At 39.2% G+C, this 144179-nt stretch overlaps 1 protein-coding gene across 3 annotated transcripts; it reads left to right on the top strand.

Annotated features, from left to right (window-relative positions):
- The first annotated feature begins 2707 nt into the window (after positions 1 to 2707).
- On the top strand, positions 2708 to 111834 carry PARP8 (poly(ADP-ribose) polymerase family member 8). 3 transcript variants are annotated; one of them, XM_061373127.1, is made up of 26 exons: positions 2708 to 3206; positions 3902 to 3956; positions 56095 to 56132; positions 61152 to 61241; positions 62252 to 62322; positions 64708 to 64785; positions 69567 to 69661; positions 73121 to 73181; positions 74219 to 74309; positions 76760 to 76826; positions 78629 to 78754; positions 80753 to 81317; positions 83488 to 83541; positions 83645 to 83740; positions 95910 to 96002; positions 100194 to 100319; positions 101536 to 101601; positions 102838 to 102905; positions 103270 to 103318; positions 104117 to 104229; positions 104396 to 104468; positions 106269 to 106338; positions 107773 to 107849; positions 108764 to 108833; positions 110796 to 110880; positions 111458 to 111834. In XM_061373127.1, the coding sequence occupies exons 1-26, from the start codon at positions 3116 to 3118 to the stop codon at positions 111558 to 111560; spliced, it is 2571 nt and encodes an 856-aa protein (XP_061229111.1). In that variant the 5' UTR covers positions 2708 to 3115; the 3' UTR covers positions 111561 to 111834. The 3 variants fall into 3 exon arrangements, with proteins under 3 accessions (XP_061229111.1, XP_061229113.1, XP_061229110.1); XM_061373129.1 differs by having other exon boundaries at positions 83491 to 83541; XM_061373126.1 differs by lacking the exon at positions 64708 to 64785 and having other exon boundaries at positions 2989 to 3206.
- Positions 111835 to 144179: the final 32345 nt, after the last annotated feature.

Genomic DNA, 144179 nt, shown 5'->3' on the forward strand with positions numbered 1-144179 from the left:
TGCAAACATAAAAGTTACTTGTGGTTTTTGGGTTTTTTTTCCACTTAATTGAGGTAATCATTTCAGTACAATCTGAGCTGAACTTGGGACAAAACTAGAAATGACATGAGCCAATTTTCCAGGCTGAAAAAGCAACTGGAAAGACATATATTGAATTCCCTTGAGTGAAGACTAATACTTCCAAGACCAACTGTTCTATAGTTCATGAAATTACTTGTAAAGCTCTTCAAAGAGTTTCTGCAAGAGGGTGGGTGCTATAATGGACATCATTATAGGGGCAACAGCACACGTTCAGATACTGTTGCAATAACGCTTAGGGTCCCTGGATGTCAGCAGCTTGTCCATCTTCACAACTTTAGGATCAACTCTAAAGATCCACTTTGATTTTCTAACACTTCAATTTTCACTATTTTAACCACAAGAATGACCTTAATCTATCTTTTTCTCACCAAAATCAGCCATTCTTGTTGTAACTACTAGAGTCATCAGTAAATCCAGTTTGGCTAAAAACCCAGAAATTTAAGAGCCACTTACAATAAATGGAATAAATAAGCATGTTTCCAGACTTCTTGTTCTATCCAGTTGATGCTGTGAAACCAGGTAGCAGTCATATTAGTCTTCTTGAAGACAGCAGTGTTTCTTTGTGGATGACTTCACTGTTACCAAGCCTATGAAAAAAAATCATGTCAATTGACATGACACTGAGAAGAACCCTGCGGTCAGATTAAGCTGTGAGCAGAATTGTTAGCACAAATACCTGTAACTATCTAACAACCCCCACTTCCTGATCCACATGGGAGGGATAACAACGACCATTCCCTACAAAGTTCAGGACTAAAACCCCAACAGAATAAATCAAATTCTGATCGCATCTTTTAGCAACAATTAAGGGGAAGGCAGCAAGCATGGCTGCTGATGTCCTACCTTGAATATCTAGGAAAAAAAATCTAGGAAAGCATCCCTTGTTGACGGAACTGGTGTAACTTGACTAAATGACAGTGTCATAGAATATTACACTCCATTTCTGACTACAGTGACATGTTGCCTATCCTGCCTTGGAAATGTCCTGATGCAGTAGGATCAGAAAAATTCGGGTTGGAAAGGCACTTAAAGCTCATATAGTTCCAACCCCCCTGCCATGGTCAGGGCCACCTTCCACTAGATCAGGTTGCTCATACAGAACTGCTATCATCTGCTGAAAAACACTAGCGAGGTGCTCCCCATTTGCAAAGTACCAGGGAAAAAATGTGAGCAATTATGGTAAAAACCCTGTTCCTAACCATATGCAAATTTTACCCAAGGACAGAGTGACATGAAAGCATTCTTGTACAACTTTCGGACTGAAAAGTCACCTGGAAATCTCCCTTCAAGTGAAATTATTTTCTTAGAAGCAGAAAGTCCTATCACATGATGTATTGTAATTTCCGTTCTGTTCCCTCCTTCAGACACAGAATCTTATTGACATAGGAATAAATATAGAATCTTTTTATACTCACAGTTTTAGCCATTTCCATGTAGGAACAAGAAAATAATGACTGTGTTCCTGCGTCTGAAAACAACAATAAATGATCAATGCAGACTTGCTAAATGAAAAAAACAGTAAAACAGGGCTCAATAATGAATAATCCACGGGAGATGTTTAGGACTGGGTGAACACATAAAAACCTAATTTTGCAAATATTCTTTCATTTTTTTTAAATCAAATTGTTTCTACTACACTCACACCCATTTTTATTAATTATTCACTTTGCTTTTTGATTAAAAATGCTCAGTTTTGCAGACTCGGCCACTCCTTCTGAGTTATTTTAGGGTTATTACTAGTATCTCATTAGTGCCCAAAGTCTGGATTAGCGCCGACTGTGAGGCACCGTACCGACAAACCGGCGGCGTCCTCTCCCTTGGGTTTGAAACAGACTGAAGGGACAGGGGCACGATTAAAACCCGCGGTGTGCGCACAGGGACTAGGGACCCATTAATTTTGTTTCACTGTCCCGCCGGGCACGCATCCCCGTGGACAAGGCAGGGCGGAGGCGGGAAGGGGAGGCTGCTGAGCCTCTGCTGCCGGGCTCCCTGCCCAGGAGGTGCCGGGCACAGCCGCTCTGCCCGCGGGGCCGGGCAGGAGCGCAGCCGCCGGCGGGGGGAGCCGCAGGGACCGCGGAGGGCGGCCGGGAAGGGCCCCGCTGCACGGCTTCCCCGTGTGTCCCCCGGGATACAGCAGCAGCCGGCCTCAATCCTCCGCCCGCGCCCGAGAAGAGCTCCTGTCCCGCGGCGCTGCCCGCTGCCTCCCCAGGGCTGCCCCGCCACCCGGATCACTTGCCATCTGCATTTCCCCGCTGCTCGGGAGGTGGCTGCAGCCTATGCCCAGGGCTGGGGCAAGGGGGAGGAGGCGACGGCCGGCGGCGGGGCCTGGGCCATCGATCCGGCCGCCTCCCGGTCCGCCCGCACTGCTCTGTGCATCCGCCTCTTCCTTTCCCCGCGCCGCCTCCAACGGGGGAGCCGGCGGGGGCCGTACGTGCCGGGCCGGGAGCGAGGGGAGTGTCTGCGGCTCAGCGTCTCTGCAGCAGCGCCAGTCCCGCCGCGCCGACAAGGACCGGGTGCGGGCTTCCCCGCCGTCCCTCCGCGCTGCTGCTGCGCGGCCATCGCCGGTGCCGGCGGGAGGGGCCAGGATGTGAGCGTCGGGTCGCCTTGGCCCCCCTCCGCCCTCTTCCCCCCCTCCCCTTTTACCCTCCCTCCCTCCTCCCTCCTTTTAAATAAGACCAAGCCAGCCAACCAACCCCAAAACCCCAGAGGGCGTGGGGAGGTGGGGGATCCCGTGTCGCCGCCGCCACCCTTTCGCTGGATCCATTGTGAGGAAATTGCTGTTCGCCGGCAGCGGCGGCACATCTGGGCGGGCACATCTGGGCATGCAACATCGGCTCCCGCCGCCTTCCTCCCCCGTCCTCCAGCCGGCCGAGCGGATCCCTCCGGGCCGCCGGGGAGACTGCCGCTCGCCAGCCCCGGGGTCTGTCTTTCGGACCGAGTATTAAAAGCTCGCAGCCCGGGGGGTGGGGTGTGTGGAAATAAAGGCTGCTTTCTATTTCCCCACCCCCCCCCCACCCCCCCCGGGATTTATTTCATGGGGATGTGTTCAAGACAAGAGAGGATTCAGAAGGATATTGACGTTGTGATCCAAAAGTGCAAGGCGGAGAAGGACTGCCTGTTTGCAGGTGAGTTTCAATCCCGGGCGCCAGGTTGGCGGCGAGGAGGCTGCCGCCGCCCGCCCCGGACCGCGCTCCCCCCGTGGTGCCCGTGCCCTTCGCCGCCGTCACTGGGAGCGGGGGCTGCCGCCGAGCCCGCGTGTGCCGGCCCTGCGCTCCCTTCCTCCTCCTCCTCTCCTGCCTTTCCGAGAGCATGTGAGGCCAGCTGAGACGGGGAGACGGGGGATCCCGATCGCGGCAGCGGCCGCACGCAGAGCCGCGCGGATGCGGGTGCGGGTGCGTGCTGCTTTTGCCTGGCGCAGCTCCTGGTGCCGGTCCTGGTACCTCGTTGAGACGCTGCCTCCCGGGCGGCCCGGCTTCACCCGCGCCCTCCCGGCAACACGGACGGCGGTGAACGTGCCCCTTTCCCGTTACGAACGTCCCTTCCCACCCATTCCTCGGGGTTTCGAGGCTTCCTCGGTGATCCGCCGCAGGAGCGTGCCTGGCTGCTGCCTGTTGCCGTTCCCGACAATGGAGATCCCGGCCGTTGCCATAGCACCGGCACTTGTTGCGAGGGCCTGGGGGAGATGCTGCAGCTCCCCCCGTTCACTCCGACCCCCTTTCCACCCACCCCGGGGTCCGTAACCGGAATGCGGGTCCATAAAACCCGCCTAATTCTGCCAAAATAAAGACAAGTTGTAATAACACAGTTGTTTGTCTTTCAGATTTCAGGTATTCAGACTCCACCTTTACCTTCACCTATATTGGAGGCTCCAAAAGGTACTTTTTTTCCCACAGTAGTGACTCCCTTCATTTCCTGCTGGCAGTGAGGTGCAGTGGTTCAGTACCATGGCAGGCATTTTTGTTTCTTCTTGCAAGGAGAGTCAGTAAATCAGCTGCCTTGGCACAAACGTAAACTGAGGAAGAGCTGTTTAGCGAGGCGATCAGAAAGGTGGTCCGAGTTGTCAGAGCCTCATTCCTCTGAGTGCTGCTCTGCGAAGTTTCACTGTTACTCCTTGATTATTTGTGAATACATAGAATCTCCGCTGTACCTAAACTTAACAGAAACGCAGCAAAGGCATCAATGATACAAAGTTAATTCATGTTAAAAAATAGGGAAAACTGCAGTTTTAATAACAAGTAGACCGAATTACACATCAGCACCTTACTTTCTCACACAAGAGCTGCATTTAGTCCCATGACAAATGCAAGACTGCAATTGACCAAATCAAAATTCCTGAGACAGTGGAATGTCAGTCAGTATAGTTGAAGAGGCTGGGAAATGTTTTTATTGAATGTTAGTTTAAATACTGTTTCTAACAGTCTCTGAGCTTTTGGACTCTGCATGTACATGTTTTAAAATTGTATTTTAGTGTTTGTGGTATTTGCTTTCAAAAGGAAATTATGTAAAAGCTTGAGCACACATCCTTTTTGTGTTCCTGGCTGTTAGTTGCCTTTACTTAGAAAGGTGTTAACAGTACAAGCTGTGTCTCTTTCTTTTATCTGAATTGTATTACACAGGGCAAGAAGTCCTGCTTTTATTTGTTAATCTTGCTTCCCCCCACCCCCACCCCAGTTGGTCTGTTACTTTCGGGAGTTGTTTTTCTTTCCCAGAGTATGTCAGGTTAAAGTCCTGTCTCCCTTGCAAGTGCACCTTTCAGTGCAGGCAGCACTCCCACAGCCATGGGTTCTCCCCTGTGCATGCTTGGGGTCTGGCTGCAGAGTCAGACTCCCAGATGGTCCCCAGGCTGTGGAATCACTCAGAAAAGTGTTTTCCCACCTCACTACCCTGCCTGTTCCTGCTAAAGGAAAAGGCAACTTCTGTTTTCAGTTCCATTTTCAGTGGAGTAGAATAGTTCACCCAGCAGCTGAAAACCATTGTATTTTTAGGTTGCTTGTAATATATGCTCTTTCATTTAGTGTTTTAGTATTTATTTTGTTCTAGTCTTATTTTAAAACAAGATTTTGAAAGGGTTGATTCAGTAAAAAAATTATCTAACATTTTATTTACCATGGAATTAAAGCGATTGGTTTTGAAAGTTCCTTTGCTTTGTTTTCTAATGCAAATATTGCAGCAGGGAAACCAGGAAGTGAAACCTGTCTATTGTTTCCAGTTTCCAAGATGAACAAAGTAAAAAGCCTAAGGGCATAACTGATTGGAAACAAACTGGTTTATAAATGTTGGAACAAAATGTCCGTTCTTCAAGGAGAGGTGGAAGGAGGCCTTACATCCTGCAGCCTTGAATTTTAGTGGTGGTCAGCATTTGCTGTGACACTGTTTACTGGAAACTAATCTCAGGACCTTAAAAATTCAAAATGAACGGAGAAACAAACATTACGCTCACAGAACTGGAGAAAAGTGGGTTGTTACTTAGCGCATACTTAAATATCACTTTCCTTTTCACATTTTAAGGACAGTTAAAAAGCATCCTTTGACGTAAGGGTTTGGTGTTCTCCACTTGTTTGTATTATGACCTAGAAAGACATTTTACAATATCCTTATTGTACAGGGGTGTACTCAGTGGCAAGGTTATGGTAGTGAGCTCTCTTGTGAAGTACATAAAATGAAAACCCTAAGCCTTGACTTAACTTGAAAACTTCACTTTCTCGCATCAAGGATGAGTTAGTGGTTTCTTCTCAGAGAAGGTGCTGGCTGATCAGCAGCATTTGGACAAGTCTCCACTACAGGGTCAACAGCTGTGATGTACATGGGAACAGTTTAGGAGAGCACAAGGCTATCTTTAAGATCTTATTCTTACATTTGGCCATGATTCTATGATTTTTTCTTACTGCCATTGTGCAGCTGTGGACTTCTTGAGTGGTGACCCAATTTTTTTGACTACTGTATTCAGAAATTGTCCCTAAATGACAAAATCTCTATCAGCTTGTGGTTATAGACTTGAATATTAGCCGACAGGCCTTGTCCAGTTACTTCAGATATGCAGGCTGATGACTTTGTTTTGCAAACCAACAAGAACATGGGCTTTTCAGTATTGGCCATAGGGGTGGATGTTCACTGCATGGATGTTCAAACTGAGAAACAGATTTAAATGAGTAAGACTAGAAATAGTGTGGAAGGAAGATTACAGTATGTAAGCAGTCATTAGCCATGCTTGGAATGAAATCTTTTTCATGCTTCGTTTCTCTTAGAATTTCCTTTAGGTCAGTGTGCATTATGGCTTTGATTTAGCCATAGTGGTTAGATACAGGAGCAGAAACCCTTGAAAGAAGGCAATATGTTTTCCATTTGAGAAGGAGGATTCTTTGTCTTACTCTATTATAAAGGCAGGTGACAATACTAACAAGTTAAACATCACTGGGGTTTTCCTCTGGGTGCTGTAGTTGCCTCTAGTGCCCACTATGTCTGTTTGTCAGTGGTCTCAATTCAGAATTTCAGCTAGATTCTCAGTAAATCAGTGTAAAACCATGAAGTCACTGTATCAGTATTATTTCGGTTATGATGATGACCTAAAGTCTGGTTGTATTTACTCTTTAAACCATTTAGTTTATCTGTAGGAGATTTTTCTTCTTGGGGCCACCTTCTCTGACTTTACCTGATTTTTAGCTTGTTGCTTGCATTGATTGCACAACCTCTTCCTGCATTAATGCTATTCAAATATTGAAGTAGTACATGACTATGCTGCAGATCAATCCAAATAGATAGGCCTGATCTGAAGCAAATTTATTATCTTTTCAGTGGAGTTAACATGTATTACCACAGAAAAGTAATAATAGTTCAGTTAATTCTTTTGGACTGTATTTCGCTGTACCTTTTTTTTTTTTTTTTTTTTAAGTGCACTATCTTCACACTTCCAAATTTTACAGTTGATACTGCAGAGATGCTTCCTGGTTTGGGAAGGTTGTAAGTAGCAATTCATTAGAGAAATGACATCTTTGTGCATAATATGGGAACTGAATAGGGGGCAGATTTTTTATCAGTTTAGTAATTTTTGATTTCATTTTCAGAAAGCAATAAGTTGAGTGATGGATTTTGTACAAAGTGAGGTGTCCATCCGGGTGCTGTGACTATGCAAGATTTATTCTTCCTTAACTATGTCTGGCAGAATATCAGAAATGGCTGGATTTTTTATGCTTTTTACTGCAGGATCTAAAAAGGATATTAAACTGTGAACATGTTGAGCTCTCTCGCTTTTTTTTTCCATTTTTTTAAAGAATTTCTTGTTTCCCTTTTCCTATTTTCTGCCCATATGAAACATTGCTCCTCCAGAAACCGTGCATGCTCCGAACTGCTGATCTGTTATTTTTCAAATGAAAATGTGTGATGCCCTGAAGTTGTTTTCACTTGATATGTCATTTGACATGGTTTACATAGAAGCAGTGCTTGGTTGTCCTGAAAAAAGGTGTTTTCTTTTCTTAGTGTTTTTCTCACCCCCACTTGTCTCTTTTTTTTTTTTTTTTTTTTCTGAGGCTAAACAAGGACATCATATCAGTCCTAAAATACCTCTTTGTTCAAATATGTACTTAATTTTCATTGGCAGCGAGGGACAGTGACAATAAGACTGTGCATAAGAACAGATCTAATGCTGCAGCATATTATAAAGAAACCAGATAAGACCTGTGAGAACTGAACATACAGATTAATTTTGTCAGCAAAATTATCATCTCATATTTGCACAGTGGATTCTTGTGTTCTGCTTTCTGCACTTTAGCACAGCGATTGTAACAATAGCAGTTCTAAAGGAGCAAAGAAAGTTGAATTTTATTCCAAAGTGATTTTTTTTTCTTTTCCTAAAATATTGGTGCATTTTTAACTTACGCTGTATTCCTTTTGAGTATTTGGCTTCTTGTATTCTATTTAAGAGATTATACATAGCACTTAATATTGTAGTATCAGAAATTCTCATGAAAACTGATGAAGTAATTCCCACCTCACTGTAGCAGTGAAGTATTTCACAGCTGGGGAGCTGTGCTACTGAAGCAGTAACTAAATCGCTTGTGGCTTTCCATAGCTAGATATGAAAACTACTATCTGACGTCCTAGCACATTATGTCTACCAGGTGTTTGAACCACTTGGTGATAAATAGAAATAACCTTTTTTCCCCGTTTAGTGGTATGCCTGATTGCTACTTGCGTGAATTTCATTAAACTGCCTGCATGAGAGATTTCATTTGGTGAATAATTTTGAAATTCTCATGTCTCTCTGATGATGCTGAAAGCCTTCCGTGTAAAAAACAGCTTTGAAAATAAATGCTTTTGGGTTAATTGATGTGGGTTTTAATCTTAAAATTTATGTTCAATTTATATTTACTTAGGCAAGAAAGGAGAGAACTGAAAAACATCTTTTAAACCAAAATGTAAAATTGTGTGCATCAGAAAATATCAAAATGGAGCACTTTTCTGAGCATTTTCATTTTTTTCCTTTCCAAAATAATCAATTTTAATGCCAGCATTGTTTTGATAGGTTGTTTTTAACCTAGCTCCTCTGTCAGGTTCCTTGCACGAGTGTGTTTACTGGTTGGACAGTTCCTTTTGGAAGCAGTGGTGGCTTACGTAGTATGAAAGCGTCCCTGAAAACACAACCTAAGAAAATGAGAATAAGATTTTAATGAAATCCGTTGCTCTGAATGGTTTCAGTTTATTTGCAATAGGTTTTATATGGGCTTAGGAAGGGTTTGTGCAAGGACAGTTCGTCTTCTGTTGCCCATGGCTTTGCTTAACTTTGTGTTGAGGTTATTAAAGAGTGTAATTTGAAAAAATGAATTCCAAATCCTTTGTGCAGAAGAAAACCTCTTTACCTGTCCCTCACTCAGAATTAGTATGAAATCTTAAGCTGAGTCCCAAAATGGCTTCAGAGTTTTTGCAGGTATAAACATTAGTTGAGATAGAAATTATGATTTCTTCATAAGGACTGTTTTGTGAAAACACCTAAAATGATTGTATTGACTTTGTCCAAATTAAGACTATGTGAAGTCCAGCCATTTTAGTATATGTGTATGCGAAGCAGTGAAAAAAAAAAAAAAACAAAAAAAACCCCAACCCAAACCCAACACTCTCCAACAGCCCCCCCCCACCCAAAACCAAGTAACAAACATCCCCTTACTCTCCAACTCACCCCCCCCCCAAAAAAAAAAAAAAAAAAAAAAAGAGTTGTACTGTATTTACAGCATTTCAGGCCAAAACCATAGCCTTCAAATAAAAAAAAAAAACTTCTGGAAAACATATTTAGTTAATGCCTTAGTACAACAGTTATGAATACCATCAGCAGCCTTCCCTTGTGGATATGGAATTATATGAAGTAATCTACTGGTTTAATATGGGTCTGTGAATATCACATGAAGTCTTTCATACATTGTTGTAGCTCTAATAGACTTCCAGCTGAAAATTGATTATATTAATTTCTTTTAATATGGTGTAATTCCAAAGAATTATTTTGCTGTAAAGACTTTTAGCCATCTTATAGAACAAGGCTTCTTAGGCTCGGTGTAAAACTTCAGTAGTAGGATTTTGTAGGCTTATAGGTTGAAGAACTCATGTTTTACCAGTGGATGACAAGAACAGTGAAATTGCATGTGTTTAGGTGACAACAGGTGGAACGTAACCTCTTCAAGAATCTCCTTGGGCATACACTAGTTTTCTTAACTCAGGCCAACAGAAGTTTTAATTTAGTTCAGTATTGGTCTCTAGAACATGAAGTAAGGAGTCAATAATCAGCCCACTGAAGATGAAATCTCTTTCACCTTTATCAGACCTGTGTGCACATACTTTTTTTTTAATTCCTTTTATTTTTAAATAGCAGTATAACACAAGAGCATCATTGATCTTAAGGTCCTTTCCAACCCTAACTATTCTATGATTCTATATAGTCCCTGTGCCAGATTTTGCTGTTGATGGAGTTTTTATAGCGAACGCTAGTGTTGGTTAAAGGTGCTCTGCCTTCATTACTGCAGTGAAATTGCATGCAGCTACCAGTCACCAGTTCTCCTTGTTAAGGTATTTTGCTAGGTAATCTAAGGACATTTACAATTCTGTGTTTTTATCCCATTTTACTTGTTTGTTTTGGAATTCTTATTTAAAATGGTAAATTGTGAGAAGATCTAGTATTTATTTGATTTTAGCAATTTCTAGTGAATTAAAAGAAACGCATTCTCCCTGTGAACCGCACTACAGGGAGTAGATGAGAACAGGGAGACTCCAAGTACTTTCTGTACCTGAATCTGTATTTTACGCATAAGTTATTGCTTTTTTTAGATTGTCCCCCTTGTGATGAATAACTGCCCACTATACTGTTTCTGTGTTTAAACATAAATACGTAGATACTAAAAAATACTACCTCATAAATTTTAAGCCTTTATTTAAGGTGTGAAGAAACACATTTATCCTGTATTTCAGTTAAAAACTGACCTTTGCAAAGGGCAACAAACACTCAGAGATAGAGAGTGTAAATGCCTTTTACATCTAGCACTGTCTGGCTTCAAGGCAAGCATGAATGTGTGGAAGATGCTGGCCTCCCAGTGTGCTAATAAGGATTAGGCATTTGCTGTCCATAAAGAGAACAGGAGTTGCAGTTACATAAGTCAGGTTAAAAATTACAAAAGCTATCGATTTTGTTCATGGAGGACCTGGGGTTGTTGGTCAGTGTGAAACTTAACACGAGCCAGGTTCAGTGTGTGCTTGCAGCCCAGAAAGCCATCCGTGTCCCAAGTTGCATCAAACAGAGTGTGACCAGCAGGTCAAAGGAGGTGATCCTGCCCCTCTACTCTGCTCTTGTGAGACCTCACTTGGATTATTGTGTGCAGTTCAACATAAAAAGGATATGTAACTGTTGGAACAAGTCCAGAGGAGGCCATGAGGATCAGGGGACTGGAGCACCTCCTGTATGAAGATAGGCTGAGAAAGTTGAGGCTGTTCAACCTGGAGCAGCTGTGTGGAGACATAGCAGACTTCCAGTATCTGAAAAGGGCCTATAGGGATGCTGGGGACAAACTCTTCATTAGGGACTGTAGTGATAGGACAAGGGGTAACGGGTTAAAACTTAAACAGGGGAAGTTTAGATTGGATATAAGGAAGAAGTTCTTCACTGTTAGAGTGGTGTGGTACTGGGATGGGCTCCCCAGGGAAATTGTGAATGCTCCATCCCTGGCAGTGTTCAAGGCCAGGTTGGACAGAGCCTTGGGTGAGATGGTTTAGTGTGAGGTGTCCCTGCCCATGGCAAGGGGGGTGGAACTAGATGATCTTAAGGTCCTTTCCAACCCTAACTGTTCTATGATTCTATGACACAGATTGTCATTTGAGGTCAAGAGAAGCTTTTACCCTGGCTGTAAAGTCCTTCTTTATTTCCCCTACTAGTAAGACATAATCAGCCAACAACACAGTGGGTCAAGTCCCTGACTGAAACACCACTGCAAAAGGTGACAATTTCTGAAGTGTGTTTCCAGTGTATTTCTGTGTATGTAACAGTTGTAGAACTTTTGACATAAGTGCTGAGCAAATAATCATAAATTGCTGGTGCTAATGAGAATTTCACCATTACTCAGGCTGCTTACAGTGTATTCCCATCAGTATTTTGTCCCAAGTTATTTCTCTGTTGTCCTTTCTGTGATATAACATGATTACCATATTCTCAGCTAATTTGAATTGACGAATTGCCATGGAATTCAGTAAAGTTGTGACAACTTACAGCACTGAGGACCTGTCTATAATTATAGTAATCTTGTTAAGGAAGTTTCAATAGAACAGAGCTAAATATAAATGCAGTATGTTATCTTCATTGACTTGTAATAGCATAGTTTAATCTATGCATGATTAGTTACATGCCGGAGTGACGTTAGACATTATGTGTGTTTGTGTTTTAGGTGACAGGTATGGACGAATTTCATGGAAGCTGAAAGAGTGAGCTATATAGTTTTTTGGGAGTGGCTCATATGGGGCAGAATGAGATAAGATAGGGCAGACTAAACTGAGGCAGAGATGTCTGCTGACAGAGACTTGAGAAGTTTTCATGCACAGCAAACAGCTGTTCTCAGCAGTGTGGCACTTGAGTCTCAGGTTTGCGTGTGGTGCAACCCTGTAAGCAAAGGCCCTAGCCAAGACACCACAGTGGTCTCCTTTTTTATTTCTAGTGCTAAGGTGAGCTTGACAAAGCGCTTACCTATTTGTCTGCAATGTAGATGTTCCCACAGGATCCCTCTGGCACAGGGAAGGTCTTGTCCCACAGAATACAACCTCTGCACCCTTCCTTGAGAGATAATGATGACTTCAATCTGCATAATTTAGAGAAGGTTTCACACCAGCCTTGGTGTGAAATGGCCATATCCATTTCAGCCATGCCGCCTAGAGCATAAGCTCCTAAAAATTGTCTTTGCATTCCTTCCCAATTTGTCCTTTCCCACCCTTCTTTCTTCTGGTCCTTTGTTTTCCAGAGGTGCTGTACAAAAACTGGTGGTATCTGTTGTGTTCATACACAGACATTAAATAGTTGGTATTAAACAACTGTACTATGCAGTTTAGGAACATGGAGCAGCTATAGATCACATATCTCCCAGATTATATATATATATATATAAATATAAGATTATATATACATATACCCTTTTTAATAAATGCTTGTTTAGTCTGGGGAGTTTCACCAGAGTAAAAACAGGTGCTCACACTGTTAATCAGAGCAATCACATGTTTGCTGCTGTTCGTTATTCTGGTTTTGGTGTCTAATATGTGGGTGGCTAGGAAAAAAATCGCTGCTGAAATAATTGCAGCTGCAGCCTGAGTTGTTTGATGATTTAAACTTAAAGATCTTTTTTAGCTGTGTTGTTTTTTTGACTTCTATTATACCTAAGTAGGACTGAACAGAGATGTTTAGAAATAGTATGTATTTGGGATTTTTTGCTGCAGGTGCTGTGCAGGTGTAAAAATGCAATTTAGCTTGATCAATAACATTTGAATGCTCTTTGTGCATTATAGAAAATGTTTTAAATAGAACAGCAAAGTTAACAGTGGGAAAAAAAATAAATGTTGTTTTATACAGTTTCCCATTCTTCACCTTATAGTCTACTTACTCTTTATAAAGCACACTTTATGGATGTTTGGGAGTGTCTCTCCAGTAGCTATGTTTAATTCTGCTCCCCCAAATATAGAAAACCTTTTGATATTTCCAGCAGTAACAATGCACAGTTCCTTACATGCATGGTGCTATTAACTGTCATTCTGAACTTCTGAGGTGTTCAGTACTTGCCTTTGGAATCATTACAATGTTCTTTTCATGGATGTGTCCCCTAATAAAACTGGTTGAGGGTGACTTTTTGCCCTATGATACTGTTTGAGGTTTTCCTTTATTGGCTTCTGCCTTGATTGATAATGATGGAGTGATTCATAGTGGTAGATGAAAGACTCGTCCTGTTGCCAACCTGCAGGTGGAGCTTCACCAGCGTGAGCTGGACTCCTTGGGTATGTTTTTTAAGGGTTGGGCTTGAAAACCCTTTGCCTGTTGAGAATATCACCAGCCCCAAGGGCATATGATGTGTGAAGTATGCCTTCAGCACCTGTAGGACTAAGGAAATCTGTCAAGTTGTCTGCCAGTAGGTACAGCCGGAGGAATGGGCCATGGGGTCTGCCCTGCACATCTGTGTAAGTGGAGGGAGGGTGCAGTCACTGAGCATACCCTTCCTTAAGGCTGCTCTTCCACTCCTTGATTGATATAGCACTGGGATCACAGAACCATAGAATCAATCACAGAATCAACCAGCTTGGAAAAGGCCTGTAAGGTCACCAAGTTCAACCTCTACCCCAGGACTGCTGAGGCCACCACTAAACCATGTCACTGAGGGCCTCATCTGCACGGATTTTGAACACTTTCAGGGATGCTGATTCCAGCACTGCCCTGGGCAGCCTGTTCCAATGCCTGAGCACCCTCTATCCCACCTAAACTTCCCTTGGTGCAGCTGGGGGCTGTTTCCTCTTGTGCTATCGCTTGTTATTTGAGAGAAAAAACCAACCCCCATCTCCCTACAACCTCCTTGCAGTAGTTGTAGAGAGCAAAAAGGTCCCCCCTGAGCCTTTTTTTCTCCACACTAAACCCCCAAGTCCCTCAGCCATTCCCCATCACACTTGTGCTCCAGATCCTTCACCAGCTCTGTTGCCCTTCTCTGGACCTGCTCTAGCACCTCAATGTCTCTCTTGCATTGAGAGGCTCAGAACTGAACACAATGTTCAAGGTGCAGCCTCACCAGTGCCCCATACAGGACAGAAAAGATCTCCCTGATGTGACCATCTTTGATCAGAGATTTGAAAGCAGGGGCTGTGGGGCAGGGCCTGGCAGCCTGCCATGGGAGCGTGCACTTCCTCCCGTGGCTGCAGGCTGACATGCAGTGTAACTTCACAGGGCCGATTGGAGGGAGTCAGGTCAGGTAAAATAAATAGTTAACTACTTCAGTGAAATAAGGGAAGGGAGAGGGATGGAGCTGTGGTGGAACATTTGTTGCCATCAGAAAGCTCATCAGGCAAATGGGAGGAATTCTGTGAGTTCAGTATCTGTGAAATTTGGTAAAAAGCAGTTGGAGATGGATCACAGACCTTTCTCATTGCCTCTGCTTCCCAGAGGGGTCAGAGTCCTTCAGGTTAAGCATAAAATATTTTCTCCCGGAGGGACGCTAAGCAGAGAGTATCTCTTTTCCACTGCTAATTTTATGTAGTAACCTAGCATGTACAAACCTGCAGCATATGCAGCCACTCCAGACCACATCCAGTGCTTGCATGCATGTTGATTTTAGACAAGTGGTGTCAGCTTTCTCTTTAGCATTCCATCTTCTTCCTCAGAGGATTTATAGCTCTGAAAACACCTGAGCTCTCCATAATGATATCTCTTCTTTCTTTTTTTTTTCTTTTCATTTTTCTCTGATTCAAATCTGTATGAGTGTTTTAAATGTTGAGGCAAATGAGTTTCCCCCTCCAGTTTCCTGGTAAGCTGCCACAATGGCCAGGAGGGTGGCAGAGGTTCTGCAACATTGCTCGGGGGAGCACTAGTGTGTGACCGAACTGGGCAGAGCCTTGTCACAGGAAGAGGTTCACTGTTCCCTTTTTGTTGCTGCTGCTGTTGCATGAAGGACTGTAGAAGAGAAATCTGGAGAGAGTAGGGGAAAGAATGAGCACAGGTCAGCATTCAGCTCTGAGTTACATCAGTACTAAGTCTGGATCTGTGTGGTATCTTTATTAAAGATCTCTTTAATAAACACGTCTTTATTAAAGAGATTGTGCTTTAAATAGTAAAGACAGAATAAGATGTAATTTGTTGCCATCTGCTTTCTTCTGCAATTAATATACATTTAAAGATGAGAAGCACAATGTAAATACCTGTTTTCTCATTATACGTTTACCTCTGTAAATTTTCTCTCAGAATTGTTTATCATTTATTTTTAATGGTAATGAATAATTCTGGCAGGATGTTGAAGCTGGGTGTCTTACATATTATGGTAGTGTTATTTCCTTCAGAGATAATTCCAGTTTTTATTTCACTTTATTTTGAAAGGCTGAGAATGATCAATGCCACACCTTATTCTAGTATTTCTAAGTAAAATTTACCCCCCCACACACACAATTTATGCATCTGACTAACATGCATTGAAGGCTTAGGCAGTTAAAACAGTTGAGCCATTCTATCCCTAGTACTTTGAAGTTCCTTGTTGGATGCTGCCCTTGGCTCTGCAGTGGCAGTACGTGGCAGGGACATTAGCTGCTACTCAGTGAGAAACCTTTACAACTCGTCTAATGATCGCAATATGCTCATGATTAGCTAGATAATATACTCTACTGAAAAATCTTTGAATTATGAGGTAAAGGCTGAGTGAGCTGGGGTGATGTTGGGACTTTCCTGCACAGATTATTTCTATTTAGAAGTCAATCAGTCAGAACTGCTGAGGTTTTTATTCTTGTACTTGATAAATTTCAGGAGATTTTCCCATGAGCATTTTCATTTTGCTTCTGATTGATATTTTGACTGAAATACAATACGTAAAAGGTTTCTACATTTAACCTGTTACACTCTACCGCTAGGCTATGTAAACAGATAAGATGAGATGACATTAGCCTAACTCAAGAGGAAGCACAGTTTGATTTCCTTTATGTGGTCATATTTTACCTTTATCAGTCCATTTATTTAAATTAGAGATTATTGGAGTAATTGAGGCTAATGTTTAATGTTTGGCCAAATTTTATTTTACAAGAATTCCATTTATAGATAATGCTTTGGTGTGTTTTGCCATGTTAATACCTGTAGCTGCAGCCATCTGCACAAAGCTGAAGCAATGATACTGGTTTTATTTACACTCAAACAATATAACCCTATGTATGTGCCTGGCCATCTATCTAGCTAAAAACTCTCCTTATATTTAGACACAGTGTATATTTATTTACACAGGCTTCTGGTACTCAGTGATTCCTTTGGTAGTGTTATTTTTGTTAACACTGACCACCTCACATGGCCAATAGCATTTTGAGAGGAGTATAGCTGGTAAGTCAACTATCCATTAAATGCATTTATGAGGGATTCTACTTATCTGAGATTTCATCAGGATCCTCCAACATGTAACTTGCCATTTTTATGTTCCTGATACAAGTACATATATTTGTATTGACGACGGGAACTTAGGTCACTGGACTTTCAGCTTTGATAGCAAGCTACTTCACACTTCCACTAGTAAAATGCCAATGATCCTGCAGAGGTATCCTGAGAAACAGCATGGTAGAAAACACTAATCTTTTAGAATAAAATCTACACGAATTTTATTTTCCCCTGAAAGTGAAGATGGATGAGCATGCCAAGGAACTGCTTGTGCACTAGTAACAAGGCAGTGGGACAGCTGCAGCAAAGAAACAGGCTTGCTGGTCTTTTGAACCATTCTCCAGGTATCCTTCAAGTGAAATTTATTTGTCTTGCAGCACCTGCCTTGCAAGGTGTACTGGCCTGTATCTGTTTTCCTGTGCATTGAAGGTGCTGGTGTGGGGATCTATCTCCCAGCAGAGCTGACAGTCTGCTGAGGTGAGGCTTTGCAAAGGGAATGTTCTGAGGTGCCCAGTAGGAAAAACTGCCAGGCTTGTGTCGGGACATGCACTCCCAGGATATTTAGGTGCTTGCCTCCTGTCCGGAGTTGTGAAACATTAGCTATCTATGCCAGCCCTTTTCATTCCAAAATATGGCTAAATGCTTTGTGGCAGTGCTCTCTTTCCTTTGGTAGTATATGCTCTTGCTCTAGTCCCATAGTAGAGCTACAACAGTGAGACTCCACAGCACATGCAATCTCACAGTTAGGCTTCCCTGGCCTGAAAACAGAGCTTAAACATTTCTAGCAACCTCCATGTTGTCCAGGCCCCTTCTTGTTTGTCATTTAGTGTTGGAGGCTTCTAAAATTTCATCTCACTATCCAAAAAATCCTTTTGTATGCCTGTGACTAATTGTGTAAGACTGATTGGATGCTGGCATCTTGGATTCAGGCTCCAGAGCTGAGACATAGGTGCTGAGGGGACATGGCTGGTTAGGAATGGAGATGTCAAAAGACTTCAAAGATCATTCAAACTTCTGTCTCCTGGTTCAGCTAATGAGTTCCTTTTGTGAAGTGCAACTCATCTGATGTCAGCTGACATAGGTTCATGTATTTTCAGTGGAATTTTGCTCTAAATCCATCTTTTAATACAAAGTAGTTGTGAGATTCTTGCCTCACTGTGGTGTTTTGAGTAAAACGACAGTTACAGCTTCAGCAGACCGTCTGTGTGAGCCGCTGAATTGTGAAGGATACATCAAGCCCTTGTCATTAAGGATATATTTCTTCAGCAAAGAAAAATAACAACTTGCTATTTATTTATTTATTTATTTTTCCCTGGCAAATTCTGTGTATGCTGATCCCCAAATAAATATATATCATTCTTGCAACTTAACCTCAAGCTGCCTTGGTGCAACATGATTTATAATCACTTTCTACTCTTGTGTGTTCTCCTTCTCAGGTGGTATTTTTCAAAAAGGTTAGAGATAATTTAGAAGGTCTAAACTACCTTACATTTCACAGATGGGTACTGCCTTGATGAAACAATGTAATCCAAACATGAGTTTATGAACCCAAGTATCTGTACTGTATGAGTGCATATACTTGCATTCAGATACTTGAAATCATGTTTGAGGTGTTATTTAATAGAATAGGGAAAGGTGACATACAGCTGCATCAGCATGGACATCTGCAGATCTGTTACATCAATTTTAAAGCAACATGATTATGCAAGTCTTGCATTGCTGTAGCTTTGGTGCATGTCTCACAACCCAGTGAATCCTGTTGTCTTGTTTCGTTATGAAAACTACAAATGCAAAGGTTTAGTGGCATGAGGGGATGTCCCTGGCTTCACTGGAGTGGTTTAGGACACTGCAGGATATTGTTATTTCAGTGCCCCACATCCAGCTTCATGCCTTCCAGAAGCAACGAAGGCTGAAAATTCGACTTGGGACCATAGCTCAGCCTAAACGCAAACCCAGTCCTCAGCAAGGGTGTGTTGGAGCTGCCCTACCCAGTCAGAGCCAGAATGGGGGTAGAGAAAGGGGTAACAAGGAGACAGAGAAACCTGGGGAGAACGGGGAGCTGAAGATGGCTGATACTGATACAAAGGGCAGAGGAAGAGATAATATGATATGCACGTACTTTGGAAGAGGAAATGGAAAGGCAGGTGTGAGTGCTTGAGTCAGAGAGAAAACACCGCCAATAAAAGCATGTGAGGAAAAGATCATGTCTTGGGGAGAAAAAAAAGAATCTCTCTTAAGAAAAAAGGAGAGGATTTTAAAATCAGCTAAATTCTGAAGAAATGTACCATTCCATATTGTAAAAGAATTAAGGAGTAAAGGGAAAAATGTATTTAGTTGTTGTATTTACAGGGACAAAACAGACTACAGAAAAATAGAGTAAAAATCAGAGCTGTGTGTAATTGTGTACGTGTTCAGTGCAGCTGTGTAGAGTGAGGCAGGTTTTGTTAATATGTATTGTGAACAGAAGTCCATATGGACAGGTACATGAAACATTACCTCTCTCTTGCAAACCATCAAATTCTTAATCAAAAACATGAGGCCTCCAAGTCTTATAAAGGTCTTATATACTTTATTCATACAGGTAAAATCATAGTTTTTATTAGTATCAGAATAGGTGACCCGTTTTTTATTTTACTTTTTGAAAGAAAAAAACCTCAAAATATATAGTCACTTAGGAAAACAGCCTCTAAAATATTAGTCTGATAAAATCATAAGACATTTTGAACGGTGGCCGCGCTGTGTACTGTAATCAGATTCAAATTCGACTTTAAATTAATTTGTGTACCTACAGCTCATGAATCTGGTTGCAAACTATAATAGCAATTGCTAGATCTAGCTCCTGGCCGAACTAGCATTTTCATTTCAGGCAAACAAATTAAAACTGTGTTAATTATAGAATAGCTTTTGGATGTACACAGCTTAGGTTTCTTATTAAAACACTTTACTTTTTGGCTGCAGTCTGGGAATTAAATACTTGCATATTTGCATGCATAAAGATGAGGAAGAGGTTTGAAACATCTGTCTAATTGTCAGTGGGATTTTAAATATGGATTGCAATCATGATTCATGTAAATTTACTCGTATTAGTTAGGTTACAGCAGGGGATGTTTAGGTAAGAATTCAGAGCAAAGTATGAAGAAGTAAGTGGGGATTGTGATAAGTAGCTACCCTCAGGAGCTGCAGTGAAGTATGGTCCTGTTACTGGTCCTGTAATGCATATTTTAAAGGCAGCTCTCATGGCATTCAGAAAGTAAAAACATCAAGCAAGACTGGGCATCACTGAAAAGGTAGTATCCTTGATGCTTTTCAAACTTCCTTTTAAACTGGAGACGTAACCTCTTGATGAGACCCACATGAGTTAAAATGGAGACAAAAGATGGGAAAAGTGGACTGGATGTATCTGAAGATTTACAGAAATACTGGAATTTGTAGACATTTGTACTGCTAGAAGATACCCAAGTTTACAGCATATGGTTATGAGCTGCCTCCTGACACTGTACCTGTTGTCCAGTGTCTGTTGGGCAGCTCCCTGCATCCAGTGGGATTCCTTGGGGTCAGATGTGCTATGCCCCCAGAAACTCCTGTCCATTGCCAGGCTACTTTCTGGTGGGGCATCAGGAGAAGCAGGAATACCCTTGATGCCGTATAAACACTGCTCAAGAATAACTAAAATATCCCCATGTTATCAACACCATTCTAGTCACATAGCCAACATACAGCCCCATGCAAGCTACTATCCCAACCAAAACCAGTACATACCACACTTTTGTACTTATAGTTTAAGAACTAGCTAACACAGAAGCTAAGAAGATCCGTGTCAGTCTGTACTGACATTGGCATTTATGGCAATTTTTCCTCCTACAGGAAGAAGGAAGGAAGTTGCTAATTATTTCACAGCTCAGCAAGTCCCTTTCTCCCCTCACTAATGACATTTAAATTGTGAACAATTTCCTTAGAAATCAATAAAGTTTGATGGAACTATAATGAAGCAGAAAAAAAAAAAAGAAAAAAAGAATCTTATTCTCTTTTAATCTTCTCATATGCTTCTTTTCCCACAACACAAACTGTAAATCACTTTGATCCTAAATTGTAAAAATTCTTCCCTACCTGGGTTTGCATAACATTCATAAAATGTGTAAAGTGTATTGAAGCATGTTAAACAAATACTTGTATCTGTTCCTAAGATTTTTTAATTTATATACCTCATGTTTCATATACGTATAACTGCTAAATCATCATGAAATAGAAGTCTTTGTTGCAGCGAGACACCAGGGGCACTTTTCCAGGATCAGGGAAATCAAGTCAGACCAGGATAACATTCTACATTTTATTCTTTGGAGGGTTTATTTATATAACTCTACTTCTCCACTGATTCACCTTAGAATAAACCTTTGAGCACTTGTGTTCAACTGACATGGAAAAACGTGTGTCTGAGGGAGAATCAGGTTTAATTCAGATCTTCCTCTTTAAGACTTCGGGTCTCAGTGGGAACTCAGAAATATTTAGTAGGCTAGGAAGAAAGATGAATGGCATTTTTGTGCTGTCATGTTTTTAATCCATCAGTGCTGAGGCACTTTGAAATTAAAATATATGGTTCCATTAACTGTTTTTACTGGGTAGAATTCTTAAAGAGTGCCTGATGTGCACCGTGAGAGCAGTGCAGGGCTGTGGGTTACAGCCAGTCATCTGTGTACTCTCTGGAGGCAGCAGTGGGAACATCAGCCTCCTGTCTCCTATCCTTTGAAGAGTTTCCTCTTTTCTGGAAGAGGATTAAGATTTATGTAAATGGCTGCTGCCAATGCTGTTTCTTAGCAGCATCCGTTCCAAAGTGTTTCATTAAGATCTGCTGCTGAAACTGCATGATCACTGAGGTCTGTAGGCACTCACATTTGCAGGCAGAGCAGGAGCTCTGTGTTACTGCTGTACAGATCTGAAGGGTGGAATGTGCCTGTCACACTACCAGTCTACCCTTTTCTGGGCTGCATTGGAAGCCCAGATGTACAATCAAATATTCTCTGTACCAAAGCTTAGACTCTCCTAACCTTGCTGCAATTTAGGCATAAGTGCTCTGATTCTGCTCTGCCTCTGTCTATCCTGGTTGTTTCCAACGTAGTTCATTCTATGATACATCGATGTCTCTAGATATATAACACCTGTAGATATTTGTTGTTTTGGTGATTTTTTTTTTTCCAAGGAACCCGAGGCTCTTCTGTTCAAAGTAGTTCTTGATATTGAATACTTTTCTCTTTGCAAGAAGTGTTTCTAGTGCTGTACCTTCTGCATAGAAGGCATTTTGTGTTGTGAATGTTGTTTTGGTTGTTTGGTAGAAATGCTTTTTCCCACAGGAAATGGTTTTCGTGTATCCTAAAGATGCACAGTGAATTCAGATGATCTCCCCTAGGGAAGTTAGACCTTCCTAGGTGATTGTTTTGTCCTTGGCTTTCATATACAGGTCTACCTGTTTTCAAAAAGTGCTGTGTCTGTGCACTGTCTGGTAGGTCTCCCTAGCTAGATCCCAATCTTTCAGAGCCAAAGCAGTTTTCTGGGCCATGATCTTTATGTCAGCAGAGACTTTTTGGAAACCTGTCAGACTTCCTAACTTTGTCTCTTGACTGGTGTGGGTCCTCCTCCAACAGTGAAGTAGTGGGGATGGCAGTAAGAAGACGGTAAATCAGAACAGGGAATGAGATATAAGGACACAACAAGCAAAGCTGCAGGGATGCTGTCACCTCTTCCCCTTCCTGTATGGTCAGTGGGAGATAGAGTTTGGGTCGTGTAATTGTAACTTTCATGTTTCTTTGGCTTTTGTAGAGGCTACCACTCTATTTATCCCAGTGTGCCCTGGTTTTGGGCACTCTGTTGACGCTTTTCCAGGTTTGGGACCATGTAGACTACAGATGCTAATACTGCTGTTGGTGCCTCAGGCTCTGTTCTGCTTACTAACATTTGTTTCCAGAGCTTCACCTCCAGGGTGGATTTGCACTATTAACAAGAAACTGTCAAGTGACAGATAAAGGAAACAAGTAGAAGGGTAAGTTCAACATGAGTTTCTTGTCTCAGTTTTGTTTAATTTAGTCCACATTGTATAGATAGGCTGACTGGACTACTTCTTTTCTGCTGTGAAACATACTGTGGCCCTGGGTCAGGGCCTTTTTTGCTGGCTGTCTTCTGTGTCAACCAACTTCCCAGAGCCCAGGCTGACCCCAAACTTGAGGCTTGCTAGCCTGCTGGACAGCTCTCTACCCCTCAGCCTGTCTCCACCTTGGCACTTCTGTCCATGTGTTCTTCCCCATGGTCCCACAGTGATCGCACAAGGCAGCACAGAAGGGAGCCTGGACTTTTTTGTTGTTGTGAAAGTTACTTATTTCCAAACTCAGCACCTTTTTCAGAGAAAACAGAAGAGCCATTTTGTGTTGAAGTAACCTTACTCATAACTTACTAGCCCTTAATTACTGTGGTGTTTTGTTGGCTTTTTTCTTTTTTTTTGTGAAAAATTGGTAGTTGTTATTCCTCTTTCACTGGAAGGAGCACAATTCAATACACTGTGAGAGTAAAAAGCAGCTGTTAGACATAAAAAGAGAGCAGTTCATAAAGGCAAAGCAGAATTCATGTGTTTTGTATATACAGATTCACCCACAACACTACAGACAGCATTTTCAAGTTCTGCTTGTGCAGTCTCCTTCTTTGTGTAAAATGTTTGTCATGCTTTCATTTGCATATGCTGCAGAAATGTGAGTTTAAGATGCCCAATGCAGATGCTCTTTTTTTCCCCAAGTCCTTCTCTCTTGCATGTTTCTTCTGCTGTCTTGTCTTTCTTTGGGGCTTTTGTGTCTGAATGGAGACTTGAAACTTGAGGGTGGGGATGCACCTAGCATTATTCAGTGTTCATTCCCTCAGGCTCCAGTTGCTGCCATCCTGCACAGCAAACCCCATGCAGAAACATACAGGTCCCGTGCGCAAGAGCTAAAATAAAGACTGACACACTTGTCAAGGAGGAGGATACCTCCACATAGCAGTTTTGGAGAAGGAAACTATCAGTTTCAAAGGGATTCGTGTGTGGGTAAGACCTTATAATGTGTTGCCAGAATTAATCTGATGACCATAGAAGATTTTTGTAAAGGCTATTTCTTGAGTATGTGTAGGTTTTTACATAGTGACTTTACAATAGAGATATGGCAGATAGATTAGTAATTTTTAAGCACTGAAGAGTTCCTGTTTTGTACTATATTTAACTGCATTAAATATATTATTTTTCATTTTTTGTTCCACTCAGCTGTCACATTCTTAATCTTTGTATGGTCAAAGAACAAATTATCTGTGTGGAAGATTCAGTTTGTTGCAGAAAATATGTTGTTCTTACAAAGGCAAGCCTATAGTACATGCCTGAAAGGCAGAAAAGCGTTTTGTCAACTCTTTTAGTCCTTCCATTTCACCAGTATTGCATGGGAGTAATGTTACTTTACTTCATAGTGGTATTGTGATATTAATTAGTTTATGGTGCTTTATCAGTACTAAATCAGAACTGTCAAAGCTTGCCATCATTATGATATCTGAGGTTGAGGCAGCTTGAGCAATTGCAGTTTCAGCACTACATAATCTCTGCTCTCCCAGCTGAACTCTTGTGTGCTCACCTGTCATGGCTAGTGTGAAAATTACAAGGTAATCCATTTACCTACCTAACAACCATCATTGTGCTTTCTTTTTAGTTGTTTGTTTTTGTTTTGGTGTTTTTGTCTTTGCTTGTGCAACATTTAATTTATTTTTTTTTTTAACTAAACATGCAGTTGACACTTTTTTGTGGATATATACCTTAGAACTTGACATTTCAGTGTTTAGCTTTTCAGTGATTTACAAGAAGAGAATTTCACAGTTCATGCTTGTGGCCATGCTAGTTATTCTATCAGGGGCTTTGACATTCCTTGATCTGTCTGAAAGCTTTTCATTATAGCTCTAGAACCAGAGGGGAAAACATAACTAAGATGATCTCTTATGTGTACAGCCATCCAGATTGGAAAATTTAAAGCAGATAATGCAAATTCAAGGTTGAAATGGGGAAAACGTTTAGGAAAGTGAGGCTGCAGGAGCTGTGCAGTTCCAGAGCTTAGTTCCTTGTACGTAATGCAACCTAGTTACAGACTGCTGCCCAAAGGCACCTTTTTTTGCCCCCTGGTTAAGAGGGATATGTGTCTATATTAATATCCCTTCCCTCCACCAGTGAGCTGATTTGTCAGGGAACTAATGAGTATGGGTGCAGTTTTTAGGTACAGCACAAGACAGAGATTAAATGGGTTGCTGGGTCTTGAGAGAAGCAAAAGCAATGAGAAGAGGGAAGAGAAAGGGACGTCTTTCTGGTGGTGGCCCACTGTTCAGGTCTAATTAAACACAGTATGAAGCTATTCTCTCAGGGACCTAGTAATTAGTTAACTGTGAGATCTTTCAGTGCTATTGTAACTCACTGTCCTTTTTGCACATATCTCTGATATCAGAGCATTTTGCTCTCCCTTGGTTTTGGCTTGTTTTGCTTTATCCTTTATATTTATACAATTGTCATCCCAGACATAGCTGTACGCCATACACACTCTGATAGAGAAAGCCATAGCACCCTGCCTTGTTCCCCTGTGGCCTGGTTTGGATTTCATTAGGCATGCACCTTCTGCTGTTTAGTTCCTCTGATGCCTGAGAAGAAGCAATGCACGCTGTTAAGATTTGCTCCTTCAGACTCATGTTTTTATGCAGAGAGCACATTGAGACAATCTCTCACTGCCTTGCTGCAGCAGCAGGAACAGACATCTTTGCTGCACGCAAACCCGTTAAGGATTCAGGAGCAGTTCTGCTCCCGCTAGGCTCTGGTTATATCTGGCAGGTTGAGAATTCACTATCAGAAAATTCCCTTAGCCTTAATATTAATCGCAGTAGGGCAGCAGTGATGGTATTATTACTTCCAACTATCTGTATCTGGTAAAGCAGGTAACTGTGGTAACTAGGCAGCCACATCCTCACACATGAAGATAGAAGAACTGGGAAAGGAGTGTTAGACATGCTTTGGGGTTTACCTACCTAATAATACTACTGAGAAATAGATGGACCTTCTGAAGATGGTGTATTCTGGTGAGAGACCTTGCTGAAGCTTCAAAAATATAATATTGAACATATCGTGTAGTACTGAATCCAAGCTTCTTCTGGGCAACCCTTTTGTGGTAATCCATTTTGAAGATGTGTAAATCTCCATAGAAGATAAATGAATCATAGATTAATTAGGGTTGGAAAGAACCCTAAGATCGTCTAGTTCCAGCCCCTCTGCCATAGGCAGGGACACCTCTCTCTGTGACGTTGAGAAACAGTTTCAGACACCTTCATTTAGGTTATTAAATATTTCAATTTCCAGCCTCAATTTAGGTAGTAAACCAGCACCCATACACTTGTTCTTGCACAAATGTTTTCCTTTACATTAAAAAGTTACTCTTTAATTTGGCATTCTGTCATAGACAAGGTACCTCATCTCAGCTTTGCTTCTTCTTGGCCTCCTTGGCTGGATCCCTCTACCTCATTATTCAGTTTGGGAGTGGCTGCAGAGAACCTGGGACATCACTTCTGATTTCAGGCTGCAAAATAAGTTCTTGTCTTTGTCTCTGAGTTTTGGTTTCTTGTCTTAGATAGAACCTGTTAAATCGTAGTAAATGTTTATCAACTGCACCTTTGACAAGTATGTATGACTTAAAAGAAAGATACTTCTAAATCAGAGATTAGTAACTGAACGCCATAGCATCTTGTTCATGGCTTTATTTCATATGTTCTGCTCAGCAGGAAAAGGTTTCAGCCATTTAAAAAGTGGCAGCCATTAACCTGGCATCTCATAAGGGAATGTTTACTTTTCCTCTTCAACCATCTGTTCTTAGTAGAACACAATAGTGTAAATGAAGGAGCTTAGTGTTCCCTAGTATTATCTAACAGTCTCATTTGTTGGATTTGACTGTTCCGCTGTAACAACTTATCTATAATACAGTTTGGTAAGTTGTAGATTTACATACAGTAGAGGTAGAAGGAAGAGCCTGTGGAGTGAAGAAGTTTCTTGATACTTTAGTACAAATGCATGTTGCACTGGGTTCTGCTAGCAAAAACTGTCTCTGGAAAATCTGGCCTAGTGATTAAGGGGATGGCTGTCCTATACAAAAATTGGAAATGTTAGGATAAAATTAAGGCAAGTGCAAGTACATGGGAATATTTTATATTTCACATGGTTGGTTTTCTGACTTTGGTGGAGAGTCTCAATACAGGGCATGTAGACATAGCTCAAAAATGGATGTAGAAGTACTTTTCTCTTGATGCTAAGAAAATAAAAGCTGCACCCCATTTTTTCTTTCATTGATCTGTATTTTGTACATGAACCCCCTATGGTACATATTGGGCAGCTATACTTGGATTTATATTTAAAGGTTACCAAATCTACTTTGCATATTAGAGCACTGGTGTAAGCTGGTTCTGCACGCTTTACTAGGGCCACAGCAATGTATGAGCTGTAGACTAAGCCCTCAGCCAAGATTCAGTTTGTGTGTGCGTGTTTTTGTGCAAGGGTGTGCCTTCATTTTTCAGGCCATGTCTTCAAATTTTGTAGGGTTTCTTGACACACAGGTATATTCCACCTAGCTTTGGCTGTTTACCTGGAACTGATGTTTCTGTTCCAGTGGGTGGAATTGATGTGAAAAGTATGTTAATTAATATAACTCCATAACTTTCTTGAATTAATATAGCATTTTATTCTTTATTGCATTTGCTGTCTCATATTTTTGGCTTCTTGCTTTGATTATTTGATTTTGTGATGTTTGTCAATGTGAAGGGTGAATGATCAAAATAGGCTGTTTTTCTCTGTGCATTCTGTCTTCAGCTGTTTTGTTTTCCTCAGGGGAAAAAAAAAACAACTTTTTTTCTCTCTGCATTTTAGAGAAAGCAAGGAGTTACAGATCTCTCTTTTTTGTGTAAGCCTTTCAGATTCCTGTATGAAATCAACAGGTGCTCTTCTCTTTGAAATCCATGATTTCTAGACTGATTAAAGTGAGATCATTTAGCCTTGCATGCTGTATTAAGTTATGCCATGCTGTAGCTTTTGTTTCAGTTCTACATTGCTGTGTGTTGAAGATAATTTAGCATTGTTGGCACAGTGTTTACTTGTGTTTTGAGTTGTGTCAATACTATATTTCTCTGTGTAGAAAGATTTATTGAGAAAGGAATTTTAATGATGCATGTAGAAGGTAGGGATTCTGCTGATGAGCAGACTCCAAAGTAACCAAAACAATAATTTAGCTAGGATTCATTTTAATGTATTTGTAAGTAGGCATAATGTGAAAAGATGTTTTGAACTCTAAGACAATTGTATTAGATAGCCTTAATAGTTTTTCACTAGTGTTATAATTTAGTTATTATAGAGACAGTGGAATTTGGGCTTTGTGCTTTACTTCCTTACTTGACCAACATAGCAAGTCTTAGGGGAACAATAAGTATACTGCCTATACCATCAGGCTGTGGAGAGTTTTCTGTGCTTGCACGAGCATTATTACTATTTCTTATTATTTATTACCACTGACAGTTAGATGGGATTTGTTAATTCTGTGTCCTAATATGAATGCGGGAAGAGGCAGACTACTAATTTAGTACATAAGTCTGTATTCTCTAATGAGGCTTATGTATCTCATCCCTTTTAATGCTTTTGAGTAAATACTCCATAATACTTGGAATTATAGCCTAGGGAGAATTTTAATTGTGATGTGCAATTTTTAGCTGAAGTTTGTTTTTCTCTCCCACCACGAGGCAAAAAAGTCCCTGGTGGAAGTGGTCCTGAGATAAGTTTTAGAAGACTGAATATACTGAGGGGATAGAGTGGTAGTAGGGTTCCCCGACAACTTTTGTCTAACTTGCTTTGCTATATACCTTGCTCCTCAGTCACCAGCATCAAACAAAATCTCAGGGAGAACTGGTCCTAGTTGTGTAACAGTTCTTATTGCACAGAAATATTCAGTGAACGTTACTACCTTTGTTTCAGTGTTTGGTCTTCTATGGTATTAGTTGCTGTGGTGAGGATTTATCAGTGGTTACCTGCAGAGGTTTGAAAAGACCATCTTAGTGCCTCCTCCTAGAGCATAGATAGGATCTCACTGCTGAGTTTTATGGCTGTCACCGTCCAGTCACCCACCCTAGTAGAATGGAAAATACAGTTCAAGGTATGTCAGTCATCTGTTCAACATACATGGGTGAACCTACAATAAAGCCAGAAAAGCCAGTCTTACACATTATATATTTGCAAAGGACTGGTATGAACATTCTGTCCCTGCTTACATGCAGGATCTCCCATCTAAATTCATGAGGTTTAGTCCAACTTTGCTTGGGTAAGTACTTTCATAATACATATCTGTGCAAGAGACAGTCCCAGTCTGAGTTAATGTTGTACAAGTAATTTAAGCTGCTCATAATTAAATACAATTAAAGTGATTTTTTGTAATAAATTGTCTAATTAGAAAAGCTTGTAAACTCAGCTTAGATACTGGCTTTATGTTGTTTCTTGTCTTCCTTATTGTATTCTTGGCAAGGAAGTTGCAAAGCAATTGAACATTACTGTTCCTGGTGACCTCTGAACTGCTGCTCCTGTGCCCTTTGTGCCTGCCTTACCTGGCAGCTCAATGTGGTAAAGTTTAAGTTTCTCATTTCAGCCCAGGACATTTTGCACTTTGGCTTCCATTGAGCTTCTGTGATCGTTTTCCCTCTACAGTTCCTTTTATTATCTCTTTGCAATGAAATGTACAGTTGGTTGGTTGGTCATTTGCCTAGGGTGATGTGCAGTGGAGACATGATTTTCAGTGGAGAAATAAATTACAAGAAATTTTTAAACCTATTCCATTTAGCATAGTGAACTATAGCTGTTTTAGAGCTCAATGCAGACCAAAAGAGGAGAAATTGTTGTGAAGAAAAGGTAAGCAAATAAAATACAGAAGAAAATTGGAAAGGAGGAGAGAATCTCATGGGCGAATAAGGAAGAAATACCTCTCAGGGAAGAGAGGACAGTCTTACCATATTAGAGTGAAATGAACTTTGTATATCAGTAACTGATTAAAAGAACAGAACAAAAAGAAACAAAAAATTGCCCCTTCAGTTAGTTTTAAGCAATGTAATTTGAAGTGCAGGGATCCTTAGCAAAAGCAATTTTAATAATTTCGTTCATAAATAAATGTGCACTTTAGTGTTGTAAACGTAAGTTATTAAAAAAATGCTTTCCTCAGAATCTGCAGACTTGTATTTTCATGGCTAACAATGCTTTCCTAGTGTCATTTTGTATTTGAAATTTAGATTTTAGAAACTGTCAAATTAATTCCACTAGATTTTATTCATATGCTAAAAATATAGTAACTTACATTTTTTTAAGTTAAAAATAGTCCTGAATTTATTATCATTCAGGGCTTTTTTTACAGGATGGGGGAGCAAGTTGGCATAGAATATGTACAGTATTCTTTTCAGACTGTTTAGTCCTGATAATTAAGTTAGTCGGGGATTTGGAAAACAAGTGTTCTTCTGTCTGCTGGCTGAGGGTGGCAGAGACCCCAGGCTGCCGTGGCAGAGCTCAGCTGGAATTCTCACCAAGCCAAGTGTTGCACTTCATCTAAACAAACTGCTTTATACTGGGGGAGAGGGACAAGGTTGTTTTAATCATAAAAATAATTCCTGAGACAATAGGATTGTTTGCCATTGGGTTGGTTCTATTTTTATTCAAATGCTTTTTGTTTCATTCCTGTTTCTCTTATTGATCATTGTGAAGTGCATGTAAGCAAAGATATTTCTGCCAGATTCCTGATCTTACCATATCTAAATGAAGTGTCAAGGGTGAAAAGTTTATCTCTCTGCAAAGGAGGTGACAAGCTGTCACTGAAAGTACGAGATTGCCATCTACATCAGTTTGAAATGGAGGGAAGGAGAAATAAACCTTTCTCCATTCTCGTATTGGAGTGAGGGGCATGCATGGATTAAAAAAAAAATCTGAGACAAGATTCTGCAAATCTTTCATATTTTGCCTGAGAGTACTGTTCTGACCCAGCTTAAAAGAGATAAAGTATAGAACGATACCCTGAAAGACTGAGGAATCATGTAAGAACAGATCTTGTGTTCTTTTGTGTTACATTGCTTTGGAGATTCTCAACTACGGAGAGATTGATCAGCCTGCAAATATTTTACATGAGTTATGAATAGCTACCATTAGTGGTTGGACTTGATGATCTTAAGTCTTTTCCAACCTAAATGATTCAATGATTCTGTGACTACTCATGACTAACAGGCAATCTGAATCCTGAGTGAAGACATCTGGGCCAGTGGTCCAGTGAAATCTGAGCTCTCTGAAGTTCTACAGGTCTTCCAAAAATAGTTCTCTTATTTGGTAGATGATCTGTGTTTAGCTAGAGTTTCTGTACAACAGACTCAGATGTAGAAGGGCATGGCCCACGTTTATGACTGTAGACTTACATGGTGAATGTATTTATTATAGCTATATCCCTAATCCTGGGAGATACACCGAGGGTAGTTTCTTCATTGAGGTCAGTAAAGAATAGTAACTCGTACTAGGTTTTCTTGGCTTAGGACCTGCACTTGTCAAGATTTTGGAGGTGAAAAGGTTCATGAAGAGAAATAACTATTCATATATATAACAGCTGTCAGCACTTTGACTGTGTCAGCAATTTCAAGAAAATCATGCTTGGGTTTGAAATGCAGTGAATAGAAAACCTCAGTGCCTCTTCTGAGGCACTGTTTTGCAGTTTCTTTTTTTGTTTCTTCATCATATCCTACAAGTATTAATGAAACCATGTGGTGTTACCTGCCTTTGGGTCTGCATGCAGTATAAAGTGCCCAGGTTATTCTTATGTTGAGAAATCTGGGAAATAAATTGTACATTCATATTTGACACTGACTTGAAAGATGAAGAGTGTGCACCTTCAGATCTGTTCTCAGACAAGGTGTGGCTGGGTTAAGGAGTTTATATGCACAGGAGACTGATACTCCGTTTGTGTCTTTATGGTTGCTCTCACAAATACTTTCTGAAAGCACTACTCTTTTTGATATACCTGTGGTTGCTTGTGAACATTTTTCTCTCTGCGTGAAATCACCTGTCCTCTCTCTTTGTGTGAACAAACCTTGATCTTTTCCCCTTATAAATGTAAAATCAAAGTCAGTCTGCAAGATGGTACTATCTCTGAGAGAGATCTATGAGCCATGTCAAATATTTGTTATTGGACAGGTTTAACTGGACACCTGCGTTTCCAGTGTTTTTAACAGAGTGGACCTCACACTGTGTAATGTTTAAACCTGAACAAATAAATATGTTTATCTAGCAAATAAGAAAAGAGCATAGGAAGGAATTCCTGATTCATCACAAACGACCCTAAAAAGTGATGACTTTTTCAACACAGCAAAGCATTAGAGAAAATTGTCTCAGAATAACAAGAGGCACTTGAGTTTAAATTAATATATTTCCATATTTCACTGAAAATGAGCACAAATGGCTTCCCTCTTAAGCGGAGAACGAGGCAACTCTTGATTTATGTTTACGAACAAAGCGTAGGACCTGTTGGGCTAATCTGCATTTGGATGGCCTCCTGTATGGAGAAAGTGCCTCTGCCTCCTTCACCATCCAGAAAGCTTTCTTCTTTTTAATGCTTGCTCTTTCCATGGTGGCAAGGAAAAAAGTGCATGGGCCTCCCCCTCCTCCAGTGCTGTCCTCTTCTCCTCTGCAGCAGGCAGGGATGCAGACATGGCTAAGGGCAGAAAGGATCCTCAGGAGTGATCTTCAGGTTCTGCTGGAGGGGTACTAGATAATGGAGATGTATGGGAACAGAGCGGGATGCTGGAGGGCAAGTGGTGCCTAGTCCTTCTTATCAAGAGATTAGAACTTTCTGATCCTCCTTGAAATCAGCTCCTCCTGACCCCCTACCTTTCAAAAAACCTCAATTTTTCTGTCATCCCCTTTCAACTCACTGGATTTCAGTTAAGAGCCGCTCTGGGATGAATGCGAAAGACTGTGCCTGTGCTTCTGAGAAAGTGTGAGTCAGCTTGCTCAAGGGAAAGAGGAGGAGGTGAGGAAATCTCCTTTATTATGAGTCTTCCCACACTTCCTGCTGTTTCTGTTTTGGGCACACTGGTTCAGTAGCTGTGGGCTGTTTTCTGCCCTGCTTCTGAGTGTCTTAAAACTGTTCCTTCCCTAAGAGGTTCACCTGCTTGTCCTGATACTCGGTGTCAGCATTCCATGCTGTTCCCCATCTACAACAGAAGGGATAATGTATTGTCTCCACTTGAAGCAGGGCGTAGTATGGGGACTGTGGGACAGGAGAAAGCCTTTGCCAAGCTCAGTAGGGTTTCAGAGTCCAGCAATGTTGCAGAGGTTTTCTGAGGTACTCCTTAGTCTGAGAGGCTGTTGTGTAGTCTAATCCCATGGGATAAATATATTCTCATTAAATGCATAGGGACTCTCATCCTAACTTAGCTAAAACATGACTGGACTTGCAACACTAACAGCAGAGAACTTTTTGCAAATAACACACCATCCATTTGAGTAGTTTAAGTAAAAAAAGCCCTACTTCTGCGTTTTTGTTTGGAAGGTCAGATTCTGAGGGTGAGCATAACAATGCTGAAATGATTTTAATATAATATGCACCTGGATAAAAATGACGAAAGAGGCAACAAAACAGTGCTGTTCAGTTCGCTTGCTAAAAACATCTTGTAAGTGCTTCATTTCTATTTCGTGCTGGAGTTTAGAGCTGCTACAATAGTGACAGGAGTTAAAAAATAGAATTGCTTCAGCTCTCTTCTCCCACCCACGGACATTCTTTAGTGTGGAAAATGAGTCATCAAGAAAAGATATTTTTACTTTGCAACAGATATCAGAGAATCGTTGATCTTCAGACAAACTGTGTATCAATTGATTTACCAGTCAAAAGGTCTGATCCTGCCTGCATTCACTTACACACATCTTACTTTCTTTTGAACTGCTGGGAAGTCACCACAAGAGGTGACCAACGTGAGCTGCCCAGAATTCACAGACAGCTCAGATCTGGCTTCTGCTTTGGCAGCTGTGTGACATGGTTGACATGAGGTCTGTGCCAGCCTGCTGGGTTATCCAAGTCTGTCTTTGGAAGAAACCGGGGCAAATCCTCAACAGAGATTGTCCCAGGCCCTTTTGCAAGTGCTGCCCCAGTCCCTCCCCGCGGTGCACAGTGTGTCTGCCAGGACGGGGTGCACTTGCTGGCTCAGCCTCAGCTCTGTGGGATGTGACCAGGAATGTTAGCTGCTTTCAGAGGTGGAGGTTTGCAAACAGGTTTTGGGAAATCTTCTGCCACAGGTGAAAAGTAAGAACTGATGTGTGCTGGCCTCTTTATCAGCTGGGATCGTTTATATCATAGAACAGTTTGGTTTGGAAGAGACCTGCAAACAGCATCTAGTCCAACCTCCCTGCAATGAGCAGGGACTAAGTCAGGTTGCCCAGAGCCACTTAGAGCCTGACCTTACATGTCTTCAGGGGTGGCGCATCTACCACCTCTCTGGGCAACCTGTGCCAGTATTTTAGCACCCTTGTTGTAAAGAATTGTTTCCTTACACCCAGCCTGAATTTCCCCTATTTTAGTTCAAACCAATTACCCCTCATTCGACCATAACACACCCCTGAGATAGGGGGAAGGCTGCTGTTTACCATCTGAGAACCTGGCCGTTAATCTAATCTGCATCTGATTTTGGAGTATAAGGCTTCAGTATAATGCATAATTATATAGGATTTTCATCTGTAGTTTTCAAAGCATTTTGCAGAAGCAGAAGAGGAAGCAGGAGGCTCAAAGCAGTTGCCAGGTGCAAAGCATAGACCTTATCCTCATCTATTTTCACTGGACCATGCTTTCATCAGTCTCAGCTGTTCAAAGGCACTGATGGGTCTGCTGAATATAAAACTACAGCCCTACAGCCACAAACCAATATTTATCATCCAAACTTGTCTTCTGTCAGGCCAACGCGACTTTTGTGTGAATAATTTTCCTCAGTAGAAGTATAGATTTTTTAGGATTTACTATCAGATATTAAGTTTACACAGGTAGAACAACTGAAAGCTTTCTGTTTTTCCATGGTAACTGGTCTTTGGAAGTTTGTGAGCTGTGAGGCTTATAGTTAGGATATCCTTCACCGTAGTTTGGTGGGTATATAGTTCTTCCTATTTGGGTATCAGATGAGGAGTTGACAATTTGTGTAAATCCAGCACAGAGATAGTATCTGGCAGGAGCTGCTGCTCTGGTAGACTGCCAGAGGTGAGGCTGTCACAGTGCCATGTCCCCAAGTCCAGCCTATAGCGAGGCTGAGCATGTATTCCCAGTAGGCACAATATGCACACACACACACATATATATATATATATATATATATGTACCACCCGCTGGCCTCCTGTCCTGCTCACCAGCTACCCCAGCTTGGTGCTTATGAGAGGCCAGGCCACACTTAGCCAGTGCTGGGCATAGCCAGTCAAGTATACTGACCTGTTGACACAGGACCAGCCTCTTTTATCCCCTGTCCCTCTGTTTTTTGCTTGTTCCCCCCCATCCAAACCACCTTTGTCCATCTTTGGTCCTTCCAATCATAAATCTTGGTCAGTTCCAAAACACCCTTCCCAGACATCTCATAATGTGTCCCGTGCCCTCTGGCAGTAACCCCGTAGTCAGCAAGATGGCTGCAGCCTATCCCACTGACCCCTATGTCAGGTGTTGGCCCCAGCCCATGGAGCCAACTCCAGGCTCCATTGGGGTTTCCTTGCTCAGACCAGGCTACTGGGGTTCCTTCACTCATTGGTGTGACTGTGTATGGAGATGATCACCTAACCTGCCAGTATCAGGAGTGAAGTGCCAAGTGCCCCCATTCCTATTACAACTGTTTGGTGCTTCCCACCATAAGCTCCAGAGAGCTGCCTGCTGCCACCGGTGCCTTCAGCTATAGACCTTGTTGTCAGAGGCACCCATGATACGTGAAAGCTGTGGAGATCTCCCTCAGCTGCTGAGTTGTACTGACTCATTAAGCTGTTTCCGGATGGTTTTAGTTGTCTATTAATAAAGTGTCTTGCATTACTTTCATTTGTGCCTAGGCAGAGCTGAACTCCTTGAACCCTTGTGTCTGTTTGTTTAAATTAAGTATGATTTGAGTGCAAACTGAGTCAGGCAGATTTTTTTTTCTTCCCCCCCCCCCCCCCCCCCCCCCCATGGCTAGATTTCTTTAAAAAACAGCCAGTTCACTTTCACCTCTCATGCTGCATGTTCACTTTGTGAAATCTTTCCTTGCTTGATCCTCTGCAAAACTTTGTAACCACACAGAAGCAGCTTTTCCCTATGGAAATGGATTTTGGGGCTCCCACTGCTTTTAGAAGCAGTTTGATTTAGAAATGTGATGGCTAAGCGTTTCCAGTTCACATCACTCTCTACATCTTTTCAGTCCCACACGTGCTTTGGGTTAGAGCATACCCACTCCTTGCCCCTCTTCCCCTGCCCTCTCCTGTAAAATAGGAGGTTGGCATGTTGGTTTCAGTTCTTGCTTAGGAGGTTCATTTATGCAGATGGATTTGAAATAAGAGTTGAACTTGATCATCTTAAAGGTCTTTTCCAACCTAGTTGATTCTATGATTCTATTCTATAAAATGAGAGGCAAAACCAACCTTTGACTTAGAATTCTGTTTCTCTGAAGGCATAAGATCCGCCAAGGTCACTGGATGATTTGCATGACCCTGGAAAAGACTTTAAGCAGCTTACATGTGTAGACCTGTAGGTGTCTGAACAAGCTGTACCTTTTTTGTTTTCTTTTTCAGATTTAGATTTAGACTGTAGCTTCTGCACACACAAATACTTTGATGAAAACAAATACTGCTCACTGGAAACATTGTGTGTTGAAATGTCTGTGTTTGCCTACTTTATTAGGCACAATTACAGTATGCTGCTGCATTTCTGTTTCTCTCCTGATCAAATAAAGTAAATATAAGGCACCAAATGAAATTAGCTTCATTTCACACTTACTCAGTAATGGATCCAGTGCCCTGAAGGATCTGCTTTTTATTTTTAAACCAAATCAAACAAACAAAATGTAGTTATTTCTCTGTAATTTCATTTCTTTCCAATCACCATTTTGAGAGGCAGTTGGTTTTTATGTTAGAAAAAATGTAGTATACATTATGCTGATGTTCATTAGGTTAGAATGACTTGGTGAATTAACAGAAGGTGAGGGACAACAAATTGTCGGACATTGAATTTCATTTGTAATTTCTTATTAGAGCTAGGATTCATTAGTGAAGTATATCATACAAGAGCAGTTTTCTTATCTTTCAATGTGATTCATGTTGCAAAGAAAGTTGTTTTTTATTAAAAAAACAACCCAAACCAGAAGAAAATCTATAAGCAAAAATTTTGTCTGTAAATTGGTCACTTAACTGCCTCTGTATGCTTTTAGTTTTGGTTTTGCTTGCCAATTTTCTATAGCATTGCTGTATCTGCAAGCTCTGTATTGGCTTTGCTGTTGCTGCAAAGCATATGGCAATGACGGGTTGGTCCTTTTGGTGGGACTGTGAAAGAGCACTCATGCTCAGTAAAGTCTTGTGTAAATGCATTGTCCTAGTTACAAAAGATGTAGCTATACCTCATATTCCCAATGGAATTACCCCTTGTTCCCATTGCCTCTTATACTACTTACAGGATATAATGTTAGTAAAATTTTCAAGCTTATAAAAATCAAACTGATCAATACTCATCTAATCCTATTTGTAGACAGTGTAGTGAATGTGAGGTCAGTAAAATCTCCTTGCTCTGGGAAGCAGATGCAATTGAATGGTGAACTGCTGCAACCGGTGGAAGTTTGGTAAAAAATGTATAGTGCATGTTCCAAAAGTAAAAATAAAAGTGTTTATTTTAAAGATTAAATTGCTATGAAAATGCATGGAAGTTACCTTCATGTAAGTCTTTCTACTTGGTTATTTCAAAAAGAAAGTGGTAGTCTGCAGAGGAGTAGAGCTGTGCTGTCTGAACTAGTTGGGATTTCATTGCACAAGATATTCCTAGCTAAATTAGGCACATAGTTAGATGTGACATTTTGATTAAGTATAACCAATGACTTGAAAAAATGTAGCAAAAACTCAAGTCAACTCTAAACCTTCTACTGGGGTTGAAAATACCTGTATTTGGCAGGAGTCAGTCAATAGGGAGAATTCATATCCTGTGGATGATAGACTTGCCAGCATTTAAGAACTTGATGGAAGAAAGGATGGTCTTCTAGCTGGTGTCTGTGATGGAAAAATTCTCATGTTATCTACCACCATCTGTGTGAGCTGAAACAGTTCAGCATCATTCCTGGGTCTTTGTTTCCCACTTACAAAATAGGAGGGCTGTCAATGGCTTTTCTGCCAAGGCATTGTCCCAGCAGTGCATTTTGATGGTGTTTCCACAGTGCTGAGGCCCAGAGAGAAGGAATGAACAAGAGCAATAGGTATGTCCTCTGGTGGTCCACTAACTAGAGAAGTTGGGAGTGGGGGAAGAGAGGCTTATTCCTGTTTCCTTCAACTCCACCAGGGTTCTGCTTCTGAGTAATATGGGAGGTGAAATAGTCAGGTCTACATTGTTGTGTGCCGGTGTTTTTCTGGTTGTTTTGTGGTTTATTTTTTTTTTTTTTTTTTTTTTTTAAAGCTTGAAGTTCGTTGCTTACATCACTGTGTTCTTGTTAGAGGTTGCTAATAAAAACTGCTTGATCTGATTGAGTCATTTAGGTTAAACTTAGGTTAGATTTTCCTTTGAGCACTAACGGACCTATCCTGCAAAGTGCTAAGTAAGCATCCTCTGCTCCCACAGCGTTTTCAGTAGAGGGTGGGAGCACACCAAGCCCCAGAATGTGGCTTAGTCCTCTTGAGGCCCAGATCACACAGTCTAGCATCACTTGAAAACACAATAAAACTTTTCAAATCTGATTTGATTTTTACATCATGGATTCCCCCACAGTAATAATCTCTGTGCCTCAATATATCGCTGTGAGCATTTTGTTAAGCAGTACAGTCTTGCCATATTTTTCAGGCCCTCTACTGTATGGGTCCTGGTGGGAAAGGAGACTATTTTTCCTGTTAATTTCTTTCATGCAAGTGAGCAATACGGCTTTACTACTCCATTTCACGAAAGGCAGTAATATCAGACAATTATCCCACTTCTCTTGGGCTTAAAGACACTACCGGATGATGGAGAGTGAGTGACCTTTCTACATGGAGTCAACTATCATCACTCTGCCACTGAGCTCCTGATTTTTTCTGCTGGAGGAGCAGCCTTTGCAATATCCCTGTAGCACCCAAGGGAGCTGTGAAAGAAATAGGGGTGTTTATTGATAGAGGTGTTCTCACGGCTTATGATCACTGATGCCTCTGATGGTAAACAGTTGTGAGAGCAGGTGAGCACTGTCAAACTGCCATGCCTGCTTGTATGTTTTTCAGGGGAATTTGTTTGAGGTGATTATAATGGAGTGTATCAGCTGAAGGTTTTCTTTGTGAACTCTCCCCCCTCAAGAACTTGAGACCCTAAATTGTTTATATATACATTATTTTGACTCTGCCTATTTTGAACTATTTGCCATTCAGTTAACTGGTACTTGTGTATCTTTCATGTATCCTGACATGCCTGAGAAGACAGTTTTGATTTAGGTATCACTGGCCCAGATTTTACAATGTAGATGTCTAAATGAGATTTTTTTTAATGTCTATATTTAGGTTGCTCAGTACAGTGGCCTCAGTGAACAGGGTGACAAGCACTTGCAGCTTCATTACTGCTTGCACTGATGCTATCTCTGCAGTCTGGGGCACTGCTGGCTGAACAGTTCTTGAAGTCACTGCAAGTGCACCTGGCATCAGTGAGACATCCAGAAAGGAGGAATTAGTCTTTGGCACTGGATCCTTTTATCTTTCGTTCTATAGGTTAATTGTTTTTGTTACCTTTATAGCATCTCATTTTTCTTTTTGTTAGTCTTCATGGCTCTGTCTTTATTAAAGGCTCTGAGTAGATCTTCAGGTTAAAAGCTCTGTATTAGGTGGAAGATTTACTGGTTTTAATCTCAGATTAGCAGAAGACTGAAGTTTTCTGGCCATGTTTACTTCTCTAGACTTCCTGGAAATAGTAACAGAATCTCTGATTACACAATTTACTTACCACTCACAGGTCATTTCCCATCTTCAGGATGCCTTCCAAATTACAGTAATCATTTTGACGGCTGGGTGCTAAGCTATGCAGACAGCAAGGAGTAGGAAGAGATGAAGGGAGTACATAATCTCTAACAATTTTTTATTGCAGATTTGTTGTCCCAAAACCAAGGTCAGTTACCTAGTGTGCAATAGCCACTTCACTTAGAGATGAGGTATTTACAAATACAAACATAAACAGATACAAACTATTCCACAGTTGTGCAAAAAGGGAGGGCTAGGTGGTGTCCTTCAAAGCTAGCACACAGCCCATTCAAAATTCACGTATTTATACAATTCAGCTCAGGTTAGTAACTCCCAGTAATCCACTATTTATCAATTGGTCAGTTAATTTACATAAGATTGTATCACTGATTTCTCATTAAGCATGCTCAGGGAAAGGTCTTTTAACCTGGGTCAGGGTATTTTGACCTGTAGGCATGACTTTTAACTTTAAAATGATACCTTGATGATGTCAATGGCTTTTCATTGCTTTTTCTTCAAGGATAGTGTTTTCTGATAAGAGATTCCTTCAATAGGTTTTCAGGATGTACCAGTCTTTAAGGATGGTCTTTTCTGATAAGGGATTCTTTAGCCCTGTTTAATCCTGCACAAGGACTTCTCCAGGGCTATCAATTCTCTTCATTAGTCAGTTTTGTCCCGGGTCATCCTGACCTTTTAGAAGGGCCTTGTATCTAGCCAGGCTTTTCCATCACAACGCAAGTCCCAGTTTTAATTACGTGTTTACATAAGTTCCAGTTATTCTTAACTAAATGCCTACTGCAGATTTGCTGATGAAGAAGCTGAGATAAGTGCAAATCTTCCCTTTTTTTTTTTTTTTTAAGTCAGTGAAAGTTCTTCCTGTTGAATTTCATGGGGCCAGGATTTCACTGTGTATTTTGAAAAATTTGACTGCCTTATCATGAGTCTTATTTTACCAGTTTCTCAAAGACATTTACATGCTGACCTCATAAAAGCTGCTTAGATAATACCTAAATTTCTGTAGACATCCACAATAATGTGGACATTTTCATACCTTTGTGAGTACACTGAAATGGTAGATCTGTACTGATAGGATTTTCAAGGGAATATAAACAGTTTAGGTGTTTAACTGCTATTTTTGCACAATTATTTTTGACTAATTTTTTAAATCAAGAGTCTAGGGCCTTATTTTTCAAAATTGCTGATGGTTCCTACTGATTTCTGTTGGTGATGTGGGGGTTCAGCACACATAAAAAGTTAAATCACTGTCTAGAAAGCTTTGTAGTTACTGATCGCTTTTTGAAAATGTGTGCATTTTTTCTTGCTGGTAGGCATATAGCAAACCACTGTAGCACAGCTGGGAATAGAACTACCTCCGGCTTTGCATTAATACAGGGGCTTCCTAAAACAGTGCTTTATCTGACATGTAATTAGTTTTTTTTGAGAAGACAGGGATCTAATTAAGACTAGCAGAGCGATTTTTTAATTGTATCTTTAGAAATTAAAATTATATTCAAAGTCTAACTACATGTTGGGGTAGGATACTAAAATTATCTTTTGTTTTTTGTCCTATAGTTTGCTTAGCATTTTCTGTAGGAATGTCTGCCAGACTATATTCAGATTGTTTGGGTATAGTATGAAATTAGTATTCTGTGAGCAGTCATGCCTCTAGAAGTATTCTTTGGCCCCAAAAGAGTCCATATATTTAGAAATTATTCCTTATTAGATGAGCTGTTACTAAATATGCCAAAAGAAAAGAAAAAGAAAATTTTCTGTCATGAAGAAGAAATCAGTGTGTGATATTCAGGATCAGCTAAAATTCATGAGCAGTTGGTGGAAGAACTGTTTCAGATCTTAGCCAATGCTGCCACTTCAAATGCATAAAAAGAGCTTAAGCTGAAACTCCCTGCTGGTATTATTCTGCAAACTCATGGAATATAGTATAGGGATATTCTTTGATTTTTTTTCCCGTGAGTCACGAGAGTCATCAATGTCATATTCAACCTACAGCTTTATTCTCTGAGCTACTCGTGAGAAAGGCAAGTACCATTTTATTCATTCATAACTCACTGAAACTGGCAATGGGAAACATATTTATTAGTAACCTTGCCAAAGCAAATTTTATTCTTTAGTTTTATTTAAAGGCCTTTTCCATCCTGACTTTAAATGACTATGTGGTTAGTCCTCTACCTCTTCTCTGGGAGACTAATTCACTGTTTGATTGGGTTCTTCATTTCTGATTTTCACCCAAGTTACACTTTTTCCTCTAATTTCACATGAATATGGCTTGCCATTTTCCCTTGGGCCATCGTGTAAATATGATACGCATCTTCATGTTTGCACCCTGGAAAACATGTCTCAGCAGTCATCACACTTCCTACCACGCTTGCTCAATGATTTGCCATACTCTGTACACCTAGCTGTCTAAACCCATCTCTATTTTTTTTTTTTCTTACTGGCCTGTTCTGCCAGATTGGTGACTGTTTCTTGAGGATTCCTTTACGCCCCTCAATTTATTGACATCGTGCTCATGCTAAGGACACCCAGGACTGAATGTTGTATTTGAAGTCTGTCTGCGCTCTCACACTGAAGCTGTCATATCTGAAGAGAAAGGGGAAAAAGTAATCTTTTCTTTTTGCTGTCTCATATTGACTTTTCCATTTTATTTGCTGTTTGTGAGTGCATGCTGTTCATGACTGTAGTGTAGTGGCTGAGATGTTACAGGTAATCCCAGTGGGGCTCCAGGGGTGAGTTTGACCTGCTGTCGTGTTTCATGTCATCCTTTGCAGCACTGTAGTTCTTCGGTGTTTTGGGCTGAGGAGGCAAACCCCCCTGGCATTGCGGCTGTCCACATAGCAACTCCTTTTGTTGTCCCTAACCATGGAAAATGGTGTGGGTTTGACTATGTAAGTGTAATGGGACAGCAGGATGACCCAACCCCTCAGGTTTGCAAACAATCCTTGCAGCTGTATGGCTGAGGAATTGGAAAGAGCGACTGTCACCTTGGATTAAAGCAGGATATGGGTCATGGTGTATCATAATCTAGCAATTTTCAGAGTTGCTCAACGCAGCCTTACTGAATTGATCAGGAGTCTGTGTGTAGCTGTAAGCAATAGATAAATAGCTGGCTGTAGGTGTGCCAGTGGCCCTGAATTAGGCAAACACATTTTATTGAAATGAATAAACTAGGTAGGATAATTTCACAGGTAACATGTATTGAAAATCTTGCCCTATGCAACTTTGAATACGTGCAAGAACATGTATTTTTAGCTTAGAATATTCCTAAAAGCTAGAGTATGGTCTTCATATTCTGTATTTGGAAGTTAAATATTGAGTTTGTATTGATGTCAATGGAAGCTGTATGTATGGACCTTACAGAAGAAAGTAGGTTTAGTCCTTAAATACAGTATTACAGCTATACTGAGAAACATTGGGGATTTACTTGGGGGAGGGGTGGAGGAAGGGGAAAATTTGAATTCTGTGAGATACCTCAAAGAACTGAAGAGAAAGAGTATTTAAATTTGTTACTTTTCCTCTGCACAGCAGTGGCTGTCACACAACTCATTAGATAAACAAGCATAATGCCAGCTAATTAATGAATGTGTTGAGTGTTATAAGAAAGATGCCTATGACTTTTTTCCTTTGCTGAACGCTGCATGCAAAGCAAAGGAACCATTCTGTTTGTTAGGGACATGATGACTTTAAACAGTGAATGTCTCTAGGGATTTATATGGGCCTTATTTTTGTTTTTAATGATTGGTAAAATGCTGGAATTAACAACTAAAATGATCAGGTAAAACTTTCTATGACAAGATGCTGTCTTCTGTTGCCTGGATCACTGTAACTGTTTTGTTTGCAGAGTGCCTTGGTTCTCTGCCTTGGGATCATGGTTGTTTCTTTTCATGTTCTTTTATTTTTGTTTTGAAACAAAACATAAAGGTTTCATACAGGGGTTGGTCAAGAGTTTTCTATTCAATTAATCTGAATTGAAGACTGAGTTACTAGAATTGCAGCTGCAAGAACAGCCTTCCAAAAGGAACAATGTGGATCAAAACCTTGTTGCTTTAAAATAATGCTTAACTGTCTCCAAAAAAAAATTGACAGCAATGATCCAAGATGGAAAAAAAGAAGCTGAACAGGAAAAACTCCGCCTCTTTCAAAACAAAATAAAACAAAACAAAACCAAAAAAAAACCCAACAAAACAAAACTGTAGGTGTTTATTATATATAGTTATAGATGTAATTATTAGGTAGTGGAAGAAGATGGACCCAGGTGTGGAAATAAGGTGCCCAAAGGCTATGGTCATAGATCCTGCTCTAGCTGAACTGGGTCAAGAAGTTTATTTTGGGGTCTGTGTTCTGGGGAAGACTGAAATTGGACAAAGAGCTTTACCAGGTGATGGCGGGGAATTCAAGACAGTGGGATCAGTGGAGACAAGTAAGAACACAGAACAGAGGTTTAAAGAATATCCATGTCAAAGGGGAACTGGACCTGATCAGACTGCAAGAAGAGGTGGCTTTTGTAGTTCTGGGTGAAATGGTCTGATTCTGATACAGTCTGATTGTGGACAACGTAGCTTTGCACACGTAGCCATATTTGGATGTAACTCCTTCTAGTATGACACACAGCACACACTTTTTTTCCCCCAAGTGTACTCAATTTGCTTATTTCATAAGTGCTAATTTTATTTTTAGGAGTGCCCTTGTGTTTATTGGAGTGATGGTTAATCCTGTAGACTTAAGTACATTTGCTAGAAGTTGCTGTGCCATTTTCATTGGATGCTTTGCAAAAGGGAAATGGTTAAACTGCAGTCTTCTGTATCCCTTTTATTTGAATAACATGCTAAATCAAGCAGGGCTTTATGAATAATGTTCACCACTTGATTCAAATGCACTTCAGTTATGTGAAAAGACCAGTAGTGCGATTATTCTTAGTGACAAATGCAAACATATAATAACTTTGACTCACCGCCTTTGTTACTCCCAAGTTATGCCACGAGATGAAAGCAGTGCCATTTTTGATGCATTGACACTGTTCATCTCTCTTTGGAATAGTTCTAAGTTGTCAGCAACAGATGTGCCTGGGACTTTTCATATGTCACCACACATATGCGTTCTCCAAAATCTAGAAGAAAAGATTACTCAGAGTCACTTTTTATTTTTTTCTGTTTAATGTGTAATTGCTGGATCACCATGAGGTGATTTAAAGTGAAAGGAGCATGTGTACAAATTTCAAGTCTTTGCAAGCACCTGGCTGTAACAGCAAAAAGCAGCAGTGACTGATGCTGGGTCATCAGTTACTGGATCACTGGGGATGTGGAAACTCATTGGACTGATGTGTGTTGTGGTTTAAACCCAGCCAGACAGCTTGTGCACTCACTCCCAGTGAGTGGTGCTGGGCTGGAAGCAATCGAGGCCAACATCCATGCCCCCCCCTCCCCAGGGGCTCCCCCCTTCCCTGCTCCCGGAGGGATGGGGAGGAGAATCGAAAGAATGCAACTCCCATGGGCTGAGATAAGAACAGTCCAGCAACCAATGTACAACACAAATCACCACCGCTACCACCACCACCAACAATGATAACAGATAATAGCAAGGGAAAAGAGTACAATACCACACGCCGAACAATGAGTCCGACCCAACAGACCCCTTGTCCTTCCAGGGTGACTCCCAGTTACCTCCTGGGCATTACGTGCTGTGGTATGGAATACCTCTTTGGTCAGTTTGGGTCAGGTGTCCTGTCTCTGCTTCCTCCCGGCTTCCCCTCCTCCCTGGCAGAGCATGAGGCTCACGAAGTCCTTGGCCAAACCAAAACATCATTTTTATCAGCTTTGTTCCCAGCCCAAAAGTCAAAACACAGCACTGCACCAGCTACCAAGAAAGAATAAAAATGACTGCTACTGCTAAACCCAGGACAATGTGTTTCAGAAGGAGATGTAAGGCGGCCTGAATATCTGAAAACAAATTGCTGAGATGCAGGCGTGCACATTTGAAATGTTTTAAAGGGTACTTCAAACGCAGTTTAGAATCCATGAAGCTGTCTGAATCAAGAATCCAAAAAAAATAGCATGGATGTGAAATGGTTCATAGTCCAGTTGTGTCGCAAGCTCCAAGTAAAAATAATATTAAAAAAAAACCTAAAAAAACCCACAACAACAAACAAACAAACCAAACAGCACAAAAAAACCCCAGCTCTCAACAAAATTATGTACTTGTTTTTAGAAATACCAGGGATGTGGTAGGGGCCAGAAGCCTTCTATTTTCTATGCAACTTACAAGTAATCTTCTTGTCAAGAACTAATGTCTCTCTTGAACTTTTCTGTAACAGAAAATACATTTTAATATAATATAGTGAGATTATTCTTGCTGCTCATGGTTAACAGTCATTCCATGACTGTGTTAATATGTGCATGAAAGCTTAGGTCTACCTCCTTTTAATTTTTGTCTCATTTGTGGAGACTTCTAATTCTCTTTTTCTAGTAGTGTTTTTGAATGATTGTTATTTTATAACATCAGGTTTTATACACTGCTTAAAAAAAGCATGAGTCCTGTGCTTCAATAGGGATTGCACTGTGTGAAACAGCATAAAGCCTGTATATTTATTTCTATTTTTGAAGGCTTTATGCAAACTTTTACTTCAGAACCATGTCAAGTAACATGCTATCTTCTGTATTTCTAACTAACGTTGAATCTGTTCTGTATTTCTAATTTGTGTGTTGGCCTGTCTATCTGTTAGGAGATGCACATCACTTTATGGTTAGTGTTCTAAGGAACAGGAACTTTTTTCAGTTTTATTTGTAGTTTTCTCAGACTACTGGGACTGTATTGTAAAGGTATCATGAATGAATGGAATGCAGTACTTCCTGATTTGGATTGGCTAATAGTATTTACTTCAGTCATTAATGTGAATTGTAATACAACAAAATGTGTGTTGTGTTATTAAAAATGTACGTTTATGAGCTGATTTTAAGATTCTCCATATTTTTTTACTAAAGACATTGCGAATGCTAGCAATAGTTGATTACAAAATTTACCTGATAGGAAAATTAAGAATGCAGCCATATTTTTTTGTATATTTCTGAACATGAGCTTCAGTGGAACACTTCCTCAGCTGATGTGTGCTGGGTGGGATGGAATCTTTCAAAAGACTCAGAGTGGAAGAGCAAAGTTATTTTCCCTGTAGTGCAATTGCATTGTTTTTTAGGAACCCCACTGAAAAGGAGTTAAGTGTTTCATAGCACAGTAGTCATACATACCGAGCTATGAAATATTTTGCTAGTTCACTTGTTCATAAATTGTCAAACAACCCTAACATTTATCATTCCCTTATGAACACCAAAAGGAGAGTTTATATTAAGTTCCTGTGTCCTAGCTGTAGCACAGTAGTTATTTTTGCTTATTTTTCAGTTGCTTTTATGGTTCTTTTGTTTGTTCTGTTTTCAACATAGAGCAAAATGGTAATCTCAGGCTGTGACTTTGCAAGGCTTGTCTTTTGATGGTATCCATTAGGCAAAAGAGATTTTTTTGCAGGAGAAAATTGCTGCTACTGGCTGCTGGGTCTCTTCTGCTTTTATTTGCATGCATGACATCTCTGTACAAATTGAAAGAAAGATTTGATACTGAAGCCTTCTGCAGTGTGTTTAACTATTAGTTTGGAATTGTAATTTTCTTCAGAGAATTTCCTCATTCATAAGATCAACTACAGGGCAGGGGGGAGGAGGGGGAAGAAAGATCAGTGGATTTATTTTTCTTGTTAAGTACTGCCAATTTTTTGTGTAAATAGCCTACCTAGTTTTTCAGGTGGGCAATATCTGTGTGCCTTCATCTCCTACCAATCCTCAAAGCACTTGTTCAAAGGTCAGATATTTCAGGAATGCAATTTGAAAGTTTTGTTTGAATGGAATCCCACAGTACATCTTCCGAAAATCACAGTTTCCACCCTGTACTCCTGATATGACTTACTGCCAAACTATTATGTTTCAGACTGGATCTCAGACTGGTTGCTAGAAAAGAGTGTGGCCTATGTGGTAGAATCCTTTTTGAACTAATTTTCTTTCGCTTGGGAAAGAAAGTCTGTCAGAGGCAAAATAACATGAAGGGTCAGGTTTCAGGATCAAATGATGGTCTTGTTGAACTGGAAGAGGAGGCTAAAGGCTGTGAAAGTAATGGGAATCCACTGAAGAATTTGGAAGGAAATGAAGGTATGAAGATCGGAATAAGAGTATTTTCTGTATAATTAGCGGACATTCATGTTCTGTTGTGGCATGTTATGTGCAGATGAGTAATTATTTTGGGAGTTGATAGGTAGAAATTTGTAAAATAATATCATTTTAGTTGTATCTGTTCAGTTGGACCTTATAACTTCCTACTGCCTCACCAAGAGTAAAAACATCAAGTCTGTATTATGCTGTGCTTTCAGAAATACTACACAGGTCATTAAAAAGGCCCTTTGGTCCAAAGTTTTCACCTCTATAATTTTATTTTACTTATCAAGGTTTCACTGATCTTTTCTTCAGTTCACCAACTTGTTTAGAAGTTGACACTGGCATATAATCAGTACTGCAGTAGCATTTAATCTTACATATTTCTCCACCAATTACTTTCACAGTATCACAGTATCACAGTATGTTAGAGATTGGAAGGGACCTCAAAAGATCATCTAGTCCAATCCCCCTGCCGGAGCAGGAACACCTAGATAAGGTTACACAGGAACGTGTCCAGGCGGGTCTTGAATGTCTCCAAAGAAGGAGATTCCACAACCTCCCTGGGCAGCCTGTTCCAGTGTTCCGTCACCCTCACTGAGAAGAAGTTTCTTCTCAGGTTTAAGTGGAACCTCTTGTGCTCCAATTTGTACCCATTACCCCTTGTCCTTTCATTGTTTGCCACTGAGAAGAGCCTGGCTCCATCCTCGTGACACTCCCCCTTTATATATTTATATACACTAATAAGGTCACCCCTCAATCTCCTCTTCTCCAAACTATAGAGACCCAGCTCCCTCAGTCTTTCCTCATAAGGGAGATGCTCCACTCCCTTAATCATCTTAGTTGCCCTGCGCTGGACTCTCTCCAGCAGGTCCCTGTCCTTTTTAAACTGAGGGGCCCAGAACTGGACACAATATTCCAGATGAGGTCTCACCAGGGCAGAGTAGAGGGGAAGGAGGACCTCTCTCGACCTACTAACCACCCCCCTTCTAATACACCCCAGGATGCCATTGGCCTTCTTGGCCACAAGGGCACAGTGTCGGCTCATGGTCACCCTGTCGTCCACCAGGACCCCCAGGTCCCTCTCCCCTACACTGCTCTCTAACAGGTCGTTCCCCAGCCTATACTGGAACCTGGGGTTGTTCCTGCCCAGATGCAGGACTCTACACTTTCCCTTGTTATATTTCATCAAGTTATTCCCCGCCCAGCTCTCCAGCCTGTCCAGGTCCCTCTGGATGGCAGCACAGCCTTCTGGTGTGTCGGCCACCCCTCCCAGCTTAGTGTCATCAGCAAACTTGCTGATAGTACACTCAATTCCCTCATCTAAATCGTTGATGAATATATTAAATAATACTGGTCCCAGTACCGACCCTTGAGGCACTCCACTAGATACAGGCCTCCAACTAGACTCCGCCCCATAGACTACAACTCTCTGGCTTCTCTCCTTCAGCCAGTTCACAGTCCACCTCACTACCCGATCATCCAGACCACACTTCCTCAATTTAGCCGCAAGGATGCTGTGGGAGACCGTGTCAAACGCTTTGCTGAAGTCGAGATAGACCACATCCACCGCTCTACCATCATCCATCCACCGTGTTATTTCCTCATAAAAGGCTACGAGATTGGTCAAGCACGACTTCCCCTTGGTGAAGCCATGTTGACTGCCCCTCATAACCCTCTTATCCTTGATATGCCTTAAGATGGCACCAAGGATAAGGTGTTCCATCACTTTCCCAGGAATGGAGGTGAGGCTAACCGGTCTATAGTTACCCGGGTCCTCCTTCTTGCCCTTTTTGAAGACAGGAGTGACATTTGCCTTCCTCCAGTCCTCAGGCACCTCTCCCGTTTCCCAAGACTTGGTAAAGATGATGGAGAGCGGTCTAGCAATGACCTCAGCCAGTTCCCTCAGCACCCGCGGGTGCATCCCATCTGGACCCATGGATTTATGGATATCCAGATTGCTCAACTGGTCTTTAACCCATTCCTCATCGACTAAGGCAGACCGCTCCGTTGACCTATCTTCATCCGGGGTCTCAGCGGTACAGGGCTCTTCAGGACTGCCTCCAGCAGAGTAGACAGAGACAAAGAAGTCATTCAGTAACTCTGCCATCTCTGTATCTTCTGTCACCAGGGCACCCGTCCCGTTCATCAGCGGGCCTACATTGCCTCTGGTGTTAGTTTTACCTGCCATGTATTTGAAAAAGCTCTTTCTGCTGTCCTTGACCCCTCTCGCCAGCTTTAATTCCAAGGAGGCCTTAGCCATCCTAGCAGCTTTCCTACATCCTCTAGCAGCAGCCTTATATTCTTCCCAAGTGGCCAGCCCTTCTTTCCATGACCTGTAAACTCTCCTCTTCCACTTGAGCATACCGAGCAATTCCCTATTTAGCCACGCAGGTCTCCTGACCTTCTTCCTTGACTTCCTACGTGTCGGGATGCTCCGATCTTGAGCTCGGAAAAAGCAGTCCTTGAACGTCAACCAACTATCTTGGGCCCCTTTCCCTTCAAGCAGCCTTGCCCACGGGATTTCCCCTAGCAATCGCTTGAAGAGGCCAAAGTTTGCCCTGCTAAAGTCCAGGGTTGCGATTCTACTTGCTATTCTACTGACCCTACCACACAAGATCCTGAATTCTACCATCTCGTGGTCGCTGCAACCAAGGCAGCCCTCAACTTTCACTCCTTCTACCAGACCCTCCTTGTTAGTGAGGATGAGATCCAGCAGCACACCTCTCCTGGTTGGCTCATCCACCATTTGCATGAGGAAGTTATCATCCATACACTGGAGGAACCTCCTGGACTGCGGCTGGGTTGCCGAGTAGTCCTTCCAGCAAACATCAGGGAAGTTAAAATCCCCCACGACGACCACGGGCTGTGACTGTGAGGCCGCTCTCAGCTGCCTGTAGAAGGCCTCATCAACTTCCTCACCCTGATCCGGTGGCCTGTAACAGACCCCCACAACAGTATCGCCCCTGCCAGCCTGCCCCTTAATTCTCACCCACAGACTCTCGACTCGCTCATCATCTATCCCCAGACAGAACTCAACGCATTGTAGCTGCTCTCGCACATAAAGAGCAACCCCACCACTACTTTGCTGAGTCTTAGTATTTTTCTCCAGGTATAAAATGTTTTGAATCCTTTTAACTTGTTACATTAGTTTATTGATGAGCTAGATCTGGGATTTTGGGTACTTTAAGCAAAAAATAATCTTGTCTGAATTTTGTAGCTCCAGATGTATTAAGAAAGTCCTATTTAATCTTTTCTCAGGTCTTGTTACAGACTACCATAAGATTGCGTATGACAAAAAATCTTGTTTCTTTTCTTCAGCAAGTTTGCAAGCTGTAAAGTTGTAACATTAGCACATGGACCTCTGGCTCTATTAGAGACAGCTAAAACTGGAATAGAAACTAGATCACAATTTCCACACTTAATAAGGCAGTAAGTCAGCTGTTGGCATAGGACAGAATTGGTTGAATTGTCATAACCATTCCATAGGCATAAATCTTAGACTTGCAGCAGATGCTTCACGCTGTTCCTGCTGTGCAAAACAGCTGGAAATTCAGCTTAAAGGATTTCTTTACTAGAGAGAAACTACAGGTGGCATGGAGTTGAGATAACATGAATATGATGGGAAGATACACTCCAGTCCTGCATACTGGCTCCAGCATCATTACTGTGGCTTCAGGATGCATGTCTGATCCTGGGATTTGTACCATGATCAGTAAAACCTGCAGTTCAAGGCACAGGAGACAATCTTTCAAATTTGTTTGAAACTGGTTGTTTTCCTTTTTATGAATGTGTTTTGTCACAGTAACTTTTGCTTTCGTGTCTTTTTCAGTTTCCATGGACATTTTTCTTTGCCCTGGAGATTTAATTTTGGGGTAATATTTTGCCTCATAGTAGAATCAGGACTCTGTACTCCTTTATAACTAGATTTGAGAAATACAGTAATGTCAAATGCAGGTGAAGCTTCTTGTTCTGTATTAGATTGGGATGCTTTAACCTGAAAAACAGCAATTATCTGCTGGATTCCCATCAAATTGATGAATTAGGTCTTAATGAAGATGGACCTTTGCAGGATAATCTTCCTGAAGAAGGAACAGTTATGGATAAAACATGTTGGAAAATGCTTGCAAGGAGTCCCCTGTGAGGAGAATTGTTCCTAAGCTAAGGCTGTGGATCTATGTGTTAGTATTATGTCAAGCAGTAAGAAGTTTACATTAAAAACTCATAAGCAGTGAAACATGACAGCTCTCACTAATTTCTTGTATGGTGCTTTACTGTTAAACAGCAAAAGTTTTATTAGGCCATTTCTAGTATGAAGCTTTTTCTGAGCTTAAGGGTTGAGAAATGTGTACCATAGGATGCCTTTTGCAGAGGACCTAAGCTGAATAAAATAGAAATAACACCATAACTGAGTCTTCCTTTATGGCCAAGAGTTTAACAATGTTCGCGTAGCTAGAGGAACATAAGTGAATGAGCAAGGACGATGGTTGGCTGGTTAGAATGTGTTTATAGGAATGGAAATAAATTATAGTGCTATAAGCTGTATTTATAGCAACGTAACTGCAATAGGGTTGTACAGAGGAACAGCATTGCCAGAAGAAAAAATCACATCCCTCACAGGAATAATCATGCTGTGTGTGGGGGCCAGGCCTAAATTAATTCCAGTTGCATTTCTGAGTACTTAAACAAGAAAGCTGCTTCAGTAAAGGCTTTCTTTGGCTCTGATGTGATTTAACACTGAGAGGCATTGAACATCTTATATCTTTGCTGAATTTAGTTTTGTTTAAGCTGCTTTAAGCCATCACAGGCCTGTGTTTCTGTCTTGGCTTCAAATCTCATTGAAGTCAGCGGGAAAATGCTTGGGTGGCTGCAGGATAGGAGCCTCTTAAGAGACCTTGGTTAGCCTGGTGTATCTTACTTTCTGATAAATCAGGTGCACAGTCGGTAGGAAGCTGTTTATCCTGAGTGCAGAAAAGCGCACCCAAGTGTGATCCTATGTGACAGTCACAAAACCAAATTTTGTTCTTTTCAGTAGTTTTATTTGTGCTTTTTGCTCCCATAACCTACACATAGCTAACATAAGATGACAAGCCCAAGCAAAGCATCACCACCTTTTTCTGGGAGCTCAAACAAGCCATTTATTCTCTTCAATAAATGGGAATGGGCAATCTAAAAGGCTGTCCCCACAAGAGCTTTCTTTGGCATAAATACTTCACTAATACTTCTCAGAGCACACTGATCTGGGGACATATAAGAGATGACAGCACAGAGATCGCAACATGTGCTGAAGATGTGAATTTAGATAAAGACAATTAGTTGTGGGTTTGTTTCAGCATTTTGGTTTTTAATCTTCAGTTCACATCACCTTTGAACACTTCCCTCTGAAGTGGCAGCTCAGGCTCATCAGATTCCATTGCTGTTTCCAGCATACTACCATTTAATTTTGGCTCAGCAGATAGATTTTCTATTAAAGCTTCTCAGATGGAGGTTTGATCAGATTTTGGTGGTAATTTTTTCCTGTAAGGAGACTTTTTATTACTGGGATCAAAGAATAATCTCACTTTATGTGTTTTTTACCTTCCTTTCTCCTCTGTGAGAATACTGATTTTAGTAGTGAGACCATTGCTGTATTCAGTGGACTCAAGATCGAATCCTGAATTTGCCAATGGTCATTCTCAGATCTGATCTGAGACTGTTTCTGGCATGCATCTTCATGAACCTTTTAAATTTAATTCCATCTCACAAAATATACAGTATATTTTTTCTTAGCAGTTTCCATTTAGCATCACCACAGATGCCAGCTGCTGCTGCAACAGTTAACACATGATGAAGGAGAGACACACTTCCATAGGGTTTCTGCAAGTATATGCATAATTATGTGGTTGGAGGACCTGTGCAGACTACATGGTCCACCTGTCGCTCAAAGCAGATGTTTGAAGTCCAGTTTCAAAGTTTGATCACCCAGCTGGGTTTTTAATATCTGCACTGATGGAAATTTTGTAACTTCTTCAGCCCCTGTTCCTGTTCTCAGCACAAGGAACTTTTTTTATACATACGTGGAATTTCCCTTCTTTTGTGTGGTTTTTAAATTGGATCGATATGTTCTTTAAATTATAATATGGAGTGATTTCTAGAAAGATTTATTTTTTTTTTGTGGAATAAAAGTTGATACTTGAAGATAATCCTGTATAGCAGTTGTCAAGCAAACCCATATGCATCAATTCTGCAGGCAGCAAGGAGGTGTGCAAGCAGTCAGTGTACAGAGTAAGACTAAAGTACTTCTTTTGATAGTAGAAGGAAGAAGTTACGGTTACAAACACAACATCTAGATGATGGATTTTGGTAAGAACCAGTTAGTTACTTCTTGAAGGTTTTATTGGTAGGGTTGGGGGGCTTTTTTGCACCACATATGACTGCACTGAGATAATAACTTTTTGTTATATTGGAATATTTGCCTATTTAAAATAGTGATATTTTATGCCATGACATATTAATTAAATACCCAAATCTTTAGGGAAAATGCTCCAAGATGTGGGGATACAGATGCTATTACACATATCTGAAAAATAATTGAAAGGGAAAAATCACAAAATGTTGAATATACACAGTGGTGGGATTTTACTCTGGCTTGAGTTAAATGTTATAGTTAAATCTGTTGTCAGTTGTAATAGACACACTGTTTGCTTCAATCTATGAGAACATTTGCAACTGTTGAAGAAACAATCATCTTTGCCTCTTAGTCAAACAATACATAAAATGAATTGGTGTGCAAAAGAAGGTGCCAGAGCTGTGCAGTAATTGAGTTGTGGAAGAAAGTGTGAGGACCTACTTTTTCATATTGATCACCTTCTACTGTCACTGGATTGTGAAAGTGGATTGCATTTAATGGAAGTCCTTGAGAAAGAAAAAGGAAAAATCATACTTTTTTTTTTTTTTTTTTTTTTTTTTTTATAGTCTAGTGGAAGCTGTATTCATGCAATTTAGAAAGATCCACTGAATTAATTTTCAGATGTGTACAGTACATACCAAAATGTGTTAAGTGCTATGCCATCCTGCCTTTGTCTGCCTGCTTTACTCACTACAGACGTGAACACATTCCATATATTATTTAAATGTGTAAGTTGAAACTTACAATTTATAGGATTTAGAAGTGGAAAGAACATGAATTATACAACGGAAAGCTTTCAGAGTGCTGCACAGTTTTCAGTGCTAAATGAAGATGCATAGTAATGTTAAAAAAACATCAAAAGGAGTTGGTGGGTAGTTAGATAACAGAGCTGACTATTGCACCTCTTCCTGCTCTCAGCAGTGAAGGTCTCACTGGATGGTGGGTAAAGCACGTGGGCTGAGCTGGAGGATATGGTGTGTTTGTATGACTCTTCTCTGACGAAACAGGTTCAGGTGATCCGTGCAGTGAAGCTACCCTCTAGTGTAACCCTGGCTCTTTCAAATTTGATTTGAACTCACCTTGACAAAGAGGTTCAAATATCAAATAAAATTGCCACAATAAATATACAGGTTTGTTGGCAGGAAGGAGGCCAAACCACCCAGAGCCTTTTCTAAGTGAGACTAATGTATAAATGCTCTAGCCAGCAAGAAAGGCTTCCTACCAGAAACCAGATGCAGGAAAAACTGGGCTTTTCTAGCTCCGGTGTTAAAAGAGTAATATTGAGGGGTTTTTAAGCATAAGTACAGATGTTTTAAAATCTTACTATAAAGTGAATACAGTGGAGTCTTGATATTTTTTTAAGAAGGTTGAAATCAGAATGTGCCAATTTAGTAAAGTGAGCTTTCAAAATAGGCATGATGCGGAGCCTAGTTTTTTGCTGAGCACTTCAAAAGTCATCAAAATAGCTGTACCTTCTGTCCTGAAAACTGTCAGGAACCTATAAATAAACATAAAATAATACAGGATCAGGAAAAAAATGTGATGCCAGCAGTTAATGCTGTTGTTATTAATTGTTTTGTTTGTTTTTTTCTTTTCACAGTGTATCCTATTCAGTGCATGTCTCTGAGGATTATCCAGGTACAGTGCAACATTCTTTTCCATGATACATATTACCTCAAGTTGCTATATTCAGCTAAGAATACCTGAAAGGGTGTTGATGTCTTCCAGGTGCATCCTTGTGCTAATCATTTTTCACTAGTTAGGTTATTTTCACAGTCACTATTTGGGTTGTTTTCACTGTAATTTCTCCTTTTCAGGCATCATTTATCAGCTGGGTTGGGGTGAGAAAACATGGTTACAAGTTTACAAAGGCTGGAGCTTGTGATGCTTTCCCTGTCTGCTACCAACAGTGACAGGTGTGAGAAAGCACTCAACTCCTCTGGCGTGCTAGATAAAGCTTGATGTTTCAAGAGGCTGAGTTGTCTGGAGCAAGGCCAGCAAAGCACTTCTGAGTTAGACCTTAATGAGACTACTCATGTTCTTCAGATTAAGCCTGCAGACTGTTTATCCATGCTTCTCAGGGTCAGTTGGAGCCAAGAGTTTGTGTATGGGTGTGTCTTTGGTAACAAGCTTGCAAAGCTGTTCTCAGTTGCTCAGTCCTCTCTCCTTTTCATACTCTGAGCTAGGCTTAAAATCATTTGTTTGACCTATCTAGACAAGAGGAATTACTCATGTGAAAGACAGGCAGGCAGGCAGGCAGGCAGGCAAGAGCAAAAGCTAGTTTTTCAGCTAGCTTATTTACCTTCACAAAAAGACAGTATACATAGCTCAGCTGGCACAGAAGCTAGCAGAAGCAGGAGAGGGAAGTGGGGATGAGGGCAGACAGGCGCTGTGTAAGTAAAGGTATGTGGTAGTACTGTTGGACTGCACCACATTGTGTATTTTGCACCTGGGATTATTTAATAGTGTAAGTAGCGTGAATGATAGGAAGCCCTCCGGCCTTTTTTTTTTTTTTTTTTTTTATCTTTATCCATAATATCTCTGTAATATCTCTACATGAAATATTTTTTGTTTCTTTTAGAATCCCTAAAGAAAGGAGACTATGTTTGAGACACCAGAGTGCTTGAAGCAGATAGAGAAATAAGCATCAACAGTGATGCTAAGTGCAATGGTTTATATGAAAGAATGCTAACATTCTTTATGAGTGATATTTTATTTACCAGTAAAACCAGGAAGGAAAACTGCTGCTGCTACTAATCTGTTTAATATGTAGTAAAGGGAGAAACTGGGATTCATAAAATACACACTCATACCTGTAATAAGTTTATTTACTGATAACTCCATTGACCTGACAATGAACAGAGGGACAAATAGTTGAAAGAAAGTCTTCACCATACTTATTAACAGCTTGTTTTATTATAGATGACAAAATTTCATCTCTGTGCACCACTAACTAAATAGCAAGCTGCAGCGCTGAACAAGCAGTCCCACAGCACGAGACCTCATCTAGTGTCAAACTGTTCTGTTTGACAAATCAGAAACTTGCCTTACAAATGTTGATTGCAGCATGAGTGGCTCTAAACCCTAATGAATATTCTCTGTGATCACCCCTATATTTGAAAGCCAGATAGAAATTTACACTGTAGCTAAACCGAGGGTGAGGTAGGGGTGGGGGATGGGAGGATGGAGGGGAGGCTAAACCAGCTGCACGTGTTTATTGGTTAAAATTGAACCCTTCAGGGCTTTGGAAGACCTGATTCCATTCATATCTCAAGCTTTTGCAGGATGCCTATTTGCTTTCAGATGAAGTGGTGTTCGGTTTGTTCGGGATGATAATGACTCCTTGCCATTTTACAGCTTTGGTCGTGAAATAGTTGTTTTGACTTGGTGAGAGAGATTGTCTCCTCACTTTGTCTTAAATCTCTAACTGAACATTACTGCTGATTGGCTCTCTTCTCTGGTATGTATGTTAACGGGATGTTTCAGGAACATGTCAGGCTGGAAGGCTGTCAAGCCTGGGAAGCTCTGTGCTAATGTCCTCCTCGGCTGGAAGGTAGTTGATAGAGTTGATAGGTGGAAGCTAGTTGAAAGAGTTCAGAGCAGCACATGCTCATCAAATTATATTTCTCACAGAATAAATCTATACAGATCATGGTTTAAGTCCATTAGTAATAGCTATATTAAAATTCTGTCCTCTGCAGAGTGTGTCATACACAGTGGATCAAACTTGGAAATCCAGGAGAAAGCTGTTGGGACTGATAATTAGATAAATTGCTAATGCATGCAATAAATATATGAAAATAAAAGACATTAAGTTACTATACAAATTATGTTCATTCAGCCAAAAGTGATACCACCACGAGTAAATTTTAGATACTGTAAGAAGAGTTTTGGGTAATGCATATAGCCTGTCTGGCTGCATTGCTGTTATGTATGCAGCATCACCGCTTTGGCACTGATAACGATGTGTAGTTATTACTGAATTGCTCATAAAGCACCAAAAGATTATAAACAGCTGAACATTAAATCATACCTATGGGAACCATAATATGACATGGCAGCTTTCAGTAATGGAAGGTGTTTGGAGGTTTCATAATTATGAGTGAAAGGTAAAAATATGCTCACAGAGGCACTCTGAAGAACTTAATAGGAATAATGTTGAGATAGTAACATCTCAAAGTTATATCTACATTGCTGAAATTGTGAAAATATCACTGAAAATTTTAGAGGCAGGTAATAACAGTTCCAGCAAAATACCTCTGCAACCATATTCTCATAACATTGACACAACTGGGGAAAATAATGCGCCTAAGGAATAGTTACAGAATGTAACATCAATGAGCAGACTAAAGTCCCATTAATATGAGTGGGTCATGACTCCTGCGAGAATCATTACAGCAGCAAGCATTTTGCTAATGAACATATGTTCAAAGTGATACGTGTGGCTGCCATAAACCTGTAGAACTCCCATACTCTTATCCTAGTGGTCTGTGGGTTGCACACATGTTAATCCTTTTCTTAGGCTTCATTAGACTGCAGCAGAGATGGAGAGAACCAGATTGGCAGTTGGTTTGCTTCATCCCTTCACTAGGTCCAGACACTAGGTCCTCTGCTTAAATGACGTGTTCTTGGGGTGTTAGAAACTGGAAGTTGAAGAAAGCAAACAAAAAACAGTATCTTAATTTCAAGTTTCATTAGACTGATGGAAGGAAAGGAAAAAAAAACACCTAATTGATGCCAAATAGAAAAGGAAATCAAAAACTTGGCAGTGAGAAACATTATCTGGCTGCTGAGAAAGAATGACAATGGACATAAAAATATTATTAAAATCTATAAAACTTGTAATTGGGCAGCCCTTTTTTCCCATATTGGGAATTCCCCTATCTTGGTAATTGTCTATTCTGTACAGCATGTATTGTTGTTTTTTTTCTATTTTTTCATGTAGCAGTAAGTTCTAGGATATGGTTTTTCTTTTGCCAATCCATATATATGGCATTAGGTATGTTTAGAGTCAAATGGTGCCCTCTGTTATTCCAGATCATTAGACACTATAGCAGTAAGTTACACTCCCAAACCCTAGGACAGGAAGGGGCTTGTGTTGCATATACCCAGAGCCATCCAGCACAGTGGGGCTGACACTGGCAGGAAGGTGAAGCATGCCAGACAGCGGCAAGGCAGGGGGTTGTAAGGAGAGGGAGATGCAGCTACCCTGGAGGCATAATTCACAGCCTGTCCTGCTGACAGGCAGAAGTGGGAGAAGGAGTGATTGTTGGCAGAGGGCTGAAGGGTCTCCATTTTATTTGCATGATGCTGTGGCTTTAAAACACATCCCTGTGCCAAGCGCATAGCTGAGCAGACACAGACTGAGCTGATGTAACAGGCTTCTGTGCCCACTGGAGCACAGTGCTCTGGGAAAAGTGGTGTCAGCCTCCTGCAGCAATTGCCTGCATTCTATATATATATGTTGAGCCAAGCGCACATCACTCACATTACCTTGTGGCACAGTGAAGGGGTGGAAGTAGGCGAAGGTGTTGGGATGGTGTCAGACTCAGCGGATGTGTGTGACTCCAGCAAGGAAAGCCCCAGGCTCCTGTCCATGTGTGGCAGTGCTACTGCTGGTCAGCAAAGCCAGCGTGGCAGCACCAGAGCTTTGTCTTCATGCAAGATGCTGAGAACCTCTGTAATACAAAGCGTAATGTGTCTGAATTTATTGCTCAATTGACGTTTCAACATTTCGCTGGAATCTAAGTGAATCACTGTGGTCTAAGGCTTTGAGATTGCAGCCATATGCTTAAAATTACATGTGAGTTCACTCACTTTGCTGATATGGGACAGGAGTGTTTGGAATTAGGATAGATCAAGCCCTTGTTTTATTTCTCTTATTTGCCTCTTTAGCTATGATTATCTTAATTGTTAGTCTTTCTGCCTAGAGCACAAGTTTTGATTCAGCCCAGATCAGTAGAAAACAAAATATATTACTTTCATAAGCAGTTCAGAATTCATGCAAAATTAGCTTCTGCAGATAAAAAGTTTGCTGCTCCTTGTTTGTTGCTTGTAAACATTTGGTTGGAAAGCAAAACAAGAAACCAAACCAAAAGAAACCTGAACACACAGACTCCTAAGCCTAATCTGTACATTTTGTAAGACAATTTGGGATAGACTTTCCATATTCATATCCACACTTAATATTTTTTGTGAAGTGGGATGAATTATTTTTTCTTATATTAATCAGGCACAAGAAAGGTTATCCACTGATTAGAAAATACTTCAAACAACCTTTATGTGACTAGGCAAAATGAGGCACAGGTATTTTGCATAATGGGCTGTTAACACCCAGCTCTGAATGCAGCCTTCAGTCTGCACATCAGATCTAGATTGTGATCTAGTGTCAGACATAGCAAAAAGCGTTAAACATCAAATTCCAGGGGTTTGATTTTATAAAATTTGAGTCTGATTCTTTCATCTTTTATCCTTTTAGTATTTACTTTTTTTTTTCATTAGCAGCCTCAATAGGAAAATGAGGAAGATGATAGTGCTCATCTTCACCAGCCATCTGGGGAGTGGTTCCTTATGGTTCAAGGGTGGGACGGGCTTTGTGGGAACTGGTTGGCAGAACACAACTGGACTTCAACATGCACGGGTGTTTTTCTTTTGCAGATAACACTTATGTTTCCAGTTCTGATAACGACGAAGATGTATTAGTTACAACAGAGCCAATTCCAGTAATTTTCCACCAAATCGCTACAGGTAATCTTATGTACCAAGTGTTTTATTGAGTTCGTAATCTGTAAGGAAAGATAGGATGTTGCCTGCCCTTAAAGGGAGATAAGTTAATGTGCACAGTTACACAGTTTACGATTTTTTCACATTCTTGGTGTAGTAAATTGTCCTATATTTCATAATAGAAGAAATTAAAATATTTCTTTTGGGGATCACCATGATTGTGTAGGCAGGATGTATTTTATCCTTTTAATGTCTTTCAGTCTGTGCTAAAGCAATTCTCCTTGGATATTGTTAGAGGTGCTTAATACTTTCCAATTATAAGTTTTCATGCTTGCTTGCTTAAAACTTCACTAAATCTTCACAACTGGGGATGAAACAGTCTATAACTATCATTGTCTCCCATGAATTATTTCAGGAAATTTTGAATAAAATGGTCCAGCTGTTTCACTAAGTTAGACTATAAAAACCAAATATATTTTTTCCAGAGAGCAGTCTTAATTCTGGCAGTTCTTGAGATAGGAACTCTTGACTTTGCAGTCTTTTTATTATTATTACAATGTTTTAGGGCTTTTAGGGCGTAACACAAAATTACTTTAAATTCCACTGGAAAACCAGTATGATCTTCAGTCTCTAATCTCATTTTTACTGATGTAAATCAAGACTAATTTTACTAAAGTCAGTGCAGTGGCACACAAACAAAAACTGGCCATTTTAGTCAGAAGATAAATTTTACTCTCAAAATTTCAGTAACTTAAAAAGAAATATAGCCTGTAATTTAAAATAGAATAAAAACTATGTCTTGTGTAGAAAATGATATGATTAAATTTTGCTGGGGGAGTATGATTTTTCATTCTTTAATAAAGTATACAAAATTAGTAAATGACCCTAAATTGTAAATCACAGATTGGGAAAAACAAATCTCCTAGGTGGACCAGCTGAATTTCATTTCACAGTTAAAAATATTAGTATTCTGAAATACAGGGTCTTCTATTTCACATTTTTCACAAATTTTCATATTTTCCTTTTTTTTAAAGAATTAAGAAAAACGAGTGACGTCAACTATTGCTTATCCATAAAATCAAAATTACAGAGGGAGAATGGAGAGGTATGTATTTCATGTATCACATTTTAACAGAAGCTTTTTTAAGAAACCATAGAAAATAATAAAGTGTAAATGTTTACTATATCATGCCAAATGTGTGCACATGCAAGCTCTGCACATTTCACTTGTTAGAAGATGAATAGTTCCCTGGGTTTCATACCTAGATTAACCAGTGAATCACTTAGTTGGGATAGGGATGCTCCCTTCACGGTTTTCACATTTACTTCATTTTTGTTCAACATTGGTATAGACCCCATCTGCCTTAAAAATACATCTCTTCTGGAGAAGTAGATCATGATTCCATCATCTTATAATCTAATCCTTCACACAGCATCATACCCCATTTATTAGCTCACTGCTTCTTTGTTTCCCCTACAGCAGCCCTAGAGCTGTAGACCCCTGCTTGACTCTATTCACCATAAGTAGAGTCTGGAGCATTCAGGCCTTCCAGTCATGGTTGTATTTTTGTTGTACCTCTGGTATGGGTCACTCACATCTCACAGAGACTTTAGCTCAAGTACAGAGTGGCACTACAGTGAACTCTGCAGGGCTTGGTAGTGTTACAGGCTCAAAGAAAATACCCCATAGGCTCCTACCCCAAGCAGGAATTGACCATTATATCAATAAAGAATTCCCTTGGTAAGGCTGGTTGCTGAGTTTCTTGATGACTGTTTTTTAAGCATCTGTGTTTGATCCTAGAAAGGGAAGATAAAGCATGGCCAGATACACTGAAGTGTATGGTTGGGTTTTTTAGTAGATGAGACCTGATTTGTTGTAAAATGCTGCACTGGAAGTACTTTACTTCTACTGCCTTGTCATTGCATTCACTGCTTAGTAAACTAGAAAAGTTCAAACACAGGAGGAATTTACCTATTTGGTTAAAAGCCTGAGATATATTTAGCTTCAATGTGACAGAGTTTAAGCTTCTATTTTGTTTTAGTTGGATGTTTAATGAGGCACTTAAATATGAAATTACTGGGGAAAAGAAACTTTAAAGAAGTCTTTAACACTGGCCATTTCTATTGGCTAGAGGTTTGGTTAGGGTGAGATTGGTTTGTCACTGTTCTAGTGTGAGAGTTTCATTTCTCTTGGGTTTGTGTTGAATTTTTGTTCTGTTAAGTTCTGTTTTAACACACACTTCCCCTTGAGCTAAGGTTATTATAAACAAAGAAGACTAAAGTCACTTTGTTTCTTTTCAAAGAAGTAGAAGCAGATTATTTTTTTTTATGCCTTGTCACAGAAAATTGCTGTGAAATTGGCTGAGATACAGTTTTTGTTCTATAAATGTGTACAGTGAATAGAGCTGGAATTTAGATGCAAAGGTAGGGAAATAGGATTAGAAGGTTCGACCACAGAAACTGATGATAGGGTATGTTTGACATCTATGACTATATGGGATTTAGAGGTAACTTTAATTCTTTGATTCATTCATCTGATTTCCATTTCATTATGGCAGTTCTGTGCAGAACATAAGTACAAAATAAACAGTGAGTATATCATGGTCAGGTTGAAGCAAAGAATTATGACTTTAACAGGTGTTCTTTAGGGTATCCTTATCAGCACAGGGCCTAGAAATCATACATGGGTTGTGTGAAACAAGAACTAATATCTTCAAGCAATTATATGATTATAAGTAAAGGTTCCATTGGTGGGAAGGAGAATATAACACTTCAGCTCATGCTGAGATGCAGTCTGTACAAGGATCAGTTCTATTTACTTGAATACAATTACTCACAGCACAGCCTACTCAGAGTAGGTTTTACTTGAGTAAGCATATTACTTATCCTTCATTTTCAAGGTCTCAGATCAGAAGCCATCAGAAAATTAAGTATGAACTTCTCTGGCAACAGGCTGGAACGTCTGTTAAAAATAATAGTTAAGCAGCAATCTGTCAGTTTTTCACAGAAAGGAATTTAAGAGATCCTATGCTTGGTCATGATTTGCTTAAACTGTTTAAATTGATTTACCATAATAAATAAATTAAAATTTTATTAGGTCACTCAAACACCAAATTAAGCCCAGAACCTGTCTTGGTGGGTAAATTATGCTTTGTTTAGCAAAAGAACAGAGTGAAGTATGCCTGCATAGTCTGTGGAATTCCCCAGTTTCTTAAAACACCACGCTGTGTCTGTAGCCAGACAAATTAATATATGTCCAGCTTATTTTCAGGGTATTTTCAGGTACCCAGTTGGTAGGTGCTTATTTTACCTTCGCTGTTCTTAAAACAGACCTTTAGTACTTACCTGGAAAAATGGTACTAGAAGGTCCCTTAATAAACGGTACTATAAGCTTATTGGTAAAAACATAATTCCTTTAGTTCTAATTAGAACTATAAATGCAAGATAAGCATATCGCTTGTATCATTGTTAACTATCGTTTTCCATTAAGGAGTCACGGCACAACAGCACAGTTGAAGAAGACTCTGAAGGAGATAATGATTCTGAGGAGTTTTATTATGGTGGACAGGTAATGGGGGAAATTTTTGCACAAGTTTCAATAGATCAGTCTTTGAAAGCTTCTGTTATTCATTCCATTGTAAATTTATTATAATAATGAATTTCTTATGTTTATTCAACATCAAATAGAACACCATGTGTATATATACACAGTATTTCATTGCAGAAATATTGAATATGTTACACTGTATAATTATATCAAATTTTAAATTAGTTTGTTTACATTTGCAAAGCTCTAAGAATAGAAAACACGGGTAATCTTCAGAACATTTGAAAATAGAGGCCAGTTGCTTACTTCCAGGAAACAGTCACTCTTCAAAGCTTATCCTGTTATTGATACAAATGTGAAGTCAGGCTGGATCCAAGTCTTTTTCCTTCTGGAGGAATGCCATTTTGTAAAGTCAAAACCACTGCAATTTAATGATGAAAATGGTTATTACAAAACAATTTTGATATAGGCAATAGTCCATTCTTTTTCTGAGATGAACAGTTAAATTTACCTTGAAAAATGCTATGTATTTTCAGATGAATACACTGCACTGTCTCTTCCCTTCTTGTTCCTTCAGCAGAATCAGTTATTATTACATTCTCTTATGTACTGGGAAATAAGATCTCTTAATCTCTTTTCCTTTTACAGTGTCAGTAGAGTGCTTCATGCTGCTAGTCTCTTTATTCAGATTTTTCTAATATTTTTAGTCTAACTGTTGCCCCAAAGGGTTCATTCCTTGCTTGTGTTATTAGAACTGTATATTTCAATGAACATTTTAATGAATTATGGTTGCTGTTTGTGGAAGTTGTTACTGCCTCAGCCTTGTGGCTGAAGCCGCCCGTGCCCTGGGTGCAGAGCCAAGGCAGCAGGAGCATGCCAGCCGTGCCAGCTGGTTGGGTTGGTGCAGAAAGCGTGGGATGCTGATGAGCAGGACATCAGCGAGCCTCGTCTCGTGCAGAGCCAATAGCGTGGTGGGGTTTCAACACGAAATATATGTTGAGTTGCTTTATTCTAACAAAAAAAACCAAACTTACACACCCCTAAAAGGCTGTTAAAAGTGAAACTGGAACTGAAAGACTGTATTTTCAGTGTCAGAAATAACTGACATGCAGTATTGACTCATGGTCGTTTTAGAAATGACTGCAGGAATTGCTTCCTTTTAGCTGCTGACTCCTGCATCCCCACAGAGCACACGGGAGGACTGTGTGCACATGCTTCAGTGCAAACAGCAATGTCTTACTTTAATCTTACCTGAGAGGAAAAAAAAGTCTTCTGATTTTCCCCTGTAGTGATGAGTTGTGTGTACTGGCTCCATTTTTCAGCTATAGCAGAAAGGGCGGTAACCTCAAGGTGAAGGAAAAGGCAACAAACAGTGCTTATTTCTTAAACCAGCTCTAATACATTTGGTAAAGGATGCCTTCCAGAGCCCAAATGAATGAATAAATATTAACTCTGAGATACAAACACAGAGAGCAGTGCATAATTTTGTAAGGTGTAAAAGAGCTGTGTAATAGGCAATACTGATTAGAATTTAGTTTTCTTATATTTGAAGTATAAGATACATTATATTGTATTGTCATTTTCTTAAGGTAATATGTTTCACTGAAGGAATTACAAATGGCAAAAACTCCCCAGTTAGATCAGCAGTAAAAATAAAATATGAGATGACTGTGAATGTCTTGAGTAAAGAATATTCAAAAAGCAAAACAAGGAGAACAAACTAAAAGACATTATAGAATGTATATTTAACAAGAGAGAAAAAGGGAAATTTTGAATTTAAAATTTCATGGTCGAAACAAAATTCTAAGGAAGACCGGTAGAATTAAAGAAAATATTGAGGACTCAGAAAACGAATAAGAAAACTGGTAATGAGCGTCATCCTTTGAAAGATAAAGAAAGCAGGCCTTTTTCAGGTAAAGTAAGTGTTATTAAGTGTGTACCACATATGTTCAAATGACAAAATAGGTGACTGTATATGTGGGGAACAAGCAAAGCAAGCTACTTAACTTGAGACAAGTGTCTGCTGTGCCTGCAGAGAAAGGGGACAAAAATTCTTACTTTAGCAACTAGAGGAAAAAAATGCCAGTGTAACTGTGTGCAATACAGTTGGGAAATGCAGAGGTCAGGGATAATTCTTAAAGTTTCTAAGTGTTTACAGCTGGAAAGACAAGAAAGCATCTGATGATGAAACAAGGACCATGGAGAAATGGCATTTGATGGGCAGTGAAAGCAAGATGCAATCTTTTGGTCATAAGTTAAATGTATCTGTTTCCCAAGCACCTGCTTGTAATCCTCCCTAAGGATTTGATGGTTAAATACTTTAAAGTAGCTAAGTGGTTCAATAGCCTAAAGCCAATTGATTTACAGTGGGATTAAGGTCTGTAAATCACTTAATCTCCTTTAAAAACACAACCTTTGTCATTAGGTGGGACTGAATTGGGTCTCAGATTAAAAATGCAGAGTTTCTAATTACAGACCTTTCAGATACAGCAAAGTTACAAGATTTTTAGCTTTTACATGCACTTTCTCTGAGATTGTTAATTCTTAATTTGAATTTGTGTTTTCTACATTTGCAAACGAGAACAGGATATTGAAACAGTAATACAGCTTCCTTTGGTGCTCTCTCTCCCACTCTGTTGTGCTTCAGTTACAGGAATACTTGCAAAGGCAGATACACGAAATTTGGCAGTCTCCTTTGCATACATAAGCATGTCTGTGGCACTAATTCAGGGGTGGAAAATATCATACTGTGGTCTTACAATTTTTGTTGCCTTTTTGAGTTCATAACCTCTTACCGTCAGAAAATAGATTGGAGAAAGCATTCTATTGAGCTACGTGTTCTGCACGGTGTTCCTTTGGGATTTTACTATTATTCATGCATAAGACTGATTAAAAATATGTGGTGTAGGTCCCACAAAGGTAGTGAGTACACCACAGCTACAATTTGTGAAATGATTGCTGTGCTTTCTTTGTAAGTAGGACAGCTGTTACTTCTGCATCTTTAAAGAATTCATTTTTGCATGTAAAAAGGATTAGTTTGCTCCTACGTAAAGTGGGGGAAAAATATAATAATGGTTTTCTTTTTATACTCTTCTACTTGAAAAATTGTTCTGACATGCCTGCCCAAACAGGGGAAGGAGTCTTGGCTTTTTTTCTTCTGGTCATGAATATCATTGATACCACTGATAAACATATATCACTGGTATGCTGATGAATTCTGCGCCTTATATTTAAAGAGTTCTAAGTCTAATCAAATAATTTTTTGCTAGTTTTTGCATGTAGAAAGTGATCAGCTGATTACTATTTTAATTCTAATTGAAATTATTTAATTAGATTTAAAAGTACATATCTAGATATCAGAGCTGCAAATGTCACTGCACTGGTCTACAGATTTGGATGTACAAATGGAAGAAACAGTACTGCAGTTAGATACGGTTGCTGCAGTAGCAAACATTCACTGCAGGAATTCCTGTATGAAGATATACATGTCTAAAAGCATCAGTTACACTCTTATGCTTTGCTTTCTGCATTTTTTTTTGAAGCTACAAGCCAAATCCTACTCTCATTTCTGTATCTGTCCAAATCCAGGGAGTTCATCAACTTTTGTGGAATTACTGTCATTCTAACTGTTGTAAAGAAATAGAATTAAGTTCACACAATCGAGAGCATATTGCTTAACAGGGAAATAGTAATAGACTGTGAACAGATTGTTCTAAGTCTAAAGAGGTATTTTGGTCCTTGTGAAAGATAGGATGATATTAATTACTGTGACATCCTACAGTCCAGCCAAACTAGCTCACAAGTTTTGCTTATTAAACTAAAAGAGAGAGAATTCTGACTGTATGTAAGGAAGAAATACTTTACAATGAGGGTGGTAAAATCCTGGCACAGGTTGCCCAGAGAGGTGGGGGATGCATCATCCCTGGAGATACTTAAGACTAATCTGTATGTGGTTCTGGGCAACCTGACCTAGATGAAGATGTTCCTGCTTATGACAGGGCATTGGAGTAGATGACCTTTGGTGGTCCCTTCCAACCCAAACTATTCTATGATTCTACGATTCTATGATTCTATCCTGCAAGCACTAACACAATGTTTTCAATTTTTCATATAGAATTTGAAAAATATGGGGATAATTTCTAAATACATGTTTCTTTATACATTTCCTGGTAAAATACTAAAAATGAGAAAGTGTTCTTTAATTTTCTTTTTTCAGTTGATACCATTGCACTGGTGGATAGAATACAGCCAGTGGATCAACTCGAAATGTAACTTTGATGCTGTGACACTTGGTGTATAGAATAGATTCATGCTTCTCTTGTTAAGCCCAAGCCATTTTGTGTCTAGTACATATGGGAGTGTGACAGCAACCAAGAGGGATCAAACCTTTGGCCTGTAGTGTTGAACTGGGGTGATATGACTGGGGAGATCTAGTTCTTCTCCTACTTACCAGTCTTAAAAATGCAGAAGTGCCCCAGAACTGATCCCAGGACAATACAAGAGAGAGGATGAGTCATTTGCAGCTTCTTTTCCCACAAACAAGAGTGGAAGCCTCAAAAATTTTGATGCAGGAGTGGGACCCTTAAAAAATTTTGATGCAGAGATGCCTGCTTAGTAAATCTCATTACTTAGCAGAATTAGGCCACGTACGTGCTTCAGCTTGTCAACACAGTGTCCTTTCTAAACATTGCGTTAAGGAATCTTAATGCAGCGTATTTTTGCAGGGGAAACTTTCACGAGCCTACATCAGGTGCCAGTAATGAAGTAAATAAGAACTCCCAGGATATTTTTCTCCCCGACAGGTTAGCTATGATGGAGAACTTCACAAGCACCCTCAGCTGGAGGCTGATTTGACAGCAGTGAGAGAGATCTATGGACCTAATGCAGTATCTCTCAGGTATGGTACTGACCTTTACATATTGTGGAACCTTTAATGTTTAGGAGACTGAGTTATTTCTGGACCTTCCCTGACTACCAGAGCACAAGTCTCTTCTGGTGATTTCTGCATATTGTATGGCTAAAAGAAGGAGCATTGCTGGCAAGCAATGATGCTTTCTTGGGAGGTGTTGGGGTGGTTGAGTGCTGATTTAACTGGCTGTGCTCAAAGCATGCCCTGGCAGCCTGTTACAAAGCATCACTGTGTTCTGCAGTTCAGTTGGTATTTGATCGGGCTGTTGTATTTTCTTGGAAATTACTATTCAGTATTACTCTAAACCCTTGTTAAACTCCTGTTCTGTCATATTCTGTCTTTTGTCCTGGAGGTGAACAAGAGGAATGATAAGAGGTTTAGTAAATGTTTTCCCTAGGGAAAGATTGAAGGAATTGGATTTGTCTAGTCTGGGAAAAAGAGAAGACCTAATAACAGTCCTTCTTTCAAAGAAGCTGTTTGTAGATAGGAGGAGTAATCAAGTGTTCTCATCTTGAGAGGGACAATAAGAAACTAGCTGTGCTAGCAACAAACAAGAATTCATTAGGTTTTAGGAAAACTTTCTAACTGTGGTAATTTAAAGTATCCTACACAAGGAGGTGGTGGAACACAGTCACAGCTGAATTGCACAGGTTAATTATGCCAGAATTCTGTGGACATATATGGCATATGGTTCTATGATATTTTTATTACACTTCTGGTCTTTTATAACTTCATTGTCCATCTCTGTAATCTTAATGATATAATTACAATAACACATAGGCAAGATGTAGCAGATCTGTCAGATGTATTACAGAGAAAATCTCAAAGTTGCACATACCAACTAATTAGATACAGAGAATATAATAAATTTAGGCATACATATATTGCAAGTAACAATTCCCATTAACCTCTAAACAATAAGATCTGTTATTTTTGTCTGAGAGATCATGTATACAACTAAGGTGTGCTATGCCTTTTGAAATTAAATGGAAATTTCATTACATTTCAAGGACCTGTGGAATTAAATTCCAAATAGTTGTGTATGGCCTTAGGAAATGAATGAGATAAATGTTTAGTTGCCAAACTGATAACTATGAAATTGAGAATACCTTGTTGATACGCTCCCTCAGGCTCCTAAAACTGTAACACTATATGTAACCTTTCAAAAACTTAATGCATCTAATTTATTTTATCAACTATTTGCATTGGAATCAGTGTGATCTCATTGAGCAGTGTGATCTCATTGTGGCTGCTTTTGGCATGTGAAAAATCTTCATGCTTCTTCCACTCCATGGCAGTTGAAAATACTTCTAAATTATTGGAAATGAAAAACACATCATTAAGCATTGTTTCATCCCTCTCCTGCAGCTCCCCTTCTCTGTGGAGAGAGAAGTCTCTCTGACAGTTACACCCTCTAAGACGCTCATTTCCTACACAGTTTACCCTCTTTTAGTAGTCTCTTGCTGTCATATTGCCATAGTCTCTTGCAGTAGTCAGCTGCAAGTAGAAAATGTATACCTGCATGCTTTTCACAACTGCCCTTTCTGGCCATGGAAACCACCAAAGACCTCTGATCAACTGATCGAAACATCAGTTTCTATTTGCGTTGCTTATGTACTGATGGTCAAAGGACCTCTGGGATCTTGAAAATCAGGATGTGTTCATGGAACTCTTGTAGGAAGCAGCTGTTATAAGAAAACATAATTTCTTCCTCCCTTTCAGCTTTCTTCCTCCTTTTCAGCTTGGGGAAATAAAACTAGAGTCAGCATCATGTGTCTAAAATCCATTTCCTAGGGTCATAATAGAGTGGGGCCTCAGAGGTTTCAGTGAGTATGGAAATTCTGCAGTTATAGATTACTTATATCTTAGCATGTCTTCCACTAATATTTCTGTGTTTCATTAGTTCAGCTGTGCTCCTGTTTAATGTATCAAATTATGCTTGTTCACAGCCTTTTGCATCTCAGTCATAACATCAGTCTGCATTCCTAAATATTACTTAAGACTTCATAAAGATCTGTTCTGTGGATCTTCTGAAAAATTAACAAAAATAATCTGAGGCCACTGGTGTGTAGGATAGTGCCAAGGCCATTCAATAGGTGGAGAATTTCTCTGTTTCAAAGACAGGTTTTTAGTGAGCTGTAGGAGGTCAGTGAGCCCCTCTACAGCTTTGGGTGAGCTCTGGAGCAGCTCTCAGGGTGGCTGGGGACCCTCCAGATAACACAGCCTTGACCAACAGTTTATGTGCCCTATGATTGCCACATGTGGACATGTCTGATCTAGAGAGAGACTTTGCGTTTGCCCTTACCCAAGAGAACCAATGGGATGCCAAGGTTTAGCAGAATGGGTTTCCTCCACCAAGCTTCACAAGACGTTAAGGCATTTCCAGTGCAAGCTAGGTCTGTACCAAGGGCTGAGAGGCCACTTTGAAAAGTCATAGTTATAGTCACAATATTTTTGTATTTCAAAATTACCTTGTCAACTTATTTATGCACAACTGCTACTATGGACTTAGTCGTTTAATAGAAAAGTGTGGAAGTCACTGTGAGAACAAGCATATTAATGCAGTGCAAAGAAAAAAACCACTAGTGACTAGAAGCTAATCTGTGAAAAATTGAGAGTGATTGTACTTTTCCAATGTTGTCCACTTAAGTAATTTATATGAAAATGAAAGCAGGTTTTTTATTTAGGTTTATGAATGAGTATTTTCTATCCTTGTTGTTCAGAAGTCTTCAAGTACTTCAAGTACTTCCCCTTCAAGTTCAAGGAGGGCAATAGAATGAGTCAGAAAATAAAAAGCAGAGAAGCCACACTTTAATTGTAAGATTTCAGATGGCAAAGAAACACCTATAAGCATAAATTAAATCTAAACCTCAGGGATACCAGCAATACCACACATAACAGATAAAATAAGGTAACTATCGCCTAGAGCATGTTACAGGGCAGTCTTTATGTTTTGACAAAAAAATGCTTGAATGCGTAGAGCAGTCTCACAGGTATAATATGCCACCCTCTAGGATAGGCTGCATTTGTCATCAGTGATTTATCACAAACCTCTCCTCAGGTTACTGGCTGTTAACCTGAAATATTTTTGAAAATTAACTAGGGTTTTCTTTTGTCCTTTATAGGAGCAGCATGTTATTATATGTACATTTTTGTTTTCTTGATTTATTTGTTCAACACGAGACAAAAATATGTAACAGCAATGGAGAGAGAATTCGGGGGAATTAGTAGAAAAAAAGATTTAGCCTGTTTAAGCAAAATCCACTGAAAAAATCAGTGCAGCAGTCACCCACTGTGAATATTGATCCAATCTATGTAAATGTTCATTTTATAACCATTCTGATTTTACAGACGAGATTATCCTGCATAAAATCTTTCCTGTTATATGTACTCCTGGGCTGAGTAGTATCTTAGAGAGCTGTAATGTAATGTAATTCTTTCTTTCAGGGAATATGGAGCCATTGATGATGTAGATATTGATCTGCATATTGATGTTAGCTTTCTTGATGTAAGTAATCTAATCACAGTATTACATAATGAACATTAATACCCATTTAATTCTCCTACACTTCAGACTCTCTAGACAGCCACCTAGACTTTCTTTTTTTCAGAGTCTTGATCTTCACAAGTGGCTGTCACATTATTGATAGCTACCCAGTGGAAAGGTTTCCTTTTCCTTGTATGACCACATTATTAAAATGCTTTATGGGTTTGTGCATTCTCTTTCAAACATGCTTTGTGTATGATGTTTTAACAGATAGAATTGAGTTACATTTATTTTTTTGCTGTGCTAGACATTAGTTAGGAGAAAGTACTTCGCAGAGTTCTGGAGGGAAGAAGGCTGGAGCAAACCTGTGCACTTCTTAACATCTGCAGCTGAATATGGAGAAGCTTGAGAGGCAGAGGAGGCACAGGACAGTGGTGCTGTAGGCAGGCAGCATGGCTTTTGTAACAGTTATACTGTCATTAACTCTGAACTTACCTCATCTGTGCAGTTGCTTCCAGCCCTCCAAATAGAGAATAAAAATCAGTGTTTTTAGGAACTTCACTAGCTTCTGCACAGATACATCATATTATCAAGTCAGCACAGTGCATAACATAGCTGTTCTTGGGCTTTTCTAAAATATAAAAAAAAAAATGATCATACCTTATTTTAGTCAGTCTAAAGGACCAGAAGTTTCCTTTGCCCTGTGTTTTGGGGTGAGTTTCCTTTCCATCCTTATTTGCTCCTTTGCTTCTCAGCTTTGAAACAGTATCTCTCGATAGATGAAAATGTGTCTGCTTGTACCGTAGATGTAGTGTTGTGTATAAAGCTGTGCTGAGTTTAAATGAGCATACTTAAGAACTGGAAGCAGTCTAACACTATTCTTAGGGGCACCAGCAGGCCATAATTTGCCTTGAATCTCTAGTTTAAAGTAGATTTTCCACGACTCGGTGAATGGATGGATGGTGTTTATAACAACTCTGAGATACACTGACAAAATGCATCAGTTCCTCATGATGGCTAATGATGTCTGTTGGTTTTTTTTTTTTATCTTAACCTAGGAAGAGATTGCTGTGGCTTGGGATGTAATTCGCACAGAGCCTATAATAGTGCGATTGCACTGTTCACTTACACAGTACTTAAATGGCCCAGGTTAGTCACCTGTGTATTCTTTTTATGCCTTGTATGGTGTCTTGGTCCAAACCGTGTAAAAGATGATAGATACTCATTCATTGTCAAATCTTTGACCCTGCATGTGCTTAGATCTACTGCTAATCTACTTGAGAGCAGTCCCACTAGTACTGAAATTATACTTAATGTTTGCATTTGTTAGGCCCTCAGTAATGACATGGACATCTAATTTAAACTTTCATAGATTGATTTTTGGAACTTGTTTTCCTGATATCCTTTGGAATTCAGCTGCTTCTCCTAGGAACTAGGATTAAGAAATAAAGATCTACAGTTTCTAATATATGATTTCCTGATTTGGAAAGTCAGGCATCATCTGCACAGATGAGATATCGCTGGTAAGGTAGACATGCACAGACCTGTGCAGCCCATTGATATGCATTTTTTCATACACCTTTGAAGAATCAGGCCATAATAATTATCCTTTCAGCTTCTGATTTCTGTATGACTTAAATCTGGGAATCTTTAGATTTGATTAAGTGAATAAACCTTCCTCATTAAAGTAAAACTGGTCAACTTCTGAAGAATCAGCTGAAGATTTGGAAACATTCATATGCAGAATTTAACTTCAAATGTATTTTTGCAGTGGTAAGTCATAAGTAAGTTGCAATTTAGATCATAATTTGCCTGGCTTTGGAGGCTTCCAGTACAAGCTGTCAGTTCAGGCTTATATCTGTGGAAGAATTCTGCCTCCAGAAAATGAATAGATATTTCCAGTCATAACATGTTTAGAAAAATCTGTCCCAATGAGCTATTTTAGGATATGTTGCCTGCCGACACTAACTATAAGCTATATTCTGTTCATTCAGATAAGCATTTCAACACATCAATCTTTTTTATTTTTTTTTTCCTTGACTTTGGTCTTTTTGTCTCTATTTTATTGCTTTAATCTTTCTTGTAAATATGCAGATCTTAAAATATGTATTTGCTATATCAGGCAGCAGAGTTAGCATTCAGAGTATTTCTATCAAAATGTAATTTAAAAAATAAAAACGCAGCAAATAAGAGAAGGTGAAGCGTGAAGAGCAGCATGCAGTAAGAAATGATCTAGTGAAATGAGAAGTAACATCAAAATATCTTCTGCACCGCTGGCAAGGTTAAAATGGGAAGCTTAGTTCCCAGTCCTGTAGCTGACTGATTGTGGGGATTGCCTGAATACCAAGAAAGTCAACATCGGGGCCAGAGACAAGTGCTTCAGGGATACTGGTTTTATGAGCTCAGCTGCTGTTGCAGCCATCTCTCTTTATTTACCAGAAAAGCACAGTGAGATCCATCATCTTTTGTATTTAATTCTCTGTGAATTCCTCTCTCCCCTTGTATATGTTTTTTATTGAGACTACCCTATGATAACTTTATGCTACATTTTTTCTCCTATAGTACTTTCTGTTGATCAGTAAAAGAAAAAGAAATGCAGTATACTCCAAAGCACAATAGGGGCATATTAGTACCACCCTGTAGCTGTATGGTGTCTTGATTTTAGTCAGTCATTCTTCTACTTAATAACTTGCCTCATTATTCTATTGTGGACAGTTCCTCCCACATGCATTAGAAAACTGTCTTGAATGAGGATGAATCAGCTGTTGGAAGTACTGGGATGTCTCATCTGGCTGTAGAGCTTAGTAGTCTAGATGTCAGATTTTAAGATTGCTGTTCTAAATATGATGTTTCTCATTGAAAATACCACCCCACCATTGTGTATCCTAAATTTAGCAATCTAAAGACATTGCTACCCCTAATCAAATCATTCTTCCCTTTTGAGAAAGTCATCAGGGTTTTTTTTAAGGAAGAGATTATATTTGAATAATAACATCAGAGAAAGGCTATCTGCAGAGCTTTGAGCTACATGAAATTAGACAGCCAGGTTAGATATATAGTATTTTAATTTTAAACTTAATTTATTAAAGCAAAATTAAAGGATAAACTTTGACATTCTGAATAAAATCAGAATAATAGAGATTATAAAGTACTGATTTATTTTTTTTAATAAGATTTGAACCAACCCCAATTTTTTTTATTTCATTCCTTTTTTTTATTTTACTGTAGTCATTACCATTTTATGTAATATGAAGTATAAAGTCTATTTGTGCTCACAGATGTTTTGGCTGTTGTCCTGCCTTGAGGACCTGAAGATATGCTTTTGTAAATAAAATTAGTGTGAAGAGGTAGATCTGGAAGAATTCAATTTCTAGAATACTTATTTGTAAAACTGCAAATTATGTTATCTGATATTCTGAAAAGGACCATTCATTTCTTAATAGACTTCGATGACATGTCCACATTCACCATTTCTTCAGTGACATTGTCTACAGTAAAAGTCCAGATAGAAACAGGGGCCTTATATACAACTTACATGGTTATGAGTTCTTGATCATTGCTGTATGTTCATATATCAACAATATCTTGTTTTTCTGTAGTGCCAACTGTGGATGTATTTCAGATCTCTACCAAGGAAAGATTTGGGCTCGGACATCAGCTGAAAAAGTAAGTCTAGAAAAGTGTAAACCCCTGTTTTTAGGCAAATACTATACTCTTTTAAGTTCCAGGACCATGTCAAGTAGCATAAAATTTACAGGTTGTCAAGTTGGTGAAGTCAAAGTGGTTTGAACTTGTTTTCTTTATATAAAAAATAACAGGACTTGCCTTTTTAAGTTCAGTTTTGACAGTTGTTCAGGAGAACCTGATTTGTGCTGCCTGCCAGGGCTTTCTGTCACTTTGCTGCCAGTTAGAAAGTAAGCTGAGGAAGTTCAAAAGACTGTAGCTGGGAGTGTTCAATTTCATGTTTCTACTTAGCTGGTGAAGCCTTTGGAGAGGAATCTTTTTGAGCATCATGCTTACCCTAAGGGGGCTTTCATGGTAGCCTCTAGGATGTACCACAGTAATTAGGCCATCTGCAATTTGAGGAGAAGAGGGACGAGTAGCTGGAAAAAATAGTTCCATGTATTCATTTCATGGTACGATTCAGTTTAATATAAATTTGCTGAGTCATCTTTTCACATGTGCTTGTGTATGTGTAATAAAATTACAAGAATATAGGCTTTAATATCTGACCATTACAAAATTAAGAATCATTTAAGAAAAAATTTTTGTTTTCATGTTTGGTGTTTAAAGAAATTCAATACCTCACAAATGTATCAATGTTTTTAAAATCTGTATGGTACGTGACTTTAAAGGAAAAAAATGAAACATTCCCCGAACATCAACTGCCACTTAAAATGTTTCAGTACTTACACTGGCTCTGATTTGTGCACCAGGTAATTACTGAAGGTTCCCATAAGACATTTTCAAGGACATAGCTGCATAACTCACAGGTGAGCAGAAGTCAGAATACCCATCAATCCCATGGCCTCTCTCTTTGAAGATTTATTGAATTTTCTGTAAACTGCCACCCTGACTGTATCACTCAAAGACTCCCACTGCTATGTTAGTCACAAAGTAATTTGGCTTGGAAGGAAGTGCTGGAGGTCAGCTAGTGCAACCTCCTGCTCCAAGTAACACAAACTTCAAAGCTAGATTAGTTGACTCAGAGTCTCAGGCAGTTTAGCTGTGAAATCTTCAACCTTTGTGGATAACCTATTGTACTTAAATTCTTGTGGATGTCTTCTTTGCAGAGCCTTTATGGTTCTTAACTTTCCTTGCTGCAACTTGTCACCACTGACTTTTGCTATCCATCTCTGCGAAGTGTCCAGCTCTGTCTTCTCTATAAACCCTCTTTGAGTAGTATAATATTCAACATCCGTACCTTCATGTTTGTGCCTTAGGAGAAGTTGTGAATGCTCCATCCCTGGCAGTGTTCAAGGCCAGGTTGGACAGAGTCTTGGGTTGCATGGTTTAGTGCGAGGTGTCCCTGCTCATGGCAGGAGGGTTGGAACTAGATGATCATAAGGTCCTTTCCAACCCTAACTATTCTATGATTCTACTTGAGCAGCGTGGGTGTTCTAGCCTACCTTTGTAGTCCCTGGAGAGACAAAAGTGTGTAGTTGTATGTGATACCTTTCAATCAGTTGTATATTTCTATAAGAGACATACCAGCATAAGTCTTGCAGTGTTGTTGACATAGACTGTACTTAGTAAGAGTTCCATGTAAATTGAAGTTGATTATATTTGGGGGAAAAAAAGCCACATTTTTGAGGAGCTGAGGCATCCAACCATCAGTCCAGATACATGCCTATAGAGTGAAGGCATTGCATCATGTGCCCTACACGGTGAGCAGAGAGACCCTAGTATTCAAGTGAGTTATGTCTTGGCTAGGATGAGAAAACCTTTTGTTTTTCCTTGATTTGCAGAATCATGCAGACGTTTGTTACACAACAGTGGAAGAACAGCAAAGAGAAATCTAATTGTACGCACAATAAGAAGGTGTCTGACAAAAAGGTGAAATCCCCCCTGCACATCTTTTCTACATTGCGCAGGTAATAGCAAGGAAAATTACCTTTTACTATCATATCCTGTTCTAAATCCACAGCAGACTTCACAAGGTGAAATGTTGACTTTTCTCCACAGAGAAATGCTCTATTTATATTTTACCTCATGAGTTTCCAGTCCTTGCCTTGCATGATATCAAAAGTGAATTAGGTACTGCAGCTTCTAAGACTATTTGAAGGCAGGGGATTTCAGTTTCCTGCTCTCTCAAAACAGTCATGTTTAATCTAAAAATCAAAGTAATTAATTTTATTTTATTTAACTTCTATTTTTATTAGCTCAGTAGCATTTGGCTATTACTTGAATAGCAAGAATGTAAGCATAAGTGATATATACAAGTAATATACAGCTGTGTGTATTTTTAATTTTTTAAAACTAGAGTGGTCATTAATGAAATACCTTCTCCACTGTTTGAGTACATTAATATTCACCACTTCTGAAATGCGGGCAGAGAATTTCAAAGAGCAAAGGCATTAAAAACAATAAGAAGTAGTTTGTGAATAGTTCATTTGAGTTCGTTATGACTTCTGCTACTTACTCATACTTTTTAGTGTATGTAAAATCAGACTGTGATTTTACATTTTTCAGGAATGTGACCATTTTGTTTAGCATGTTTTCATGCTTATGAAGGGTTGTCACATCACTCCCGTGCATTGAATTTAATTCTTCTTTGAACATTCCTTCTTGTTGATGAATTTTGCCATTCTACGTTCCATGTATAAAAAATACGAGTACAGCTATCACTAACATTGAAGGGAAGAATGCCAAAGATAACAAAAGATTATTTGTATTTTCAAAGGGAGAAAAGGAAGATGGTATTATGACTAGAAAGCTTACCCATTCCTTACTATACCAAACACCGGTGCCTACTGCAGGCTGTAGCATAAGGTTTGCTTCTAGTCATGAAGGGTATAAAAAAGTCAGCCCAATCTCTCTCCTCTTGATGTGGCTGCTGCTGCAGTGACTGTCCAAAGATGGCTCATCCCAAATGCAGGGACCACCCCTCTCCCTAGAGCTCCATCCATAGCTCCTGCCTGCAGGAGGGTGGTAGTGAGCCAACTGCAACAGTGAGTCAGCAACCACCACGTGCATCTTCCACTGTTGCCACTTGCTAACAGGGTGGGGAAGTCTGCCAGCCTCTTCCCTTGGGATTTCACTTCTCTATTTGATCCAAGTCCAGACAATACTCCAAAGATTGGGGTTGCTTATAAAGCATAGAAAAATGATTCAGCATACCTGTTACATGTTCTTGCTTTGCAAGCACAGGAGAATGTGAACCTTATAGAAATGTGACAGTTCGTGTGAATGTTGTTTCATCAAAACATTTTGTTCTTTCTGCATTAATAATTAAGGTTGCTCACGTCCTCATTTCTGGTGTTAGGATTGTCTAAAACAGGAAAGAAGTGAGTCAAATTATCTTTCACAAAGCACCCAGATTCTTATGAGGGTTTTAAAAATAATACTCACCTCAGCTGAGTTAAGTCTGATTGACTGCATGCAAGTTTCATTGCTCATTATGTCTTCCATTGGATCTGGACATAGGATTTGTTATGCTGTATCCAGAAGACAGTAACTTTTAATGGCATCATGCCATTGTGATTATATAGGAAAGGTAGATTTTCATAAGGAAAAGTTGTTATAATCTCACAGGAAGTATGTTGGTTTCATTTCAAAGATTATTTCCTGAATAAATGGTTTGTATAGAGACATGGATTTACAAACAGCTGTAAGGATACAGGTGTAACTTCTACTTAAGTAGTCATCTTTTGATCGATGGGATTGTGAGTAAACAGGAGTAAGATGTCTATTTGGTACTGGAAAGTTATCCCTAGATATAGTTGTTAATTTTTTAATGTTGGGCTGCATTTATCACCAGTGAAATATATAAAAACAGATAACACTTAAAAATTTGTACGTATGTGTTGTCTGGCTTAATTTGCACACAATGTTGATTATTTTCCAACATCCTCCTCTTCTTTATTTTCAAGGTCGCCAAGTTATCCTCCACCTGGCTGTGGTAAAAATAAGTCAAAACTGAAGTCAGAACAGGATGGCATCTCCAAAACTCACAAGCTACTTAGAAGGACTTGTTCTAGCACAGTGAAGGCGGAGGATGTATGCACCACAAAATCTCACAGAACCTTTGGCCGCTCGTTGTCAAGCGACCCGAGGGCTGAACAGACAATGGCCGTTAAATCGCACAAACTGTTGAACCGATCTTACTCTGCGGCTGTCAAGCAGGAGGAGTGCATCGCTTTAAAGCCCCATAAGCTGTTAAGTAGGTCGTGTTCTGGGGATCCTCGATGTGAGCACAACAGCACCTTGAAGCCCCACAAACTTTTAAGCAGGTCCTGCTCCAGTAATCTTAGAATGGAAGAACTGGATGGATTGAAGAATCACAAGTTACTCAGCAAGGCCTACTCCAATGCCCCTAAATCATCCAAAATGGAGCCTTTCAAGGAGTCCACCATAGCAGAGAGCAGGAGGCTCTCTCTTACCTCAGGGCTTATTGGTATCTTAACACCATCTTCATCATCACCTTCACAAGCTGCTGTGCGTAAAAATTTATTTTATTCTGCTTATTTTCCTCCTATTGTTTTCCAAACATGCTCTTGTTCTTACTATGCAAATGCATTAATAATTATGTTGTGAATATATTGGATATATTGAATATATTGAAAGACAAGAGCAATGTAGTCAGCTTCTTCAGGAGGATTTAAACAACTGTGCATGCACATCTATTTAAGTTATAAAATCTGAATTTGCTTAGATCAAGACAGAGATTTTATATGTAATATACAGCTGCTGGCCGTGGGAAAAGTTCAGTCATCCACTTCCTTCCCTGCCTCTTCTCTTGCTGCAGGAAGAAGGGAGTGTGCATCCGGCTTGGTTGTACAGCTTTTCTCTCATTTCGCTCTTTCCCTCTTAGGGAATGCGGTTGTGATTCAGCTCACTTCTTGCATATTTGTGCGCTGGGAAGGGTTAAATCTTCAAATGCTCTGGTGACGGACAGAGATTGGGAAAGGGAATAGGCCGACACTGGCTCCCTTTCTTTCCCCAGAGACATAATCACTTCAAAAAACAAAGGGTAGCACATATTATTAAATTTAAGAAAGAGAAGACTGAGCTCTGAAAATTAATTTTTCTGCCTCTTAAAAGATGGCTCTTACACTTCAGAATAAAGAGTGGGTCTGTCTGTACTCTTTCAAGACACCAGTAAGTTTTACGTTATGTTTGGGAAGAGGCACTTAATAGGTATTCTCCATTCCCTTAACCTGGTTGGTACCTTGATGTTCCCAGCGAGAGAAAAAAAAAAAAAAAAGAAAAGCTGATTCTTGCTTAAAATAACATACATATATTCAAAATAGTGCATTCTGAATAATGAAATTACATTGTCTGTCTCAATGTTAATTAGTTTAATAAGCTGTGAGCTATACTCATCAGGTCTAAAAGCAATAATGTACTATCACAAAACCATTTATATACGTGCTGTGTGGTTGGTTCATGTAATGTGCACAGTAAAATTAATTTAAGGTGGGTTAACCGAGTTTTTACTTGTTGCAGTATAAAGATGCATTTTTTTCTCAATCAGCAAAGGATGTTTTAACATGGCAAGGCTTTTCTGTCCTGAAGTTAATAGGAAAAATCCCACTGGTTTTGAAAAGACTATGAAGAGTTGACTACGTGGTTTAATTACTGATATCGGCTTATAAGGAAGAAAAGCAAGTCATGCTTGATAGTCTATAAAAGCTACCAGTAGTTTATTGTGAGAATGCATTTACTTTGAGGGAAAATTATCACATACATGGTCAGGTGCAGTTTGGCTGATGTTATAGGATGGGAGTCAGGAGTCCGTTTCACATTCTACGTGCAGACATTAGATGTATGGGTATCTTGGGTGTCTAACTGCTATTTCAAGTCAGTTGAATGTGGAAGTGATAAATAAGGACCCTAACTTCTCTTAATTTCTCAGCTAAAATATTTGAATCTCATATATGAGTGCCATTAGGATGGTTCCCCAGGAGAAGAAATGAAGTTGCCCAATTAAACAGAGAAATTAAAAACAACCCAGCCTACAAACAGAAACAAAGCTGTAAATGGATCTGATCTGACTCTTATTCAAAACTAGGTTTAATTGAAATAAATTTCAGCCAAGAGGGTATTTTGTACTTTACTGACTCCTGTAACAGAAGTTCCTTCTAATTTATGTTGCTATGTGTTGAAAGAAAAAGGCAGAAAGAACATGAATGGGATCTGAGCACAGAGATCTGTTAGCATGGTGTGTACAAAAGTGAGATCTTGGTAAATATAGAAGAAAAAGTTTTCCAGTTCTCCTGAGAGTTACATTAGTCTTTCAAACCTAAGCAGATAGCCCATAGTTAAATAAACAATACACAGTTAAAATTTAATCAAAGTTACCAAGTGCTAGTTTATTAGAATGGAGTGAAGGAACCAGTGTTTTCATTTTAAATTAAAGGGTTTGGGATGCCAAGATAGAAAACCTCATCAGATTTAAGAACTAAAAAGAAATGCTAAAAGACTACCTCACACTCAGCAGCAGTAAAGGATAGATTATTTGTAATGGCTGGTTTATGCAAATAAGGGATCTTTTTAGATGCAAATATTTTAATTAACTTTTTGCACAACAACAAAAAAAAAAGTTTTATGATTTCCTTATAATTAGTGTGCCAACACTGAAGTTGCCTCAACTTTTCCCTTGCAGCAGAATTGTGGTACAAAATGCATTCCAGTACGAGACCGTGGCTTTCTTGTTCAGGTAGGATATCATATCTTACCTACTTATGAAACACTGTGAAGCACAAGCTGACTGTTAATTATTTTTAAGCAGATGTCGTTATTCTCATTTTTATTGTTCTCAGACTATTGAATTTGCTGAGCAGCGGATACCAGTATTGAATGAATACTGTGTAGTTTGTGATGAACCCCATGTGTTTCAGAATGGCCCTATGCTGAGGGTAAGTGGTGTGCTTGTTGGGATAAACAATAAGTTTCATAATACCTTACATAGCAATGGACCATACAAACCTGTTACAAAACTATTGAATTATTTCAGATGTTTTTCATCCTAATATCCTTTTATGATGCAAAAATGTAAAGCAAATTAGCTAGATCTTGCTATAATTAAAAAAAATGTGTTGCAGTCAAGGGAAACAGAAATCAGGTTTGTATAATATCACAGAAACATAAAAGGGGGCTATATTTCACTGGACATTACTGTGCTAGTCACAGTCGAATAATATAGAGGAAGTGCATTAAAGTGTTTTTCTAGTCTTCTGGCATTCCTTTAAAAGCTTAGTGTCACCTTACTCCTGCAGCACCTACCAAGCCATGACCAGGGTATTTGGATACGCTGGTGTTAATGCCACAAGGCTGTGAAGTTCTGATCATCCTTTGCTCATGGGCCACAGGAATTAGCCGTCCTCCATAATGTGGTAAAAAAGGCAGTAGAAGATGTTCTGTGAAATGTCTGATCTAGGAGCGACCTAGTCCAGGGGCAGTGTTGCGGTTCAAGATTCCAGTTTGGCCAGTTAGGCAGCTCTTCCTTCCTTTCATTCTTGTATAGCTGTGAATCAGGAATTTTGCTTGCTGAATGTTGCATCCTCTCATGCATTTGGTGAATGCATACAGTGGAAAAAAGTAGGATTGGTCATGAGAGGCACACTCTGCCTGGAGCTACTGGATCAGTGCAGCTTTGTGAAAGAGTGTATTAGGAGAATAAAATTCTCACCATTAGGACTGATCTTTCAGTTTAGAATCATTCTTATTTCACCTGTCCAGAATCCTGTGGAATCCCAAGTAACCTTAAATAATAAAGCCAATACCAGTGTGTGAATGGTCTCACACCAATTCACACATTTTCTCTGCCAGTTTCTCCACAGTGGGGTGTGCTGAAGGGGTGTCCTGGCTGAACCCAGGACAGCAACTACAATGAGATGAAGCTGACATCATCTGTGGTAGTTCCATGAAACTGAATTCAGAAGGGTTATTGCTTACACAGTAGCAGAAGTCACTTCAGTGTCATCCCCTGTGACACTCAGGTCAGGCATGCTGACTGCAGGCAGGTTATGCAAATAGGCTGCTAATAGGATTTGCGAAAGCATCTACATTTTCAGTTAACGCCGTTTTAAGTCATGGTTAAAGCTCTGTACTTTTGAAAATCCTATCCGGTAGTTTTTCGCCTCTTTGAGCTCGTATCTACCTTTTAAAACCACAGTTTTCTGCCAGATTTATCAGCAACCAAACCCTGATTAGAGGCCTGGAGAAAAGGCATCAGTCCCTTGTTCATCTTTGAATGCACTGCTGTACATATTACCTGTGATAGGATGAGATAAGACAAAGTGAGTAATGTTTGGATAGTGACTAAAATTTGTATAGTAGAATTATTTAAACTATTGGGTTTCATCTATTATCCATAGGACAAAGCAAACAATAGGATTTATTCCTGTTCACATGATGAACTACTGAAAAAAAATAGAATGGAAAGTCGCCTGCTCTAAATTAAAAAAAAAAAAAAAGTTAATTCTTCTTGCTTTTCCACCTTAGAGATTAAAATCCCTCAGAATTACTTTTTCTGTCTTCAGCTTAAAGAGGGTCATTTTAGTTACCTGTTTGAGAATCTGTTGGTGTTTCAGAAGAAAGGAAAGCACAAACATGTTTGCCACTAAACATATGTTCCCCAGTGCCTTTGGAAGCAGCATGACGTACCAAGCTTTGCAAAAATGAAAGGGTTTCATTATATAACTGAGGGAGAAGATAGTGGGAAGAAATGTATCATGCTCTGTGCATGCTTGAACGACTCAGTAAGCCATATAGAACCATTAATGTGTTTGCAGTTCTGTAGAAGGTGAGAAAGGATCTCAGTTTGAATAGAGCATAACGCTTGCCAAAGTGTCTTAAGGAGATACATGCTTCACTCTACTGAGAGCTGTGGCAGAAGCAGCCTGAAGTAGGAAATTGTAGGGTTTATTCACATGCTTCAGCTGCACACATACATACATACATACATGTATATACAATGTATATAAAAAGAATAAAGAATGAGCCAACTGAAAGAACACTTTATGTTTAAAACTGCTGCAATGGTGGACCTCAGAAATAGGGTACTATAGTAAGCAGAATGCAGGGGAGTTTCATTTAAGGCAAGGCCTTTGATGCTTAATGGATCCAATATGTATTAACCCTGGCCCTCATAAAGAGCTTTAGAGTGCTCATACTTTGGGTATGACAGTAGCTTTGCCAGTTATCATAATGATCACAACCTCACTAAGGTCTGCTTGTATTTTTTAATTTTGTCTAGATCCTGCTTTCTGCAGATGTTTGTATGTCAAAGTCATTACTTGAATAGGCTCTACATGTAGCTGGTTGTATCATAAAGAGGTACCACAGACTAAGTAATAGGTCTGAATGGTTTAAGACTCTCCTTTAAAAAACAGTTCCTCCACGTAGATGCATACAGGGTCATGACTGGGTCTATCTTTAATGATGAGTTTGCTTTCTACCTGTTGGACCTTTTTTTCAACAACAAAGAAGGCATATGAAGTTATAAAAGCATAGCAAAATTATTTCTTGAGAAGTTATTTTAAAATGCATTTAGCCTTGATTTTCTGGTATTTAATGGAGTCTTACACAATTGCAAAGAAGCCAGTAAGGAATTTGATTCTGCAATCCTCTAGTAGGTCAGCCTGACACCTTTCCAGAACTATAATGTAGTTAAGTCAGTTGTCTTGAAATGCAGTTTAAATAATTCAACAATTGGAATCATGCAGTGACTACTTTGTTGTGATACTGTAAACTCTCTTACCTTGGTGTAGTTTTTTTTTCAATCATTTGGATAATTAAGATGTCTCATCCTCAGGACAGCTGAAGACACCAAGTAAGACTGAGTGATGAAGTTTTTCCTTTCTCCAGATTTGCTCTACTGGCTGTGTTCTAATCTTAGTTATAAAGTATCTTTAAATCAGTCTCTCTCAGTAAAAGCTTCCTTCTCAAAACTGTGTTTCCTTTTCCTAGATATTTTTTTCTGTGGGGTATTCTGGTTTTAATAGCTATTTCAATTTACTTTGCTTTGTTGAAATCTTAACATCTTCTTTCCCATAAGAGCAACTCTATTCAAGATGTGTCTTTTTGTATAGCTTAATTTAGACACTAGATCCACATGGCAAACATATCAACATACGTAAGATGTCTATTGCAGAACAGCTGTATAACATAGCCACATATGTTTGGCTTTATGCTCTTACAGTGGACAACTGCCCTGCTCCAGAGCCCGTGATACTAATCTAATCATGTAAGCATTCAAGTGTTCCCTGCTGATTCAGGAATCCTGTTGTAGGCAGGAATCTTTGCATTTTTCAGTCTAACTTGGTCATGTATTAAGATAAATAAAGAGAATACCTTAGTGACTTACTAGAGACAAAGAAAGACAAAATTCTTAGATTTCTCTTGGGAATTTCTTTACAGTAAAATATGGATCTTTTGGAACAACCAATTTTCTTTTGAGCTCCAGAAGTTTCCCTTGGAACTCAGTACAGAAGACCAGAATTACAGTTCCTGTGTATACTCCAAAATTATGTGCATAGGTAAAAACACATTAGGTAGATGGGCTACCTTTAAAACACAAACCTTATGTTCTCACAAGGAACTGCAGCTGTATTACTGTGCAGGGGAAGGACAGATATTATCTGGAATGGAGGAAGAAGTCTTGCAAATGTACTATAACACATTATGAAGCTGCAACACTCTTTATGAAGTTCTGTGGTCCATTGCTTCATTCCATCCCCTTAAAAAAAAAACAAAACAAAACAACAATAAAGTAGGCAATGGTTTCCTGTAGTTATTAACACCTTTCCCATGTGAGATGAGGATGAATGTACTTTCTCATCATAGCATTTTTCTTCATTATGTATTTCAAGTCCATAGTGGGACTTAATGATTATTTACAGTTCACCCAAAGATATAAAAGCTACATGGGATGTTTAGAGACACACAGGTGCATAGAATACTACTAAACCCAGAAAATTCACAAAAATCACTGCATGCATGATTTGTAGTCTTTCTGCAAAACACAGGGAAAATTCAGTAAATACATATATCTTAAGAGGAAAAAGTATTTCATCTGATGCATAACATAGACCATACTATTCATGAAGTTATTCCTAACAGTGATCTGAATCCTACATATTTCAGTCTTCATAGAAGGATTAATAAACAGCTTTGAAATCATTATCAAGGATTGGGACTGCAGCCTTTAGATCCAAATAGGTTCCTTATCTCATGTAATGAATCACAGTGCATCCTGCTGCAAGGCAACCTGTGCTGCACAGCTCTCAGGAGCGCTGTCATCAGTCTCTTCTGAAGTAGCTCTTTGCTCAGTTTCAAAAACCAGTGGGAAGTACAGGGTCAGACACAGGTTTTGTGCTGAGGAGAAATGGAGAAGGGAAGCCTGGTAAGCCTACTGAAAACGGCAAGACTCTGCTCATTTGAATTGTTTGCCTCGTGTTGCTGTCTTCAAATTCCTTCTCAACAGAGAAGTTGTTTAGATAAATGTGACGTGGGGTCTTATTTGTAATTAATTGCTAGATTTTAATTGTTTCAGTAACATATTTTGAAATGTTTTTTCTTAGACATTTGCAGTTGGTGAATCCTTCACATGTATGTTGTTAAAACACCTAAATAGATTATCCTGATTTCTGCCTAACTACCTAAATATTAGATGTATATAGGAAAATATTAGGAAATTTTAATGACATTATGAAATTTTAATGACTTCCGCAAAGCCCTTTCTGAAGTACTGAGATTTTTTTTTTATGGGGCATGTGTCTCTGGTGAAAAAACCCTGCAACTGGAGCTTGTTTCATCCACTGTCATTCACTGGCTTTTGAAAATCTCCAAAGATGAAGACTCCACAATGTCCCTGGGTAACCTGTGCCAGTTCTTGGTAAAGCTTTAGAGAAAGCTAATTCTAGCTTTCTCTAAAGCTTTAGATAGAGTTTAGATAAAGTTAGTCCTGTATGAGACAATAAAAGCACTAACTGACCTCCAAAGGTACTTTTCAACCACATGATTTGGTTTACCGAGCTAAATCATGTATCTTCCAAAGGAGATATAATGTACTCAAGAAACTTAAGCATTATTTAGCTATATATTAAAAGGCTATTAGCTTTTTTTTTAATGTCATATGAATTTTTTCTTGTTGCACTAGAGCTGATAATAATAATTTAGGAAAGAACTAACTTGCATTTTAATAATGCAACAGTTTTGTTGCTATAAGAGGTATAGCAACAAAAGAGAGATATCTTGGTTTAGGAATTCATCATGTACTTGTATTACACCTGGGAAGGTGATGGAGCAGCTAAGTCTGGAAGCCATTTCCAGGCACATTAAGGAAAAAAAAAAAAATCAGGAGTAGTCAGCATGACTTCACCAATGGGAAGTCATGCTTGACCAACTTGATTGACTTTTATGATGAATTGACCAGCCTACTAGATGAGAGGAAAGCAGTGGATATTGTCTACCTGGATTTCAGTAAGGCTTTTGACACTGTCTCTCATAGAAAAGCTGTAGATGCATGGACTGAATGATGAGGTAGTGAGGTAGACTCAGAATTCTCACTGAATGGCTAGGTCCAGAGCATGATGATCAGTGGCACAAAGTCTAACTGGAGGACAGTAACTAGTGGTGTACTTCAGAGGTCAATACTGGGGACAGTACTATTTAATTTCTCTATTAATCATACAGGTGATGGTACAGAGTGTACCCTCAAGAAGTCTGCAGATGATACAAAGCTGGAAGAAGTGGGTGATACTCCAGAGCAATGGGGTGCCATTCAGAGGGACCTTGACAGGCTAGAGAAATGGGCTGACAGGAGTCTCATGCAGTTCAACAAGAAGAAGTGCAAAGTCCTATACCTAGGGAGGAGCAAAACCAAGCACCAATGCTGGGGGCCACTCAGCTGGAAAGCAACTTGGCAGAAAAGGACCAGGGGTTTCCTGGTAGACACCAAGTTGAACATGAGCCAGCAATGTACTCCTGCAGTAATGGGCTGCATTAAAAAATAGAATTGCCAGCAGGTGGAGGGGTGTGGTCTTTCCCCTCTACCCAGCACAGGTAGGAAGTCTGAGAGTCCTGGGAATGATCAGCCTCGAAAAGAGAAGGCTCAGGTGTGATCCTAGTAACGTCTATAAATACCTGGAGGGAAGGTGCAAAGATGATGGAGCTAGGTGCTTTTCAGTGATGCCCAGTGACAGGACAAGAGGCAGTGGTCACAGACTGAAACACAGGAGGTTCCATCAGAACCTCATTCAGGAAACACATTTTTACCTTCTTCACCTTTTCTGAGGGTGGCTGGACATGGGAGCAGGTTGCCCAGAGGGGTTGTGGAGTCCTCATCTGAAAAGATACCTGGACATAGTCCTGGGAAACTGACTTTCAGGAGAGCCTGCTTGAGCAGAGGTGTTGGACTGGATGAACTCAAGAGAACCCTTCTAACCTTATTAGTTCTTTAATTCTATGATCATATTCAGCTTTTACATAGTATAATTTGTGTGGTTTAATGTCTACCTTACTGTATGCCTTCCCAAATTCCTCATTTACAAATATTAAAGCCATTGGTAAAACAGCATGATTGAATGGATTTCAAAGACCTGTGAGACAGTTATACAGGAAAACAAAACAAAACAAATTATCTCAGAATATATTCAGTAAGGTAAAAAAAAAAAAAACCAAAACAACGCCTTTAATATCAGTAATTTTTCTTCCAGTCAGCAAGTCTCGTTACAGTGCCATCTTGTGTTGAAACCTGAGACTGAGGCCTCTTTAGAGCAAAGCAAGAGATAGTAAAAAACTCAACAAAACTACATATTGAAGCTACTTTCCCTGGAATTTGTACTCTGGTACAGACATTTCTGCTGCTGAAAGTTTTGTGCATAAAATATGAATGGTAAAATACTGCAAAAAATATTTGAAATATCTATTTTTTGTATTTAGCTGTAAAAATAAGTACAATCTGGTAATTCTGATACATGTGTTCTTACATGAGTAAGCTTTCAGTTTTAGAATGTTTTTCATCCCAAAGTACTCAGTTATGATTTATTCATTAAGGGTGAAATCTTGGTCTTGATGAGTTCCTGGTGACTTGAAGAGGTCTTGGATTTGTCTGTCCTTTGAATACATGACTTTTAGCCACCACTGGAACACACTGGAACACAGCAGCATTGTTGTTCCAGAAATAGTACAGCACGTGCATTTGGGTGTTTTTTTGGAATGAATAAATGTCATTGAAGTATAGAGAAAAGTGTAGGCATACAAATACGTTTAGCAGGCTGGAGTGTAGCCAGAATGCTTGTGGAACCAAGATTCTTGTGGAATACTGCTGTGGTCCTTCTTCTTATAACTCCACAAATAGGCTGGTTTTATCTCTTTTTACAAAAAAAAAAAAAAGCCTCTCCAGTTACAACCAGAACTTTAGAAGAATAGATTTGAATTACTCCTATTTTTTACCGAGAGTCAAAACTGCTTACCAGTGTGGTATCTCCCATGTCTTTAGCAGCATGATCCATGTATCACTTGAATATTGTGAGATTACCTGGTAGCTTTGTAGTAAGATAAGGTATCAGAGAAATTACTCCTGTTCTCTGGCAATGTTTATACCCATATAGAGATTATAGTAGCTTGACTTCATTGAGATTATAGTAGAGAATAGACAGAATAGACCTTTTTCAGTTGGAAGGAACCTACAGCAACCATCTAGTCCAACTGCTTGACCACTTCATGGCTGACTAAAGGTTAAAACATGCTCTCGAAGACATTTTCCATATGCCTCTTAATCACTGACAGGGTTGGGGCATCAATCAGCTCTCTAGAAAGCCTGTTCTGGAGTTTGACCACCCTCTTGGTAAAGAAATGCTTCCAGTCTGAGCCTATCCTGGTATAGCTTTGAACCATTCCCACGAATACTGTCACTGGGTACAAGGGAGCAGAGCTCAGCACCTCCCTTTCCAGTTCCCCTTCTCAGGAAGCTGTATGAGATCAAGGGGGTCACCCCTCAGTCTCCTTCTCTCCAAATAAGACAAGCCCAGAGCCCTCAGCCGCTCTTCACAGGAAGTCGCTCTTCCAGCCCTGTCACCAGCTCTGTTGCCTCCTCTGGACACACTCAAGGACCTTCATATCCTCCTTAAATGGTGGGACCCAGCACTGCCCACAGTGCTCCAGGTGAGGCTGCACCAACGCTGAGCACAGCAGGAGAATCACCTCTGCTGACCAGCTGGTGAGGCTGTGTCTGATGCACCCCTGGGTGTGTTTGCCCTCTTAGCTTCCAGGGCACTCTGCTGGCTCACATTGAGCCTGCTGCCACAAGCACCCCCAGATCTCTACCTGCAGGGCTGCTCTACAGCCACCCCTCTCCCACTTCAGTTTTGTGCCTGGCATTACTCTGTTCTATGTGCAGAATTCAGCATTAGACTTGTTACATTTCATCCTATTAATGGTTGCCCAATGCTGCAATCTATCTAGATCCCTCTGCAAGACCTCCTGTCCTCGAGAGAGTCAATTGTAACTCCCAATTTGGTATCATCAGCAAACTTGCTGATGGTGCATTTGACTTCTATATCTAGATCAAAAGATATATTGAACAGAACTGACCCTAGAATTGAGCCCTGAGGAATAGCGCCGGTGACCAGTGGTCAGCCAGGTGCAGCCCCATTCACTACAACACTTTGCACTCAGCCCTTCATCCAGTTCTTCACCCAATGCACCATGAACCCGTTCACCCCACAGTTGGACACCTTGTCCAGAAGGATGCTGTGAGGGGCGGTATCAGAAACCTTACTAAAATCCAGAAAAACTACATCCACAGCCTTTGTCCACTAGGTGGGTGACTTTATCATAGAAAGACATCAAATCAGTTAATCAGGACTTTACCTTTGTGAACCCATTGCCTGATGATTGCATTGTTGTTTAAATGCCTTACAGTAGTATGCAGTACAATCATAATTTTTCCAGGAATTGAGGCTAAATTAAGCAGTCTGTAGGTTCCTATAGTAGTTTGACTTTATTTGAAAAGTCAGGACATGGGTGTACTTCTTGGTAATTATTTAGTTTTAAAGCAATTCCTAAATCAGTGTAAGGGAGTAAATACTTAATTTGATTAAGTTTATTTTTAATAAATGTTTTAGTATAAAGCCAAAATGTTTCAATCAAGGTTATTAAAATATCAAGTTGATTTTATATCTTAATAAATCATTTTCCTTTCCCTTTTCCATTTTTCCCTTTCCCTTTCCTTTTTTTCTTTTTTGCCTTTTCCTTGTCTTTCCCTTTCCTTTACCTCCACTCCACCTCATCTCTCTTTTTATTTTTTTCTTACATCTTCAGTATTGTTGCTGCTGTGTTATTTCCTTATCCTTCTGGTGAGTGTAACGAAATGAAAGGGAGAAGGTGCTCCTATGGAAAGACTAACAGTTACCATGGTTAAAAGTAGGAAACAGAACAGAGAACTGAAGTTACATCTCCATGCCTGTTGCTTGTTAGGAGGGAGATGATTGCTAAATAGTTCTACGTTTTCCACTTCTTACATTTGCTGTAAGTCAGGCTGTGAGCCTTCCCTGAGCTTCTCCTTTTAGATCAAGTGTTTTTAGGTACGTTAGTCATTCTGCAGCCTCATTAGTGTATGTGTGACATCCCTCAGGATACAGGAAAATTTGGCACATTGCTTTTCTGAGCACAGCTGCAGCACACATCAGAAAGATAGATCAGTATCAGCTATTAAAGTGTCGGCTTTTTTTAATTGAAAGAATGTCTGGAAAATATTTTAAGTGTATATCGATCCAACCAGAATATGTCATAGTACCTAGGTGGCCTGCCTGTCTGCTCTTCACAGTCCCTGCTGCAGAAAGTGATACTTGCACTGTGACATGCAGAAACTCTGACTGAGACCTTTGGCTACTGAAGTGGCCAGGTAGCTACAGGGTTTGGGTTATTTTCCCCATTACATTGCAGAGCCAAAATATTCAGTGTGCAGAAAGTCTCATGAAATACATAAAGTCAAAAGAATTGTAGGCTCTCACAATAATGTCTGTTCCTCTTCAGAGCTCAAATTTTGCTGTCCTGCAAAAGCAAAGAGCTTAAGATCTTAGCTCCAGTCTCAGCCTGAGAGAAGAAAAGGCCTTTCAAATGTCAGACATAAGTACGACTATTTTCCTAACTTGCCTCTTTCAGATTCTCATACATTTCTGGCATCATAACAGAGAAGGGAGAAAAAATAATAAAAAGAGCAAAGTTGACAAAAAGCATTCCTTTTGCCATCCTAAAGTCCCAGAATAGCTTACTCTGTTGAGGTTGTAAACAGAATGTCAAAAATTAGTACTTTCTTAACACTTTGCTTCAAGGCAAGCGCGGCTAAACTTAGATTGCTTTGCTATTCCAGGGAGTCTGTATATTGTTGATTATGATAGTCAAGGTAGTGCCACCATGCTTCCAACTAAGCAAATGATTTAACCACCTAAATATGGTTTAAACCTAAGAATAGTGACAATAAGAAGGATTTTTTGTCTAGCATGCCATGGCACAGTGACTTGGATCATGTTAGGCCTTGTCTGCTGCCTAATGCAATGTAACATAGATAAAAATCAAATGGGTGACTCTCTATTAGACTTCAAAGATGGTACAGCTCTTGTAAAACAACTGATGTGAGAATATGTCAGTGCAGTAGACTTCAGATATTTACTGAAGTCTTGCATCTTTGAAACCCAGCAAATGAAAATTTTAAGGACTATGAAACAAGGACTACAAATACAGCAGTATGCTTATTACTGACAAATCTGCAGCCTGAAACAGAATTCAGCTGAACTTTATGTTTTCTTTGTGTGCTCAATTAATTTTTTCATTTCTGAAAGTGCTTCCTAGAGACATCAGCTTGAACTTCAAAGCATACTGGTATGAATACTTTAGTGATTACTGTGGTAATTAGATTAAGAATTTTAGTTACTATAATTCAGTAGTGCCTACCAAAGAGCATTTCAGGTTTCAGTGAGCTAGGATTTAATAACACATGTTCAAAGAAGATGTATCCAAAAAGACATTTTTAGTGTTTACAACATTAACGTTACGTATATTGGGGTCAATTTTAAGGAAGGTTTTATTTGTGTTTCTTTCTTGTATTTCTTTCAACTGTTTGTTCATTTCAAATGCTTAAAGCAATTCAATGTGTGATTTGTTACTTGAGCCTTTAAAAAGCTGATCTGCTAATTACCTTCTGGTAAATAAGCATGGGGTTGCTTTAAGGTTTGTAACCAATTATGAAGCCTATGAAGTCATGCCTATTCATGTAAAGCTGTGCTCTTTTTGTTTCTGATTTGTGTGCTTTATGAAGGCAGAATGCTCAATTCTAACTCAATATGCAGTTTAAATAAGTTTTTTATTTGATCATGTTGATGGCATTGTGAATTGAATTTTTCAAAAAATACTGCAAAAAGTTGGTTCAACAGCAAGGGTTGTTTTATTAGTTTTTTAATAATTGAAAGAAGAGTGGAAATGCTTTTATTTATTAAAATAACATGTGGCCTTCCCATGTGGCCTTCCCATGCATAATGCTTTTCTTAAAACTTACAAATAAATCGTTAAATTAATTAAAAATTGAAAGTAGATTTTTTAAGAAATCTGCTTTCCAGATCAGATTTTTGTGTGTGTTCTCAACAGCAGAATAACAAGCTGTGATGGCCAATCCTACATTTATGAAGGGGGTGTGCCCACATTAGTTTATGGATTTGTTCTCGATTAATTTTAATTATGTAGGAAGTTTCCAGCATCTGATAGGATAGACTTAAGGACATTTGGGTACTATGTCTGTAATTTTGTTTTTGTAATGTTTGGATTTCTCTAAAGTTCAGCCTCTGTGAGTACTTACAAGTTTTAGAGTTCTTCACACTTGTTCTTTAGATTATTAAAATGCTTCTCTAAAGTATCTTCCTAAATATTTGACATGTGTTCATAATTTGAAATTAACGTTGCAGTTAATATTTGGAGAAAAATGTCAACATTAAATGTCTTTGGGTTTTGTTGTAGGTGTTACAAGATAAAACCAAGAACGCAAAACTAAACCAAAAATACAATTAACTTTCTTTCTCTGTGTAGCCCACTGTTTGTGAACGGGAGCTCTGTGTATTTGCTTTCCAAACGTTAGGAGTGATGAACGAAGCTGCTGATGAAATTGCAACTGGGGCTCAGGTAGAATTATCTAATGCTTATTATATGTCTGATTTTCTGTAGTACACTCCCCAGTCTTCTCAGTCTCTTTTAGTACTTAATTTGACTTGTATTCCCCATATGAGTACTGTTGGGTAAGTATTATTTATTCATCCACTGGTTTATGCATGGCATTTTCAAATAGTACTAATGAGGTGTTTCCATTGTTTTGCTTCCGTGTAATTAGAGTAACCCTGTTTTCTTGGGGGTTTGTATTCAATTAGGTCACCTGGGTTGTTAATAAAGGCAGCCATTGTCATTTGGAGATAACTCCCATTTATTTTCACCTAATGAGCCATTACTACTCTTGCAATTAATAAGCTACTTCCTGTTAATGGAGTTGGGATGCAGCTATCCACTGAGCATCTGTCGTTTTGATCATTAGATAACAGTTGAAGGTCCTTACTGAGGTTGCTACATAGTCCTTTTTCTCTTTTTTTCAAGTATTAGGAATTTAATAGAAGCTTGCTTTCTGACTCCAAGTTGGTTTTGATGTAGTTATAGCCGTATCATGATTTTCTTTAAAAAAAGTATTTTAAACTATGTTTCCAAATCACCATTTAACCATAGATTACAGTAAATTCAAAAGTTAAAAGATCTTATGCTTAAGATCCTTTTATGATCTTAGAAGCTTATATATGTTACAGAAAAGTGCATTCCTCTGATTTCCTAGTCATATGTCACTGTGCATTTATTTGTGTGGTAAGCAACGTGGTTTTTTGGAAGAGCAAACGTTTGGTTCAGTTAACTTTAATGAGCACTAGTGAGTCTAGATACTGGAAATAAGCTATTCAGGTAGCAGCTTGAATACTGCCTGTGGGCATATCCTCAAAAGAAGACACTTGCAGCAGTGCGCATCAACTTCTTCACCTGAGAGTATGACTGTGGGATCTGAACATCCACTCTTCATCTGGTGTCTGAAGACTGTTGGATAGACTGCTAGAAGACTGCTTGTAACATCTAACATACCAAACAGTGGAATACCTCTTTAACCTTGTAGGAAATTGAGAGAGGTGTACTGATGAAGTCCTTCCTTTTCCTCACCCTGCAGTACTCTCAGACCTCAGCTGTGGGATACGTGGGTTTGCCCCAACCCAAGTGCGGGACCTTACACTTTGTCCTTGTTGAACTTCCTGAGGTTCACATGAGCAGACTTCTTGAGCTTGTCCAGGTCCCTCTGGCTGACATCCTGTCCCTCAGGTGTGTCAACCACACTAGTAACTTTTGTGTCATCTGCGAACTTGCTGAGGGTACGTTTGGTCCCACTGTGTGCGTCATTTATGAAGGCAGTAAAAAGTACTGGTTCCTTTGACATCATATGTCACCAATCTCTATCTGGACATTGAGCCATTAACCGACCCCCCCCTCCTGCTTTAAGGTCCATCCACTTGAGAAGTGTGGGAAGAGAGTTTGACAGTGAAGACTGAGGCATAAATGTTGAATACCTCAGCTTTCTCCCCATCCTTTGTTACCAGTTTTGTTCATCAGGGGGCTGTGTTTTCTTTGACCTTCCTCTCCTGGTTGACAGACCTGTAAAAGCCCTTCTTGTTATTCTTTGGGTCCCATGCTAAGTTCATCTCCAGCTGTGCCTTGGCCTTCCTGATCCCATCCCCATACAACCAGGCACCATCCCCACACTCTTCCCAGGATACCTGCTTCCACTGCCTGTACATTTTCTTCCTGCCCTTTAGTTTGACCAGCAGGTCTTGACTCCACCATGCTGCTCTCTTCCTTTGCCTTCCTGTCCTGATTTCTTACACCTGGGGATCAAGGGCTCTTAGAATCATAGAATGGTTTGGGTTGGAAGGGATCTTAAGATCATCTAGTTCCAACCCCCTGCCATGGGCAGTAACTCCTCACACTAGACTGCGTTGCCCAAGGCTCTGTCCAGCCTGGCCTTGAATGCTGCCAGGGATGGAGCATTTACCACTTCTTTGGGCAAACTGTTCCAGTGTGTCACCACCCCCACAGTAAAGAATGTAGTAAAGGAGCCTAAATATAGATTCCTATTATTAGAAATCACATCCTGTTGTGGTTTTTTTCTGCTGTGCTTTCACACTGAAGTTTCCTAAGGTATACACCACTACTTTATCACTCCAAATTTTCTGATAGCTCTTCCTTTACAGTAAGTGATTGTAATTCCTAAAATTTTCAAGACTGAACTTGCCTTATTTTAGTCACATAGACAGAATGCCTGAGAATTAAATGTCTTGATTTGTTGATAGTTCAGACTCCTTGTAATCTCTCTGGAAGAGATTGATCTGATAAGAGAGAATTGTCATGAGCAAGTGTCATCTTGTCCTCCTTGAAAACGTTTTAGTTCTTACTTATGTACTTAAGTATCTACTGTTAAGGAAAGCAGTTTAGGCCCAGCTATAAGGGTATGTACTATATCCACAGCACTTCCAGTTAACAAAGGACTACATATGCAAGTTTGTATTGTAAAGTTTGTATTAGACTTACCTCCCAGATTAAATTGCTATGTGTTCCATCAGTTCAAAACCACAGTCTCAGGGGAAATCAGGGCACATTTTCCCTTATATAGGGTAATATGCAGATATCGTGCTGAGAGACAGTATAGGATTCAACAGCTGATTTAAAGGAGGGCTTTGGCATGGTGTTCTAAGAATTGTGCCAATTTTAAGTCAAAGTCCCATCATGCAAATCATAAAGCAGGACAACTTAAGTAACTGTATTAAGAGATATGTGAACTCAAACAACTTTTCCTCAGCCATGTTTTGTAACTAGAGGCTGAGAAGTGTTTCTGAGAAGCAGGGCATATGAACTCAGTCTCAGTTTCATGGTAATACATTTACACAGTTGCAGGCCTGTTGCCTGACCTGGCTGTGTATGCAGACTCCTGGTGTCCTTTGCAAATGCTAATGCAGATGCCTTATTTTGAAACATTCATCACACAGATATTATAAACTGCAAAGTAATCAGAGCACCATGGAGGAAAGGATCGTTATTTAAATAACTTCATTTTTTAGTATATGTGAGATACTGAATAACTGGAACTAAGAGAATATTTTTAAACTGATGGAGAGAATTGTCTATTCATGCTAAAGGAGCAGAGGAGATTAGCAACAGCATGACGCACCACAGCACAGTTCCCTTTCCCTTTTACCATGATTATTATTTTCATTCTGCTTCTCTAAAGAGCCATCTTTTTTTTCTTCCAAACTAATCAGATACAATAGCAGGTATGTAAAAACCTCTAGAACAGCTTGAGCTGTGAGATGAGGTATGATCCATGTGGAGTTGTGCAAGGAACCAGGGATGCTTACTAAGTAAAACTCATCTCAGCTTTTCCTTTCTTGCATGCAAAAGTCTGTTTTCACATAGGAATGTTTTCAGAAGGCACAGAAAAAGAAAAGAGGGGAATGAGCTAATTTGCAGCTACATTTTTATGTAGCATCTGAATTTCACTGTAACCTGGATTTAGGTTCCAGAGCTGCCAGAAAGCTGGTTTGTGGTTACTTTATTCTATTTTTAACCTCTGAATTATGAATTTTGGAACAATTCTATATGGGCCTGTGTGCACACATATGAATACTTGCTTGTGTACACATTACATGTATCATCTTATGGTGAAATCTTGAAATCATAGATATTCCATGTTGTAATTTTTTATTATAGGATGGAAGATCTCCCAGTGTGAGCCCTGCAAATGACTGTTAAATCACTGCAGTGTTCTGTCTTAAGCAGAATCAATGTTTACAAGTCTTTCTGTGATTACAGTCTTAAGGAGAACAGCAGGCAGTGGTACAGGTTTCACAAACCTTTCCTCATTCATGAGCAACTTTTTTCACTGACATCTACTGTAGAGAGATATAAAGATCCAGCATGACTTCATTCCCCTAGAACATGAATTTAATCCAGGAATTAGCATATATGCACAAGAGAAAGCAGGACTGCAAGCAATGAATTTGACATGATAAAACATTTAGGACCAGGTACTGCTCCTACTTATGCACCTGGAATATTACATCAGGACTGAACCCTAAGCCTATTGAGGTCAATGGAAAAAATTCAGTACTAAACTATGTCCTGTTGATAACAGTTTGGGTAATATAGGTAACAATGAAATATGGTATTACTAGAATATGTTAAAAGGCAGATTGGAAGATAAAATATGAAAGAACATCTATTGAATATTTTTTTTATATGTAGGTGGTTGATCTCTTAGTATCCATGTGTCGTTCTGCGTTAGAGTCACCTAGAAAAGTTGTCATTTTTGAGCCATATCCTTCTGTAGTTGATCCTAATGATCCTCAGATGCTGGCCTTTAACCCCAGGGTAAGTAGTTACCTTTCACTATGTCATAGCTTGGTTTTGGTCATGCATGAGATTTCAAAGCAAAGCCTTTTTCTAGGAGAAGTCTTCTTTACTATAAGAGATTCCGCTCCAGAACATAGCACAAGCATGTGACTATTTTCAGAATTTCATAACATTTTTAATCATCTCTGAGAAGGTACTTGAGTATAAACTGTAAGTTGCGTTTCGAAGTTATGTTGAAACCAAGACATTCTTTTAGGGTAAAAGTTCTAGATGCAGGATTTTATATTCTTTGTGTCTTTCAGTGTACACATTGAACGCAAAGAGAAAGATGGCCTTTGGGAGGTGTAGACCATGTAAACTAGGGGAGTTCCAATCCATCTCTTTATTCTTAAAGTGGTTATTTCTGTTATCTCATTTTCTCCTTGCAAACAATTATGTCATTAAATGTAATTTTATCAAATGTTGACATAATAGTCAAGTTTTGTACAAGCATCCACTTTGAAGTAAAGAACTGTGCTTGCACTGTGTGCTTCTCAGGCTGCAAATGCTGCCTCTCAGGGCAGCTCTCAAGAAGGTGTGAACCATTACATCCCACTTGAGTGATTACGCTCAAGGGTGTAAATGAGAACTTTGGATGTCCTGCATTGGGATGCATTTCACTTTTTCTGAGCAAAGGCCAGTTAGCAGTGGTTGTTCCTCAGGAAGGAGTGAGTGTTTCCTGCAGCATGTGAGAAGGAAGACTTGCTTGGAGGGCGACTGATAAGGAGACAGCTGGTCTGGTAGCTGGGCAAGGTGGGAGTTTGAAGTAAATGAAGGAATATGCATGAGAGTCAGACCAGAAAAGGAATGGAGAGAGCCCCTGAGCTGGCAGGGCCCAAACTGCCTCTCAGCTTCTTGCCAGCATAGGCGAGGTGAAAACCCATGAGCAGAAGTTGGCAAGACCCAAAGATGGGGAAGAGGGAAGCGTGTGTTGGAATTTTCAGTGAAATTCAGCCATGAAAAACAATCACGATAATAACTGGGGGGGTTGGGTGGTGGAATTTTCCTGGACTGTGAATGAAAGAGTCTATAAGATGGAAGGGAGCTAGTGGCTAGAAGAGTTTGAAAGGACTGGTTAGCTGACTAGTCCTTTCATCCTAGCTTTGGTTTTATACACACGCAAAAGAATTTGGGTTTTTCTAGAGCCAAAGACTAACATTCTTTAAATTTATTTGCTTATTTTATGCTACATCAGAAGAAGAATTATGACCGAGTCATGAAAGCATTGGACAGTATCACTTCAATTAGAGAGATGACACAGGTGAGTTTTTTAACCTAACCTAATAGCTATTTCTAGAACTAGGAAGATGTTTATATTACCTGTGTTGAGTGGGGAAGTCAGTACTATAATCCTTTTCCTATAGGGTTGTAATAATATTAAAATAAGTTTTAAAAATGACAGATGTAGAGTATCCATAATGGCAGTCAAATAAAAGTGATGAAGTAGAACTAAGATCTTTTGAAGTTTAAATAGAAGATAATAACAGCAGAATGGACATGTAACGAGATAATCTCTAATTGCTGGAAATACCAAAGACAAAGTGGGCCTTTTATTTCCAAAGCAAAAGAAATTGATTTTGTGATAGTGTTCTGAAGGATAGCTTTATTTCTAGTATAGCAAAATTCTTGATCAGCTAAGTATTGCTAGGGTCTTGAAAGGTTAGGTCTCTCGGGAGTGCTCTCATATGATTTCTCAGTATTCACAGTGGGACAGATAGCTGTACTTCTGTTTATTGTTACACTTGCCTTCCCCAAACAGCCCAGCTGCTTATGACTGATTATTGAAATCTCTCCCATGTACCTTACTTTTGCAACTGGTGTACAACTGCAATGTCACAATTTATAAATCTGATTTTATATGTATTTGTCAAGTACTTTAGGATTCTGGAATGAGGAATCAGAGGAGCAAAATAAATTGAATATTAAATTTCACATGCTTCTGTTACTTAATGTAACATCTTGTAAAAATTTAAAAGCCGTTATCTGTTACCTAATATCTGGTAAAAATAAAAATTACCACTGTTTTGTTTTCTTTAGTGTTAAAACAATTCTTGGACTTTGTTTATATGCCGATACTGTATCTTACCAGTTTCTACTGTGAAACAGTTAAAAAAAATTGAGTGGTTTATTTTGGAGTATTTTGAAAGACTTAATTCTGTGAAGTTCCAGTCCAATTTCTTAATCCAAGAACCAAACATAAATAGATGTCTTCTACTGTTCTCCCTGAGACCACCAATGTTTGCTATAAAATAGTCGCTTTGATGCTAATTATATGCTTATTATGTTACTCTAGGGAAAATAATTGCTATATTAATTCTTGTTGATGTCAAAACACATTTATAATTGTACAGCACTAAATATCAGTAACACTGTGAATTGAGCCTAATAATGAATCCCATGTATTAATTTTAATAGATGAAATCTTGGGCAGTCTAACGTACAGAATTTAAGCTTATGATTTCAACTACAAATAAAGAACATAATAACTCTTTTCTAGGCACCTTACTTGGAAATAAAGAAGCAGATGGATAAACAAGACCCGCTTGCACATCCTCTTCTACAATGGTATAAAATTGACTCACATGAGATGATAATCATTAAAGTACCAAATGTAATGAATAATCACTTCACCAGTGTGATTTGGTATAAGCTCACTGTAAGAATTAACGTCAGGTTTGACATTTGCAACTGCAGGTGTTTCTGAACTGTTTCTGGACATCATCTGGGCCCTATGAAAACACTGGAAAGACCCCAGCTTGTTTGTAAGGCCTTTGAACTCATTTTCTAGTCAAGATTTGGTCTACTTCCATCTCACAGACTCAAAGGGCTGCAGCTGGGTGCTTTGTGGTGTCCATACATAATACATTTTTAATAAGAAAAGTTCTTTTTGGTTACCATGTCTAATAATACATCTAACTGTTTCTTTTAGGGTTATTTCTAGTAATAGATCACATATTGTGAAGCTACCAGTGAATAGGGTAAGTGTCTGTGGGTTCTTTATTATTTTCTCATTTCTCAGGGACCCTATTAGCATTTTAGGTGGGAGTCTTCTAGCCAAATGTAGGTGTCTACATTCAAACTAATCACACGGACTTAATTAATTGACAAGGGAGAGAAATAGGCAGATTTAGAGAATCATGTTGTGAATATCTGAAATAGGTCAAACAAATAAAGTTCATAAAAGCCTGTTTGAGGTGAGTAGCTCAGTTACAAGTGTCTACTTTTTAGTCATCTGAGATTGGGTGAGAATAGCTTCACTATTTCTTTCGTTACCACACAGCATATTAGATACAGTATTGTACAGAAAGCAGTGTACACAAGCACAGTGTACCTGGATATGACACGTATAAGTACATCTGAAAAAGAGGTCTTGAATTTTAGAGGGATGGTCCTGCAATTCATTTGTGTGTGCCTCTGATCTTCTGATTAAGGGCATAGTAATCTGCAACCTTTTAGATCTGAACCTTAGTTCAAAGACAGCTTTGATCAGAGCATTATGATGAAATTGTTCAATTAGTTATCTTACTAGAGCCATATTAGGCTGAAATCTGTTTCATTATCTTCCATAGCTTTCATAAACTGAAAAACATTTTTACTGTTTGGTTTTATGTTAAAATCATGGTAATAAGACCAATTTCAACTTGGTTCATATAGTTACCGAGATGCAGTCATGCATTGTGCAGAATAGCATGGTATCTTGAGAACTTCCATTATGTAAATATAATGCATTTGTGTTAACCTACTTCTTTTCACTTGTGCACTGTTATGTTTTACAGCAACTAAAGTTTATGCACACTCCCCACCAGTTCCTACTTCTCAGCAGTCCACCAGCCAAAGAATCCAATTTCCGAGCTGCTAAAAATCTCTACGGAAGTACCTTTGCATTTCAGTAAGCGCATATATTCATATTAATCCAGGGTTATCAAAATACCACGCTATTTTTTCATTCTTGCCATTTAAGGTTTACGTATGTGAATTTATTGTTTTAAAGGATTATTGATCTCATTTTGCATTTTATGCTGTGGATTTTAATGTTTTATTTTTTATTTTTTCAGTGGTTCACACATTGAAAACTGGCATTCCATCCTGAGGAACGGCTTAGTTGTTGCTTCCAATACGAGGCTGCAGGTAAATAGTAAACTAAATAGATTTTAGCTAACCTGTATGCTGGATTAGATGCTAGTTTAGGCACATTTCAGGAGGTGTGGTTTTGGTAGTCATATATGTGGAAAAAAGGATTATTCGATTACCCTCTTCTTTCCTGAAAAAGGTACTTCCTGATGCAATTAAAGTGAAATAATGTGGCTGCTAAAATAGCTAGAAAATCCCATTGCTAGAATCAGTGCTTCAGTTTTGCACTGAAGAGCAGCATCTCCAGCAGGCTTAGCTCTTTACTGCTTAAAAGCTGGGTTTGAATTAAAGTTTAGAGTTACCTAACTATCTCCATGTTGTAGGATCAAAAAGCATACTAGATTTACAGAACCTGGCTTTACAGCATCTTCTCTTGTCCTCTGATTTCTTTGGAAACGGAAATATGAGTGTACTGGCCAGGAGGGAGCTATAGCAGACTTCAGTGTGTTTTCTGGACTGAATCTTCATGAGACCATTGTTGAAGAGCAAAGCAGACAATACCAGAGGGACTGGGGAGCTGTAACTAAGTGTATTTTAGCATCATGCCTTTGACAGCTGTTCCCTAGAGCCGAGACCTTGGTACCTTGGAGGAGGATCCTATGGTGCTGACTAAGGACTGGGGTCCACAAGACACTGAAAAAAAGGAGAAATTGAAATCTCTGCTATTTCTCTTAGTGGTTTTGGTGTTTTTATTAGTATCTTTGGAAAGTACTAAAGCAAGCAGGATCTACACACAAAAATTCATCAAACCGCTTTGTTTACGCTTGGGGTTTTTTTTTGTTTATGGTTGAAATACTGGGAATAATAAAGCCCAATTTTATATAAGTGATCATTTTTAGATCTCTCACACACCTAAGGCATATCCCGAACCCAGTTTGTATTTACCCCAGTACCGAACAGTCAGGAAGTTACCAAGAGTCCTGTACAACATTGTAGTATCTGGAGGAGTGAAAGCATGATGTGCATTCCTGTGAGAGCTCTGGTACATTGCAGAGACAATGTAAATACCATTGGGTCAGAGGAAGGAAGGAAGTGTGACTCTGAAGCCCAGTGGTCATAACAGCTATCAGACAAGAAAATGACTGTAGGGCTAATAAGAAGTGTTCACTTTTGTTGCTCAGCCCAAGCTTCATGACATGGAACAGTGATGTTGGTGAAGAAGACTCTTCCCTTTCCTCTATTCTTTTCAGACAGCTGGTAGTTTTATTGCTAAAGCACAGTCCTGCAGTGATGGGATCTAGGTGTCTGAACTGACTCAGGTGAAGTTTTATTGAAACCATTCCTACAGTACTCAGGCTGAACTAGTGACTAAATTTTTCTGTAGCATATGACCAGTGTCATCACTATCTCTTAATTTCTTACCTTAAAGAAAACAAAAGCAGCTGTTGCTGCTGCTAATTCACAGAGGCTGGCTTAGGCTGTGCTTCCTGCCAAGGTTTTGATGTGACACATGTGTTGAGCTTGCTCGTCCTTGTTAATGCTGAGGTGTACCTGCCCATGTACAGAAGCACCCTCTGTAGACATTCTCCCTGGTAATGATACATTTAAAATCAGAAAATGCAATTTTAGATATAAATCTGATGTTGGGTATTTGGATATGGTGCCCAGAACATACAGTATTTTGGCTGTGTATTTGTAGTGTGATTTCTTTAACATTTTCTTTGAACACTGTTTATTACCAGGAAATAAATTAGTGCAGTGGGGCAGATGCTTATCTACATTACGTCTTGTTCCTATCATTATTATTTTGTCCAGATAACCAAATTAATGTTAAACAATCACTTTGCTTTTTTCCAGCTCCATGGTGCAATGTTTGGAAGTGGAATCTACCTTAGTCCATTGTCAAGCATATCATTTGGTTACTCAGGTGATACTTATAAATCACTCTAAAGCTGGAGAAATATAGGGGGATATTTTAGTCTCCTGCTTTTCTTACCCAGCTTCACTGTTTACAACACTGTATTAAATTTTATCTCTGTAGGCTGCAATTTAACTTATTTAAAAAAGAGAAAATCTAAATTCCCTTATTAAATACTATCTTAATTTTCCAAGGTGCTGGGTATCTTGAAACTGTTCTTGAAGTAAAGAGTAGCTAATACCGGATGCTGCGTACAATGGAACAGGTCTTGATTATGCAGTGGGAATCCAGCTTTTTGTATAATGTTTTTTGTCAGTATCTGCCTAAGTCCATCTAACACGGAAAACAGATATTCATCAATAGATGTGTTCAGCTGTGTATATTTAAGACTGTTCCCAAGTATCACCACATCAGGATTACAAAGAAAGTACAGAACAGTGTGCTTACTTTAGCATGAGAAGGGGATGGATCGTAATTTGTCCCATTAGTAAATGCAAAAGTGAGTCATGCAGAGTTTTCTGCATAAGAATTGAATTATAAATAGAAGCATAATAGAAATCAATGTGTATTTAAGAAACTTTACAGATTTTAAAATATGGTAACTTTTTCCTTTAGGTACGTTGTATTTACCATTTACGCACATATGAAAGTACTGGTGTGGAATGCACGTTTGTGTGCGTTTAGATAATTTTGAGACTTTTAGTTATGCTTTCAGATTTTCAGTATTTTTAGGTAATGTCAAAATTCATTTTGAAAGCTCAGCACTTTTTACTACTATTTATTGTATTTCAATATCCATTTCTAAATGTACTTTTAGCTTTTCAGAGATGACACGAGTATGGAAACATTTTAGGACTCTCTAAAGGTGCAGGTTTCAGTATCATTATCTAACAAAATGACCAGTTGGCCAGCATTGCTTTGTCAGCTTCAGTGATTTTCTCATCTTTTTACTTTTCCTGGTCCTTCCATCCAGTTTCCCTTTAGAAAGGAAGCCTGTGTTGCTATGAAGTGTGTCATACTTGATGACAGTGAAAACCACAGGGGAATCCTATGCTCCCTGTTCCTTCAAAGAGTTAAATTTCTCCATAATTCAGTCTGTGTTTGGAAACTGCCAAGAAATATGGGATACTGGAAAGGCAAGGAAGCCTGTAGCAGCCAGAATACAATACAAGAATTTTATACAAACCAACATGAGGAATAGAAAAGAGATCTGAGGCACAAGTGTGGTCTTTAGGGGATCCAGTGTGGCTGACAATTTAATACTTTTATGTGTAGATAAATTAAGCAAGATAGACTTTAAAACTTGAAATAAATTAACTACTCTTAAAAATTAATTAGGCTTCCAGTAAGTCTAGATAAAGTTTCTGTTTCATTCTCTATACTTAACTTTGCTTATTATGATATTTATACGCCAGAATATTTTACATGACTTTAATATTCTAGGGATGAACAAGAAGCAGCAGAAGGTGTCAGCTAAAGATGAACCAGCTTCAAGCAGTAAGGCCAGTAGTACATCACAGGTACAGTACAGCAGCCATCTCTGAAAGACTTACAGTTTTATGCTTGGGAACTTGAGAGCTGAAAAGGAGGAGGTAATATTCCCTTTGTGAGAGCTAACAGTTTTATTTTATTGAACATTATCAACAACTTCAGGGACTTCAAACATCAACTACAGTCAGACTGCTTTAGTACCAATTTATGGAGTGTACTGCAGGTCTTGTGCACTTCTTTTCCAAGCAGAATTTGGGAAGAGAAGGAAAATGGAATACGGATTGCATTATAACCCTTAGCATGCCCTTGCTTTCTGAGTTCTTGAGGTACCGAAAAATGATGCAAAAAGAATTGAGAGTGGCTGGTTATAGGAAGTCAGTTTTTCTTTTTCATGGTTTTTGCATGTTAAACCATTCCAATTCTGCTTTATCTAAAGCAAACTTATTTGTGTTTAGGGCTAGATTTTGAGAAAAAGATCTTGACTTTGTCTCCATAGTTAACACATAGAAACTACAGAATAATCTCACTTTGGAGACAGATTGATGTGTAACAGCAGAAGCCCTTAGAAATGGGAAAGCTACTAAATTATCAGGGTAGTGGTCAAAGAACTGGTGGTCAAATTCACCTTTTTTTTCTTCTGCTGTCCATTTTTTTATAAGTAGCACTCATAAATTTCTAATGGTATTACACATTCTGTAATAATGATGAACTTTTCTTTCTGGATAAAAGAGTTCAAATCCTGCCTTCAGTAATCCAATCAAATAACATAAAAGCTTTTAGAAATTCTATTACATTTAGAAATACAATAGAAAAGTTTTAGAATGTCTGCCTGTGTCTTTGTTCATTAATAACCCACTGAAGATAGCAGCCCTCTCCTTTGTTATTCTTTCACTTAGTTTGTCTTACTGCACTAATTAAGTTTTCTCATGTTTTTACATCCCAGTCACAGAAGAAGGGACAGCAGTCACAATTTTTGCAAAGCCGTAACTTAAAATGCATAGCCTTATGTGAAGGTAAGCTGAAAGCCCTTGAAAAACTGTTTTAGTCATGGATACACTGTTACTGGATGCTAATCAGTGAGACCTTTAGTTCCAGTATTGGTTTTAGGTAAGACACTACTGGTGGGTGTATGAGTACTTACTTAATAGTTGACCTTTGTATTTCAGCTTGGTACATTTCCCTCTTCAAACAAATCTGCACATGCTGAATGAATATGTAGTAACCACTTGCATATAGTGACTGATCATTTGGTCTGACTTTCAAATGTGATTATATTCCTAAACCACCAAGATGACACAAGTCATGGCCTTTACTTGAAACACTGACTTCTTGCAAGGTCTTGACAAATGCGTGAAATACCCAAAAGTCAGAAAAAAACAACTTTCCTATTGAATTTCCAAATAATTTCTCACTGCTCAGGCAAATAGACCATTCATCTGGTAAGCAGTCTGTTCTCTCTGACTGCTTCAGAAATTTTGTGAAGTTAAAATCTGGTACATACTAGTACAGTCATTCTCAAAAGACTATTCTCTTACTAAGGAAACCTTAGCAGGTTTGGAGAACAAAGGATTATGAAATTTGAGTAAGAATTGTACCAGTACTTGGGAATTACATTTCATTGGCCAAACAAAAAGAAATTATACTAAACTCAGTTTACCCTTCATTTGGGCAAGTAGAAGTAAAAATTAAGACAGTGGAAAAGATATTACTTCAAAATGAAAGCTTTAAGATATACACACTACTTTTATATATGTATATGTATTTTGAGGGTGCTCAAGGGAAATATTTAATGTGATTAAAGAGATGTCAGTCAGCCTGAAAATCGAATTTGAACTGCACGCTTTAGTTTAGTTTTAAAATTTTCAGAAGAAGATATGAAATAAATCTAGGGTTTAGTAGAATTTACTTGGCCTCTAATGCATGAATTTTCTAAATAAAAATTACATCTTTAACAAGGACTTTTTAATACCATTAATCATAGCCCAGTATATTGGCTATGCAAGGCCTATCGTCCCTCACGTGTCAATTGTACCTCCCAGTTTGGTATCATCAGCAAATTTGTTACTAGTGCATTTGACTCCTGCATCCAAATCATCAACAGAGATATTGAACAAAACTGGCCCTAGAATTGAGCCCTGAGGAACAGCGCTGGTGACCAGTGGTCAGCCAGATGTATCCCCATTCACTACAACACTTTCCTCAGTCCTTCAGCCAGTTCTTCATCAAGGCACCATGAACCCAATCGGCCCACAGTTGGACACCTTGTCCAGAAGGATGCTGTTTCAATACATTTATCAAAATCTTTTCAAATACAGATTGATGGTACAGCTTCTACCTGTAACATCTACCTGCCTACCCTTTATTTTAATAAAAAGGTTTCTTTCCTTTATTGTCCTTATTCTGGTGGTAAACATCCTATCATCAAATACACTGCTATTTTCTGAACGCTGAGCAAGTTTCAGCAAGCTTCGTGATACCCTTGAGTCATAATTTCTTTGCTTATTTAAAAAAAAAAGAAAAATTGGTACTTATTTCAAATCCCAGATACGACATACCTCAGTGTCAGGCTTTGTCTTTAGTATCTTTTTGTTTTCTTTGGCTCAGCCACCATCAAACAGAAATATCTCTATTCCAAAGTCTGATTAGTTGACTCACATCCTCCTTAACAGCCCTATGGCCATTTAAAATCAGTTTTTAATAAATATACTTTTTCATTTTTCATTCCAGTTAACTGGCTCGCATACATCAGACATTTGTGTTTACTGGAAAATATAATGTATTTAGGAAACAAAGATCAAGTTCATCTCCCTGTTTGTACTAGCAGCCAACTCAGATTCTACACCACATTACAGGCATGCAGTTGAAAACTACACTTTCCCAGAAGGCTATTTAAAGTGTATAAAAAGGCAAATCTTCTAAAGCAGTATTTTCCAGGCATGTTTTCATCACAATGAAATTTATTCTTTCCCCAATAGTGATAACTTCATCCGATCTGCACAAACATGGAGAGATATGGGTAGTTCCCAATACGGATCATGTGTGTACAAGATTTTTCTTTGTGTGAGTACAAAATTTTAACATTAATCTTCAGTTTCTCCTAGACATTTTTCCCCACATTCCCTCCAATAGATGTACTTGAAGTAGATAAAAGATGTTTCTTCCTACTTCTTTTCAGTATCGATTTTTTATCTTTCTCTGTGTATGTACTTTTGTTAGGTTTACTAGCTGTTTTGTTACAGAATAAATGAATGGAGAGTTACTGATTTTTTCCACTCTGTAGCAATACCTTATGTTACAGTAAGCCTACCCATATATTGTAAAATATCATTTCTATTCGATTGTATGTTTTAAAGTTGAGGAATTCATTAAAGGATTCTTGTTTATGGTGTGAGCTTTTTCGCCCTGACCCTTAGGTCCTAGTGGCTTATTCAGCATCAGGGTTTCAATGACAGTGGCAGCCTTACTGCCCTTCACTGTTGAGTTTAGGATCTCCATATGCTGGTGAAGTGCAGCAGAACATTTTAGAAACATATTAACATATGTAATAATCACTCTTGATTATTGAATGAAACAGTCATGGATGTTTTTAGGTAGATTAATAAAACTAATTTGATTTTATTTTTTTTACTTTTTTTAGTTATGAAGATGGTCAAGTGGGTGACACAAGTATAAATACACAGGAACCAAGCATTCATAAAGAGATTCTTCGAGTCATTGGCAATCAAACTGCTACTGGTTAAAAGGACCACTCTTATTTAATTGATGTGATTTGGAAGCCTTCCTCAGTCTCAAAGCTGGATTTTGAACTGAAGAAGATGCAAAAACTAATTTGTTATTATTAAAAGCAAATTAACCCTTTGAATACTTACTGTTTTCCTACTTAGTATTTCTTATCAAAATACCTGAGATGGTATGAATTAGCAACTGTAGGGTGCAAAGTCTATTAATATACTAAAAATAATAATAATTAAGCAGGCATTTGGGTTGCTCACAATAAACAGACTTTAAAAAGGAGTTTTGTGCTGATATTTTTATATTAAACTTCAATTGGAGGTTTTAGTACTGTATACTGGTATTTTAAATTTAGAATGACTGAATTACAAGTGAGAGAGAAGATTTTATAGCGGAGCACCTGTATTATGCAGGATACTTTGCAATAAGTAAAACATTCTCATATTTAAATATAATAAAAGGTTGTCTGGAACATGTCAAATTAAAGAGATTGGTTACCTGCAGCTATCTTCGATCGATTTTATTTACACAAATGCAGCTAGGATTTAGAGTCAGAGGTTAAAACAACAATAATTTTTTTATGTAGTTGGTGCAACAAAGCAAAAAGTAACAAATGTGATGGTGTATATTTAGTTTTCTTTGTCTCCTCTGGAAACACTGTCTATTCGTTAAGCTTAGCAAACATCTGGAAATCCTGAAGCTCTTCCTTTTTACAAATTTGTTTTTTATATACTTCATTTTACAGTTTCTTGATATCAACAAGATTCTCTAATGCTTTCATCTTAACTTCAGTGAAACTGGTTTGTGGTTGAATTTAGCAACATATTTAAAAATACATGCTTAATTGAGTTGATTGTTCATACATCAGAAAAATACAAAAAAAAAAAAAAGCTAAACAAATTTTTACTGATTTTCTCAGTGAAGTATTTTTATTTATTCCTAAGGGAAAACAGCCTAATTCAAATCTCTCTGTCCTTTAAATTAAGAACTCTTTTTTTTTCGAAGTGAGCATGATGACAACACAGATAGGGAGGGACGCAGCCTCCGAGGCGTAAAGCATATCCTGTGCCCTGATTGGTGCCCTTGGTGGCCCTCACAGTAGCTATTCTGAAACATTAATGACCCCCTTGACTATGGAGAACAGTTCAATCTACTCATCTGTGCAACTATTACAGGCCACCTCAGAAAGCAAAAATAGAATGAATCCTCTATTATGCTATTTTTGTAATAAAGATACTGACGCACAGGTATATTTGTTTCTTTCAAGGAGAACTACATCAGATATGTTGTAATGGGTGATTCCTTCTTCCTTGGTCAAGCTACACTCCCTTACTGCTTGCTGCAATTGAGGTTCCCTACAAGTAGAATAGTATTATTGGGCCTAGGAGCATATACTTGGATATGTCTTTTAACATTTGAAACTTACTTACTGGAGACTTCAGTTTTTCCAGGTTCACATTCAGACTTGTAAAGCCAATCCTGTTTGCATATTCCTATTTTGCTATTGAATTTCTGTTAACTTTCACCCCCATTTGGTGAACTCCTAGATTGAGAATCACTATTCTAATTGCTATCTTTTGTGTTGGGACAAAAGTAAGTTCTTGAAACAAAGATTCCTGAAATTTGTCAGTCTATGTAAGGACTGCCTTAGGTTGTGTAACTGCACAAAATCACTATAAGACACAAGTGGAGCTGAAAGCCCAGAAAGATCATCTCTGTATAATTTGTCCTGCCATATTTGTCTAAATTGCAATGGTTTACGTAATAAAAAGAAACTAGGAAGCAAGTTCACAAGGGTAACCTATGTTGACTTGCAGGTCTTATAGTGCCACACTCCAGGAGCCCTTCTCAAAAAAACTAGTTGAAAATAAAGGTGACCATGAGTGAACTGGAGAAGCCAAGTAAGCAGTGATCTTCCCTGTCGCATCACAACGCACCAGGGTCACAGGTGAGATGCTTGAAGGAAGAAAACTGGAATGTAGGTATGACAGCAAGTCAGCTTTGGTTTGCACAGTGGGGTCATAATACCGGCCATGAATGGTGCCATCATTAAGTACACGGGAAAATACATCTCTGGCAAGTTTTAAGACTACTCACAGGTTTGTTCTAAATGAATGAGCAGGAGTAAGGGACAGCATGGAGGAAAGCAGGGCTCTGAAGTGTATGTAGGACTTCCTGTTGTAAGATGCCACTTCAGGGAGTACTAAGGTGACTGGCTTATGAGTGGAGAAGGGTGGTCAAGAGTAGAAGGCTGAATGTGAGGAGCACAGGTGTTACAAAGCAGTGGCAGAGGTCAGAACTTTCCAGGGAGAAAGGATGTTCTAAAGGGACAAGGGAATTGCTTGTAGGAAAGAAAAACAGCTGAGGTGCCACTGCAGTGCCACCAAATTACTGACAGGCAGCCTCAGCAGATCAGGTGCATGGCAGGCAAAGGGACTGGGAGAGTGAAGTTACAGTGTGGGGAAACATGGGCATGGGGCACCACCATGCCCAGGGAAGCTTGGCCACATGGGAAGGTGTCATGCTGCAGAGGACAATGCAGGGACACAGGCCCAGTGTCGCATACAAACAGCAATTGAATTAAATCAAAATTCACTCAATACACAGTCACTCAGTCACTTTTTTATTTAGCCATGCTAAATGCATTTAGGATGCTTCTTTTAAGGTGCTATATTATCAGCAGGTGACCAGAAGTCTTCAGCTCATTTAAACAGAGTATTAGTTCTTATTTTTTATAGGTGAGGGGAAAGAGGGAGGCTCTTCAGGGGTTTATTACTCAAAAATAAATAACATTTCTATAGCAAATCTGAAAGTTTAAACAAAGACTTTATCACAGAGAACTTGAATGAAAAAGCCTGAGGATGAGATTTTCCTTGAAGAATTTTTCCCTTGTGGTTTTATCCAAGGGCAGAAGTTGCATATTGCCAAATTATTCCAAAACCTTGTGTTCACATGTATTCCAGGGGATGGAAATAAAAATAAGCCATGGTCATTTGAGCAGGGACCCTGTGTTGTCCCCAGAGCCCTTGCATTTCCCTTCTCTATTATCATGTGTATGTATTGTTGAGAAAGCAATCTTTCTAACTCCCACTGTAAAGATGCAGGCTTTCCACAGATAGCTTTTAATGAAACAAAATAGAGCCCCAGGGTCTACTATCTCTGGTGGCAGAAATCTCCATGAACCCATTGCTGTCTAGCTGTGACCATGTTCAGCATGGAGCAACCAAGGGAGCTCTTGGGGAAAATCTTCTTTCTACATCCCACAACAGATTACAAGCTCACAAATAAAGTTTGACACAAAAATTATTAATGCCTTAATGTTGCACCCTAATTATGAATTGGCATATTGATAACATTGAGAATGGAACCAAAAAATATGATTTTAAACCTTTCCTGAGATTCAGGCAAATATTTAGCATTCAAGGGGTTAAGCAATTTGAGTTGTCTTCTCCTATGATATGAATCAGCATCGCTCTGTTTTCCTCAGCAGTCCTACACTTTTGGTAACCTGTCATTGGCTCCATAATACTTACCATAAAATGACCAGTTTGTGTAATATCCTGCATAATATTTTAGAGAAACTAGTTGATGACACCAGGATTGTTTATGCATATGTTTTTCTTCTAAAGCCATTGAAAAATTGGTATTAATGCTGTATAATTTTAATATTTTAACTGTTGGTACTAAAAATGCATCCAATGAATAACGCTAAGATGATGCTTTTGATAACACAAATACAAGATCACTCCAGGTGAAGACTTTGTGCTTAGATCAGTTATGATTTGCTTCTAGTCCACTTACTACTGCAGAAGCAATTGGAGTTCTTCCAATGTGGATGAGTACAAAGTGCAAAAAAATCCCAGAAAGGGACAATTGAATGTAGAGATAAATGATTTACAGAGAAACACTAAAAATCCCCCTAAAATATAACAACTCTATACTCATTTAAGTATTATATTAGTTTATATGGATTTCTTCTTTGCTCTAGAAAATGTAAGTCAGATAGATACAAAGAGTACAAGCCATGACTGACAGGGAGGTAATGCTATGGGAGCAAAAGTGCTCTGTCACCATATCATCTTCACAACAGATGGATCTGGGGCTGGACCCCCTGTTGTGCTGAGCACCCATCAAAAGTGTTGAGGGTCAGACCCTTGAACAAACATGGGTAGTTTTTGTACCAGCTACTCCTCGCTTTCATGGCGTCTTTTTGGAAGCCACTGAGGCAAAGGGCCATTGTGATGGGGTCAGCATGCAGATGTGAGCAGAACTCAGCTTCTCCTTGGTTGCACGATGGTGGGACAGGCCCTGTGGTGGAAGGATAAAGAGGGGAAACTACTGGGAGGCCCCCAGCAGATGGGTCCAAGCCTCACCATGCATTGCCCCTCCACCATCTGCCACTGCAATGGCAGCCTGGGATCTGGCTGGCCACACATCCACTGGTCTCTTGGGACATGCAGGGTCCTATGGTGATTTATTTGCAAACCCAGGGCATTAATCTGGTGTCCTGTGCAATTTCTTTGTTACAAACACTACCTCAAGGTGAAGGACGAGCCTGTTGACTAAACTGAGCAAGGTCCATTGTCTGGAGTGGTTAAGATTAGGTGTAGCAGTGAAAGTTGTCAGAAAGGATCTTGCGTCTAGTCAGCCAGGGCTGTGATAATAATCAGATTTATTCCTTAAAGTGCTCAGAAGTGGTGGAACACTTGTGTTTCAGAAGGGGATAATTAAATATTGCAAAATTTACTCAAAGCAGGATGGTTCTGCATGCATGGTGTTGTACAATATGCACAAGGATGTTGCCAGTAGTTTGAATTTCCAGATCTGGCTTTGGAAATGCCTGGTCAGAAGGCGCTGGCCTCCTCTGTTTATCCAGGGGTAGCAGTTTCATACCCCTGCTCACCGGCTGGAGCAACAGCCACTGGCAACAGTGGGGGAATAAAACACCTTGAGCTGCTGTTTCATAGTACTTTGATTGCATGTTCCTGCTAAGTTTCAGTCTACTTCAGAACAGCTACGATGTAAATTACTACCCATTATACTTTACATGGGGATTTGGTATACATACTAGGTATAAGACTTTTGTAAGGGAAACAAAGAAAAAAAATCAAGTAGTTTTTAGATGAACATATTTAGCGTGTCAAAAGCCTGTTGAAGAATAGACTACATTAAACATTTACCAGCAAGTCAGTAAAAACAGTCCTTTGACCCAGACATTCAGTATAATTTAATGCTCTAGAATAATTTTTGAATTTACCCAGTATGTATTGTATCTTTGAATTTTAAGAAGCAGACACTCCTTTATGTAAACATAAAATATGCCTATGTTTCTTTTAACTCTGCAGCCTTTTTTTCTCCAAATAAATTTATTAAATTCCATGCACAAAATAGTACTGCAGCCTGCTATTTAGCCTATGGTGCCTTAGAGTTACTACAAATATTTAACAAAATGTACATAATGTAAATACTGCCAGCAGATCACTAAGGCCAAATATTTTCTCTATTCACTTTTTACTGCACTTGCTTTCTATTGCTATTTAAGCTTCTTTTATCCAGCTTTGTAACAGTTATAACACTGTAGCCAATGTAAATGTTTACTTTCAATAAATCAGAATTTGTTCAACAAGCACTGTGCATTTGGGCACTGTTTTGAGAACTCTGTTCGAAGTTAAACAGTCATCTAAGAATTAAACCACGTCTGAAGCAGTTTCTTGACTTCAGCTAATCTCAACGACATCTAAAGGTTATGCCATACTTTTACGCATAGTATTGGAGTAAGATTTTTCTTCAGTGATCTCTTTAAAAACACTTAGATGAACAGTAAAAACATCTTTCCATGCTGTGTTTATCTAAATGGGTTACATGACTGGTTAAAAATAAAGATACTGGAATTAAAGCAGTATTTTGAACATACAATATCATATAAAATGCATAAGGATGTTTAAAGATGCATTTTATAATGGCTTTTAAAGAAGTCCTCAGTTTTTCTGTAGAGCTGTTTTGTCATGAAAACACAGCAAATATATGACAAACCATGTTGTACTCTCATATGGGCATGTTTAAAGTATAAATGTACATCTGCAGCTCATAAAATATGCAGACATTTCTGGGACTGGTTATTAATTCAGTGAGTGTACTATTTTTTTCACTCCCTGTGAGTTTATTTTAATTATATGGGTGGATATTAATGTGTCTTTTAAAAGTTTTTGCTTTCTTAAATTTATTATTCTGGTTTTGGGGATTTTGGATTGGAAAAGTCAAAGTATACTATTGTTTTGAACGCTCTTAAGTATCTTACACAAATGTAACTATGTAAGAGAGGAAAAAATACATCATTGCTACCCTAAATGACTTAGATTTTACCTGTGATTGGAATGTACAGGCTGGAGCTTCAATTCTGGAATGGAGGAGATATTCCATATTTTGAGGAAGTTTGAAGAAATAGTGACTTCCAAACTTGCAAAACTAAATTAGTGGTGAAAAAAAATGCTAAATTAGTGGTGAAGTCTCAGACTTCACTAAAGTCAGTACCCACAGACAGCACAACAGGTGAGATTGATACCAGCTTTGTCTTAACTGCTATTCCACTTCCAAGTCCTTGAGTCACAATCTCTCAACACGCATCATTAGTTTTCAATTGAGAAGTTTTATGCCATACTGTGTTCACCTTTTGAACAGTTCAGTGTGGGATCCAAGAGATTAATAATCCAAACATTAATTGGCAGCAAAACAAAATCATTGCAATGGACAAAAGCTGCTTTCAAGTGCACACATTACCTTTTGACTGAGAAAGAGCAGAAAATCTGAGAAAATACGGCCACAGGAAAAAAACATGTGCTGTATTCATTAAACTCTGTTTGTACTCTTGACCATCTTCTTTTTTGTGAATTACTATGGAGTGCAGATTGCAGCAAATAATTTGGCATTGGTCACACAGCCTGGGCCCCCTCAAGAGGGGGATTTGTCCACCTGAAGTACCGGGAGATTGCTTATAGAACTGCATTAAATGAATGAAGCCAATAGTAGCTGAGGGCCACAATTTTGCTATGCCCTAGCTCTCAGCGCAGTTACAGCTCTTCAGTTGCTAGAGAAATCTGAAGTAATATAAGAAAGGCTTAATTTAGCTCTCAGTGCATTGCAAAAGCCTAGTGTCAAAACAGGTGAAAAAGAGGAACAGCATATTAAAAAGCAAAAAACAAAACAAAACAAAACAAAAATAAAAAAAAAAAAAAACACAAAAATTGGCATTTTTTTATTAGGCTACATAATAGCTCCCTCAGGATCATTTTCTGAAATGTGGCAAATATTTTCCATTCACATTCAAGGGAGAGAAAGTGTAATTCAACACATGAAAACTGAAGCCTCTGAACAGGGCGTAAGAGCCTTTAGCAGCAGCACTGGATGTAGCGAGCCCCTGTGCAAGGCGTCAGCTATTGGATTTCAGCCAGTTCCAGAAAGCTGGCATTCTGCAAAATGCTGAAGCAGTGGGAATAACACTAGCAGCAGGAACAGTGACTGCTGTAGAAGCAAGAGCAGCAGAGCTCTCAAGAGATCACATCTGGAAAAAAATACAGGAACTCCTGGCTTAAGGTTTGCTCAACAAAAGCCAGAGCTTATCATCAGCAAAGCAATTCTAATTTGTAACCTGTAAAGAGAAAGCTTTCCATTGTTTGGGAGAAATGAGGGGGTTCTCTTAAAAAACCTAGTTTTCTTCAACCTGCTGTCCTGTAGCTGTATAGCTCAGCCTAAAAACATGCCTGGGCCAATGTCCCACTGTATTTGTATGGGGTAGAATTATACCAGTGATGACTTTCTTACAGATTTTGAGCAGAATGAAAAATGGCTTGGTTAGCCAACAGTTCCTTGGACCCTGTCCCATATTTACATATTCTGATGGAATCTGTACAGGTAAAACTGTCCAGGAAGGGAACAGGTGACTGATACTTTCCTTGACGGTTTCCAATTCATCAGATTATTTTTCCCATGTGAGCTGTTGACTGAATTATTTTGATGACTGTTTAAGAAAAAAACTTGCTGCCTTCATCTCTCCCAGACAAATAGCTTCAGGCCTGGGGGTACTTCTGCTTGCATATACCTACCTAGGTTAATTCAGTATAAAGTTTGATGATGAGAGGACTCAGAGCCCAATCAAGCTAATTTGAATTTATATATTAATGTAAATATGTAAGTATATATTTAAAAGTAAACATATTTGCATCTACATATAGGAATATAAATTAAAACACTTGATTAACTCAGAACTAAGGATCAGGATATCACTGTTTACAACACTTTTGACAAATGCAGTGCATTACAAACCCAGTTTTTAAATACCCTAATGTGGTAGTGCTTGGTAGGTCTGACATGCTGTCCTTTTGGCAATTACATGTTTCGCTAGAGGCTTTTAAATTCTTGTCCATATGGACTTTCAAGTGCCCAGGCATGCCTGCTCTGTGTGCGTTAGCGAGTAGCTGGCATGTTGCTCTTCATGCAATATTCCATCTGCGTGAAATTGTATTATTCCACTGTTTGGATCTTTATTTTCTTCTGCAAACTTAGATTTCATGCTTGCCATGCTAATCAGTAGCACATAAACATCAAAAATCTCAAGTCTGTTATGTGGCTGCTGAGCTGCTCCTACTTGTAACATGTTTTTTTTCTCCTTAAAGAGTATCTTGATATATGTCTATTTTGTGAAGGAAACACCAAGGTTTCCCTTACTCCCCTGTAGTATCAACGTTTCCTCAGATGCATTCAAAGTATGCTTTGGATCTTTGCATCTTTTTTTTCAGTTGCTTCTCTTCACAGCACCAGTAGCATTTGGTCCATTTTATGCCCTGGTTACAAAGGATGGGTGCTAAACAACTTCCTAAAACTGAAGTTTGGGTTTTGTTTTGCCTTCTTTTTTTGCTTATTTATTTTTAATGTAAGTCTACAGTAGTCTGTTCCACCACCAAAAGGTATACAAAAAGAGAGGACTTCTTAGGGAGATGACAGTTTAGCTGTTTGTTACGTTGTTCAATGATTCCATATTCTCTATATCTATGCTAATGTGACCTTAATTTCTGATCCAGTGCAGTTCTTCCTGTCATTCGCTGTTTTGCTCACACAGCTAGCCTTTAGAAAAGCATCGATTATTAGCATTAAAATACAATACTGAGGATAGTTCAGTTAAAATGCAAAAATGTGCAGCCACAAATAATATAAAAGTATTGAAATTACAGTTCTACAGTATGAAAAGCATGTGTACAATCTATGAACTTATACATGAGAACAAGAATGTGTGGCTGAAAGAGTATGCCAAGAAGGATGCTGTTAAAAGCTAAGGAGTTCTATATACACAATTTCCTATTACAATTTCCTTTCAACTAAGCAAAATTGGCAGTGTAAGTTTAAAATACTCTCTACCTGTAGTTCTGGTTCCAGCTTTAAATAGGGTTCAGCTTGGTTTGCTGGTCTTTCAGTCCTTGATTCTTCTTTTCCTTTGTAGTTATTAGTAAAGTTTACTGGGATCTTCGTTACTTTAAGGAATGTTATTGATCTCCTTGAACAATTTCCATCAATTGGTTTGAAATGGTCTTTTCCATCAGTAAGATAATTATGTGTTTGCTTTCTTTCCACAGAGATTTTTTATGTTTGTAAACCCCAGGTCCATTTACTTGAATCTAACTTTTCCTTAGAGGATTGAAAGATTTGATGCCACGTGTGTATGAGATTTATTATGAAAATTTCTTACTTGTTTCTTTGTAAATGGCGTTTCCATGGCCTGAGCAGCAGATGATTTGCTATAGTGCAAAAATTTATGAATTGGTCCACATGAGGACTGATTTTGGGTTTTTTGGCTTTTAAGGTATCATTGAACCACTAGGTAAAGCTAAAAGGTCTGGCTGTTCTAATCTAATTCTATTATCTGTAAATCATGTTACTTTGTGTAAGCTGTTCCCTTACATTGACTGGTCTGTGGATCTTTATTCACACTTATTCTTGCCAACTTTGGCATGCATGAATGCAAAGAAAGAAACAAAACTACAGCAAAGCCATGTTTCTGGTCCAGGTTGACTGGAATTTGTATAGGAGTTTGTGCAGGGTAAAATTGAGCAAGGGATTGTTCTAGCAGTTTTACAAGCCATACAGTTGCATGCCCAGCTATGATCTCAAGCCTGTTCAATTTGCTTATACAGGCACAACCATCCTGGTCAAACTCAGGAGGGTTTTTGTCTAGACCTAGATCTTTGGTCTCTAGTGGCAAAGATGTTCCTTGGTGGAAGATTACATTTCTTAAGGCACTGCTGTGCTTGCTTTTCACTTTCTACAGTTTCCTTCGGGGAAAGCAAATGCAAAATGGATGAAGGACACTCTTATTTTGATCTGCAGTGTTACTCCTGGGTAAGTACAAGTGATGCCACAGCATTTAAGTAAATTATAATTCAGGCCTCTATGTAGATTTCAGTATCTACAATAATTACTTTTGTTTTCTTTAGCTATACATACAATACGTACACATGCATATGTCCTTTTTAGTTTTGACTGGCAAGTTGGTGTTTGAATACTGGAAACTGGGGACAGAGATTATTTAAACTTGCAAAGACAGCTGAGCAAGTAGAGCTTAGTCATGAGTGATGATTTATTCCAGTGCTCTGCTGAACAGAGACTACTGAATCCTGTGGATGGTTTTAGCCATTCTACCGGAAAGTTAAGTCTCTGTGATCAGAACAGATTCAAGACCAAGCTTCCTGAGGTGCAAGGCTTGTGGTTTAACATACTCCATCCCACCAGGCCCAAGACAAGGATTTGATTAAATACTTGTACTTGCTTACTTGCTCTGTTTTTGTCTTTTTTTTTTTTTTTTTTTTTATTATTTTTTACTTTTTTTTTTCACCAGAAACTTCTCTGGGCAAATAACTACATCCAAAAACTTTTCTAACTGTAAAAGCCATTGCCAGTTAATCACATCTGTGTCAGTTTAAAGATGTGATTTCCACAACTTAGTCCTTTAGATTTATGGTGCTCTCTATGATTTTTATTTTTCCCCCGCATTATGAATGCCTCATTTCTCTTGAGGGCTGTAAAAACTTGAAAGGTATAGTAGCAATACGCAATGCAGACTTCCTTGCACCCTGTTGCTGGTCTGCATAAAACCTGAATTGAGGTACTCATTTCCTGCGGTGATTAATCAACATAATGTGATCACTTGATGAAAATCATGCTATAGTTGTTAGATATTTTGAAGGGGAATTTTGGATTGGTTTGGTTTTTTTTTTTTTCCCTGAGACCTTTCAGCAGTAAGTTCAATTTGTTCTTTCTCTGCTGTTTTGAGCTCATCTCTTTATCTTTACTTTTGATTTGATTTCTTTAGGTCAAGATGTTAGGCCAACCACCAAAATGGGCTACTCAACTGAGGAAGCAATTTTACTTACAGAGTGGTTCCTACAGCATCTATACTGGACCCGAGTGTTTGTGTGAGAAAGCCTGGGCAAGAACTGCTTGTCCAAACTCGGTTTTGGTGGCCAGGGTTTGCTTCCTGCAGGGCACAAGAGAAAGTATGCCTGGAAATTTGTCAGTTCACAGAAATTCCTTCAGAACTGACGGCTTTCTCCAGTCACATCTGAGCCATGGGGTCTTTCACCTTTTCCTATTTGCCTACCTACATTCCTCCTGGTCTCCTGGAAGTTAAAGCTGAACAACTTTCTTTAATTCAGCTCCAGCAGTTCCAAAGGCACACTTGGGGTAAAGCACGCGTTCTTGCTCAAAAAAACATTTAGTTCTGTGCTCGTATTTTAAACATTTTTAGAAGGTTTATCTTTTCAGTGCTCCCTTGGAAATACAGCCTGTCATGACCACAGAAATGATCAGAGGGATTGGAACACCTCACCTATGGAGAAAAGTTGAGGGAGCTGGGGTTATTCAGCCTGGAGAAAAGAAGGGCCTAGGAGACCTTAGAGCAGCATTTCAATACTTAGAGGAGACTTATAAGAAAGAGAGGGACAAACTTTTTAGCAAGGCTAAAACACTTTAGTTGGAATAGAACAAGGGGTAATGGTTTTAAATTAATAAAGAGTAGAACCAGGCTAGATATAAGGAAGAAATCATTTACTGTGAGAGTGGTGAAACAATGGAAAGGGTTTCTTACAGAGGTGGTAGATGCCCCGTCCCTGGAAACACTCAAGGCCAGGTTGGATCAGGCTTTGAGCAGTCTGGTCTAGAGGAAGGTTTCCCTGCCCATGGCATGGCGGTTGGAACTGAATGAGCTTTAAGGTCCCTTCCAACCCAAACCATTCTATGATTTTCTAGATAACACCTACCAGACGAAACCACCTTGCTATGCCCATGTTACCTTTCCTGGGCAATCTCTGTGGGCTAAACATCCATCTCCTCACTTTTCCCTGTACTGCCTAGACAGTATTGCTTCTGTCTCTTATTCACCTGCAAAGTGGCCATGCCACTGGGATGCAGCCCCTGGCCCAGCATCAGATGAGCTGACCTTTTTACCAGCTGGGTTTGCAGAGAAGCCACAAATCACACTTTCTTTTTTCAAATTACTCTTCTCCTGTGTAAAAGATGTAAACTGACAGAATAACAAACAGAAAGTGTAAATTCTCTGCTGGGCTTAGGGAGTGATACTTCTGAGATCCAACACCAGCACTGCAGTAGCGAAAATATAACAGACTGAGCTGTCAAACACTTGTCAAACTCTCCACTCACCTCAGGAGTGAGGTGAGATGAATGCGCTATAGTTTCCTTCACAGTCACCTGAAATATGTGTTCTAAACTCAAGTCAGAACCTGCCGTCTTCATGTGCATACAGCATTTCTGAAAGAGATCAGCCTCAGAAAATAAACTATGCATGCAGTGTGTCATACATACCAGGAATATCACTAACAAGCTGTGCCTGTGAGAGTAGAAATGACTTTTGGAACATGACACAGCTCTGGGTCAGAGGTGCAGGAACAAGCAGTAGCAATGTAACCTCTGTAGGAGGTATGATTTCTTCCCTCTGTTCCAAGAACCCATTAAGAAAAGACTGCAGGACAGTGGTTTTCAACTGTTGAAAACTGATGCAGAACTGCATCATACCAATGCTCCAAAAGAAGATGAGGATGGTGGCATAGAACCACATACGTAATATATACCGAAAAAAATGCAAAGCCTTCTTTACCTTGTTAAAGTAATTAGCTGAATAAAGGCAAGTATTTTCTGGGCTTTGTCATTGATTGCATGGGCAGAGAGGAAAGCTCTTCCTCAAGAATAGCAACAAAATGGTCCCTGAGGAAAGCAGTCTTGAGAACAATGCTGAGGTTAGGTTCTTTCAGCCCTTTGCTGGGGACTCAGGCCTGAGAGTCCTGAGCTGTATCAGCTGTCAGTAGAAAAGTCCAGGAGAGAGGAAAGCTTATCTGTGAAAGATAAAACCATGATTTTATAGAATGAAAGCTGCAGAAAAGTGAGTATATGGACAGTGTGTTTTCTAGCTGGCCATCATATTTGAAAAATTATGGCAGTCAGGTGAAGCTCCCGATGACTGGAAAAAGGGAAATACAACCCAAATTTTCAAGAAGGGGAAAATGGATGAGCCGGGGAATTACAGACCAGTCAGTCTCACCTCTGTGCCTGGCAAAATCTTGGAGCAGATTCTCCTGTAAGGCATGCTAAGGCACATGAAAAACAACAAGGTGCTTGGTGACATACAGTATGGCTTCACTAAGGGGAAATCCTGCCTGACCAATTTGGTGGCCTTTTATGATGGGGCTATGGAACTGATGGACAAGGGTAGAGCAGTTGATGTCATCTACCTGGATTTGTGTAAAGCATTTGACACTGTCCCACACTACTACTACTCTCTAAATTGGAGAGATATCAATTTGATGAATGGACCACTCGGTGGATAAAGAACTGGGTGGATGGCTGCATGTAAAGAGTTGTGGTCAATGGCTCAATGTCTGGCTGGAGACCTGTAACGAGTGGTGTCCCTCAGGGATCAGTGTTGGGACCGGTCTTGTTTAACATCTTCGTCACTGACATGGACAGTGGGATTGAGTGTGCCCTCAGCAAGTTTGCCAATGACACCAAGCTGTGTAGTTCAGTTGATACGCTGGAGGGAAGGAATGCTGCCCAGAGGGACCTTGACACGCTTGTGAGGTGGGCTGATGCCAACTTCATGAAGTTTAACCATGCCAAGTGCAAGGTCCTACACCTGGGTCGGAGCAATCCCAAACACAGCTACAGGTTTGGCAGAGAAGAGATTCAGAGCAGCCCTGAGGAGAAGGACTTGGGGGTGTTGGTCGATGAGAAAATGAACATGAGCCAGCAGTGCGCGCTTGCAGCCCAGAAAGCCAACCGTATCCTGGGCTGCATCAAAAGGAGCGTGACCAGAAGGTCAAAGGAGGTGATCCTGCCCCTTTATTCTGCTCTCATGAGACCTCACTTGGAGTATTGTGTGCAGTTCTGGTGTCCTCAGCTTAAAAAAGACATGGATCTGTTGGAACAAGTCCAGAGGAGGGCCACGAGAATGATCAGGGCACTGGAGCACATCCCATATGAAGATAGGCTGAGAAAGTTGGGACTGTTCAGCCTGGAGAAGGGAAGGCTGCGTGGAGACCTCATAGCAGCCTTTCAGTATCTGAAGGGGGCCTACAGGGATGCTGGGGAGGGACTCTTCATTAGGGACTGTAGTGATAGTACAAGGGGTAATGGGTTAAAACTTCAGCAGGGGAAGTTTAGATTGGATATGAGGAGGAAATTCTTTCCTGTTCGGGTGGTGAGGCACTGGAATGGGTTGCCCAAGGAGGTTGTGAATGCTCCATCCCTGGCAGTGTTCAAGGCCAGGTTGGACGAGGCCTTGGGTGATATGGTTTAGTGCGAGGTGTCCCTGCCCATGGCAGGGGTGTTGGAACTTGATGATCCAACCCTAACTATCCTATGATTCTATGATTCTATTAGCAGTACCAGTGAGTGAAGGGATTCTGGGTAGTGTTTGGGTGGTGAAGTGTGTGTGCAGTGTTTTGTGCCCAGTTGTTTTCCATATAAATGGCAGTGCTGTATTTAAAGTTGTCCTTTCCTCATAAAATTAGCTTCAATGAATCATTCTCGTAGAACCTTCTTTATCCATGTTTCTGAACTTTGTAAATATCCTACAGCGAGAATAAACCTGGCTACTGGAATTCCTATGGAAGCCTGGGGTTTGTAAAGAAGCCAGAATAAATGAAAGTCATGCCAAACAAAGGGTGACAGATGTCCACCACAATCTGATCTGTTCTTCCCAGTGGAGCAGATAGGAAATTGAATTATCTCAATCTAAGGGAGAAATCATACGTCCAAGTCTCCTACTGGTGGTAAACTATAAAGCTCTTTTATAAAACCCAGTGCCATCTTTGGCAATCATTAAAAGAGAAAATGAGATGCTGTTTTTCTAAAAGAACAGCTATAACACCCTCAGTGTATACCTTCAGTTCTCTGCATTATAGAAGTATTTGCTTGCAGCTGCCAAACAGGTATCTAATATCTGAAAAAGTACCATCTATTTCATGTTTTCTGAATTGCAAATATTGGTTTGTATATTGATTTATGATGTCTTTTTACTAGGTGCAGTTTCCTCCACAGATTGGTATAGAGCATAGTTTCTCTGGTTTGACTATTAAGAACCAGCTATCGTAGTTATCTCTGTGATTTCTGCCTTGTAATGCCAGCTTTTACAGACAGACCTTGTTAGAATTCTGAAATTTTTCTAGGAACCGAGTATTAAGCAGTAGGGAACGGAAAAATGATGGGCCATATATTTGAAGGTCTAGTTTTGAAGTCATTTATTTCCTTCTCTAAGAATGGACTCATTCATGACTTTAAAAGCAACTCAGTATATTATTTGTTCCTGAGTATTGTGTTTTGCTTGCTTCCTTAAGGAATGACATATTAAAACCATACTATTTAACTTTGATATCTTGCATGGTTGCAATATTTGTTAACCCCAGAGGTAATAGAAAAAAAGAAAGAAAGAAAGAAAAAGCAGCAAAATAAGCGTTCCTAGGTTTTACTAGATATTTTTATTAAAAGAGAAATAATGAGATATGCGGCAATAGTAGCTCTATTCCAAATTTGCTGAGCTGCAGGATTAGTTTTGATACTATTTCCATTTCCTAGTGTAGATTTTGGTCATTTGCTTACGTTTTTATTACTGCAATGAATTATGTAAACTGATAATTATCATTATCAGCCATGTTGAGGCACTGAAAAGCTAAACCAGATATGGCATTTGGCCACAAGCTATATAGCCAAAATACATTTAATGTGTAAGCACTTAAGTGCAGGGGATTTTAAGGATCTAGGAGCCCTGAGGTTTAGATTTTGACTTTATAAATCTTTGATAGTGCTCATCAAGCACGAATGATTAACACAGCTTCTAGGCTGGAGAAGGATAAAATAAATTGTGTGAATAACTCAATATTTACTTTTCATGTCTGTGAAATGGACATGTAATGTTACTTCATCTTCCTTTAGCTTTAGACTTGCGAGATCTGGTTCTCTTTGAATATGAACTTATTCTTTTCCCATGTTTTTCAGTGTGAGAATAAGGGTTGTCTTTTCACTGCGATGTCATCTAGAGTACAGCTGCAAGAGGATTTCAGTTAAGTTCATGACATGGTATATAACCTGGACATCTGTATTTTATATAGTTTACTTTTCAAGAGAATACCTATTTCACAATATTTTTTTTTATTTTACTTGGAAAAAACATTAGAAATGGTCTTTTAAAAATAAAGAAAATCATCTATATTGGCAGATGCATGCCAGCAACTGTTAAATGACTACACATTTGTATGCATTAAACCCTGGCAAAGAAGAAAAAGGTTTCCCCCCCCGGAAGGACTGGCCCTGAGGTCAGTGTGAGAAGACACATGAGATGAATTCAGCAAATCTGACTTGCCAAAATGTGCTACCATCTCATGAAGTAATTAAAAACCAGTGATATACAAGACAGCCAATCTCAAGCACTCTCTGGATGTTCTTTGTCCCTGTATTCCCGCTGATTTGTCCTTGTTTCTCTCTTTACAGGTATATAGATAAAAAGATACATATATAAAAAGGAGAGAAAAGCTAGACTGCTAGTAAAAGAGGCTAAAACTAAAAATAACTTTTAACTTCTTGGAGCTGATAGCCAAGGCATAAAAGTAGATATGTGAGCTCATTTTAAAGATATGCTTTTCTGGAGCTATTGCAGAGACCACATACATACTTCAGCATATTTCTGAGGACACTGATTTAACCACACGCTCCATATGGCTTGTTGGCAATGCCATTAATACATTTCCAAACACAATGACTGTGGTATTTTAAATAAATTGTATAAATGGTCCCCTGCATGTACTGTTTGTCCCTCTTCTGCCTTAATTAGAAATGCTTGCTGTCCCCAGGATCTCTTAATAGTGGCAGTGCTTTGATTCATTGTACCATCTGATTCATTAATAGATATTTCTTTTATGTACATCTTTACTACTGTTAGCCAACTCACAGCCATGAATGTATTGACTATATTGAGATTTATTTACAGTACTTGTAAGGGAAATATTATTATTGCCTTCCATTTTAGAGAAAAGGAAAATGAGGCACTTAGCAATGAAATTTCCTCTGGCACTGAGTACTGCATGCTGTTCTATAGAAAGCCAATACATTCAAACAACAACTGTGATTATTAATGCAAAGGTGGAGGCAGAAATAGGCTCATAGCGCAAAGAAGCATCATAAGGCAGTAAGCTCTTGATTCTGGATATCTGGTTGTCTGACTCAACAAGGTTCCATTTGTACTGAGATTCCTGAAAGCAGCATCATGCAATTAAACATAATTAGATAGCCTAACAAAAACTTCAGTGTTTTCTCCTGCCTCTCAACTGAGCAACAAAGGAGCTTCAGGTATTTTTACTGGGGCACAGACATCTGGGTCATAGCTGTATTTAGCACCTTACAATTTATGAAGAATGGGTACCAGCCAGTGTTGTGCAGCAGAACGGATCCTTCTGGCACATCACAGAAAATGAAGACTCTTCACTAAACTCTGTACTGTAATCTTAAAAATGACAGTAAGGTCATCAGTTATTAATTGCTTTGTGCTTAAATGAGTGAGATATTGATTTTAAAGAAAAGTAAGGGAAAGAAAGAGAAGAAGCAATAAAATTGTGGTCTTCTCATTCCCTTCTTTCTCTCTAATAAAAAGAAGAAAGAAAGAAAGGTTTTCTTTCAGTTGAAAGAAAGGAACCATTTCCTCAGAAAAACTGAGTGGCAGTGTCAGGGTCTGCCACCCTGGGAGCTAGCTCAGGTGCCTGCCAATTTCCTATGTGTGAGAAGGTTTCTAGTGGCAGTATATCGCATTACTTAGGAGTCATAGCAAAACACCATTTCTGGTTATTGCAGATACAGGGAAAAGGAGGTGACAAAATTTTATCTTGAAAAATATGCTGAGAACCAGCAGGACATCTTAATGGAAGCCCTGAAAACTCAGTAAGAGGCCATTTCTTAGACTTGTTTTTCAGCTTAGCTTATAAATCAAAAGGGCGTCCTCCTGTCACCTGCACAGCAAGCTCCGCTGACTACCTGAGCAACATACTCAGGGTTTGATGCTTGACTACTTCTTCAGCAAGAAAAATCTCTGCAGTCTGGCAAAAGGTCAAGAGTGAAGTTTCTAAAAGCCTTTGGTGTCTAAGAACCTGAAATTCAGTTTTAACAAACATTTCTTCATCTTTGGGGATTTCAGCAGAACTGGTTTTTCTCACACTTTATCACCTCTCGGTAGAAGCATGGGAGCTGCAGCCAATTTGGTGCTGATGTACATTGCAATATCTGATCTCTTATTGCCCTAGAAATTAGATTGCACACAAATGTTTGGAAGAAAAAGCAATTTTATTTGAAAGTGTCAATTCAATACAGTTTAAGGAAGTTTTGTGGTGATGTATTGTCATCTGTGAATTAATGACGAATACGGACAAACTAATACAGTGTCAGTGTACTGCCAACACACTGCTGAGGAGCCTGTGTTTCCAAATCTGTCTCCTGGGCAGCCAGCCCACCCCCAGCAGCGTTAGGGATCTCTGATTCTGGAATGGTCCTCTGAAGCAAAGAAGTTCCAAGGATGCTCAGGGGTCCCTGGGATGCTGCCATGGCATTAGGAAAATGGAAACTTGGGAGGATCTCAGAGGGTGGAGGCCCAGCCTCCAGCCTGCTACAGAATGCTTTGTTATTTATTAAGAGTCATTGGAACACACCCACACCTAATACTTTATTTCAGAATTATTTGTGTCAGATTTTCCAATCTGGTAGCAATTTGCAACATTTATATTTTGCTCCAGATATGAAAACTTCTCACAGAGGTTAGTGCTGAGTAAAAATTCTGTCTTTGAAGTAGAAGCTCTTCTTGAATTTTGTAGATGTCCATAAGAATGTTGAAAATTTGGACCATCTACAATGCAGCTCAGTGCTCTGGGAGAAGGACATCGAAGCACTATCATAGCTCTTTTACTGCCACTCCTGTAGCCAGTATTTATGTAAGGTAAACTTGTGCTGCTAGTAATTATTACCTGATGGTTTTCTGCCCCAAACAGGAAGGTAAGTTGATACAATGTACTATCCCCAAACTCTGAAGAGAGTAATAATTCTGGTTTGTGTTGTGTTCATTTGTAAGTACTTTTCTAGCCTGCATGGAATACTTTCGTTTTCCTGCTACCAGCTCTCTTGTTCGTTTTATAGGTATATTGGTTTTCTGAAAGAAGAACTTTGATTTCACAACTGTTTTTTCACTCTGGTTTATTTCAACACTTGTTAAAAGAAAAATGTCTCTGAGCAGAGTGTCTTGGAATGTTAGTCTGTGTGACCTCCTCTTTCTTAGCCGTTCACATGTTGTCTTGTACTCCACCTGTCCTGTCGCTGATCTGTGTCTGGTCTGTTCATGACAGCATCAAAAATACATGGCATTGATCACAATTTTATTAAAACCTAATTTCAGAGTCACTGTTGTACAAACTTGGTGCAGCTAAAATGCAAAGAGAGGCCTTGTGATATTTACAGAATTGCCTAAATGATTTAGAAGCACTGTCAGGAGGTAAGGCTGTTTTTGTAAATTCTGCTAGGAACAAAGCTATCTACTTTTGTAATAGCCTTTAAAGACTGATCCCTCTTCTTCCTCTAGACATGCTTACCACTATTTCCTGCGTGGCTCCATTTTAAAATCTGTGCTGATTTCTAATGGCTTTTGTAATACAGAGTTGCTAACTCCAGATAGTCCCATAACATCAGCTGCAACAAGTTTGAAAGTAGTGATTGGAAAAGCAATCCTTCCAAGGGAAAGCAAATCATGTCTGGTTGTAATTGGCTGAACAGCTCTTATTTCCCATTTTGTGCAGTGCTCAAGATGCTTTGGCAGACATAGGGAAGTAGATCTGCTAAAAGGCAACTCACGAATCTGGCAGAGAAGGATCAAAATAATTTTGCCCCTAGATGGAAAGGATGAAAAATCACATTCAATTCTTTAGCAGGTGTAAACACTGGGGAATAGGGTGAAGTTACCTGTAAATTTCATCTAAAGGATATATGTCTTTCTAAAAATCATCTATAAGGCTATAAGGCAGGTTACAAGACTCACAGGGTGAAAAACAGTAAGTTGTGCTATTCAGGAATTCAGTTTAGATGGGAATGTCTATTTTTTAAAGTATTAAATCTAGAAAACTGTGTATTAGTCTTTCACTCTTTTTGTCAACTAGTTAGACAAGTGGTAAAAATTGGATCTCACAAGTTTACTGGTGCAGACATCTGCCTAGATGCGGTTGATCACTACCAGAATGTGCAACAACTTGCACACTAGGGCCATTCCAAGCCCATTGACTATGAAGCACAGTCTTTAGGGGGACTGCAAGTATGGGAATGCAAAATGAATGAAAATATTCCTATGCATAACAATTTTGTAGGAGTAACTTGTTTTTCATGGGAGAATTCATCCTTAATGAGACAACCTTATCCTCAAAGATGAATAATGAAGTGAGAAATATGCCATTATTTGCAAATTACTTCCAACAAGAAAGAAAGTAGTGGGTAATTGTGGACAGTCTTTTGAGAATATCAACTCTGTACTCCACTATAGTCTAGAAGACAAATTAAATTACGGAATTACCAGGAAGGCATTTCAGAGTGAACCATGGATCACTGCGCCAGGGTCACCTGCGTTCTGTACACTCTTCAGATACTGAGATCTACACATTTTATAATAGAGCTACAAATAATGCAGGAGTGTGAATACATACCTAGAGGCTCCATATGATAAAAAGGCTTTGATCCTTCAGCTTGAAGAAAAAAGGTTTTCAAGGGGAAAAGCTATGTAAAGTCATCAGCACCACAGAGAAAGTGAATGGAAATTATGCATCATTATTTCTTATAACACAAGCACTACAAGGCATATAATAAAACTCACAATACTATTGTGAAACGCATTGCCATGGGATGTTGAGGAGGATAAATATAATAAAAAGGATCAGATAAACTAAGAGAGGGTAAATTCATCAGATGATACAATGATCCTACTTCAGTCTGAAGCTCAGAAAGTGCCTATCATTATAGCTGAAAGCCAAGGGAGTAAATTAGGAAAGAAGAACCCCAAACCTCTGTATTTGCCCTTGCTTCCAATACTCTTCCCTATATGGCTGCTACCAGGCATTGCTGTAGACAGGCTACTGAGTAAAAGATGGGCTTTTGTCTGGTGGTATTTTCTTGGCAAGTTGTACATCTCCTTTGAAAGGAAAGATTTCATAATTGTGCTGGTAAATGTATATATAAATCTGTTTTAGTTTTTGGATGGACTATAGAGAGAGAAGCATGGAAGAGAAATTAAGGAAACAGCTAGTAGCTGCCTCAACATATTTATCTGGCTTCAGTTGAAATTCAGTGTTGACTGCTTTCTTTTGAAATCATGTGTGTGCACACTTTCAGAACAACTATTTTATCCAGTGGCTCACAGACCTATTTGTTTTTAAAATATAATATAAAAAGAAAACATACAGTATATTTCAGAGACAATTGCTAAAGCATGATGTGGATACATCAGGTGTGCACCCACCACACACAAGCTTCTTGGCATCCATACTAATGTAACTTCTTTATTCATGCTTTTTATATAATCTTTTCACAAGAAAATAAACACCCAGGTTCCTGTCAATTCACCTTCCAGCTCTAATGTTGCCAAGAGGAAGCATGATCCTGACTGATTCCCAGCAGACTTTGCTGTCTTCCTGTGTACCTTCACCTACTGTAATTCACTCCTTTCTTTATTTTATTCCTCTTTTCCTCTCTTCTTTTTCCCACTCCACTCTCTCTAAACTCAAACTGGAATATAACTCAATTAGCTAAACATGCTATGGAAGGGTGTATAACGAAGCTTTATCTAAAGAAGCATAAACACACCTACTGGCTGCATAGTGATAAAGTTCTAGGTCTTGCTCAGACACACAAAGCCTAGTACTTGTTTTCAGCATTATGTAAAAATGAATATCTTTGAAATGCCTCATAAAATAATTGCTTTGAAAGGGCAAGTCTGCATGTGTTTTAGAGCCACTAATCCACATCCACATTAAATAGTGATAGGAGAGCAGGAAATATAAAGACCTAGTTATATTTATAATAGACCTGTAATATCAAAATGCATAGAATATGTCACAATCACACTTGATGATAGGAACATATATGGAGGAAAAGTTTGAAAATTAGCAGGAAAGTGGTTCAAAATTTTAAGCCAATATTAAAAGGGGAGTGAAAACTTCCTTGTTAACGACATGAAACACAGATTGTTATAAATTGAAAATGCCCCTGATTCTAAATCCTGGGATGACTCAATACAAAATGGACCACAACAGACGAAAACCAAAAAGGTAAATAAGTGGTGTGATCCTGGATTTTCATAATGCATACTCTGAGGGAATATGAAACAATGGGGTGATTTCACAGCTCTGTCCAGTCAAAACAATGGACAACATTGCGAATGCTCTTAAGCAGCCATTGCTCAGCTACTGCAAAACACCTGAGACACGTTACAAAAAGTACTAGAAATTCTTATTTAAAATATGGAAAAGAATAATGATTATGACAAAGAAAATGACAAAGTGCATTTGATCTTTGCAACCTCTGTGCAGTACCTGTAGGATTGTCCAGGGGTTTGCATGGCAGGAAGAACTGTGGTATGCTGGTGGCTGCCAAGCACTTGCCTTTGCAGGAGTTTGATGATGTCTGCTGAGGTTTGTACAGTGCCTAGCACAATGAGATCATTGTGGAAGGTTGCAGCAGTAGGAGAAATAGTAATAATAGGAGTAATAATACAAATAAGAAGAGGAGAAGGAGAATAGTAATAATAATCATAATTCTAATTATTATTATTATGTGCTTATGTTTCAAAAGGAGTTCTTAGAGCCAGAAATACCAATATTACCAATAATACTACAATAGTATCATCTCTTTTGGATTCTTCTCAGAACCCACTTCTGCCTTAAAGATTCAAAAACAATTGCCAAAACACATCATGACAAAATAACAAATAGCTCTGATAACCCAGGACAGAAATGGTGATCTTCAATGAGCAGATATCTTCCTTTGCTTTGTAAGGGACAATTGTTCATAGGATTGGTGAAAAGACAGCTATTGACTTCAGCTCACATAAGGCAGATGCTGAATTGTTTCCAGTAAACAATTACATTAGCAATTTCTTACTAGACCAGCAGAATTCTAAGTGAAAAGTGTCTTGCAGTAGGTGATGACTCCAGTAGTGATACTGAAATTACCCATGAAACCCAAGTAGTTGCCCTTGGTACTACTATGGCTACTAACATCTTAATTCCTAAATTGCTGCACAGTCTGGAATACTGGGCAACATCCGTACCAGTCTCATTTCTACGTCTGTTCAAAACAGTTGAAGTTTCTTCAGAAAAAAAGTAGATAGTCTTGATCATAACAACAACAACAAAAGAATCTCATACTTTAGAGACATTGCTTCCAATTATTATTTATTCCATGCCAGCACTCATTAGCTGCACTGCTACCTAAGCTACCTGGATATGTTTCTATAGTTGAAATATTTGCATGTATAAAGACTGCAGCATTTCTCCTTTATTTTGGGGGGCTTTTCAATTTTTTATTTTAATTTAGCTGGAACTCTTCAAGTTCCTGTGGAAAGTACCAAGGCAACATTTCTGCAGGAAAACTGGGAGGAGGGAAATGCTGCTAGTTAATATCTTAGCACTGACTGTATTCTGTAACCCTGTTTCTTGTGTGGACCTCAGCTGCAAGTACTATAGACTTTTTCTTGCTTGTGAACCAGCAAATCCCCACACGTTTATGGACTTTGCTTTTAGTCCATTAAGGAGAGAAGAAACCTCTTCATAAACCTAAACCACCCAACCCTGTAGGTTCTTCTGCCTTCTTATTATTCCTATATGGCAGTCTACTATTTTTAAAATACATCTAAGGCAAATAAGCATAATTCTGCCAATGTGAACAGCTGCTGGTACATTGTGATTCATTTTTATGATATTAATCACTGTAAAACATCACATTTCCTGAGAGATCATCAAACCCTACCATCAGACTATATGGTCTGCTTTGGTATTTTATATATATTTTTTTTTACTAAACATCTACAAAACATCTTATCTCTGGCACTGCCTACTTGCTTTGTAGAGCAGTCCATGCTCTATAAAACAGGTTTCACATTATTATGTTCTGTCAGTACCGCTCACTTACACAACAAATCTGGATGTGTCTGTAATGACCTCTAGATTCTTCTTGTCATTTTAGCTGCTTTGGTTCCACAGGGCAGTGATGGGTGAACACCACGTGTCAATAATGGTTATCTAGCACATAGGTTTTATAATGGCTTATTCTGAAGTCTGCAGTAACAGAAATTCTTCTTTTCACAGATGCTTTCAGTCACACTGTTTTTTGTTAACCCATGCTGTGCTGTTGTCTGCAACCATACCTGCAACCAGAAAACCTTGTTTCCAGATGTTTTGTTATGCCTGATGTTTAGATACATCTTATCCTCTGCCTAATCCCTTTTGTGCTACCATCTCTGTAACACAGATCATCATGTTTGGTCTGCTTTGTTCCCTCTCTTCTACAAGATTTAGTGATGTTTTGCCACTACTGATGTTTTGCCATTAGCTTTGGGCTGGGGGTTAAGTGCTGTGCAGCTTGGGAAGAAAACAGTATCTAATGCTATTTTTTTGCATTTTAGATTCTCCTACTGGTGGAGGCCTACAGCTTTATGAGACTTTTTCACAAGAAGAAAAATTATACAAGGCAATATTCCAATTAATAGGTCAGGAAAATGTTGTCAGAGCAAAGAAAGGTTAAACTGTGTGCGGGAGTCAAAGGCTTAGCTTAGATATTAAAGGCTGTGTGTGTTGCCCTCATCATATATTTAAATACATCAGCTGGAACATATTAACTAGCATGTGGCTAATATGCTAATATGTTAATATGACTGACTGCACTTTTAGGTCTAAAAAACTCTATTTATGGCATTGGTAATTTTATTTCATAGAATCATAGAATGGTTTGGGTTGGAAAGGACCTTAAGATCATGTAGTTCCAACCCCCTGCCATGGGAAGGGACACCTCACAGAAGCCCATGTTGCCCAAAGCTCTGTCCAGCCTTGAACACTGCCAGGGATGGAGCTTTTACCACTTCTCTGGGTAGCCTCTTCCAGTGCCTCACCACTCGCACAGTAAAGAACTTCCTCCTTATACCTAACCTGAACTTCCCCTCTTTAGAAGATTCTGTACAAATGTCTATTATTAAATACTAATTTAACAGCAGTGTAAGAGATTATGTTTAATAACTAAAGCATTCATTTTGGAACATTTGCAATAGGTAAATTACTTAAACTATTTTAAGCAGATTACTAAAAAAGTGGACCCCTTAAAAAATTAATTCTGTTTTCTCTCTCAATACAAGCTAAACCACACTTAGCAAACATGTGCCTATTGGTATGACAAAGGGGAAGCCGATTTAGTCATTTTGCAACGTGAGATATTGCTTCTGTCATTTTCTTGTATACCTTAGCTTTAAATGATCATGTGACAATGTTCAAAAGTTCCAGAACACTGGAACCTGACCAAAATTGCAGTGAACTGTTGCTGCCAGCAGTGATCTACTATCCCACCACGTGGGTACATGATTAAGCAAGTTTCTGGATCACTGACAGCAGGTCATACACATAGAAACTCTGCTGGCTGTGGCGAGTCAGCACTTGCAGGGTCCAACAACCATGTTCACGGCATGCCATTTGTTGTATCCATTTTGGCAAGTCTTCAGGTAATACACATCACTTCCTCATGCTGGAAACTGGCAAAATCTGACTTTGTGGGCTCCTTCAAATATCAGCTACATTCATGGCATTTATTTTAGGCCTCCCATGTAATACGCCCTGAAAAATTCCAGCTAAGGGTTTTTTTTGACTTGTTGGTTTTCATTAAAGTGTCATTGAGATTTTGTGAGATTGCTTATTAGAAATTCAGTACCACAGTAATAGAGTGACAACAAATCTTGATGTTCCTCTTCGAAATTTCAGCTACTCAAGCTGGAAAAGACATAGAATCATAGAATAGTTAGGGTTGGAAAGGACCTTAAGATCATCTAGTTCCAACCCCCCTGCATGGGCAGAGACACCTCACACTTAACCATGCTACCCAAGGCTCTGTCCAACCTGGCCCTGAACACCACCAGGGATGGAGCATTCACAGCTTCCCTGGGCATCCCATTCCAGTACATATCCAGTCCATATCTGTGATCCTCTCAAACAGCATTTTCTACAATGCAAATTCATTGTCTAAGGTTATTCTGATGTCATTATACCCCTTCATTGCTCACAGTCACAGGGAGAAGTTTCCATGAATTGATCTCTGTTCTTGTTGAGAAAATCAATTTCTGTGATTATGCAATGTAGTTTACTACAGTCAGAGAGACTTTAATGAAGTTATTTACAATCCTGTTCTGCCAGTATATAAATATAACCTATTTATTAAGTTCTGTGAACTGAAGATTGACCTAACCCCTTCCCCTTTCACCATTAATTTTCCTTTCCAAAGTAAATCAGTTGTGAAGTCATTGTTTTTGGACAGTGAACCCAGACAAAAAAATGTTCATTTATTTTGCTGGTATTTCTGAGTGTTGAATGCCTGTCATCAAAACTCTTTAGCAATTAGAGTGAGAGGAGAGAAAAAACGTAGTAGTTTAAGGTCTCTGCAAGTTGTTACACCACTGCAAATACGTGTGTCTTTTCCACTCTTACCATTGATAGTGTTAGACATAACATCTACAGCAGCTTTGAAGATGGCATCCACCTCTTCCAAAGATCCCTCACTTCATAGTGCTGCCATTAATGATTTTCCAAGCATCACTCCCAAGGCTGACAATGACAAAAGTATTAAGTGGGAGTCTCTTGAGGGATATGAGAATATCTTCTTAAAAAGCCGTTAATAAACCAGGCAAGAAAACAGGACTGAAGACACTCCTCCTTGCACTAAGCAATAAGGTTGTGTTTGATCATGGAGTTGTTTGTTCGTTTTGAACCATGAAGGAAATATTGATGTGTTCCCATGGCATAGGGAAACTGAATTACGATTAGTGCCATCAAAATGAGAGGATTCTAAGAGCCAGGACTAGAAAGGTTTTCCTATAAATTGAGCATTCATTTTAAGAGGCAGTAAAGAGTGAGACAGTGTGGTGCCATTCGATGCCTCTAGAGGCTGCATTTAAATCTTTTATTTCAGTTTTAATTGCATTATTTCATGCATAATTTGCTTCTAAAAGGCTAGGACATTTGTAGAATAAATACTAAAATTTAGATTGCTTTGTGACAGGAAGGAAAGAAGTATTCCTATATCTGGTTATTTATTTCTTTGTTTAGTACTTCACATAATACATCACTTTCCATCTGCATCTGCAGTATATTATAAAGTAAAAGCTTTCTTCTTTTCTTTTCTTTTTTTTTTTTTTTTTTTTAAGAAAATGCCCTTAGTAGATGGTCCCATGTCATAAGAGACCTCCTTAAATAACAAAGATGTTGTCATCTGTCAGGTACTCTGACTACTCACAACATTATTGATCGAGATAAAAGTGTAAGACAGTTACCAGAAAGTGGAAAACTGGATTAGAGGATGGGGGAAAAATTGAGAATTAATTTAAAATTATCAAAGTGAATCATTAGTCCTATGCCATAAAATATCAGTCTGGGGAACTATGACTTATTCAAGGTTACTCCCAGTGTCACCTACAAAAACAGCAGAACTGATTAATGGCAGCAGGTGCTGTGCTACAGTCTGGATTAGGTCTGAAGAACAGTATGTTGAGATGACTTTTTACAAATAAGGCTGTAATGTATATGTCTACGTGCTATTCTGCTCCGCTAAAATTTTAACATAAATTGGGCCAAATTATTAGTGTTACTTTACTCCTCTTCATCTCAGCAGGCACAACAGGAGCCCCACCTGCCACTCCTGCTGGTTGCCTTCGGCATTGAAGATAAACCTGAAGGCTGAGGCTTTGAGAGCTGCTCACCATACGCTGCTCCAGAGTCCTAGCTCAGTGGTGCTCACAGAATTCTTTAATTTTTATGGCAATAAAATCTAAGTCAATTTATAGGATTTTTTTCTTCCTGACTTTTGCACATAGGTCTCAGCTAGTGTTTTTTTTTCAGAAGAGTATCTTTCTTCAGGGACTGCCATGCTCTTTGTACCATTTGAGGATACCCAGGAAATCATCCGAACCAACAATCCTTATTCTGACAGTGAGCAAAGAGATTAATTCTTTTACTAGCAATTTTGGAGTGAGGGCAGGGGTGGTGTATATAAGGTTAATTAACGTGAGTGGCATGTAAGAGTCAACATAATTACCTACTCTCTGCAGCCAATGGAAAAAAGTAAGAACCTCTACAGAATAATTTATCCCATCCTAAACTACATGCATTTACAGGGATGAGTCAGCATGTGGAGGTGCCTTTTATTTTCCATGATTATGATCTGTTTCCAGGTGGGAATCAAACTGAATACCAGGTGGAACTTGGATGCCTAGCTAACTAATCAACTAATGTCTTCAAGAGTATCTAGGCACTTTAATCACATATATTAAAACAATTTTAAGGCTTCAAATGGAGTTAGGATCTAAGCCCCTCACTTGAACCCACTGTGTATCCTGTGTGCCTAGATGCTTTTTGAACTCTGCATTAAACTTTGACTTTGCAAATAGTATCAGTTTATTTTCGGAAGTGAGCTGGACACTTTGCCCTAAATTTTTTTAGTATCATTTTACTGAAGGTGTCACAGAGAATTAGCTGCATTTTTCAAAAGCTCCAGCAGGGTTCAGATAGCTTCACTGTGATCTTAAATCCAGCATACAGTGTTTCTGGTCAGCTAGCTCTAGGTCCTTGGCCAGTGAAGAACTCAAGGGTCAGGCAGGTCCATCTCTTTTGGGTCACTGTATCCTCTGGCTCACTGAGTCATAGATGTCAATAGGTTTGTGCAGACTGAAATTACTTCTTTCTTTTTTCTTTTTTTTTTTTTTCTTTTCAATTGCAGATTTGAAGTTACATTCAGCTTTGCTTGGTAGCTCCTTCAGTACTTCACATCTATGAAATCACTACTGAGTAAAGATAAAGTTTGAAATCATTATAAACCCTTTAGCACTGATTCATCATTTACCTGAGAAATACTCCTTGGCTCAGAAGGGACAGAGAAAAAAAAGGGTTCAGAGGAAAGGAAATAGCTACTTCATAATTTGTGAGGTTTTGGTGTCGCTTCTTTGAGATCACCTTTCTTCTGAAAGCATTCTCCCCCTATGCAGCCAGCTGCTCCCTGAGCTGCAGCACACAGTAGATGTCAGGCTCGCACCGTCGTGGAAACAGTCTCAGATGCTGCTGTAGCAGATGCTCTGAGTCAGAATGACAACTGGCAGCCTGGTACTCGGTGGTATAGCACATCTTGTCTTTGTCTCCCTGAAGCTAAGGTAACCATTGGGAGGGAGAGACAGTTGAGGTGATTTGCTGTTTAAACCATAATCCTCTAAATTCAGCCACTTTCTCACTTGGTTTGCCTACATGCTATACTTCAGCTCTCAGGCTTTCTCTGGCATCATAATATTCAGTCCACTGGCACTTCTTTTGAATTAAAATATCATTTTCCAGGGGATGTTCTATGCATGGAGTGTGGAAAATGTGCAATATCCTAATTTTCATTTCCTTCCAAACCTAGAAAATGAGAACACACCTTTCATCTCACTTTCTGTTTGCAGTCATTAATATAATGCAGCAATGCCCCTTCCTTGAAATTCCTTTTTCTGAGTTTTAGACCATCAACCTCCCTCATTCTCTCAACCTTCCTACACTTTGTCAACCAGAAACAAGTTGGACAGATACTGTAGAAACACTGCTGTGACCAACTCCAACCACACAAGACCTCAATCAGTCTGTTTGCATAGGTACCATTAAATGTACATGTGCTTTGCTAGTTCATGCTTCTAGTGTGAATTCAGTGATCAGACTGGAGCTAGGAATATTATTGCTTAAGAAAACCTTTTTTTAAAATCAGCCACCAGATAACACAGTAGATACAAAGAAAGGAATTATATATGGAGTGAGGCTAAATGCTGAAAATTAGGACGCCTTAATGCATTTAAGCCACAGCTCTGTATGAATGCCCTATATATTATGCCAGACAAATGTATTTTGATGTACAAGTGGATTTATTTTGGTGAATATTTAGTATGATGTTTATCTGTGAGTTACACAGCCATGCTGGAAGATATCCTGTGTATATATATATTGTTTATGAAATAGAAAGGCCTTTCAGAGTTTAGTTCAATTTTTCATGTTTCTTTCAGAACTAATACAGTAAAACAGAGCCTGTACTCGAATGGGGCTTGAATAAGATTTTAATTTTTTAAAATACTGCATTTTTAATTAACTCCAACTTCCCCTTGTCTTTCTGCTCATTCGGTGAAGCTCACACAGTCATGACAGTAGTTGACAATAATAGATAAAGTGTTGTAGATAAGAATGAGGTTGATACATTTTACATGAAAGCCCTAAAGCAACTGGGTTTTTAAATCAACTATCTGACTGGGATTGCTTTCATTTTGCTTTTTAGCACCTCATTAGGATTACTGCAATTTTCCTGCAGTACTAAACTGCTGCCCCAGTCACAGTTCATTTTCCTCCACTAATGTCCAATTACTCCGTTGTCTACTGAAAATTATCATATTTTCATTCCACAATAATTTAATTAAAATATTACACTCTAGAACATAAATCAGCAACAGAGAGCAGCATCATGCTGCCTCCTCCCGTTACAGCTCCATGGCATCCTGGGAAGCAGCATAGCTGTCAGGGTTTGCAGGGAGCACCAGGGGAGTTTGTGCCATCAGAGAATGGCACCAGGATGAAGCTCTTACACTCTTTATCCTCCCCTTATTTTTAAATGTCTTTGAGGACCCTACAACATTCTTAGGCCTCAGGGCAGTAGCAGCATCTCTACAATGTGCCCAGAAATCCCAGCTGAACATCCAGGTTCCTCTGACTATGAACAGGATACTTCTTTTAGACTGGGCTTCTTTTAGGCGTAGAACTGTAGTGCCTCTCTTGGGCACAGACCCTCAATGTCCCTCTTCCTGTACGTTTCCCCCAGCTTCAGGCATCAAAGCACAAGGAGTTTCAGCAATCTTCAGTACTAATACATGGGTTTTGCAAACACTTACTAGCACACTTAGATGTAGACAGATATGAAATCCCATCACAACCAATGGGTCACAGAAGAGTCAAAATCTTTATGCTGAGATTCAAGCACAGGAGTATCTGCAGGGCAAGAACAGCTATTGTATTTTCTTCTTCCTCAAGGAGGAATATTATAATTATTTCTTTTTTTAAACACTTTTCCTTCACATAAAAAATTACACTTCTTGACCCTTGCTCCTTGGGAAAAATAACTATTTTAAAAGGTGGGATGAGCTATGAAGCCATGACCAGAGCTTACGCATTCTGGTTCCTGCTGCTGAAGCAGAACATGCAGTCGAGTCCACAGACCTCACTGCCACTGGGTTTCATAACCACAATTTGAATAGCTTACATTTGTAAGGCTTCTGAAGAAAATATAAATTGAGAGCCCTTTGCAAAAAATATACCTAGGAAGAGCTCAATGCCAAAATATTTCAATAAATAATCTTTTACAGTGAGAAAAAAGAAAAACTACAAATCTTCACCCATTAACTGCTTCAGTATGTGGCTGGACAAGGGCCTAGGAAGCACCAGGCAGGACACAGGCTATTGCCTCCAGACATTCCTTTCAAACCAAACTTCTATTATGATTCTGTGAATGGGGCACAATATTTTATGTTTTCTAATAGAGCTAGACCTGAGTAGGTCATGCTCTGATCTTTCCCCTTTTATCTTCTTCAGTAAGGTCACTGCCTTTTCCCATATTTTTCAGTAAATCTTGGACATAAATCCACCCCTCCACCCCCATCCACAAAGGATGTACTTTAATTTGTAAATTTAACCCTTAATCCTTTATATGTAGAATTCTTACTCAAATGGGCTTTGTTCTCTGGGACAGTAGCATTGACTTTATGG

Source organism: Neopsephotus bourkii, unplaced genomic scaffold, assembly GCF_033783945.1.
Source record: "Neopsephotus bourkii isolate Nb327-2 ecotype Australia unplaced genomic scaffold, CSIRO-AGI_Nbou_v1 NB_1628, whole genome shotgun sequence".
NCBI lineage: Eukaryota > Metazoa > Chordata > Aves > Psittaciformes > Psittacidae > Neopsephotus > Neopsephotus bourkii.

Coding starts and splice junctions, on each gene's coding strand:
- PARP8 (XM_061373127.1), top strand. CDS start 3,116: ATGGGGATGTGTTCAAGACAAGAGAGGATTCAGAAGGATATTGACGTT. Junction 56,133..61,151: donor TGTCTCTGAGGATTATCCAG/GTACAGTGCAAC, acceptor TTTCTTTTGCAG/ATAACACTTATGTTTCCAGT. Junction 81,318..83,487: donor CATCACCTTCACAAGCTGCT/GTGCGTAAAAAT, acceptor TTTCCCTTGCAG/CAGAATTGTGGTACAAAATG.